This window comes from Hemibagrus wyckioides, linkage group LG10 (genome assembly GCF_019097595.1).
Source record: "Hemibagrus wyckioides isolate EC202008001 linkage group LG10, SWU_Hwy_1.0, whole genome shotgun sequence".
In the NCBI taxonomy this organism is placed as follows: Eukaryota; Metazoa; Chordata; class Actinopteri; order Siluriformes; family Bagridae; genus Hemibagrus; species Hemibagrus wyckioides.
This window is the reverse complement of record NC_080719.1, coordinates 22,046,340-22,189,857: the sequence shown is the minus strand read 5'-3', so window position 1 is coordinate 22,189,857 and position 143,518 is coordinate 22,046,340. Positions and strand designations below refer to the sequence as shown.

General features: G+C 39.8%; 9 protein-coding genes across 17 annotated transcripts in view; 3 read left to right on the top strand and 6 right to left on the bottom strand.

The window, feature by feature from the left end:
* ankrd24 (ankyrin repeat domain 24) overlaps positions 1-12,580 on the bottom strand; it is a 13,683-nt gene extending 1,103 nt beyond the window's left edge. Inside the window, exons 1-16 of the mRNA XM_058401247.1 lie at positions 12,538-12,580; positions 12,277-12,334; positions 9,055-9,086; positions 8,854-8,941; positions 8,662-8,775; positions 7,836-7,955; positions 6,774-6,906; positions 6,473-6,636; positions 4,886-5,022; positions 4,060-4,796; positions 3,643-3,965; positions 2,851-3,084; positions 2,460-2,636; positions 1,654-1,809; positions 449-514; positions 1-237 (exon numbers count right to left, since the gene is read on the bottom strand). The exon at positions 1-237 is cut by the window's left edge and continues 1,103 nt beyond it. Coding sequence (XP_058257230.1) covers positions 163-237; positions 449-514; positions 1,654-1,809; positions 2,460-2,636; positions 2,851-3,084; positions 3,643-3,965; positions 4,060-4,796; positions 4,886-5,022; positions 6,473-6,636; positions 6,774-6,906; positions 7,836-7,955; positions 8,662-8,775; positions 8,854-8,941; positions 9,055-9,086; positions 12,277-12,312 — 2,592 coding nt within the window. The 5' untranslated portion in view covers positions 12,313-12,334; positions 12,538-12,580 and the 3' untranslated portion in view covers positions 1-162. The remainder of the gene's footprint in view (positions 238-448; positions 515-1,653; positions 1,810-2,459; positions 2,637-2,850; positions 3,085-3,642; positions 3,966-4,059; positions 4,797-4,885; positions 5,023-6,472; positions 6,637-6,773; positions 6,907-7,835; positions 7,956-8,661; positions 8,776-8,853; positions 8,942-9,054; positions 9,087-12,276; positions 12,335-12,537) is intronic.
* Positions 12,581-15,629: 3,049 nt separating this feature from the next.
* Positions 15,630-27,267, bottom strand: tmem59l (transmembrane protein 59-like). The gene is made up of 8 exons (XM_058400148.1): positions 26,971-27,267; positions 21,914-22,019; positions 21,648-21,742; positions 21,395-21,547; positions 19,466-19,574; positions 19,159-19,273; positions 18,924-19,041; positions 15,630-17,892 (listed from the first exon to the last, which is right to left on the bottom strand). Exons 1-8 carry the CDS (start codon positions 27,124-27,126, stop codon positions 17,734-17,736), a joined length of 1,011 nt encoding a protein of 336 aa, XP_058256131.1. The 5' UTR covers positions 27,127-27,267; the 3' UTR covers positions 15,630-17,733.
* Positions 27,268-29,544: 2,277 nt separating this feature from the next.
* rrp36 (ribosomal RNA processing 36) lies at positions 29,545-36,377 on the bottom strand. 2 transcript variants are annotated; one of them, XM_058400993.1, is made up of 8 exons: positions 36,223-36,377; positions 35,273-35,661; positions 35,019-35,154; positions 34,871-34,937; positions 34,651-34,755; positions 34,490-34,564; positions 30,610-30,727; positions 29,545-29,797 (listed from the first exon to the last, which is right to left on the bottom strand). In XM_058400993.1, the coding sequence occupies exons 2-8, from the start codon at positions 35,655-35,657 to the stop codon at positions 29,673-29,675; spliced, it is 1,011 nt and encodes a 336-aa protein (XP_058256976.1). In that variant the 5' UTR covers positions 35,658-35,661; positions 36,223-36,377; the 3' UTR covers positions 29,545-29,672. The 2 variants fall into 2 exon arrangements, with proteins under 2 accessions (XP_058256976.1, XP_058256977.1); XM_058400994.1 differs by having other exon boundaries at positions 36,215-36,300.
* Positions 36,378-37,019: 642 nt separating this feature from the next.
* Positions 37,020-48,393, top strand: fkbp8 (FKBP prolyl isomerase 8). 3 transcript variants are annotated; one of them, XM_058400991.1, is made up of 10 exons: positions 37,025-37,176; positions 37,773-37,861; positions 39,547-39,790; positions 39,899-40,068; positions 40,202-40,290; positions 42,272-42,492; positions 43,241-43,413; positions 43,525-43,602; positions 44,840-44,977; positions 46,966-48,393. In XM_058400991.1, the coding sequence occupies exons 2-10, from the start codon at positions 37,838-37,840 to the stop codon at positions 47,050-47,052; spliced, it is 1,224 nt and encodes a 407-aa protein (XP_058256974.1). In that variant the 5' UTR covers positions 37,025-37,176; positions 37,773-37,837; the 3' UTR covers positions 47,053-48,393. The 3 variants fall into 3 exon arrangements, with proteins under 3 accessions (XP_058256975.1, XP_058256974.1, XP_058256973.1); XM_058400990.1 differs by having other exon boundaries at positions 37,026-37,176; positions 42,269-42,492; positions 46,966-48,392; XM_058400992.1 differs by lacking the exon at positions 37,773-37,861 and having other exon boundaries at positions 37,020-37,176; positions 42,269-42,492; positions 46,966-48,391.
* Positions 48,394-49,180: 787 nt separating this feature from the next.
* ell (elongation factor RNA polymerase II) lies at positions 49,181-81,785 on the top strand. Its single transcript, XM_058401020.1, has 12 exons — positions 49,181-49,365; positions 60,995-61,039; positions 68,099-68,220; positions 68,473-68,636; positions 69,309-69,556; positions 70,063-70,187; positions 71,176-71,275; positions 75,107-75,674; positions 76,682-76,748; positions 76,902-77,073; positions 78,119-78,163; positions 79,362-81,785. The coding sequence occupies exons 1-12, from the start codon at positions 49,231-49,233 to the stop codon at positions 79,476-79,478; spliced, it is 1,908 nt and encodes a 635-aa protein (XP_058257003.1). The 5' UTR covers positions 49,181-49,230; the 3' UTR covers positions 79,479-81,785.
* Positions 81,786-90,340: 8,555 nt separating this feature from the next.
* Positions 90,341-91,988, top strand: org (oogenesis-related gene). The gene is made up of 6 exons (XM_058400508.1): positions 90,341-90,397; positions 90,602-90,682; positions 90,816-91,044; positions 91,211-91,365; positions 91,599-91,709; positions 91,851-91,988. Exons 1-6 carry the CDS (start codon positions 90,341-90,343, stop codon positions 91,863-91,865), a joined length of 648 nt encoding a protein of 215 aa, XP_058256491.1. The 3' UTR covers positions 91,866-91,988.
* Positions 91,989-97,084: 5,096 nt separating this feature from the next.
* oaz1a (ornithine decarboxylase antizyme 1a) lies at positions 97,085-102,168 on the bottom strand. The gene is given in 6 exon segments (XM_058401327.1): positions 97,085-97,642; positions 97,729-97,814; positions 98,910-99,085; positions 99,354-99,440; positions 99,442-99,499; positions 101,958-102,168. Coding segments are annotated over 6 exon segments (657 nt in total). The 5' UTR covers positions 102,077-102,168; the 3' UTR covers positions 97,085-97,511.
* A 3,536-nt stretch (positions 102,169-105,704) lies between these two features.
* Positions 105,705-108,622, bottom strand: amh (anti-Mullerian hormone). Of its 2 annotated transcripts, none has more exons than XM_058401326.1 (7): positions 108,465-108,622; positions 107,951-108,226; positions 107,659-107,837; positions 107,429-107,534; positions 107,209-107,332; positions 106,709-107,094; positions 105,705-106,611 (listed from the first exon to the last, which is right to left on the bottom strand). In XM_058401326.1, the coding sequence occupies exons 1-7, from the start codon at positions 108,529-108,531 to the stop codon at positions 106,190-106,192; spliced, it is 1,560 nt and encodes a 519-aa protein (XP_058257309.1). In that variant the 5' UTR covers positions 108,532-108,622; the 3' UTR covers positions 105,705-106,189. The 2 variants fall into 2 exon arrangements, with proteins under 2 accessions (XP_058257309.1, XP_058257308.1); XM_058401325.1 differs by having other exon boundaries at positions 108,402-108,607.
* Positions 108,623-110,500: 1,878 nt separating this feature from the next.
* Positions 110,501-135,005, bottom strand: dot1l (DOT1-like histone H3K79 methyltransferase). Of its 5 annotated transcripts, XR_009205900.1 has the most exons (29): positions 134,711-135,005; positions 129,080-129,123; positions 128,926-129,000; positions 128,328-128,391; positions 127,517-127,745; positions 126,948-127,042; positions 126,309-126,371; positions 124,275-124,330; positions 124,067-124,146; positions 123,543-123,611; positions 123,353-123,459; positions 123,123-123,164; positions 122,907-122,999; positions 122,390-122,615; positions 122,172-122,285; positions 121,750-121,841; positions 121,544-121,645; positions 121,286-121,423; positions 121,006-121,131; positions 120,402-120,844; positions 120,224-120,326; positions 118,753-118,899; positions 117,767-117,851; positions 117,159-117,664; positions 116,778-116,983; positions 116,636-116,688; positions 115,830-116,402; positions 114,412-115,033; positions 110,503-114,288 (listed from the first exon to the last, which is right to left on the bottom strand). XR_009205900.1 is itself a non-coding variant. In XM_058401321.1 (28 exons), the coding sequence occupies exons 1-28, from the start codon at positions 134,789-134,791 to the stop codon at positions 114,522-114,524; spliced, it is 4,524 nt and encodes a 1,507-aa protein (XP_058257304.1). In that variant the 5' UTR covers positions 134,792-135,005; the 3' UTR covers positions 110,502-114,521. The 5 variants fall into 5 exon arrangements, 4 of the variants coding, with proteins under 4 accessions (XP_058257307.1, XP_058257304.1, XP_058257305.1 ...); XM_058401321.1 differs by having other exon boundaries at positions 110,502-115,033; XM_058401322.1 differs by lacking the exon at positions 134,711-135,005 and adding an exon at positions 128,560-128,686 and having other exon boundaries at positions 110,502-115,033.
* Between the last annotated feature and the right edge of the window lie 8,513 nt (positions 135,006-143,518).

Below are 143,518 nucleotides of genomic sequence, written 5' to 3'. Positions count from 1 at the left end.
TCTATATCATATACAAAAATCCTGCAACTCTTAGGTCACCATGGCATTGCAGAGTCCTGTAGAGTCAGTTCACTTCCTGTTTCACTTCCCAGACACAATTACTGAAAGTTAAAAAGAAATGTGTGTTGCTGTCAGTTTAAAAATCAGCAACTTGCACATATCTTAATGGCTTTGGTTATTTTGGGTCATTCTGAGGATTTGGTACAGAAGAGCCTGCACCTCTTCATCCATACGACCCTGTGAGCAATAAAACACAAACATACAATCTTTATTTAAAAAGCACAATGTGAACCTCAGTTATTGCATAATATATAGACAAATAAATCTACTTATGAATATGAATGGATTTACGGCATAAACTCAAAGTTTGTGTTGAAGAGATGACTCAAATTAGGTTAGACGTAAACCCAGCTTCTTAAACATCAGTATTACTTTGTGTATTACTCACCTGAACTGCAGCTAAGAGGTGAGAGCGATATGTAGCCACCACTGTCTTGTGCTTGTGTTCCCAGTCCTGATGAGAGAACAGCAGGAGATTATCTTGTAGTCCAGTTCATATACTTATACATTTAGTCTGTGATATGAACCTGAGCTTCGATTAAAAACCCTACACTGGACAATGGACATTGCCTCAAAGCAGCTTTACAGAAATATAAAAATTCAGAATGAAAATTACGAAGATTAAAATGAAATTTATATATCCCTAATGAGGGAGTCTGAGGTGACAGTGGTGAGGAAAAACTCCCTGAGATGATATGATGAAGAAACCTTGAGAGGAACCAGGCTTAGAAGGGAACCTTATCTTCATTTGGGTGATACTGGACAGTGGGATTATAAACTATTATGAACATCAGAGAGTGGGATTATAAACCATTATAAACACAGAGAGTGGGATTATAAACCATTATAAACACAGGAGAATGTGGGATTATAAATCATTATTAACCCCAGAGAGTGAGATTATAAATCATTATTAACCCCGGAGAGTGAGATTATAAATCATTATTAACCCCAGAGAGTGGGATTATAAATCATTATTAACCCCAGAGAGTGAGATTATAAATCATTATTAACCCCAGAGAGTGAGATTATAAATCATTATTAACCCCAGAGAGTGAGATTATAAATCATTATTAACCCCAGAGAGTGGGATTATAAATCATTATTAACCCCAGAGAGTGAGATTATAAATCATTATTAACACCGGAGAGTGAGATTATAAATCATTATTAACCCCAGAGAGTGGGATTATAAATCATTATTAACCCCAGAGAGTGAGATTATAAATCATTATTAACACCGGAGAGTGAGATTATAAATCATTATTAACCCCAGAGAGTGAGATTATAAATCATTATTAACCCCGGAGAGTGAGATTATAAATCATTATTAACACCGGAGAGTGAGATTATAAATCATTATTAACACCGGAGAGTGAGATTATAAATCATTATAAACACCGGAGAGTGGGATTATAAATAATTATAAACACCAGAGAGTGGGATTATAAATCATTATAAACACAGAATGGTGGAAAGCTTTTGCTTCTTAATACATGTGCTATAATTTTAGATTGTATTAGATGGGGAAGCCTTTCAATTTTAATGTATGCAACCCAGTTCAATTCATTTTAACTGGTGAGGTTTTCCCCACCTGGAGTTGCTGGGTCAGCGCAGATACTCTGTTCTGAAGTGCCAACTGCTGTCCTGGGATTCCAGAGGAAGCAGCACTGGCAGATAAACCCATTGGTGGAGTCAGAGCTCCTAGGGCCTCCTTCAAACGGAACACATCCTTAGACAACTCTGTGATCTACGAGGACAGATGGAAAGAAACTAAATTAGAGTTTCCTAAGCTCAAGGACACTGTGATTTTTTTTTGCTTTAACACATCTGATAAAGCTCCTGAAGGTCATAATACTTATGATGAAATCAGGATAACGTAAACTAGATTTAATACATCTGGTACTTCTGGAATTGACACGTATTACAGGATACCAGAGGATACCAAAATTCTTATTGGAGTAACGATACCATGAAAGTGATTGTTGAAAATAACTGATCCATATTCCTGATAAATAGAAATGGAATCATTCTCAGCATATATGATGTGTTCACAAATATACATAAACATGTTTTTTCCTATGATAAATGGTAGTGCGTGTGGATATATTGGCTGAGCGTCATTAGAATTTACGACCTCTGGAAGGAAAAGTGTGACTGTGCTTCCTGTGAATCATTTTATATGCACTCCCTTTCAACCCTTAACTTCACCCTTATATCAGTCTTTTCAGAGAGGAAAAATATGGCAGAGCTTTAGGAACATAGGCAGAACTGTAAATGTTAAACGCCTAGATCAGAACAATTTTGACAAGTCAAGTGAGTCAAGACATGGAGTGCCACCCTTAACAATAGCCACAAACCCTGTATGAAAAATAGCACAGCTTTACATAGCACACTCACTTTGTGGTCTTTTTCCTTGATAATCCCCTTTGAGTGCTGGATGTCTTGGTGCAGTTGATGGATGTGGCTGGACTGAGCCTGCAGGTCCGCTAGCTGCTGTTGGACTGCGAGCAGCTGTGCCTCGGCTGCCTGACGTTCACTCTTATTGAAGAGAGCCTCTCTCTGCACTTGAAACACCTGCAGTGGGGTAGAAAAGAGAGAGCTGGAAAGAGGAACAATGAGGGAGAACATTGTGAAGAGGGAAACACTAAAGGGTGAACTAACGGGCTGGTTATCTGGCCATGTAAATGTAAAGTTTCAGGGACTACGATGTTAGACGTTTCACACAGTAGACTACACACACTCTCACACATTTACACACACACAAAAAACAAACACATTAATGATGGACCTCAGTGCAGGTTTTCTCGTGCTTGCGTGTGAGGTCAGCCAGGCAGGCGGTCAGCGTATTGATCTCAGCCTGCAGTGATACCCTCTGGGCTTCGTGGTCCTCTTTAGATACCATATCCAGTTCTACAGCTTTCTGTGATTGTAGCTCCTTCAACTCCAGCTCTTTGACACTCAGAGCCTCATGGGCTGCTGCTACAGTGCTCTGGCTCTCCTCTAGGCTGTGCTGCAGCTCAGCCTGCAACAGAAAACCTACTCTAATATGGTGCCTCAACAAATCAGATGCATATATACATATCCATATCAATGGATATCATATCAATCCATATATCCGTATAAAGATGTATATAAAATCATCAGCTCTGGATTACAGCTTAATAAAAACAGACGTCTCCCCGCATTTGCCTCCTAGCAGTCTTGAGACAGAATAATTCCTAATCCCATCATAGGGTACAAAAGCCTTTTCCAAAATTATGAGATTTTCTTTAATACTTTTCTTTGTGTAAATGCTCCTAAAAAAGTTTTATGAATAAATCATATCCAAAACCAATAAATTAAGCCTATTAGGTAAGCCTGTCGAGGATAGAAAGCTGAGGTAGCTTAGGGTTTAAGGTGTTGGACTACCGACTAGAAGGTTGATATTTTGAATCTCAGGTCCACCAAGCTGCCCCTACTGGGCCCCTGAGCAAGGCCCTTAATCCTCAAAAAATTTACTCTGGATAAGGGCGTTTGTCAAATGCTGTAAATGTATGAAAGATTGTAAAGGCATTTTGACAGTGTAACCCTCCACTCTCACCTTGATCTTTTCATGTTCCTCCTTGCTGATCATGGCATGTTGTGCCTCCTGCAGGTCATGTTTCAACCTGGCCACTTCAGCATGGGCATGCTCACAAAGTGCCCTCTCAACCTGCAGTTTATGTTCTGTCTCAGCTAGTTGTTGCATTATTGCAGACAGTGCCTCCTGGTGTTTGGCTAGTGGCACTGCATCCTTCATCTGCAGGGCATCATCACCACCATCCCCTGTTCCTGCATGCAAGTCATCTAGTTCTTCCATGTCTGGCTGGCTAGCCTCCTCCAGCTCTTCTAAAACTGCAGTCAAAGTTCTTCCACCATGCAACTCTGATTAGAGAACAAAAAATATTTTTATAAGGTATATTTTTGATTCAGATGGACCAGTAAAACTGAGTCATGGAACAATGAATGTACTCATCACCCAAAGCACCGGATGACTCGTAGCTCTCAGACTGCTCTTCCTTGTTGTTATCTTCATCGCTGTCATCTTTGTCGGTGTGAGCTGGAGGGCAAAGTCTCTCCAGATCCAGCAGAGCTTGATTGAGTCTCAGGGCCATCTCAGAACGCTCTCGGGCCAGCTGATCCAGCTGGAGACTCAGGGTGACCTGCACCTCATCCAGCTGCTCACGAGGAACACTCTTACAGATTTCAGCTTCCAGCTCTGCCACACGTGCCTGTAACTTATTCAGTGAGTCTTCCTCGCCTTCTGACAAACACCTTGCCCCAGTGCCCTGCTCCAGGCCCACCTCTAGCTCCTGTATTCGTTTTTTTAATCTCTCCACTGACTCACTCATATCCTGTGCCTCTTTTTCCTTCACCTGTAGAGATTCCTCTAACTCTTCGACCTTTTGCTTCAACTGCTGTATTTTGTCACTCTCATTCAGCCCTTCCTTCCACAGCTCCTCTTTCTCTGCCAGCTCTGCCTCCAGTTCCTGCACCCGTGCTGTCAACCTCTGCATGTCTGAGCTCGGTTCCTTCTCTTCAGATCTGAATTGGCTAACAGCTAAACCTGCAGTTACAGAATCGATACCCAGCTTTATCTCTTTTCTCAGCTCCTCCAGCTCAGCATGGGCACAGGCGAGCTGTTGCTCTAGGCTTTTCTGTTTTTCCTCCTCCTTGGACTCCACCTCACTTACGTCTTCAGGATTGTCCTCAGACCTGACAATGTGAACCAAGCTGTTATTATAATTGTACACTAAAATAAATGCAATCCCTTTATTAAAATGTGGAAAGAACGCCAGCATTACCCAGGGTCCTCTGTAGTGTTTGAGTTTTTAGTAGCTTTGTTGCATTGCTGCTGCAGCTTTTCAAACTCTCTCTTTAAGGAGTCATAGAGTGTCAGGGGGACAAAGTCTGTGTCATCCTTTTCAAACATCTCCAGCATCTGTTGAGCAGACCACAAAGTGAAGGAAAACAGATAAGACAGAGGATGTATACAGATATATACTAGGAGTGTAACTGAAAATGATTATACCATTCAGAACAGATAACGGCATCTAAACTGACATAAACATTTTTTCTAAAATGCAGTCTATGATCACACAGGACACAACAAAAAGTTGCAGGCGCATGCAGTTTTTACTGAGACAAAGAAACAAAAACTGTACAGAGCTGCAAGATACGATTACAGCATTCATTCCTGTTTCGGTTTGCTGTGGTTTAACCATATTTTGGGGAAGAAAAACAACTAAACTCACTGAAAATATCTCAGAGTAAGCAGCTGAAATATGAAAAATTGTCAGAGCCAGAGACAGAAAGAAAGAAGAAAGGAAGCAGAGGAGGTATAAAGAGAGGGAGGAAAGGAAATAATGATGGACGGATGGGTGGACTTTTATAGATTGAGATATGTGTAGTACTAGACCATATGTGAAACCTACGGCTTGCTGCCTTCTTTCATTTGGCCTGTGCAAACATGCAAATTAACTAATATTTAACAGCCCCATAGTAATAAATCTCAACATTCTCACACCCCAAGCATGGTGCGGTAACGTCAGGCACCACTGTAGTGCACATGTTCTCACATCTCACAGTGCTTGATCTACTGTGCTTGATACATCTCAGACCTTTTAATAAAACATGATCCAGAAATAAATTTGGTCTTTAAGGTGGTTCAGTAACTGAACGGGATGACCTGTGAGAAAGTCTTAAGCATTGTACATTTCACTTCTCCAAACATTACTTTTCCAACCTAAATGAAATGTAACAGAAAATTACTGTATGTCAGTAAAGAACAAAAACATATTATGTAACAGGCCACTGTTACATAACATGTCACTCAAAAGTGAATGCTGATTGTCAGGGATTAGCTGCAAAAACAAAAGCAAGTGTGACAGGCAAAATCTCCAGAAGATCTGTCTCCAATTCTCCAAGATGCGCAGAAAAATCTACAAGCCAACAAGACTCCTGATGTAAAGTCTGATGTATAGACAAAGGCTTAGCACACCAAATATTGACTTTGTTTAGTTTAGTGCTGTAATGCTCTTTATCCAACATTTATTTTATGTAGAAAATGTTTACATTCATTATTTTTAAAGGCATTTTTACTGTACCACATTTCTTACCACATGCCAAAGTATTTTGCATAGTACTGTATGCAGAGATCTGCAGAAATGCAAAAAAAAAAGTGACAGGGTGTGAAGATGAAAGAGATGTAAGACAAAAGAATACAGTAAGACTAAAGACCAGTAAGCATTATTGCCCACAGTATACAGACAGGACATTATTGCATATATACAGATGTGATATACACAGATAGTAAAAGTGATATAGACAAAAAGAATAGGCTGAGTCTCAAAGCCTCTAGCAGCACAGCAGTGCCACATCTGAAACTACACCTGCACTTTGAGAACCAGTTCAGCATTCTGTGCAGTCAGCTCCTCCACCTGCCTGCACAGCTGCTCCACACTGTTCATTCGCTCCCAGGCTGAGTTCTCTGGTTGTGCAGGAGGCATCTCCACTTCTGTGCATTGTGACTGCTTGGACAGCAGCCGGTTTGCTCCTGCAGGCATACAGATAAAGAGAAAATGCAAGCATACCTCACAACTAGCTGTTGAAACTAATCAGGTTACAGCACAGAGCAGGTGAACATGTAGTGCCATATCTTTGGAACTGCTCGATTAGGAAAGCAGCACTCACCAGGGAAGTCCAGCATATCGTCCGTGCTGCAGGTTGTATTGCTGAGCCGAACACCTCCCAGCTCCTTCAGCACTTCTTCCAGACAATCACGCTCTGCCTCTGCCTGTCTCAAACACTCTCTTAGCGAGCTCAGCTGAGGCACAGAAGACACACCAGACACAGAAACAACTCAGAGACACACTTGCCACTACAAGCTTCCACAAATTCTCAAAAAAATTGAGTCTGCTGTGTTTTTTATTAGCAAACAGGTGAGAATGTCACAGCAATCCATAATACAAATACAAGAGCATCAACATCAGGTTCTCTTCAATTTGCAGCAGCAACAAGAAGACATAAACAAGAATGAGAAAGAGAACTTCTCCCCTGTCATTAAGCTCTCCCTTTCTCACCACAACAACACCTCCAGATAATACCTGGTGTACCTAGAAATGTCAGAGAGCCATGCCTCAGCCCGTAGTTGGCCAATGAGTGGATGAGGCCCTCCTGAGGTCTGAATAATGGTGCACTCACTTTATGTGCCTCCACTCTTTTCCCTGAGACCTAGTAAATCCTGAGAAGGTCAGTAAATGGAAAGCATCAGGGTTATTTGTCAGCCATTTTCCAACAGGTATACTGAAGTGGATTTAGTATCACCAACCAGACAACTGGTCTTGTCAACGTCACATGGCGATTAGCTGAAGTCACAATGAGGTTTTGGTGAATGGACTAGGGGAACACATGGCAGATATACCACCTCAAGCTCTTTAAAGAAAGAAAAGAGGTTGTCCATAGAGGTCTGCCTCTTGCCTGTGCGTATTGGTCAGGGACACTCCACTGCTTCAAACCCTTTTTTGTTATGTTCTGTCAGGGAAGTTCTTTTAAAAAGGAGTGACTAAGTTAACCTTATCAAGCTACGTAGAGTGTAAACTAAGATCATTAATAAACTGTTATGAACTGTTATGTTATGAACTGTTAAAGAACTGTTATGAAATTTAGATTGTGCTGGGTTCTTCTGTTGGTGCCATCATTCCCCATCACATGGAAACTCTTGTAATATTTGACCAATTTTATCCAGCATGTTACCTCCTCCAGTGCAGTGGTGGTGCTGTTCTGTTGCTGCTCCAGAGCCTTAATCTTCTGTAGTAGATGCCCTCTTTCTAGCCGTAGCCTGCGAATCTCCTCAAACACTTCCTCATCCTCTGCCTCACTCCGTAAACCCCAAGAACACAAGAGAAAAATAAACATGTACAATAGACTACATGATGTGTTTTCCGACAAAGCAATCCCAGAAATAGTTTAAATTCATAGTGATTTAAGAGACCTACAGATGATTAACAGAAAAAAAAACACTTTGCACTGGCAAAACCACCAAATGTTTCCCTGTGAGAAGACTGTGTGACTTTGTACTGATTGGATTGGAAGCTTTGGCACTGTGCACAGAGTTTAAGCTTGACATAGTTTAAGCTAAGCTTTTCAAGGCATAACCAATAAGTTATATGAGGCAGCAAAGTTACACAGACTATGTGTATTTTTGTGATTATTGTACTAATCATCTCTAGGGTGACATCAGACTTGTTTGTGTCCAACCTAAAAGAGTACTTGAACTGGTCAACTTGATTTGTTTGCATCAGATGAGATTGAAACTGACATTAAACATTAGAGTCTCTAATGCACCCATTTACTTGTCCTCCATGTTTTCTCTAATCTTCTCCAAACATTGAAATGCCAACCTTCTGTTGTTTGACATTTGGAGATATACTGGATCTGAAATCAGAATGTGAAAGCTCGTCTTGATGACATAGTGTAACAACACTATGTTAGTGAAAATGCTGATCATCTGTAGGTGCCTTTAAGGACTGAGCAGAACTGACTCAGTTAACATGTTACACCGTTAGCAGCGTCCACTCACAAGGTTGTCTGGAAAGGTGTGTTGATTCTTGGGGGCTGGAGAAGGAGAAGTAGAGTTGTCTGGCACTAAGCACTGCGTAGGGCCTTGATGCAGGTCTGGGGAACCTTGTGCACCCTGTTGCATTCCAAAGCATATACAATCAAGTACATTATATAATCTGCTGTATTTATTGGACTTAATTAATTGTGTTACCTGTCTGGGAGACTTTGGAGGAGGAGGTGCTTTTCTCTTGTGAGATGTGGTCCCTCCAGGCAGGGTTGGGGTTGTAGGGGGCAAAGGACTAGATAAAGCAGATTAAAATTGAAGCTTTCTAATTGACTTGTTGTTTAGTTGTAATATCAACATTGTATCAGAAGTCAGTTTGGTGTGTGATGTTGAGTGACAGTGAGATACCTCCTAGCTTGTTCCCTTTGCGCACTGTGAGTCTGTATATAAAGAGACAGACACAAATACACAAACCTAAAGAAAAAGTAAATAACACACAAAGACACACGTCTAACACTCCACAGAGATCCTCTTTAAAAATCCTGAAAATTAAATTAATTTAAATTTAAATAAAATACAGATTGGAAAAATAAGTCCAAATATTTAAAATAATTTTAATTTATTAAGTTATAATTTTCATTGTTTTTTCCTAGGAAATTAGTCCCCACAGCCTTGTCCTAGAGAGAAAGAGAGAGAGAGAGAGAGAGACAGAGAGAGACAACACTGCAACTCTTATACAAATGACATTAATTACACCACTGTCACAACACCCAAATAATATTTCTTAGGACTTGGGCACTGGCATTGGATTACTATATAAACGGGAAGGATATCTATTAGGAAAGGTTATGTTCAGTCAGGAAAATCTACCCATGTTCTCATGGACAGTGTGGGTGTTAATACAACACTGCGACACATTGTGTTGTGTACGGTTTGTTGCGTATATATTCACCTTCCCTGAACTTTTGTATATTACACATTACTACATTTTGCATTCTTACATCCTGGTAATAAAATAAACATGATTGAGATTTTATGTCCTTTATGCAAAACAGCCCATAATATTAAAGTGGGGATGAAACTCAATATAGCCTGCAAAATATTTAATATTAATATTAATTTAAAATAAATATTTATTATACTATAATTAGTTCACTAGAGTCAAACTGTGTGCAGTTATGTTGTACATGAAGTATTGGATGATCTTAATATCCTTTATATAAGATCTTATATAAAGAAAAGGGTAAAAAAAAGAAAAGAACAAAGTTTAAGAAGCTAGCAAATCAAGTCAAAAAATGTAAAAAAGACAAGGGGTGTGAAAATGTATGCAGTTCACTGTAGCTAATTAGCCATTAAACATGTTAGGATAATGTTTAGAGCAAGATCATTTTTAGAGCAAGTATCAATGTTAGAAAATAAAAATGAAAATGTCCACATTTCCATCTACTAAATAGCTACTTTGCTAGTTCTTAACTGTGCTCTCAATGCTGAATCTGCTTTCTCTAGTACAAAGGATCTTTTTCCATTCGGTTTGAAAGAGAAGTTCTCTCTGCCACTACACTCTAATGTCTGGTTACACATCCCTAATACTGAAATCTCTGTCAGAATGCTACTACATGCATTACACTGGCTTTGGATAGACTTATTTATAATAATATAGATACTAAACAGTTATTGTTACTCATCCAAGTGTGGAACTAGTTATTGTTAATGATATCTAGTTATTTCTGTCAATAGTTTAACACTCACATCTAGCTAATTGTTTATTGGATTGAGATATTAGCTCAATTTTCAGACCCGTTGTCTGTAAAATGACTTCAAAATGTAACATTAAACGTGAGATTTAAAAATTTAGGATTGTTTTTAATAACCAAACCCTGAAGACTGGACTTAGTCCTGAATAGTTTTGATAGCCTCTTAGACTTCATGATGTTTTTTGTTTTTATGGGGGTCTATATTGAGATCATCCAACGGCAACGTAACTGCCAACACCAAGAGAAATGTTCAAAGATTGTAAGTGTGAGGTGGGAAAGACACAGCAATGTCCGCTGCCACATAAAACGGACATTTCTATCGTAATTCCACTGAACCAGTCAGTTATCACACATGAGAAGAGATTCTGAGTTCATGTAAGTTTGCCATTTGCCATTTTTATACATGCCAAAGGAACACTACAAGGCAGAAGAAGAAATACAATGCAAAATATATGGAATTTATAAAAAAAAAAAAAAGGGTTGTGAAAAGGTTTGTGTTTGATGAAATGTCTATTTTTAATCCAGTAATAAAAGCAAAATGGAAGATTTCACACTCTGAAATCTCTCCAGATATTCTTGCATTGCTCCAAAAAACCCAACAAGTGATCCCACTGATTCACATGTACATTTAAAATGTATATTTTAACAATGTTTTGTTGTTAATAATTGTAGCTATTGTTCTCGAATCAAGTGAAATCATGTTTATGAATTATTTATTCGATTCATTTCAGAAATTTGAAGCTTGCATGAAGTTCATTAGCAACACAACTTGCCACACCCAGCGTGCCAGTGCTGAAGAACCCCTAAAGAACCGTGAAGAGCCAGTTGAGGATTTCCAGCAACTAATATCTCACATAAAAATACCATGATGCAGTGTTAGTACTGCTCCTGTGTTTTCGGTTCTTTCACTACAATGTTGCACAGTTTGTGTCTACAACAGCTCCAGAAAGTAAACATCAGTGACATTCAACAGGTGTAAGAATATGAGTAAAGCCCCTTCTAGAAACATGGAGAAAACTGTAAGCTTCATCATAAATACACAATTAAAAGTGTAAGAAAATACCTTCTTTATACAAAACTCATATAAATACCTTAGGATAGTAGTTAGAAAGTGCTGAAAGACAGGTCGCTGTCACACTTTACTGATGTATACAACGTGGCTGAATTTCAAAATGGAAATATGCCAATGCACTGAATGCAAGTAGACAACTTGTTTGATATAAACAAACACTGGATCTATAAATAAATAAACTTTTATGGATTGCCATAGTTACGTGAAATAATTCAGATTTTTTTAAAACTACAAAACACAGCTACTGTCTCATGAGCTGTTTGTACACGGTGCCTTTTACATAAACATAATTCACAACAATTCTTTGAAATACATGTATAATCACCTAACCAACCCTCCAACCCCCAGAGTGTAATTTGAACACTGGAGTTACACCAGTGCAACAAAATGCTAGTATGGAGTCAGTATCACGGTACAGTGTGTGCTGGAAATGGTCAAGCGAATTTGATCTGCTCAGTGGTGGACTTCCAGCAGACAAGGAGAAGGTTACAGTCAAACCTAAAGACGTGAGCTGCACTTATTTAGGCACACTATAGGAGCAGTGGTAGGTTTACCTAATAAAATGGCCATGTCAGTGTGAGTGAACGTGTGCATTTAAATAATTGATCACAGTTTGAGGTCTCGGGTTCCAGCTGAGGCCATCTGTAGGACAGGCTGTTCACACAACAGCACATGAAACTCCCATCATACAGAATGTTTCAGAAGAAAAGACATAAAATGAAGTATGGACTAGATTTACTGAGTAAGTCTATAAAAAGAATTAATTATTAGGAAAAGCTACATAATTAGTCTAGTCTCTCTTACCTCAGTCTTCCTAAACTTGGCTTTTAAAGTCTTCATTATTTGGTTGAGTGTGTATAATCTAAGCAAAACAATAACAAAAAAACAAGGTCATGTTACTAACTTTAGACACCAACTTTTCTTCACTGTTTTCATTTCGTTGACTTATAAAGAAGAAAATGAAAGGTACTGACGATCATATAGACATCTAAGACATTAAGTGAACTTTCTTTCGCGTCCAAAGCACATATAAGACAAATAAAGTAAAAGTGAGACAGGACTCACGTTAAACGCACCGAAGAAGAGATGCCCTGATGCCCTGATGGTCCTGAAGCTCGGCGGCACGTGAACACGAAACAACGTCAGCGCGCTCGTGGGTGCTGTTGCGCATGCGCTGTCTACAGAGCGACACTTCTCTGTACGAGCTGTTTTTACACATTCTTAGCAAACATGCCTTTATCTATGAAAAGCACGTTCAGTAATAATAATTAAAAGTCTTCATTACTCCCTTGATTATAAAACCAAATAAATAAAAAAAAAGCAGTAAAAAAATGGAACCAAACCTTCATTATATAGATTTATTGTACAACAAATTTTCTAAGGAAATTGGCTGGTGGGCAGAACCAGATTTTTTTGGATGAACTTTTTTTTTTGTAAAATCATGGCAGGTAAAACTTTAAAATAAAAATAGTCCATCATTCCATTTTCTGTACCACATAACCTACACAGGGTCACGGAACCCGAAGCCTTTTTTCCAGGGACTCAGGGCAGAGAACAGGGTGCAAACCCATCACAGGGCACACTACAGAGAATTTATAGATACTAACAGGCAGTAGGCATGACGTCAGCACAAATGAGTATGAAAACATCTATAGCCTATGGATATATGCATTTATGTGTGTGTTTGTGAATACACAGGCAGCTTCAGAAAATATCACACTTGTTTTTAAGTAATACGCCACACACTACCACATCTTTAAACATTTTTCCAAATAAAATACCCTTATGTTTTATTCCGCAAATAATGACACTACAAGGAACTAAACTCAAATCCAAAAATGGACACCATGGCCAAGACAATAACAGCTGGAGGTACAGTTTTTCCATTCTTCATAGATTTCTTTTATATTCCTTCTCCATCATGGTGAGTGTATCCATTTCATTCTCTGTTGAAGCATTAGGCTGTGACTTGCTTGCTTAGAGTGTCTCTAGTAACCAGTTCAGCATGTTAGACTAAAATAGCTAGTGCTGTTGCTGTTGTTCAGAGGTTCACTCCAGAACAGAGGATAGAATTCCTGTGTGTGCCTCTGTTTCCCTCACATTTGTCATACCTACTGGTACTACTGGGCCAAAGCATGTGCATGTTCATGTGCATGTTTCATTCCCAGTGAGCAACTCACTTACTGCCAGTTTTGCTCTTGTACCCAGGAAAGGGACATCGATACACCCCTCACATATACGTTCCCTCACATTCATCATCTCTAGAAGCTCTAACAGGAGTTGAGTATAAGTGCACCACCATTTCTTTTCTCTTACCCTGCACAAATCACTTGCTTGGCTTGAGCAGGTTATTCCAAATCCTCTAATGACTAGTAGGTCTGATTTAGTTGGTGCTGTTTATATTCACAGAGCTGTAATATGTGTGTCCCTCCATTCACTTTTGCCCTACCAAAACCTGTTTGTTTGCTGCCTTCGGCACGCAGGCCTGTGGCTAGCTGGAATCCTGCCGGCCAAATGTAGCCACATAAGCTTTACTGGAGCCTGCTCTACCACAGTGCTGTGGGCACTCAGAGAGCTGAAGTGTGTATTTCTCTCTATCTGCTGTCACCACTGCTTCACACACCACATACTTCAGCATAATGACTCATAAAGTGCTCCCATGCCACCCTAGCCTCACAGACCTGTGACTAATGAGACCATTAGGCACCATTCTGCCAGGGACTTGTCATGTGTAGTGAATACTCAAACATTCTGAAACCTCCGGATGGTCACTACCAACTGCAACGAAGGTATAAAACAGTATATGTAGTATAAAAACTAAAAAAAAAAGTCAACAAGTGTACTAGATCCCATACCTACCCAAACCGATATAACCAGAATCTATTAAAAAATAATTTATTCCTTTCTTAGCAATGGTTTATTAACTAAATTCTTTAAACTAGCAATGATCAAGCGCTTGATTAAAAAACCCACATTGATCCTTGTCATCTCTCTAGCTATCACTATCAAACCTCTCCTTTATATGCAAGATCATAAAAAAGATTGTAGCATAGCAGTTCGGCTCATACTTGATTTGCAATAACATTGATAAAATCTTTCAGTTTAGATTTCAGTCTAGGCCTCATCACAGTACAGAGACAGCACTGTTTAAAGTGATAAATGACCTGTTGGTTTCTGATCCTTGCTTGTGTTGCTTGGACTTCAGGCCTCAGACTCAGTCTCAATTTTTTTTACACAGGATGCCTTCATTCAGGTTTGTTGATGATGAAGTGGCTGGCTGCTTTATGTCCCGGGGTGCCATCATATCAGAGTCTTGCGCTGTCATAGCTAGTCTTGCCAGAGTCCTTGATTGCACTTTGTGAACAATGTACATACTTTTAAACCATTATAGGACAAGCGTATACATAATAATCTGTGTTCTCGCTCTCTCTCTCTCTCTCTCTCTCTCTCTCTCTCTCTCTCTCTCTCGCTCTCTCTGAGCTACACATTACTCAAGCTGCCCAATGAGATGTCATTGTTTCAGATTGTTTAAAGATGATGTACTGGTTTCTGTTCATTTTAATGGTAGGATGTTGTGTACTTGTCTGCTGATATGCCCTATCAAGGCCTAAACTAAACAATGCAATACATATATATTGTATATAGCTTGTGCATGAGGTCAAGCATTTTTCTTGCATTAATCTGTAGTAATTAGCTGCTTAATTCTGGTCAGGGATACAGATGCAGAAGATCTGGAGCCTATGCTGGGAATGCTGGCTGCTAGGTGGGAGACTTCACCCAGTCCTTTCCACACTCCTGAGGTAATTTAACATATCCACCTATTTGCATGTTTATGGACAGTCAGTGGAAACCAGAAATCCAGGAAGAAACTTAGGCAAACAGCAGGAAACTCATCACAGGCAGGAGCCCGAGCTCGGGATCGAACCAGAGAACAAAACAAACAATATATACAAAATATTTTAAAAGCTACAAACTCATTTTAACTCCTTACAATATGAAACCAAAGGAAAATTTAAAATTCAATCAATCAAGTAAAAACAAATTCAAAATCACGTAAAACAACGTCATCAAACAATGAGTCCAAACTGGCAATGCCTTAGGTAGCTATACAACAGTGAGGATTAACAGTCTGTAGGGAACACTGAAAAACGGCGTAATGGTTTTTTAAATCGTATTTAATATTTGTTTTTCACGATAAAAGTTTTTACATTGATCATTATTATTGATAATAAATGTATCGTTCTAAAACATGTCGATTAATGTCTCTGATAATATACTTCCATAATGACTGCAGACATTTAGAGGATATTTTAATGGGGAAGGGGAAGACATTCACACTGCACAGTTATGAGGGGATTAATGGGCCCAGAGTTAGGAGATCCTACATAACGTTTGCGTGTCTTGCAGGTGGTCAGCCGGCAGTCCAGCAAGGGTGAAGGGCCAGTACAATGCGTCCAACCATTTGCCTAAGAGTAAATTCCTTTTTCTCCACTAATGCTGAGTTAAACGCTTGCATGTATAGTCACAGATTATTGCCAAGTTGACAGTTTATTACATTTTTAAATAACATATCAAACATTTTACTTCTTCTTCTCAATGGATTTGCTAATAAGAAACTCCTTGCAGGCAAAACAAATCTTTGCGACAAAATACACCAGTGCATGTTGGTAGATGGAGTAACTCCATGCTATAGGCATAAATAAAACATTTCTGTACTGATAGTAAACAACAATCAGCATAAATGTTTGAGCCAAGTAATGTGTTTACAACTGGTATAAGATTCACACAAATGCATGCCTACAGACTGTACTTGCATGTATATAATGTGTTCATTAGGGGCAGGGTCACATTTAGCAAATCAAAATGTACCAGAAATTATACAGGAAATGATGTGATTTGAATCGTTTATATATAAATTGTGGCAATATTACCCTGAAATGCAGCACGCATTGCCTTATTTCCTTTAAATTGAAGACTTAATAAAAGCAGGCAGTAAGTAAAGATTGTGGGATAAAGAGAGAGATGGCAACTACATAGCTAATTAAAGACTGGCTAATTAGACATGCAAATTTTATTCAGTCTGGCGGCTGATTTAGCTGAGAAACCAGAAAAGAAAAGCAATGAGCCAAAAAATCATAAATGCAACTGATTATTCCATTAAGCTTGTATAATCTCTCTCTTTTCTTAGACTGTTCTTTGTTCTTTACTGCATGACATGCTGACAGAGAAAATCCATATTAATAATAAATGACTAATGAGTTCTGGAGCAAAAATCAAACCAAAAATGTAAACACCCAGTTAACCACTGTGTGGAAAAAATACATTGGTTATGTATTATAGATTGGTTCATGCATCAGTCTTGTAACTAAATAGCATTTGGAGATTTTCTTCTTAACTCATCTGTGCTGTATAACTGTATTTTCGCTCAACATGAAACTATAAACACAAATATTAAGAGCATATAATAGTCTATTGTCCATAAGTGGGTAGGCAGGTAATTGCTTAGTCTTAAAACCTACTAGCATGCACCGCGATCAGGACCACATGGGGTAAAAGAGCTTAGAAACACGATCAGCACTAGACGAGTCGTTGCGGCTGGTCAGCTCTACGGCTGCTAACACATGAGCTATTGGTCAAAACCTAGCACTAAAGCAGAAGTAAGAGAATCAACCATCCCACAATCTCAAGAATAAAAGAGAAATTTACATTCTTACTTCACCTAGGCATCACTCATAACCTTAACGCTTTCTGTAGATACTACTGAATCTTAGCTATTAGCCTCTAAATGAGAAATACAATAAGACCTTATACATAAGTGATATAGATTAGCGATTGTGATTAATATGTACACATGATTATGCTCCCATGATTCCACAGGTAGGGTCAGTTTCCAGTGTACAAACTGGAAAATCATCTATTCAGAGATGACGAATCAAATCGAAAACGTTGAGAACATCTGCGCTTGTCTTTTGCTCGCTGTAGTCAACATCTCAGCCGTGTTTTAAGATGTTCTCAAAGCTCAAAGAACACGCAAGCATCCCAAATCTTATGTGCTACAATTAAAGCTCAGTTAATCATGTCCGTAATGTTTTCGAAAGCAGCACTGTCTAGTGAATATGTCTAAATTAAATGTCACTGAGCGGTGTGTAATCTGTTCCTTATATACACCATGCACTTTTATTTAGAAAATTAAACATTATGATGTTTTTTCCTCTAACTGAGGGACAGAGATACTAACAGATGACACGCACTGAAATGATTTTAAAGCGAGGTTTTGTTCAGGTCAACTTTGACTGGCAGAGGCCCTGCCTCTTTTCCTTCATCGTGATGGCCGACTGCTACAGCGATCACTGAAGTCAGATGGTAGGGGTTGACTTTTGGCATGTAGTCCAGGAACTCCTTATCTCCATTGATGCTCAACTGCAAGAGATAAAATAAACCAATGAAAATAGAATGTGTAGTGAAATGCCAAGATCTCAGATACAGTACATGCCCTCCGGACTGGTAATATTCAGTTTGTGGCACCAGAATATCAGTTAAATGACCACCAACACCTTCTGTTACACGTTTACATGTTTATCTGAAAGGTGCATTCTGAATGCACAAAGAAATGAAACACATAAATTACAAAACACATGAATTGCAATTCAAAACATCATCATTTTCATATAATGGTTTCTCATATAAACAAAACAGCTTTCAGAAGTATTCACACTCATAAGATTATTAACCTATAATAGACATTTAAAGACATTTTGTACAGTTTTCACACTAAAAAATGATCATGTTCTGGTCTTTCTCACATCTCTGTGTCAGAGTAAACACTGCCTGAGTATCAGATTATTAAAATATCTATTTAAAAAAAGACTCTGAGAAATCAGAGTGCCAAAGAAATTCCAAAGTATTCATGTCACATAAAATCACACTATTAAAAAAGGTTTTTGAGGTTCTATATAGAACCCTGGGGTTCCGTACTTGACCTTTTCCCCAAAAAATGGTTCTAAATAGAACCCTTAAAGAACCATGAACCTTTTATATCAGAAAGATTCCATGATTCATTTAATGTGTAAGGTGAAGTGGGTGCCATTACTTTTGGAGTCTCTATGTAGATAAAAAATGTAGATGTTTTGAAATGTTTATGACAAATGACAAAGTTTAGAAAAGATCATATAGTTAATTAAAGTTGTGAAATAATTCAAAATGAAATGATGAAACACTTTAATAAAAAGGAGTTTTGCTCTAATCAACAATACAGACAAACAAAAAAACATCTAACATGAATTCAGAGAACCGTTTTCAATGGTTCAATAAAGAACCTTTTTGTGGGTTCCTATATGGAGCAAATGATGAAACCATTCCCAGGTTCTATATAAAAACCATACCTTCTAAAAGTGTACTGAATAAAATGTGTTCCAATCAGAATTAACAGGTTTGTGTATATGAACCGGTACCTGAGTCTTTACATGTTGCTCAGGTGCTGTTACCAGACTGGCGCAGCTCAGCCACAGCATCACCATGATGGACAACAAGAGACATGTAGCTAAGATCCACCGAGGTAGACCTGAACGCCTGCAAGACAGAAAATCACCACTGCCTTATCCAAAATAATTCAAATCTAAACAAAAACAAATTCAGATTATCCATCCTTCTGTTCATAACGTCTGACTGAAATGTGACCCGTCTAACCTTGACATGCAGCCCAGGAAGTCGTGCTCAGCGACTGTGTCCTCAACATGCTGGCTGCTGTGTTTGCCCTTACTCACAGCTTTAGGTGCGTTTTTCTCTCCATGCAGTCGTTCTCCTAGAAGGCAGGGTTAGGTTTAGGAGTTAGGAGTTACGTTTGGAGAATGTATATTTATTTTAAAGAAACAAAAGTATTCCTAGTCTCTTTTAAATTACAGTCAAGCCAGAAGACTCAGCTATGCGAATGTACCTGCATTGATCTTATATAGGAAAACACTGTTTCTCACTGTTTGAAGTTGCTCCAACTCACCAGTCTGTAGCCTCTGTGTCTGAGGATTTCCTTCAGGCCAAGGTTTGTTTGCAGCACTGGAGTGTGGGGCTTGGACCTCAGGTAAATAATACTCAATCTCTGGCTCGCTCTGTAAAATGTGCAAGTACAAAAATACAACAGATATAGAAGGTTTTTGTGACCCTCAAGCCTCAAATGAAGTGAAAATCAGAAGGAGACCTAAAAGTAGGTTTTATAATAACCCAGGTGCATAAGTATATACACCATTTTATAACAATCTCATGTTCAGAAGTAATTTCATAAACCGATTATCAGTTATATGCTTCTGAATATTATTAAAGGAGCTGCAGGAAGATCTGACACATACTGATTACTCTGCATGTGACGACAATATCTCATATCCTTCACATGTCTGGGCAATGGGGTAGGATGACTAGACGAAGCCCTTTCTTAAAACTCAATTAAATTACCCCAAACTACACTATATTGCCAAAAGTATTCGCTCACCTGCCTTGACTCGCACATGAACTTAAGTGACATCCCATTCCTAATCCATAGGGTTCAATATGATGTCGGTCCACCCTTTGCAGCTATAACAGCCTCAACTCTTCTGGGAAGGCTGTCCACAAGGTTTAGGAGTGTGTTTATGGGAATTTTTGACCATTCTTCCAAAAGCGCATTTGTGAGGTCACACACTGATGTTGGACGAGAAGGCCTGGCTCTCAGTCTCCGCTCTAATTCATCCCAAAGGTGTTCTATCGGGTTGAGGTCAGGACTCTGTGCAGGCCAGTCAAGTTCATCCACACCAGACTCTATCATCCATGTCTTTATGGACCTTGCTTTGTGCACTGGTGCACAGTCATGTTGGAAGAGGAAGGGGCCAGCTCCAAACTGTTCCCACAAAGTTGGGAGCATGGAATTGTCCAAAATGTCTTGGTATGCTGAAGCATTCAGAGTTCCTTTCACTGGAACTAAGGGGCCAAGCCCAGCTCCTGAAAAACAACCCCACACCATAATCCCCCCTCCACCAAACTTTACACTTGGCACAATGCAGTCAGACAAGTACCGTTCTCCTGGCAACCGCCAAACCCAGACTCGTCCATCAGATTGCCAGATGGAGAAGCGCGATTCGTCACTCCAGAGAACGCGTCTCCACTGCTCTAGAGTCCAGTGGCGGCGTGCTTTACACCACTGCATCCGACGCTTTGCATTGCACTTGGTGATGTATGGCTTGGATGCAGCTGCTCGGCCATGGAAACCCATTCCATGAAGCTCTCTGCGCTCTGTTCTTCAGCTAATCTGAAGGCCACATGAAGTTTGGAGGTCTGTAGCGATTGACTCTGCAGAAAGTTGGCGACCTCTTCGCACTATGCGCCTCAGCATCCGCTGACCCCGCTCCGTCAGTTTACGTGGCCTACCACTTCGTGGCTGAGTTGCTGTCGTTCCCAAACACTTCCACGTTCTTATAATACAGCTGACAGTTGACTGTGGAATATTTAGGAGCGAGGAAAATTCAAGACTGGATTTGTTGCACAGGTGGCGTCCTATCACAGTTCCACGCTGGAATTCACTGAGCTCCTGAGAGCGACCCATTCCTTCACAAATGTTTGTAAAAACAGTCTGCATGCCTAGGTGCTTGATTTTATATACCTGTGGCCATGGAAGTGATTGGAACACCTGATTCTGTTTATTTGGATGGGTGAGCGAATACTTTTGGCAATATAGTGTATATGGTGGTACAATGTGTGTCTGAATGTCTAGGCTGCTCCAGATTTTAAAATGCCAGAGGTACTGTGAGAAAACAAAAAGGACACAAGATCTATATAGAGCAGTAAGTGTCAAAATTTCAGCATGTGTAGAAGAATTCCCAGGACAAGACATATTTATAATCTACATCATCATGTGTCATCTGAAATAGTTTTTTTTTTTTTTTTCGGAAAAAGGACTCACCTGGAACACAACCACCTTGCCATCATCAGCCTGCAGGTAGAAAGTCCAGGTGGAGGACATGAAACTTTGAGCAGAGCTGACAATATCGTTACACCAACCAAATAAAGCATCCATTACTGAAACTGGTTTGGGGCGGTTGGTCAGGGCCTTGAGCTGCAGAGCGAGCAGGATGGATTGATTTGTAGGCTAAGAAAATTCAAATATCAAAAAATCTATTATTCCGAAGGTGCTTATTGTATTCTTAGAGTCTTACCTTCCTCCGTTGGATTTCAGGCTCAGCTGGCTGGCTGGTACAGCCTGTGCTACAAGCTTCCTGCTCCAGTAGCTTACTGTATGCTTCCTGGCATGCTGCATACACATAGACATACACTCAGAACATGCCAGATTGCTTCACCTCATTGTTCAACAGTACACAGAAATACTGTATACAAGCCATATCTGCCCCTCACAACAAAGCTTGGCAAGATAGTTGCAAAGTTGCAGTATATATCTATACCACATCGGTTCATCAGTTCTCACCTCCCTGGCATTCCTCCTTGCTGTTGTTGAATCCTGTGTTTCCATTCACAAACTGGCAGATTGAATAGAGCCGACAGCCACGGTAGCATGCATTCATTATGGAGTCCTGCAAGCACATGAACTTTGTAAGATCTAGGACCACCATCAACAACTACAAAAGTAAAGCAAGACTCAATTTCATTAAAGTATGTCTCATAATGTCTTGTAACAATTTTTTAAACTGAAAGATTTTTGTTAACAACTGATGAAGCAGCAATTTTACTATATTAAAAGAATTATTCTGTATCTTTGATATGTTTTTCATTTCATTTGGTCATACACACACATTTTCATCATGATTTAGTCCCTGTATTTTTATTGTTGCTAGAATGTATGTAGGAAATTGTCTATCACATCCTCAAAATTTTTTGTTTCTGATTTTTTAGTGCCCTGACATTAATTCTCCATTTTTAGATTGATATGATCATTTACCAATATGTACATCCATCCTATCTCCATAACCAATACATACTTTAAGTCTGCTCCTTGAAGTGCTCTTTCATCAGATTCATTGAGATTATATTCATTGACCTTGTTGGTAGCAGACCTGGTTTGAGTGTTCCGACCTCCAGGAATTTTCATGCACTACAGTCTGTAGGGCTTATACAGAATTATGCCAAGAGACAAATGTGAAAAGAAATGTGTTCTTGAAGTCAGAGGAGAATGGCCAAGAAGAAAGCTGTACTCAAATAATCAATCCACAGTGAGCAAAGTCTTTCATAATTTCAAAAAGTCTTTCATAATTCTCAATATTGAGGCACATGGGCTACAACAGCACTTTAGGGTTCCATTCCTATCAGCCAAGAACAGGAATCTGAGACTGCAATGGGCACAGGCTCAATGAAACTGGACAGATGTTTCTTTCCAACAATAGCAGAGGCTAAATAACACCCATCAAGGAATCTCAATGTAGTGCTCTATGAGTTCTGTGTGAGAGCGTAGATGTGAAAACAGGTAAAGGTTTTCGCATACCCAGTACTCTGTGGGATGGAAGGAGGTGTTCTCTACAGGGTACCAGGGTGAACTGGGCCATGCCTTTAGCCACAGGAACCCCCTACCTGCCATACTTTTCAGGATAGTGAAGTGATATTTTTTGATGTCCCTCATCTCTATGCATTCATCTGACCTGATAGTTAACTTCTCTGACTCCATACAGCTCAGTGAATACAGTGAATGACAAATATATATTATATATAAATATATATATATATATATATATATATATATATATATATATATATATATATATATATATATATATATATATATATATATCCAAAATAAGTTAAAAAAATTGCCTCAATCAATTACTATTACTTGGTCGAAGGCATGTCTCAGGGCATCACCTTCACCAATGGTGCATTTCTCAATCCCCCGCACTACATCGGGCTTTGGTGTGTGGTGGTCTGGTTTACATCCTGAGTCTAGCAAGGCCTGATGTGTATCCTCTTCATACTTATGTTCAGTAAGGTGTAATGGAAGGGTATCCTGTCTATGGAGTTCCACCCCCAGGATCCACAGTCCAGTCCAGAATATATGTCCAAGTCCACTTTTGAAATGTGTATTCTCAGCAACTCAGTACACTTTGTATATATAGCGTATTTATTTATATATACAGCCTAAGATCCCTCTATGTGCAATGCTAAGCATTAACTGGAATGGTGTAAAGCACACTGACTGTGAAGTCTGGAGCAATAACAGTATGTTCTCTGGAGTGATGAATCACGCTTTACTGTCTGGCAGTTTGATGGATGAATCTGGGTTTGGTGGATGCTGGGAGATTGCTACCTACTGGAATACCAACAGTAAAGTTCAGTGGAGGAGAGATATTGTTCTGGAGCTGTTTTTCAGGGTTTGGGCTTCTTCCAGCAATGGCATTGCTACAGCACACAAAGATATTTTAGACCACTATGTGGCCCTTTCCTGTTCCAGCATGATTTTACCCCTGTGCATGAACTCAGGACCATAAAGACACGATTTGATGAGGCTGATGTAGAGGAACTACAGTGGCCTGCACACAACTTGACCTCAAACCCTCAGAAAACCTTTTGGATGACCTTTGGGGGATGTCTTCAAGGGAGTGGCCCTTGTGTAAAAGGCTCTTTGGTTTTCACTAGCATGTTGAATGACAACCAGTGTGTCATCAACTACACCATAATCATCACATAGCACACTCTGTAGGAGTTTTGTATTCATGTCTGAAAGCACTGTGCTGAATTTTCTGTGCACTCACAGAGTGTACTAGGGAAGATGTCTGCATTAGCGACCAAATGATGTACTCTAGAGGATACACAATACCCACTCCACCCATTCCACATACACAGTAAGGGTTCCTGGAAACTTTAATAGATCTTCAAGGAAATATTTATTTAAATGTATATCACGAGCAGGTTGGTGGCACAGGGAGTTTCACTGTCACTTTACAGCTCCGAGTTTAGTAACTTCTCCCTGGGTTCACCAGAATGAAGTGGTTAGTTTCCCTAGTATGATTATAATTGTAATTAATACAATAAATATTTGTGACACTGGCTCTGAAGAGAATAACAGCATTGAGTCTCTTCCTGTTATGCCTAACAAGGAAGATCTAGAGATCTTCATTCATTCCTCCACACAGAACAGTTCAAGCTCATTTATACTGGCTTCAGTTCCAGAAACAGACGGTCCTTACAAACACTGAGTTTGTTCATTTAATCGTTTCTGTGCTGATCTGCTGATATGTTTGTCTCACCACTTTGTTGATAGCCAAGTTTAATCCTTTTGGATCAGGCACAATTCGTGATCAGTCATCACACTCTTCACAAGCGCTCCATCAGTGATCCACCAACTCAGTCTACAATGGGTTTTAGAAGCATTTTTTATGCATGGCATCCCCAAACATCCAGATGTTGGGCATGAGCAAAAATGTAATCTAACTACAACACAACTAACAACATCTGGTGAAGTTCCAGGCACTGCATTTTCTAAGATGCTCTCAGGAAGATCTTCCTTTTCACAATGCTTCCAAACAGCTTGTTGTTAAGAAACTGGAGTTTATTAGTTTATTTTGAAACTTGACAATATCAAGAACCAGCTAAACCATCTGTATGAAAGGTGAGATCATGGATCCAATTCCGAGTAATTTTTTAAGTGCTTAAAGTGCCCAGGAAAGGTCTTAACTGTGTTTAATGATTACACTTTAAATGCTTGTGTATTTTTATATCTATTTCATAATGTGCACTGGTTAACAACCGTGTTTTGAAAGTTTTTAGCTTTTCCCATTGTAATGGAAATTGAATTCCTGGAGCCAATAAAAAATTGTTTATGAAGAATAGATAGATATATTTTATAATTAGATAGATATACTTTATTGATCCCATGTGGGAAATTCTTGATGATTATGTTATGTTAGTGATTGTATGATGATTAAGACATTTGCATTTATTTAAATTAATAATAAGCATCAATATGAAATATAAGATATATAAGAGATCATTTGTTAGAACAAAAATAAACAGTAGCTGATTTTAGCTTATATCTATTTTATATAATTATCAAGCTGTTAAAACACTAGTTAAACCATAACCTGCTGGATTTTAGCAATCAGACCACCACCACACCATATTATAAGATTATGCTGGCATTTAGCAAATTATATTATTATAATCATATAACATTTAAGATGGAGGACACCTCTTTTATCGAGGCATCTTAGAACTAACTACAGAAGGAATAATACATATATGACATCTCATTTAATGAAAAATGGAAAAAAAATGACACACAATAAAAATGCAAGTTGATTTTAAACTTTAGGATGAAATCGAACAAAACACAACCTAGCTTTGATATACGCAACAAAGGCAAGATAATGTGGGGGTAGCAAAAGACAATAAAATTACAATCTCCTCAACTGCTAAAAGCATCTTAACAGCTTCTGCATGGTGGCAGGGTCACGGCCTTCACATGGCTTACATGGCCTTCCATCAGTAGGGGAATTAGTGAAAACTGACACTTCATTTCTTAATAGGCTTTTTTGTCATACCTTTCCAGAAAAAAAAAACAGACACTGTGGATATTACTGTGATTTTCAGCTGTCCACAAGCACCAGAATGCTCTGGATACAGGCCTGGCTCTCTTTTGTCTCTCTGGCCTAAATCACTTTCCAAGAACACAGGCAGCATATACTGCTTTATGATGTCAGCAGTGTAATACAGCAAACAGCGCCGCCTTACGGACGAAAGGAGAACAACAGGAGCATGACAATTATCTCAGCTTTACAATTTTACACAGCGTCGTCCCTTTCGGTCAGTATTGATCGATTATAGCAAATGAGCTGCATTGTGGTGCGAATTTGTGTAGCTGGTGGTATGAATAACATTCGCAGTCACATTTTTTCTCAACTATATACATATATATACATATATATACATATATATATATATATATATATATATATATATATATATGCGCATGTACGAGCCTCATCATGATGATGCCCCTTTTAGAAACGGATGATAAAAATGCGACATAGCACGTACCAACCAACCATCATTTAATCATTACTGAGTTATACTGTCTAGTATACAATATTATGCAAATCATCTTCGGCCGTTCATAAATTCACTGCCCCCAAACAAATGCCCCGGTGCGCTCGTGCGCTAAGGCCACCATTACAGCTCGTACGTAATTATAGCCACCCTGCACTAATGATGCTGGGTGCACAGGAGGGAAACGGAGAGGAAACACGCAAGAAGCCTTAGATTATACTGAATGCTGATTAACAATTAGCTCGAGAAAGGAGATTTTTGCGCAGTGTCGTCATTGACAATCCGGAGTTAAAAGTGCTGATTGCGGGAATGTGCTCCGGTCTCGTCGGCAGCCCGGTGAGGAGCCCGTTATTCCCACTGCACTGCAACATTTATTCAGGAAATAACTGCGACTGAGCAAAACAGCGGGCAAGATTCTAGCTCCTAAATCTTACTTATTACTATTAATTATTATGACGTGATCAGTTTATGCAGTATGTATAATTGACTTACTTTGGCAGCTTTTTTGTTTTTAATGGTGGTCTGACACTGGTTTTTGCAGTAGCTGATGTCTCCCAGTTGGTTGTCGAACAGATCAGATGCTGCCATCGCCACCACCACGAAGAGCAGAGGAAGCACGCCGCACACTGCGCTACCTACCCGTGCCATCTTATTGCCCTGTTCACTCGGAGTGCACTGGCCTCGTCCTGGATTCTCCACACGATCCGGATCAACTCCGCCCGAAATGCTTCGGGCACGCGCTATGGCGTGGCGTCACGCGCAGCATCATCACGCACGCGCCGCCGCGCCGAGCTTAGATTCAGGGGGTTTATAACCGCACAGCAAAGCACTTTCTACTGTAACCTGGAGGAAAAGAACTTACCATTTTCCCGGTGTTTGTTGATGAGTGTCAGACTTTAAGGAGTTAATAATGAAGGAAACGGGAAATAACACAACAATCAAAAAGCCCTGGCGTTTTGCATCCGTTTATAATTATACACGTTATGGTGCTTGGAAGCTGAATATGTATGGTGAATATAATTTTTTTTGCATTTAATTCTACAGTAGTGTAGCCAGAAATTAAATTCTAGGGAGAAATATACTACATAGGCTAGTATATTATTATTATTATTATTATTATTGACTCATATTTTGGATGGATGTCAGACTCCTAAGACACCAGTCATCCTGATTCCTTCTACTCTTTCAGCTTGGACTCTTCATCACTCACTGCTGCTGAGGATGACTATGGACAGCCTAAAGTTCACCATGTGGATGCAACCACACAGATACACTAAAGATGGCTGTGGATGTTCTTCCTTAAAAACAGCAAATGCTAAAGATGTCTCCATCATTGCACTGATATGATGCTCAAAGTCATTCCATTTCATTTAGTTTGGTATTGATTTATCTAATTTCACAGGATTCCACATGAATTCTATTAAAGTCATTTTAAAAACCATTGAGTACGAACCTAAATACTGCCTCTCCAGCCCTTTAAGCATGTTTTGAAAAACGTTTGCCAGTCAGTAAAATGCATCGCAAGACTAAAAGACTTGAAAACATACTATGTGCTCCATGGGCTGCTGCTTATACTGGTCTCCCTGAGTCACAAGGAGCTCAAAGCTTTTCAGATGCAAGTCACTGATCCAGCAGAAGGCTGTGGGTTGTGAAAAACGGAAGGTTGCTGTTACAAAAAATACTTCATACTGCTCAGGGAAGGGAGAGTTGGTAGCTACACAAGACTAACTAGCTATAGTTAGCTAACCTGACCTTGCTGAAATGCTGTATTATCTCTCTCTCTCTCTTTTTCCCCCCTCTTCAGCATCTCTGTTCCCACAATTCTACATCATTTACAAATTTGTCAGGCATCACACAAATAGATCTTCAGATACATGTGTACTTGGAGGAGGAAAAAAAACAAGGCTCTTGGATTTAGAGGTCCAGGAGCAACAGTCTGATCTCCCTACCTGCATGTTCTGACCATCTAGTTTACTGATCTGCAAACTGCTAAAACACTTGAATGTAAAATAGTTAGTGTTATTTGATATTATTTTACTCATTCATTATCGTAAAATTTGCCGATTTAAATACCGAACATGAGCAACGTCAATCTCAGTCATGTCTTGATTTGCTGACTTAAATTCTGACTGCTGAATAAGAGAGGAACAAACTTCCAAGACAAACTGGCCAATGGGAAATTTCCCCATTATACGGACAGGGACATTTTCCTTTAGTTCTTTTCTTTTGCATTTCCTTCTTTCCTGCAGGTCTGTCTGTCCCTCCACAAACAGTAGCAGGCCACACTTGGAAGCTAACACCAAGAGACCCTGGGAGACCTGTGACTGGTTGAAAAGTTGTTTCAATATAAATGTGAAGTCATAGTGAAAAACAAAAGCTTTGCGTCGTTTACAGGTGCTTTATCCTGGACAGGGTCAGTGAATCGGGAGATTATTCCTTGAATTCCAGACATGAGGCATTCACACACACCCTTGACTACAGGTAATTTAGTGTCACCAACCCAATCACTTGAATGCTCTTGGACAGCCAGATAAAACCAAGAAGACCCTGTAGAAAATAATAACCAATGAATGTAACCTGAGCTCAGGATCAAACCCAGGACCCTGGAGCTCTCTAACCCTCTGTGTGCTACAGGAATGACAAGATGGCTGCTGGTGACTGAGGTTCGGGTGAGCCTTGTGGAGAAGGCAGGTACTCAGTGTGAAGCATAGCTTGCTATATAAAGCGTAGGAACAAGATGTTCTTTTATGCTTTATGTTCACTGGATGGTGTTTAGAATAATGAATGAAAACTGTATTCATTTGATTTCTCAGAAAACTGAGAGGCAATCTCTAAACTAATTTCTACTAATTGATCATAATGTCTGGATCACAAAGTAAAATCAAGTGAAAATGAACAAACTTTAATAGTTGGTCAAAGTGAAAGCACACGGGCCATGGTTTAAAAAAAAAAAAATTCACAGAGGTCCAATAGCTCCATCTGTTGCTTGGAAAAAAGCACACACATTTTAGATGGCTCCAGTCTAACAAAATACACCATATTTTCTTTATTTTTCATAAGCAAAGAATGTATCTTAACGTTCAATTGTTCTGTACAGTAAAATCAACCAGAAACTGGAATACCATTATACAGTCCAGTCCCTAAACCTTCATTTGTTTCTGTTGGTGTGATCTGACTGATCCGCCTTCTGTAACTCAGGGCATCTTCCTGCGGTCCTTAACAGCATTTCGTTTCCGCTTCTTGCTTAAGAAGTTCTCTAGCTTCCCGCTCTTTTTCAGCTCGCTGTACTTCTCAGCCAACTGCAGTTTCTTCTTATCAGCTAAAGAAATGTAAAGTAGGCAAGAATTTAGATTAAGACACAAGAACTTGCCAGTATCAAAATAAAAAAAATCGGAAAAATCATGCTCCATATCTTTTTTTCAAGCCATCCTTCCATTAAAGCAAGTCTTTTTTCTGATGGTATCCAAACATTTAATGTGCTTAAAGAAGACTGCGAAGAAAAGAGGTCTGATGATGTATCTCAGAGTTTTCTTTATATTGTTAAGCATTAAATGATCTGAACCTTTGTAAACGTTTCTTCTCACTACAGAATGCTGAATTATTTAAAGAAAATCTCCCTTATATTAATAGCCTTATATCCCTTACCACATAGCTCAGCAGCAGTATCTCTGAGCTCATGGCTGATGTCCTTTCATTGGAACATAAACACATATTCGAATGCCATATAACACCAAAGTGCCAAACGTTCTGCTTCTATTGAGGTAACCATGCTTCTTGATTATGAACTAAATCTTGTGTGTCTCATTAGTGATTCCTAGCTGCTGATGGCAGGGGAGTCAGTACGCCATCCCTCCCACCCAGAGATCTTGCCACCTAGCCATGCAGGGCAAACTACAATAGGGCAAATCTTTTTCTTCTGCACTCCCTGGGAATTGATTTTTGGGCTTTTTTTTTCATGACTGCTGGTCTGTACACATAATACACACAACTCATAGAAACACTGAAATACATGCACCCCTGCAGAACAATGCAATTATTCAAGCAGTCACTCAGTGTATAAGCTTTGGTGAGAGCAACACAACTGTTGTTTTGTCCCTGAAAATAAAACCAGAATGATTTTACTGAACTCACATTTCTTGAGATAGAAAGGTCTGTGTCCATCTCCCACCAGCGCTCTCTGCTTCCTCTTATAGCTAAGCTCTTTCTCTCTCTGCTGCTCTCGTCTTTCAAGGTTACGCTTTTGGTTCTCCTGCAAACACACACCAAATGTTAAGTGACACAATGACACAGTGACACAGGAACACAATGACATGACACAGAGACTAACTGAATCAGTGACTCAGTGACTCAATGACTCAGTGACACAGGGAAACAATGTCCCAGTGACAACACAGGGACTCAGTGAATCACTGACTCAGTGACACAGTGGAACAATGACAGGTGACATGACACAGGGACTCAGTGAGAAGACATAGGTACACAGTGACACGGCACAGGGAATGACATGACAGTGACGACACAGGGACTCAGTAACAGTGAGATGAGACAGGGACTCAGTGACAACACAAGGAATAAGTGACACGACACAGTGACAAAACAGGGACTCGGTGACACGACACAGGGACTCGGTGACACGACACAGGGACTCGGTGACACGACACAGGGACTCGGTGACACGACACAGGGACTCGGTGACACGACACAGGGACTCGGTGACTGGACACAGGGACTCGGTGACTGGACACAGGGACTCGGTGACTGGACACAGGGACTCGGTGACTGGACACAGGGACTCGGTGACTGGACACAGGGACTCGGTGACTGGACACAGGGACTCGGTGACTGGACAGTGATGACAGGGACTCAGTGACAGGACACAGGGACTCAGTGACAGGACAGTGATGACAAGGACACTGTGACAACACAGGGACTCCGTAACGAGAGACAGGAATTCAGTGACGAGAGACAGGGATTCAGTGACACGACACAGGGACTGACACGACAGGGAATTAGTGACATGAAAGTGAGATGACAAAGACTCAGTGACATGACACAGGGACACAAAACAGGAATTCAGTAATGAGAGACAGAAATTCAGCGACACGACACGGTGACACGACACAGGGACTCAGTGATACAAAACAGGGAATCAGTGACGAGAGACGGACACAGAGACACGACAGTTATACAAAACGGAATCAGTGACGAGAGACAGGAATTCAGTGACGAGAGACAGGGACACGACACAGGGATTCAGTGACATGACAGTGACAAAACAGGGAATCAGCGACACGACACAGGGACTCAGTGACGAGAGACAGAAAATCAGTGACACGACACAGGGAATCAGTGACGAGAGACAGGAATTCAGTGACACGACACAGGAATTCAGTGGCACGACACAATGATACAAAACAGGGAATCAGTGACACGAGACAGGAATTCAGTGACACGACACAGGGAATCAGTGGCACGACACAGTGATACAAAACAGGGAATCAGTGACGAGAGACAGGAATTCAGTGGCGAGAGACAGGGACACAGTGACACGACACATACAAAACAGGGAATCGGTGACACGAGACAGGAATTCAGTGACGAGAGACAGAAATTCAGTGGCACGACACAGTGATACAAAACAGGGAATCAGTGACGAGAGACAGGAATTCAGTGACACGACACAGGGAATCAGTGACGAGAGACAGGAATTCAGTGGCACGACAGTGATACAAAACAGGGAATCAGTGACAACACGGAATCAGTGACGAGAGACAGGAATTCAGTGACACGACACAGGGACATGACAGGGAATCAGTGATGAGAGACAAGAATTCAGTGGCGAGAGACAGGAATTCAGTGACACGACACAGGGAATCAGTGGCACGACACAGTGATACAAAACAGGGAATCAGTGACGAGAGACAGGAATTCAGTGATGAGAGACAGGGACACGACACAGTGACAAAACAGGGAATCAGCGACACGACACAGGGACTCAGTGACTTGAAACAGTGATACAAAACAGGGAATCAGTGATAAGAGACAGGAATTCAGTGACATGAGACAGGGACACAGTGACACGACACAGGGAGAGTGATACAAAACAGGGAATCAGTGACAAGAGACAGGAATTCAGTGACACGACACAGGGAGAGTGATACAAAACAGGGAATCGGTGACAAGAGACAGGAACTCAGTGACGAGAGACAGACGTTCAGTGACACGACAGTGAGATGACAGGAAATCAGTGACGAGAGACAGAAATTCAGTGACACGACACAGTGATACAAAACGGAATCAGTGACACGACAGGGACACAGTGACAACACAGGGACTGAAACGACACAGGGACTTAGTGACATGACAGTGATACGACACAGGGAATCAGTGACAGGAGACAGGAATTCAGTTACACAACATAGGGACACAGTGACATGACACAGGGACAGTGATACAAAAGGGAATCAGTGACGACAGACAGGAATTCAGTGACGAGAGCCAGGAATTCAGTGACACGACACAGGGACACAAAACAGGGAATCAGTGACGAGAGACAGGAATTCAGTGACGAGAGACAGTGACCCGACACAGGGACTCAGTGACCCGACACAGGGACTCAGTGACCCGACACAGGGACTCAGTGACCCGACACAGGGACTCAGTGACCCGACACAGGGACTCAGTGACCCGACACAGGGACTCAGTGACCCGACACAGGGACTCAGTGACCCGACACAGGGACTCAGTGACCCGACACAGGGACTCAGTGACACGACACAGGGACTCAGTGACACGACACAGGGACTCAGTGACCCGACCGGGACAGGTCTTTCAGATCTGTGGTGTGGGAACATTTCGGATTTGTTGTGATGCCGATGAAACAAAAACTGTAAACAAAAAAAATGACTGTGTGCAAGCACTTTTACACACGAGTTAGCTACACACATGGAAATACTTCCAATATGACCGCACATCTGCAGCTCCATCACCCCACGATATCACTGTGTGGAAGCAGGATGGCAGAGCAGGTAACACAGGCATCCAAAAAGCAACAGTCCCTAGCTGATTCCTTCCAGCATTCAGACACAACTGGTTCCGAGAGACATTCGACACCTCATAAAAGTGCTCGACCCGTTACAAACTACCGCCACGTCCTTTTTTTTTTAAGGTAATTCCTGAGCTCTACGAAAAGACACGCAACAACATCTAAAACAAATTAGCTAAAGCAGAAAGCCTTGCTCTAACAACAGATAGTTGGAGCTCGCGGGTAACATCTCACAGTTACTGTTCAGTACATAGCGGATTGGGAAATAAAGAGCGCTGTACAACAAACCCGTCCCCTGTAGGAAAGTCATACAAGAGCTAATTTGGCAGAAGAGTTGATAAATGCAGTGAATACTGTGCAAGCAGTTCATGAAGCTGACGTGCCGTGAGCGGCCAGTGTTCAGTTTTTTATATCTCACCATTTTCAGTACACTATGAATGTGTACAAGCTGATTTTGCATTTAAGTAAAATAAGAGAATTGCACTAAAACCAACTAAACAAAAACCAGTTTTTTTCTTCTTAACATCTTACTGTTCCTATTACCTAAGCAATTTCGAAATTTTAATGAAAAAAAAACACTTTAATTTGCCAAGCCAACCGAACACCATGGTACGTATTGAACCATGGGTTAACTGTATTGTTGCATCCCTAGACACGACACAGGGATTCAGTGACAACACAAGGACTCTGAATCACTGACACACTGACCTAGTGGCACAGTGGAACAATGACTCAGTGGCACAACACATGGACACAAAACGGGGACTCAGGCCCTGTCATGTCACTGTGTTGTGTCACTGTGTCTTGTCACTGAAGTCCTGTCTCTTGTCACTGAGTGAATCAGTGACACGACATTGTGACTCAGCAATACAGCAGAGTATCACCTTTAAAGTCTGTATATAATATCATGAAGCAAACGAAACTCTTTAAATTTAACTTTCTCAAATGTATTAAGTGTTAACTTGCCATTCTCTTCAGGAAAGATTTCAATTCCTCTTTTTTTGCATTCGATTTGACTTTCTTCAGCTTTTTCTTCACCATCTGCAATATAAACAGTATAAAGAAACAGACAGAAAATAGACTAAATAATAAACAGTTCTGCAACACTCTTGTAATTCTAAGCAAACCTCTGCTTCTCGTTGTCTGAGGTCATTGATGAACCTGTATGTCTGGCTGAACACTTCTGGTTTAAATTCACCAGAAAGATCATCGAAACGAGGATCCCTCAAAATCTGGAAAGGTCCAAATCCGCAGAACGTACAATGAGCTGAGGCTTGTATTTAGTTATAAGATTCATACATGCAAACACATGCATGTGTACATGGTTAATTATGTTAGGTGACTTACGGGGCCCTTAGCGGATCCTACTTTTCTGAGGAAAGAAACCGGTTTCTTGGCTGAAATCTCTTGGGGTCTGTAGTACAAAAGAACTTTATAAGTATGTGGAGGAGAAATAATATTCTTAAACATGACATGACATTGATCAGTTCAGTACCTCTCCTTGTTCAATCGTTTTGCCGGTTCTGAATCCTGCTTTTTCTTTTTCGCCTCATGAATAAGCTTATTACATGCTTTAGTACCAATTTTGCTTTGTAACCTCATAATCTCTTCAAATGACATTGTTGACAAATCTGTTCAACAACACACAAAGAAGAGGTAACCGTAAAAATGTCAACCTGAATGAAAAATTGATTGTCTTCCAACTGCAGAGTTAAATCTTTTATTTGAATTAGTGTGAAATCTCCTCACCTGGTCTGAGCTCAGCCTTGATGGAGCTGGTGTCGTTTCGCTTACAGTCTCTTTGGTTATATGAATCCTCTGGTCCTGTCATGTCAGTTCTCTCTTTCACAAAATCCCCACTTTGATCATCATCTTCGTCTGTGTTTTCCTCATCCTCAACTGCTTCATCAGATTCCTCACCACTCGTTTCATCCTGAGTGATTTCTGATGTTTGCACTGAATCACGTTTACTGAACAAAGCAAAATTTTTTTCCATCTCTAAAGCATCCTCCTCCTCCTCCTCCTCATCTAATGATGCCGTTTCATGTGCTTTTTTGTTGTGCATTTTCATTTGAACATGACTTGCATCCTGAAGGTTTTGTTTAACAGACTTTTGTCTTTTCTTGGATGCCATCGTGCTGGTAATGGGCAAAAATTAACAGATTGACATTTAAGCAACAACTATACACATTGTAATGTGTGTTCAATACGTGATCACGTTTATAAGTGTTCCTGAATGACATCACCATAGTTGACGCGAGGAATATAATTTACTGGAGAAATAACATATTTACGGATGAAAACATTATACACGCACACACATGAAATCATATGAAAACATATTTACATATGAAAACACTACACACACAGCTAAATATATTGGGGAAATAATGTATTTACTAATGAAAACATTGCGCGGGTGAGTGTGTGTGTGTAATGTTTTCATTAGTAAATACATTATTTCCCCAATATATTTTGCTGTGTGTGTGTGTGTGTGTGTGTGTGTACTGTTTTTATTCGTAAATCGTGTCATTACTTAGCATACTAAGAACTAAGAACAAACATTTACAGGCAGGCCAATACAAATGACAGTGCCAAACTATACCGTTTGTTATCATAATGTTAACTCTTGAGTGAATAATGACTTCATTAGACATTACCAAAGCATTATTCAAATTTAGAATCATATACAAACTTACAAACTTCTGCTAGCAGTGAGCAACACAGAGCCATGCAGCCACGAGCCAGCAGCAAATACTTCCGGTTAGTGAGGCAGACGTAAGGAAGTGAATGGCGGAGGGAAGGCTTGGTGACCCCAAAATAAAAGAACTAGCGATTACACCCCTCAGTGGCCCAAAGAAAACATATGTAGAAGCAATTATTTTTATAGCATCATTAGTGTTCCAAATCGATTGTGAGTTTGTCCGGATAAATTAGATAAAACACTACAAGCCTCTCCCTTCCGTTAAACAAGTTGGTATCGCCCAAATAGTGCCTCGCGATAGCTTGATTACTGCAATGTGACTGGGAGAGCAGATCGTAGGCAGCATCAAGAAGAAAAGTAATGCTGATCAGCAGGAATGATACTGGTCAAAGAGGGACAGTAAAATAAATAAATAAATGAAATATGTGCTCAGAAGGAGGCAGAATAATATGGCTAACGACAGCCCACGTATACTTTAGCTAGAAAACTAATTCAATTCTAGTTTCACCTTTTACTTCTTTCTCAGGTGATGTGAAGCTTACGTCTAAGGCGTCCCAATCATATAAGGTATGATTGAGGGACTAGAACGAGAAGTGACATGTGACGGGGACATATAAACAGATCAACAATTACAGCGCTCCCCGTGCAGAAACGTGAAACGTCAGAGTCGCCCAATCAGATCGCTTACCTCATGAATATTAACGAGACTGAATGTGTTGGGGGAGTAAGAAGATGTGCGCATGCGCGGTGCAAATCTGCCAAGACTCGCGACATGCGTCTACCGCTCGCGCAAGCGCGGCATCACAGTGCAACACTGCGCATGCCCAGTATCGCGCCTGAGAGCGCGGCGTCTCTGAAGGCTGCAGTGATATATATATATCCTGCTTGTTTGTTTTGCCGTCAGTTACATTACGTTCTTTTTTTAGATTGAAGGGTGTGTTCAATTAAGGTAAGTTTTTGGGGTTTTTTTGTTTAAATTTATTTCCCGTGCATGTTGTCGAGAGAAATTCGGATGAGTAAAGTTCGCCCGTCACGAACGCCAACTAGCTCGTGCCTTTTAGCTAGCAGCAAAGTTTGCAGAAAGTTCTCGAAAGACTCCCCTCTATTTAACACAATGTCACTGACTGTAAGCTCTGTAACTCTGCTGCAACACGGACACGCATGGTTTACTGCACAGGACCTCCAGAATTCGTGCACAAAGCCTGATTATCCTGATGTTTTTGCTTGTCAGTGTGTAGCTAAGGCGGACAAAACACCGAGCTTTAAGCTTTAAAGAGACTGTGTGATGAGCTGATGAGCTAGATATTTGACAGCCACTTCATGTCCTTAAACCTGGTCTAAATACCGGGCAGTGGACAGCGTTTAATAAGTGGACAAATAACGTCAACGAAGACTGACAACCAAAAATCAGTTTTAATCATTTAGGCTTTTTATTAAACAGTTTCAATAACGTGTACTGCTTCTGTCTTTACATAACGCCACATTTTCCCTGCTGCGAAATGATCATCATCTAGTTAAGTTGCCTTTATTTGTCATTTATTACAGCACAGTGAGATTCTTTCTTCACATACCCCGTCCTTGGAGGTTGGGGTCAGAGCGTAGGGTCAACCATGATTCAGCGCCCCTGGAGCAGGGTGGGTTAGGGGCCTTGCTCAAGGACCCAACAGTGGCAGCTTGGTGGTGCTGGGGCTTAAACCCCAATCTTCCGATCAACAACCCAGAGCCTTAACCACTTGAGCTACCACCACCCCATAAAAATATTATTATTAATCTTCAGAACAGTACGAAGACAGAGAGTGATAAACACAAGCTGAGCTCTCTGTGACATTAACAAACAAACTTTGTTTCTGTGTAAACATAAAAAAATGTTTTTATCTGAATAAAATGAATTTCTTTCTAAAGCACAGCTCCATCAGTGCACGCACATCTGTTGTCCTCTGAGGGGCTTAAATCCATCCTTCTTACAAATGGATACAGATCCCATCACTTTTTGTACACCTTATTGTGCTACTTTGTGTATAAATTCATTAACATGACATCTTGCTCATTAGTCTACACACAGTAAACCAAGCAAAAGCTATTATTTATTCATGCAAATTGAAAAACCTAATTTGTTTTTTTCTTTCTAAATTCATATTTACTGTTCAGAGATTTGATTAAGCAGCTCTGGTTTGAGTTCAGGTACATCCTGTTGACTTTTGATTATTTTGAGTCCACCTGTGTAAGGTTTCAGCTGGTACACACCTGAGTATAAGAGTACAGTGTGTTTCAGGGCAACAACAAAGCCAAGAAGTCCAGTGATCTCCATGATCCAATTGTGCAGAGACAACTGAACAGAGAGAACTGCATGAGGATATAACCCTAATTTTAATGCTGTGAATGTTCCCAGGAGCACTTTGGGCTTAAATCAGTGTGAAATTGAGATGGGAGAACCTGCTGGAACTACAACCATCTCAGGAACGCTCCATCAATCAGGGCTTTACTTTAGAGCAGCTTGACTCAACGAATTCCTGAGGAAAAAGTATATGCAATCTCTTAAAGAACTCTGAGAGAACCATGAATGTTTCTGTGCTCTGATGAGACAAAAACCTGAAGTCTTTTGGGCTGAACTCCAAGCACTAGTTTTGGCAGAAAACTGATATTTCTCAGTAACTGTCTAATTCCATGACTGTGGTGGAGCATGGTGGTGGCCGTATCATGTTATAGTGGTGCTTCTCCGTAGCAGTGTTGGGGAGACCAGTCAGAATAAAGGGAAGGATGAATGCCATCAAATACAGAGAAATCTTTGTGAAAACGAGTGAACGCATCGTCAACCTGTGGCGAAGGTTCACCTTTCAGCACACCAGTGACCCAAAGCATACAACACAGAAAGTGCCTTTAAGATAAGTCTCTAAGTTCATTGAGAGACTCGGCCAAAGGCCAGACCTAAACTCTGAAGAACAACTGTGGCGACAGATGCCTAAAGTCATATATATATATATATATATGAAAGATTTATTTGGACAGTTATTGTTTTGTTTAGATTGAACAGGAGAAAAGTCAATTGAACTCCTTTAAATTAAATCTATAAAAACAGCATGTGAAGAACAGCCGTTTTAGTAATATATGAAACTTGCCACTGTTTTTCTGACTGAATGACTGATTTTATTGTGTTTATGCTTTTAGATCCTAAAAGCCTTGTGCAAAATAATGTTTTCTTACCTAGACTATGTCATAAAACCTCTCTGCCACCTACTCAACACCACCTTCCTAAACAAACACGCACACACAGAATAAATGTATTTCCTTATAGCCTGACTATTTCTCTTCCCTTTACCAGATGGAAAATGAAGATAGGACATTGGTGAAGAGCCAGGACTCGGAAGAGAAAAGTGTTGGCCGCACAACTCTGTTAGACAGTGGGGAAGATTTTGAGATGCTAGAAGAAGTTGACGATGGAGTGGATGATGATCTCCCCCCTTTAGATGATGTAGGTGGTGGAAAGAAAGAAAGCCATCAGGCTAGTAAAGAATGCACAGAGCCCGATCGGTCTCCACCCCAAGAGGAATGGCTGGATGTTTTAGGTATATGAGGTTATACTCGCATATAAAATAGGGGCTGTGTTCTCAGTGAACTTCTCTGTCTACAATAATAAAATACAATTATGTTCTGTGATGCTTGCTTGTGAACAGGAAATGAGCAGCTGAGAAAGAAAGTTTTAGAAGCTGGTTCTGGTCCTGACAGCAAACCTCGGAGGGGCCAAAATGTCACCATTATTCTCAAGACCACTCTGACTGACGGAACTACAGTAGAGGATGAGTGCAACATCTCTTTCACACTTGGCGATGGTGATGTCATTCAGGTATAATTTTTTGGAGTGGAGGAATTTTGGGTCTCAAGCTTGTTTGTGAGTCTCAAAGATATGCCTCATGCTTTGTTTACTACATCCATTTTATACATAGACACATTTTTTAATGTCATGTTGCATTTTTCAGGCTTTGGATCTCACTGTGCAGTTAATGGAGATGGGTGAAAAGGCTTTGATTGAAGCCGGGGCCAAATACGCATATGGTGCACTGGGGAGGTGAGATCTGCAGTCCAGTGATTACACAGACCTGCCAACCTTTACCACTTTTAATGTTAGACTATCATGTTTTGAGTTATTGCTCAAAAATATGCAAGTAGTCTCCTTGCCACAGTAAAAAAAATGGAAAAAAACGGGTAATTCAGTAGACTTTTAATGAAATGTGAAATATAAACACTTCACAAATAATAATACTGATAGTAATAATGTGAAATTTTAAACACTGAATTCTGTACTCAGGGATTTACAGTAACCCCCAGCAAAATGACAGATAGTCAAATTCCTTGTGGTTTCTATAAAAACGCAAAATATAAACATGCACTAAAGTTTATAACTTACGTGATTTGTGAAAGAATTATCAGAACTATGAAATTTTTACATCATGTTTTACATCTCTCTCTCCATGCTGGGACTACATATTTTGCTTTTTCAGTGTTGGCAGATCTGTGTATAAATAATCCTTTATTTTTTTTTCTGCACTCTTCAAATTATTGTCGGTATTCTGTTTCCTCGAGAGCATTTGTATGCATCAAAGTAACACAATATGAAAACCTGTAATGCTGTTCTGCTGTTGTCTTGCACACTATCACCATTGACACGGGAGGTTAAAAACAGGGTGTTCTTTAATAGAAAATATTTATTTTATATTCATAGTTTTGATGGATAGGTTATGAGCAATGATCCCACATTGGGCTACTTAAGACAGAATTTACAATCATTGAAGAGATCCAAGGGAAAAGGACTTTGCTTGTTTTGTTTTGTCTTCATCAATATGTGATGGGGAGTAAAAGACCCCAATAAGGCCAGGCAAGCTGAAATGTAGTATACCGACTCCCTCTGCTAATTTGTAAGTGGATTCTATTTAAGGTCCTAGTTATTTAAAAACATGGCTGCCATCAGCCACTCAGATTTCAGCAGTTTTTTCCCCCCCATGCTCTCTCAATGTCAACTCCCCCTATCTGTAGGCTTTTGCTTTTGCAACTGCTATTGCTGTAATTCCTCCTTTAAACCTTTCTGTAGAATGCGTAGAGCCTTCCATGTACGTTACTCTGAAAGCCCCTTCTTTGTAAATTACTCTGAAAGCCCCCTTCTTTAATTTCACAGCTTCCCTCCCCACTGGTGTTCATCAGCACATCCTAGACAGACCTTACCACCTAAACAGGCACAGACAGTCTTCTCGCTGCTGTCTTTTTGTCCACTAGACAGGCTAGACTGCCAGGCCATCAGGAATACATATGTATACCCAGGCCTGGCTCCAGGTGTAGTAGAGTACACTTCCTGTTGTTGTGATGGTCATTAGTATCTCTGCTTGTCTTATCTTTGCCCACTATCTGCTCACAAAGCATGGGCTGATGTTCACCAAAGTACATGAGCCCTGACTAGTTCTTGTTCCACAATGGCTTACCGTTTTAGCAAGCTTACTTGTGTTTTATTGAAGATGAAATGAATGAATATGTATTACATGATCAAGGACATATGGTGCTCCTTAGTGTAATGGAAAACACACTGTGGAAATTATACATTTATTAATGTAAGGTTCTTAGCTGTAGTGTTTCATTAGAAAATTTCCTTAATTAAAAATAAGACAATAATGTGGATTTGGGTAAACATCATTTAAAATTTTAGTGTTATTTGAGTGAATATAGTTGATTTTAATTATATATTGTTATACTGTTTGTAGTATTTTATCCATAGAAAAAATAGTTTAGGAACTGGAAACATAAAATGTAATAAATTCAATGAATAAAACCAAAAAATGTATTAGTTCATATTTAACATTTAACATGCTGTTATCTGTTAATCGTGTTATTCTTTCAATCCGTGCAGCCTACTAAATTTTATTATTTATCTCTTTTCCTCTTGTTTGGTGTTGTTTGAGATGATCATGTCTATGGTAAAGCATAATATGTGATTTGGCATTTAGTGGCTCATAAAAATTTCCAAAGTATGTGTCCCTTGTTTCTCTTTTGATCATTAGCAGTTCCACTCCTGTTGTGCCCCCTAATGCTGATTTGACTCTGGAGGTGCATCTCCTGTCTGCTGTTGATGCTCCTGACCTGGAACTTCTTCCTCCCTCTGAGAGGATCAGTCTGGCAAGTAAGAAACGAGAGCGGGGCAACTTTCACTACCAGCGTGGTGACTACGCTTTTGCTGTTAACTCCTATGGGATTGCCTTGCAGATAACAGAAGCAAGTTCGAAAGGTAAGAAGACAAAGGCGTTTACTGTTGGCAAGAAACTCATCTGCAGTTGTAGTTACAGTGTGCTGTGGGAAAGAGGAAGTGCTAGGTTTATTATGCCTTTTTTGTCAAAGACTATAAAACCTGTCAGGTTTGCAGCTTTGTGGAGCGTTTCTTCCATTACTAAATTTGTTTCGCTTAATACACTTTTTTAAATTTAGACATTTGACATGTGAAAAAGTTCAAATACAAGCAACTCAAGAATTATTGGTCACCAATATAGAAACACACAATTATACAAATTTTCAAACTGGAGAAACCCAAAACTTTTCCCCTGCATTGTTTTTATTTTGAACACACAGGATAAAATGACAAGTAAATATTATAAAGTAAATGCAAACAAACTGCTTATTTCAAATGAAGCTTTATGCAAAATGTAATAATACTTCTGTATTATTAGTCTGTTTTGAAATCCACAAGGAAATACAATTGTAATTATACTACTACAAAAGTCTTCTCTGTATGGTAAAAACAATAGAATTGGCCTTGCTGTTCTGATACGTTCAGACTGAATATGAAAACCTTCAACATTTCAGCATAATGTTGGCGCTGATTCTGAAACTCTGCCCCGGATTGGTACGTCCCACCAAAGTTACAATTTTTGAAGAACTTGAAAGCTCATGTAATGTCTGTAATGCTATGGGTTTACAATGGGTGTGCTCTCAGAAGTAAAATACCATATGGTCATGACCTGTTACAATTTTTGTTTCAGTGGACATCAGCCCTCAGGAGGAAGAAGAGCTACTGGATGTAAAGCTGAAATGCCTAAACAACATGGCTGCCTCTCAGCTCAAGCTGGAACACTATGAAGCTGCACTGCGCTCCTGTGTCTCTGTTTTAGCTTACCAGCCAGACAATATCAAAGCTTTGTTTCGTCAAGGCAAGGTACCCGACTCTCAGACACCTGTCCTTTCTCTTATTGTTACATGATCATACATGGCTATAGTTAAATGTTTTGAAAATGTTTACATTTGCTACCTTCATTTATGTCTCCAGGTTCTGGCACTACAAGGGGAATATGCTGATGCAATTAAAAGTTTAAAAAGAGCTTTAAAGTCTGATCCAAGTAACAAGGTAATGTTGAGATGTCACAAAATAAACTACAATAAAACAAGCAGATTTTGATGCACAGGGACTCCTCCACTGCCAACATGTCCAGTCCTTCTGGTTACTAATTCGTATGCCAAAAATATACTTTTGAAGAAAAGCTGCTTCAGAAATTTAACTTTGCCAAAATCTTATTATCGCTGTAACTAGCTGACGATTTGCTGTCATTATAAATCTTACAAAATCACTCGTTCAAATCCCAGACACCTATAATGACTCCAAAACGGTGTGGAGTTTTTTTTTACGAAGGTTTCTCTCAGTGAGAGCTTAAGCAATTAAATGTGAAGTATGGTTGCTAATTATTTAACAGAGAGGTTAATGTATTAACAAAGAATGACTTATTTATTTTAACCACCAGGAGGTAGTGCTGTAATCTTCCACACTGGCCCAGTGTTAGAGCAGAGAGCCACACTGTCATGTCACCTCCTACGATCTTATTTCTCTCTAAAAATAGCAGGATCCCTCGCCCTACTCTGCTTATACACAGGCAGAGAAAGAGATGTGCAGTGCGGTGCAACACGTGCTTGTGAATAGATTGACACCATTACCCTACCTACCTGTTCTATCCACCCATCTCATGTGTCTGACCCTTTTACAGCTTATTAACTCTGGCTATTACTAACATGTTGGATCACATTTTTGTACTCTCTGTTTTAATTGGTTTTAAGGGTTGTTGAATTTGTTCATTTTAACTGCTGGCCACTGAAAAGCTTATGCAAATAAGAGTATAAGGAACTAAGTCAGAATATTAATTTCACAGAATTATTTGAATAGCTGTGCAGGGTCCGGTAATTGCGACGTTAAAGTGGGAAAGGCCACGTAGCACCTTAGAAACCTTACACTAGACACACGGCTCATGTTAATGAATGTAGCAGCTGTAGAGGCGAGCCCGATGGAACATTCTCTACTTTTACACTTAGGAAATTCTGTTCATGAAAACACTTCGAGTCAGTGCTGTGTTTTATATGCAGGGAACATAGTGTCTAAGCAGCGCTTCCTGTGTGCTTATTGATCTTGCACGTTTATGGGGCTGTACTAGTTCTTTTAGGCAAAATAAATTTAAGGGCTGTCCAGCAGATTTACAGGCAAGTTAAGAGATGTTTTGAACAGCTGGTGTGTCAGAGTGAGAACAGATATATTAGCAGGCTTTTCACCACACACACACACGAGAAAAACACACACACTCTGACTCTATCCTGTACAGACTATCCACGCAGAGCTGTCCAAGCTGGTGAAGAAACACTCGGAACAGAAGGGTGCTGAGCAGGCTATGTACAAGAAGATGCTTGGAAACCCACCCGACATCAGCACTGTACAGAAGACCCAGGCCAAATCCTCATGGGTGTGTATGACATCACATAACTATATCAGCAGGGGTTAAATTGGGGTTTAGGAGCCAAGGAGGTCCATTTCCAGCAGTGCAGTTCCAGCGCCATGTAATCTGTTTTTGACATTCATTGATTTGAGTTGATCTTAAAACAGGTTATGTTTGTGTCAAGTAGTCACAGTTGTGTCAAGGAGACCAGTGGGTCAAACTGGGTGGCCAAATTTCCTGTTTTGCGGTAAAATAGTAAAATAAATAAATAAATTGTTGAAAAAAAGAGTGTTGAAAGTCAAAATAGAAACACAGCCTTAATGTGTGAATGTGTACTGAATGTATGCAAAAAATCTTTCTATAAGTTTCTTGACTAATAACAATGACAGAAACCTTTTTGGTGCCATATAGAAATATTTATAATGACACATTATTATTATTAACAATAATAAAAATAATAATCATAATAATAATAATAATAAAAAAATGATTTAGTATGGGTCCCTGGTTGTCTAGAGACCGGATCCTGGGCATGAACAGAATCACAGGGAACGAATCCAGCAACATAGGTTATCTCTCAGTGCCGGTCCCAAGCCGGGATACAATGGGAGGGTCGCATCAGGAAAGGGCATCCGGCATAAAACCTGTGCCAAAATTAAACATGCGGATCGGATGATCCATTGTGGCATCATATGATTTTGTATGCAATTGGAGTACTGGTAAATGTGGATCCAAAGTACAAACTGTCTTTTTGCTTCTGTAACTGTTGCCCTGAAATTTCTCCAGCGCTAGTAAAAAAACAGTAGGGTATATATCATAGGAAATGAGCTTGGGAATGCAACACACTAAGGAGTACTGTGTATGGCACACTGCAGCTTTAGACATACCAGATTGGTCACTTATTGGGCGTTAGGGACCTGGCGCTAACAAGATGTACAGTATTAAAATTAGATGCTTTGGCAAACAGACCAGACTTCCACACCTCCCGAGCCTGTTCTCCTTTTATATAGCGGTGGAATTTAATGGACTTTATAGATATATGTTGAATTGCTTTCGTTTTTCACACTGGATATTTCTTTAGTAAGTGCAATTAATAAAAAATAACTTTCTTAAATGTCTTATTAAAATTTTGTGTGACTGAAATACACAAGCTACAGTCCCCTTTGAACTGGAATGGCAAGTCCAATTGCTAAACACTGAAGAATTTTGTGTTTGAGATTAAAAGATGTTCCTGATATTTGCCTCTTGGTGTGTTAAGCTACATAGAGCATGGTACCTTTGGTGACAAATTTGTGTTCATTGTACAGATTAGTCTTAAAGTAAATAACTCTTAATATTTGTTTGCATATTTCTTGCATGCAATAACTGTATGCTGTTGGGTTGTAATGTACTCTGGTCTGCTGATGGACTTGTCCAGTCTAAAACCTTCCACTTTCCCCTTGATGAAGTCAGAGTGATTTGTATCATTGTCTGGCTTCCCCCAGATTAGACGGGATGTATTTCTCAGTAAATGTTCAGACAGAATATTTCTGTAGACTTCTGAATTCATTCAATGCTACCACCATGACCTCCATCAACAAAAAAGATCAGTAAGCCCAGGTATGCCCCCCCCTTGACAACTTGCTGCTATTAATGTTGGTTTATCCTTTTTAACAACAAATGCAGCTCATTGTTATTCGCTGTTTAAACAATCAACTTGTGAGGACATGTATGGGCCACAATAAACACCAGTCCATCATATTTCTTAATCAAATGAAATATGGATGGGTTCATACAAAAGGTGCCATGTTCTGTGTTCAACTCATCTAGGTCACAAAATATCACAAAAAGGATTCCAACATTTTTCTGAACTTTACAGGATCATGAATGCTAAATCCATTTCTATCCTTTTTTCTACACAGAAGTCATTATGAAGTGCATTAGCGTCAGGGGATAATGTTCTTTGGTTGGTCACGCTAGAACTGACTATCATTCTCAACCTAATCATTCTTTCCTTTTGTCTTTGTTCCCCACAGAGTATAAGCTGGAAGTGGTTGTTTGGTGCTACTGCAGTTGCTATTGGAGGTGTAGCCTTGTCAGTGGTCATCGCTGCTAGAAATTAAAGATTTCAGGATGCTAGCTTTAGCTTGATTTTAGCTACATGATTCTCCATTTATAGTGCTTTCTGTTTTCTGTCAGAGAATATAACTTATTAATGCTTTAACAAAGGTTCTTTAAATGCATGAAAGGTGATCTGAGAAAATGTGTGAAGTGATAAATTATTACATCTGTAAAATGAGTAAACTTGCCATTTTGTTGTGAAAATTAACTAGGTTATATAAAATCTTAGTAATGTTTAGAGCCTCCAGTGCAAAATGTTTTCTATATCTAATCACCTCCTTGGCCACTTATGTTATGTTATGTTTCTGAATCAGCAAGACTGTTTCTCGAGTAGCCAACATGTATGCTGCTAGCTTGTTTTCCTACATGGCGAAATTCGAAGCAATTGCATGGCCAAGGATAGAGAGCGATATTTGCTTGTTGCAGTTCTTTCTCCGGTGTTTAACAAACCTGTCCAGTGAAGACCCTTTTTTTTTTTTTTTTTTTTTTGGTCTCCATTGCATTCAGGAGGGTGTACCTCACCTTTTAATCTCTCTGACCAAACACTGTAAAGATTTTACAAAAAGACCAAATTAATTGAGTTTGATTTATTTTATTTCTAAATATGTAAATGGTATTTATTTTAAATATTCACTTAATATGTTTAATTTTCTGATGAATGATTGTGTAAATGGTTTGGTTACTCATTTGGTATTGAAAGTAACAACATTCCTGATATTTCTTTAATTTGTTGAAATACATTTTGCACACTCAGTTCACACACCTGTGGTATTCCATGAGACGAAGTGGCTAGTTAACGTTTAATTAAAACTCTTCCAATCACCTAAAGGTGTCTTGGTGAAATTCTGTAATAAAGTTTTCCATGACTTCACATTTGTCCCTGCCCTTCATTAACCTGAGGTATTGTAGTGTAACCCATGACTGTTTCCATTCCTTACACAGTTCCTCAAATGTTCTTATAAAGCTCTGAATAGTTCTCCTTTTGTCATCACTCGTGGGTAATGATCACATTTGTCTGTGACCTTTTCATGGAAATAAGCATGTAAAAAGCCAATCAAAATTGCATGGTTTAGAGCTGTGCTTTTCACAGTGAGGTCCAGGGGGATGTGATGTATATGCAGCAGGACCCTAAAGTTAAATGTTTTCATCCAAAGATCCCTGGAACTGTTAAGTTAATTCCATATGCCCAGACACTACAGATTTATTTCATGAGTGTGGACAGATGACTCCAAATTGGACTTTTCTGTGATCCCAAGCCTTGCTGTTTTTTGTTTTTCCTGATGATTTCATGTCACTACTGTAAATAAATATTCAATAAATGTTTTGCCATATTTCCGTGTTTGTTTTCTTGACTTCACTTTTATTTTATTTTTAACACGTAAAAAAAGGTGCAAATAATCTTAAATTAAACTAGAATGTTACTCATGTGCCTTGAATAAAATTTGAGGAAAGATTGAAATGGGTGGATCTGAGTGATTTATTTTTGCTCATTGTACCCGCCCCCATTCGCACCCATGCAGACAAAGCTCCGCCCCTAAAACCTACAGCGGTTCAGCTAGAGTTGGTATGAGCAGGACTGTCCTGACGTCACTTTCACGCACTAGCAGACCTTTAACTGCTTGAAAGCCGAGTAATGACTATAAAAATGCACCTTCTCATAGTGATTGACGAGGACGTGTCTATAAATGACAATCCAAATCCAGACAAACTTTCCATATATATATTTATTTATATTTATATATATATATTTATATATATTTATATATATATATATTTATATATATATATATTTATATATATATATATATATATATATATATATATATATATATATATATATATATATAAGAAATGGAAAAATATTGACTTTGGCACCTTTAACAAAAAAATGTACATTGTTATAGAATAAAAGAGAAAAAAAGGCTAAGTTTTGCTATTACTGCAAATCTGTGCTCTAATCATAAGGGAAATTCTCGGACTGCGGACCGGGTCCCTGGGTGCATGAAGTTTGATCCAGAGCTGATGATGTCTTGCCAGGAATTTCCCATCATCCTGAATGGGGGAGCCTCCGATCGAAGCCACGCCCAGCGCGTAACGGCAGCGTTATGAATATTCATCGGAAACGCACGAGAGGTCTGTCGCGTTTCCGAGAAGTGCGTGAGCGTGGAAATGGTAGCAAGATGGCGGCGTTGAAGGAGGAGCAGTGTTACGGACTGTCTTGTGGAAGAGTGAGCAATGGCAGCAATATCTCAGTCTTTCACGTTAAACTTACTGACAGTGCTTTGAGAGCGCTGGAAGACTATCAGAGCAGTAAGGTAACGGCTTCCCTTCTGTTTCTGACCATCATCCTCTGCCTGCTTTTTTTTGTTAGCTGAGTAAATATTGTTTCCTGCTGCAGTACCTTATGCTGGCTCCCAGCTTTTTATTAGGGGCTAAACGTTAGCCTAGCTACATAGGGGAGCTATGATTATCCGTCAGCCAGCTCCAGGCTCTTAGCAAGCGACAGGTATCTGCTGACAGAAGACTAATTAACAATAACAACTCGATAGCTAACCAGCTTTACTCGTAGTAGGAAGATGTTGTTGGGTGTTTAAGCGACCACTGAAGTTATTTCCAAGAATATAAACATGAGGAAATAGCAGAAAAGACAAGAGTCTCACAATCAACACAAGCCAAACTGTATATGCTAAACATGTAAGCTAGTTTGTTAGTTAGCAAGCTAACATATCTGGAAAGCGAGGAGCAGCTCTGAAGTTTCTAAATGGACATCAGTCGTTATCTTCTGTCTAAAACAAACCTAACCTAACACAAAAAAAACACAAAAAAACGTCACCAACAACTGTTTACCTAAGCTCAAGAAACTTCCTTTGATGGATGGATTATTTTATGGCTTGGCCTGCTCTTCTGTGAAAGTGTTTTTAAATCCTTGTTTCTTTTAGTTTCATCTTTATTACATGACACGTAAAAGTCCTTATAACATTTTAACACAAACGATTGCCTTTATTGAATAATTTGTCTGATTTAAAATGGTTCAAATGTCTTCATTTTAAAAAAAGAAATGCAATAAGAATCAAGCTCTAGCAAACCATGTATCTAGTCATTTAGTAGTTGTTGTTTCTGTTCTAATGAACAGTGTTTTCTCTGATAAAGAGGAGAATTTGTGAGCTGTTGTTTGTATGGAGTTTTGTACAAATCTGGCTTTTCAAAGCTTCCTGATGATCCGTAGGCTTATGCCGTCCGTGGCTTTGGTTGATCAGGTCAGGATGATGGATAATGTCACGTTCAGGGAACTGTTCATGTGAAGCATAGATTAAGCACCTGACATCATGAGATGGTGACGTGAACGTGTATGGGAACGTATTTTTAGTCCAGCAGAGGAGTGCATGGAAATGTTTACCTCCAGGTTTACAGAAAGCCCCGTGTTAGCAGTACAGTGTGGTAAAAACTGTCACGCCACTCAGTAATTACTTCCCTGCATTAACAACAAGCATTATTATCCGGATTACTCTGTTTACTGTTCAAGATTGTTCATCTGATATATTAACAAAACAGGTTTAATCTTGTAAACAGTTGGTTTTTTTTGGTCTTTCTGTATGTTATAATCCATTGAAATGTATAAAGTCTTTGGATCTGAACAAGGTTCTGTTTGCTGTGGTCCAGATTGGCTGGACAGTTGGATCTATTGTGTTTGAACAGTGACACAATTTTTTGCGATGTTGCCTCTGTATAGCACCACCCAATGGATGTGAAATGGAGCAAATGAAATCAAGTGTAGACTTTCAGCTTTCATTCAAGAGCTTTAACAAAAATAGTCCATTAACTGAAATTACAGCCACTTATTACATACTTCCTCCAGTGTCGCAGGCTCAAAAGTAAACGGACGCTTGACTGGTGAGCATTTGTGTGGCCTGGTGTCCTCATTATTTCATGACACTTTTTAAGTGGATAGGTCTGGAGTTAATTCAGTTCAGTCCTTAATTTGTATTTGGTATCTGTTCATGGGAGTCCAAAAGAGGTGCCGATGAAAATGAAGGAGGACCATCATTATGCTGAAAAAAGAAAACGGACATACCAGAGAGATTGAGCAGAAACTTTTCAAGTGGCCAAATCAACAATCTGGTAAAGAAGAAATGCAGTGGCTACAGATACTGCAACACCAAAAGCCCCGGAAAACCACAGAGGACAAACTAATGTGGATGATCGAAGAATACTTTTCTTGGTGAAGCAAAATCCTTTGACAACATATAGCCAAGTCGAGAATGCTCAGGAGGATATCATTGTCAGAGTCATCAAAGAAATCATGGCTTCATGAATCAAAGGGTTTACCTCAAGATATATACCACTAGTAACACTCAAGAACAGAAAGGCCAGATTAACAAAATGATGGGAGGAGAGGGATATGGAGAATGACAGGAAGTGCTCATGATCCACATCATCTGTCCACCATGATGGGAGTTGTGTTTTGGCATGGGTGAGTATGGCTGCAGCTTGAGAACCGGGTCACTGATGTTTATTGATGATGTGATCACTGATAGAAGTAGCAGGATGTGTAGAGCTATATTTTCTGCCCAGATTCTGTCAAATGCTCCAAGACTGATAGGATGGTGCTTCACAGTACAGATGGATAATGACCCAAAACACACTGCCAAAGCACCCCAAGAGCTTCTAAAGGCAGTGGTCTTAAATGCTTGAATCAGTCACCTGACCTCGACTGAGCTCACTTTTCACCCAGGACAGAACTGAAGGTGGATGGAGTAATGGCCTGGCAAAGCGTCTCAAAGGAGGAAACTCTGCATTTTGTGTTCATGAGTTCCAGACTTCAGGAAGTCTTTGATTCCAAAGGATTTACACCTAAGTATTAAAAATCTTTCTTCATGTTAGTCCAACTATTTTTGAGTCTGTGAAAATGGAGCGACTGTATAATTAAAGTCCTAAACGGTTAATGCAGTATTTTTGTTAAAGACTTTTGAATTATAGCTGAAAGTCTACACTTCAAACTCACCTTGACTGCTTCAATCTAAACCTGTTGTGGTTATGTAAAGAGGCAACTGTTCAAACACTTATGAATCCAACTCTGTGCTTCAGCATAACACTTGTACCAAAAGTAGTACATCGGTATAAAGGCTTAAAGCATTGGTATAACCAAGAAAATCATCTGTGGTGTTTTGCTTTATTTCATACTCTAGAATTCAAAATGCTCTCTGTTTACCCTGACAAAAAAGCAAGGGCACCTTCATGAGTTCAGGTCAAGAGTGTGTGAGATGGGGGAAGTGGGTGGAACTTTCAGGTACGTCCAGGTTTTAAACACCTGTACGATCGTTCCAGGTTAACATAATAATAATAATAATAATAATAATAATAATAATAATAATAATAATAATAATAATAATAATAATAATAATAATAAATAAGTAATAATTTGCTCGTCTTTTAGTTTTTTTTTTTAATTTTTTTTAACAAAAACAGACTTGATGCTAACAACTTGCAGCTACAACTAATTTGTATTGAGTTTCTGCAATATTTTTTACTGTAAATATGTAGCATGTACATGATGCATGTGTCTGTCCACGCCCCTTTGAAGTGTCTTGACGTGACAGTAGCATAGTCTCACATCACTTCTTTTCCTTAGGGTTCTTCAACATTGCATTACCTTCCACAGTGTCTGTGGTTGCTCATTTTTGTTGCTGTCTCAGTTCGCTGGCTTGCTCTGGGTCATAGAATAAGAGCATGTGTCCTTCCATTCGCCACTCATTCTCTGGATCGAGTGACGTTGACAGAGCCAGAGCATGTCTCTGTTTCACCTGTGTGCTTCTGACCACATACCCTTCAAACTCCTTCACTTTGGATCATGTGATAGGTTCATGCTACTCCTTTATTCTTCTCACATCCGCCACAAGGCTTGGAGAGTGTGTGTCCATGCCATTGTCCATACGCCATAGACTGCATCCTCACAGAGCCTTTAGGACCTCACAGTGTGAGCTTGCATATCTCTCTGTTTACCTCATACCCGCTGGAGCAAACGGTGCTTCTAGTGCCAGTGGGCTGTCGGCTTCACCACCAAATGTTCCACAGATTTGCTCTGGTTCATGTCCTTTACTCTTCTCCCAGAGTAAACTTGCATCCTGTTTTTTTAGTATTTGTCCTTTATGTCGTCTTATGTACTCATTTGTGCTGCACCATGATCCTTCAGAAATTAGTTTGTTCCAATGTACACAAGCTGGACAGAGAAATGACCAATAAAATTTCACTGAACTGGTCTTACTCTGTGCAGTTAATCAGAGTCTCGTCTGGGCTGCCATGCCTATGTCCTGGTCCATGTTCTGTCCATGCTAGCTCGGTGCAGTTGCAGTAGCCATGCTAGCCTACTTGTTGCAACTTGGAGTTGTGGACTCTCTCAGAACAGGGGCTCCAGTTCCCTCTGTCCCCTCCAAATCACCTGGAGCTCAAGGGCTGCCACCATGTCCCTGCTGCCTCAGTATCAACCTAAAGACCAGCATTTAATCCAAGAAATGTTTTTATGCTCTCTTGGAGCATATGGATTGCAGTTAAAATGTCTCATTTTAAGGCTACACAGTGTGGTTCATGATTGTTCTGGGTTTAAGCCCCACCTTTGGCACTTGACAAAAGAGTACAAGGTCAGTGTGTTTGGCTGCATTTGGGTGACTCTTCTATACAGAACAAAAACCAACATTATGGCTCAGGTCCAGACTCGATAGAGTTCAGGGAAGACATCAGACCCCTGTGGTGACCAGCCTTAAAATAGTGGTGACCTGAATTCAGTTACCTCTAACACCATACATGCTTTTCGGCTCATAGACACGGATGAATTTGATGCACCCGTGTAGAAGGATTACTGCAGTATCCATGTAGCAGGTCTTGGTGGCCATCAGCTGAGTCCAGTGCTTGGGTAGGACAACTTCAGGTTTGACCTGATCCACATTTCAGGAAGCTTCCTCAGACAAAGCATTACACTATGAGGTTTACTGCCCCAGTGCCAAGTGTAGACACACTAAGAACTTGCTAGCTGAAACTTGTGGTTTTTTTGTGCATCTGACATGCATTAATAATTCTTCAGTCACCTTACAGTTAATGATGAAGTGGCTGGCTCCCTGTTATTGTGCTTTAGAAAATTAAATGATGAATTCATGTCATCAAATCTCCTAAAGCTGTCTGACCTTAAATGATCTTAAATATATGAGCATGTCGCATGTCGCACTTGCCAATTTAATTGATGTCATCCATCTGAAATTTATTTCCACTGCCAGCACAACACGACATGCTTGAGACCTTTCAGATTTTTTCGAGTGCGGCACACTGGCATTGATTTTAGCCCGTGTTTCAGACTGAAGTCGAGCAAGCCGCAGTATAAACCGGAGCGCTCTGATGACTAGGCATCAGATCTGGATCGTCAGTCAGGATTATTTTTTCCAGGTTCTCTCTATCCAAGAACCTGGAAAAAAAAAGATGGCAGGTCTTGTTTGACATGATGCTTCCTTTTAATTAGTTTAACGTTTTACTCTCTCAGACCTTGTGCTCTGTATTGGTACGTCCTCTGGTGCTGCTGCCCATATGTGTAAGAAGAGGTAGAACCCTGTTTTCCTTCCTTAACTGCCCGGAACCATAGCCCTCTTTTCCTTTCTTATGAGGGTCACTAGAACCCTTCTGATTCTGCAGCATTTTAGAAAACCATGCTGTTAAAAATCACTGCTCTGTTTTTGCAACCAGGAGATGCAGCTGACTTCAGAGACGCGTGTCTCATTTGGGGAGGGACTGTAGTAAAATTCCCCAATAATGCAGTGGGATTTCAGGAAAGGTAGACAGTGCTAGACTGGTAGCTGAAAACAGCTTTTAGTTTTTTGCTGTGTGTGTGTTAAAATGTGAATAAAATGCCATTGTCCTATCGTGCCCCCTGACTGTGTCAGATTGACAATAGTACCATCTGTGACTTTAAACGGGGTGTGGCCAGAAGTACAACGTGTCCTATACATGTTTTATCATTACAGCGTGAAAAATAACGGAAGTTGTTTTCAAGTCAGCTGTATCTGCAGTCATTAGCATTAGAGGGGGTGTAAATAAATGAAGTGACTTATTAGCTGTAACTAAGCATATTATTAAATAGGTAAAAAAGGAAACGTGCGTCAGGAGATCTTGAAGCTATAGACGTCATGTTTTTTGACACAGTTATCACTTTTGGTTAGACCCATGGCCAAGTCATGTCTCTAATGCCCAGGTGTTGGTTCTGAGAACTGGCTTTTTGACTGATGGCATTGTTCACATACTGGCTTGCGTAACTTGTGTATATCTGGAGGATTAAAGGGAACATCTACTAGCTGGAATTTCAGAGCTGCAACATCCTTGTTTTTCTGGATTCCAAGTTGAACTGTGAAATGTTTCTTAACAGGAACACAGTAATATTTCACACACACGCACATGCACAATTTCACTTCAAAACTTTTTGCTGTTGTTGTGACTGCTGTCATGAACTGTCTAAACTGAAAACACTCACCTGACATTTAAAAGTTTATTAGTCTAGGAGCTCCTGAAGTCTGTTATAGATGAAGATAATTTGTTGACTTAAACTGCACTTGTATTGTGTCTGAAACTTGTTAATGAGCGAGTTGCTTCTTACTGCCTTGGGAAATACTTTACTAAGTGGATGATGTAATTATAAATATGAATAAAATATAGATTTCAAATGAAACTATGCAATGTGTCAGCCCTAGGATTTATTTAGGGCTAATAGAAGTTTAATATCCCCTTCCTCTGTCGTATTGGATTTGTTGCTGAGGCATTTCATCTGCTCTGTAGTAAACTTAAAAAGCAGTTTAACCCTATAAATTGGTCGTTGATCGTTTTGTGCTGTGTTCGGCTTAAAGACGAGGTGCGACCTGTAACCTCACTCTGACTCAATTTATTGCAGTGTTTGTCTCTGCAGCCAACAGTGAGCAGTGCTCAGAAGCCACCCTCTGTCCCAAGGTTAGCGCTCTGCCAGTGTGGTGTGGAACGTTCTGGGCTCCAGGCCCAGATAATAGTGACATGTCAGCAGCCCATTTAGATGACTAGGCGGAGTATTGCATGGTGTCTAGGGTGAGAGAAGCCTAGGTGGGCCCTAATTTTTGACAGTGCTGCAGATCTATGAAGTTCCCAGTTTATAGTAAAATTCTTGGTACATGAATGTGACTTTTTTTTTTTTTTTGCTCGTAAGACAAGAAGCACTAGTTACATACAGTATGTAGATGTTCTAACACCTAGACATGTCAGAATCATGTGTTGATGTCTTTTACTGTAACAGCTGTATGTCCCTGAAATCTTCTCATCAGCATTAATACAGAGTGATGAGGATACAGAGTGAGATCCAGGGTTTATAGAAACACAGTTCCACTATTTGGCTGAAAGTATGGACACCTGACATCACACACACATGTGCTTATTGAATCATCCTGTTCCAGATTTATTCCCCTTTCCTGTTATAATCAGCTCCACTCTTCTCTCCTGGAAGGCCTTCCACTAGGTGTTGGATTGGGGCTGTGGAGACTTGTGTTCATTCAGCTGCAAGAGCATTAGTGAGATCAGGCACTGATGCTGGGATGTTGAGGAGACTCTGAGGCTCTGTGCAGCACACTAGAGTTCTTTCAATCCAACCTTCACTTTGTGCAAAGGGACATTGTCCTGCTGGAACAGGGCTTGGGCCTCTTAGTTCCACTGAAGTGAAATCATAAAGCTACAGCTTAGAAACATATTCTGTATAACTGTGTGCTTTCTTTGTGGAAACGTTTTTGTAAGAACTACATGTCAGGTGTCCACAAACCTTTGGGCATGTAGCTTGTGTATATAAGCAAGTAGTGCAATTATTTTTCTGTTAATTCCATTTTACAGAGCGTAAACTTTATAATTGCTTTATAATAAAAATCGTTATCACTGTTAACATTTATTAGTAAAGTGTTAATTTTGACACTGTAGGCTTATTTATTGTTTTTGGATTAAAAAAGAACTCTTGGTCAGTTAGAGTCATATTTCAGCCAATATATTTTGGTGCCATCTCTAATAAATCTACTCAAGTGATGTTGAACCTATATATATTTATTTAATGTTTGTTGAACTGAACATAGAGTGATGGATAGATAGTGAAGGAAGAGACTGGGAATTGAAATGAAGTGTGGCTTTCAGGAATTGTCCTTTAGTGTCCAGAATGGTTGGCTCACCTCTTTTTATTAGAGAGAGAGAAACAGACTGCTCTTTTGGTGTGCTTTTTTTTTTTTTTTTTTTTTTTAAGTTATAACTTGTTAGAGTTTCCTGTTATACCCAGGTGAGCCTCCTTTGTGGTGCAACTCCAGTGACAGATCTGTCAAGTTTCTGCCCCTCTTGAGGTAATTTCCGTATTTTTTTAAGGGTCTTTTCCCTTCACGGTGCTGAGCCAGACGAGGTTGCTTCTGAATGAGTATCGGTTATTCCAGTTGGTTCTACTTTAACTACAGACTGCCCCCATTATTACCCAAGTACGTGTTGTCGAGGTACTACTTCATATAAATATTATCACACAAGCCTAGCAACTAGCATTGACATCACCAGGATAGACAAGTACATGCCACTGTCCACATGGTTGCTTGCAAGGTTCTAGATTGTGCCAACCACACCTACCATCATCTGTAAACCAAATGATGGAGAACCTGCATGCTGCCTTAGGTGGTTTCCGTCATTTCATACTTGCAGATTGGAGTGATCGTTCCAAAGTGAGCATCAAATTTACTTTTAGCTTGCCTATGCATGCCATGAGCAAGGCAAAGAGTGAGCTGTACTTATAAACAGAAACATTTCATCCGATGAAGCCACCAGAGATGTGATGTGAATATCAGCAGCAGGTATGCAGCCTGGGCCAACCTGCCCCCATCTTGAATAACGCCTGTTTGGAGCCTGCCCATGGTGCATGAAAAATGAGAGTCTAAATCCGTTTCAGCAACAGATGCTGCAGAACACTGACGTTGTGATTGTGGTTCACCTGTCAGTTCACCTGGCTGCTAGAAAAGGGATATAGCTACAGTTACCACGTGCTCACAGAGTCTGATCATTCGGCTAGCTAGAGCACCTTGTGTTTGTTTCTTTATATTTTTATATATATATATATATATATATATATGTATGTCAGAGGATGTCTGAAAGAAAAAGAGATTGTCAGTGCTGAGGTGACTGGTGTTTGTCTTTGACGTCCAGAGAGCTTAGACAATGGCTGCATGAGATCTTGCTGTATGACTCACCAGGTTTTCCTGAACTAAAATGTTTCCCTTTTGCAAAACTGCACCAAAAGAGCAGTACCCAAGAGGTTTTGCCACAGTGTCACAGTAGATGAACAATACTTTGAAGTCATTAATGTGAAATAGATCTATTTAATGTATGTGTGATTTAGCTAATATATAAAGTATATGTTCTTATAACTGTTTATTAGGGATTCTACCAAAAATGGTCAAAGCCGCTTTTTCGGACTTTATCTGAAAGAGGGGGAAAAAAGGATCTGAAAAGTTAAATGTCTCAAACAAACATCAGCATCTCCTGGGTTTCCCAGACTGCCACACAGTTATTGTTTGCCATGTGTCCTTGTTGCATCCCTGCTGAGACTGGGCTGTGGCCTGTAGGGAGAGAACAAGCTTAGTAACAAGCTGGATGTCTGTGTAAAAAAAGCTGCAGAGGTGGAGCTAGACGAGACGAAATAATACAGCTATTATAGCTATAAACAGTAGTGTTTATTATTCACCACATTATCGATTGTGTGATTTATATAAACTTACATGGAGGGTACCTCTTGTATCTTGATTGTAAGGCTAAAAGACAAACACCATGTTGACTGTCTCTCTAAACATTCTGGAAGACTTCAGCAATTTATTTAATAGAGTTTTGTAGTCTTCTGAATGGTCTTCTGAACAGGGTCTAACATTAGACATTAGATTACACAGGTGGAAGAATGAACTTCCCTTGGTGTCCAAACAGCTGAGTCACAGGCAGATATGTGAAGACCTGACTCTTCCTGAAATACTTAAACTAGCACTTGTTTTATTTTGTTTTATTTTTATTTTGTTTTATTTTGTGCTATTCTTGCTGCTCTTCTCCTAACAAAGTTTTGGTATTCTTAGTCTGCGACCTAGTGAACCAGTATCGATGTATTCATTGATTGCTCTTCTGTAAGTTGCTCTGGATAAGGGCATCTGCCAAAGGCCATAAATGTAGACACCATGATACTTTAGGAAAATCCAAGCAACTCAGACAAGACCTCAGAAACAAAACTGTGGATGTTCTCAAGCCTGGTTCCAAGAGCATCTGTAAAAATGATGTAAATTGATGCAAATATTAAGCTTTTGGGATCAAATGGACATGTATAAAATCCCAGGGATGAACATGAGAAAGGTTCAACTCAACCCTGAGACAATAACAAAGGAACTGGTGAAGGAGATGGAGATAAAGATGACATTGACATGACCTGAAAGGCTTTCACACAATAAAAGAAACTCTTTCTTTAAGGCTGGTGTAAAATCTTGTGATGGAGGAAGACTAGAAATACTGAAATAAAACCCTTAACAGCTAACTACACTCAACCAGGGTGGGAAGGAAAATGGCACCTAAGAAAAGAATATCAACCTGTAACTTCACAATTCACTACAGTGTATCACTCAGTGTGTTCAATTTCATGAGGTGTAATAAGGTTAATCAAACTCTCACTCCGTCCTCCATGCCAAAGCTGGAAGATTCTCTCAAATCTTAGATTACCACAAAGTTCTGAGGTCTGGAGGCACTGCACTGCACAAGCCCAACACATATGTTTGCAGTATTGACACCAGCATATTTTACTTAAAAGCTCCAGCTTCAGTCTAATCCCTCGTGAACGCTTAGCCACGCTCATTTGGTTCCATTTAAGAGTCTGAATGGATGGTGCACACACTGTAATTAATTAGCTTTGGTTATTGTTTGTTTTGGAAACAAAATGGAAACATAAGACATTCTGTACATAAGTTGTATTTTACTGCAGTCAAACAGATTGCTTCTGTGCCTCTGATCTGTGGGTTTACTCATTGTCTTGCTTAGTTTGTCTAGACAGAGATGGCAAAACCTAGGAGAGAAGTCTAGCTGCATAGATTTTAGAAAGCAGAAGTATCAGTTATCGAAGTAGCTAACCTGAGCACAATAACATGAGAGAGAAAATCAAAAATAAACCGCTACCATCCCGCCTTTAAAGTTGGGAATCGTTCGATCCTGAAAGCATCTCTGTGTTTGATTGGACTAAACTGATGGGTTATGAATATTTGTTTTTATTTTGCTTTGCTTTCTGTTATCACTTTTCCTGGAGTTCAGACATGTGTCTGACATCTTGCTCTGCTAGTTCAGATTTGGATCAGTTTCACATGCCAAAGACGTAAACTCCCCCACAGACATCGTGTCCTTTGCCCGTCGTAACGCTAGGGTTTAATATGGAGTTTTCACTGCGCTGTGCTCTCGGGTAATCACTGATTTCACCTGAGCCTTCAGCTTATCCACATGAGTGAACCAGAAGAACTGTTGCATCCTGAAATAGTGTAACATGAAGTACAAAGGTGTTATTTTACACATTTAGTCCACTGATTTATTTATGTTTGTTGTTAACCATGCAGCCAGATGTCACTTGCAGTCTGTGTGTGGTTTGATGCAATCTCTTCTGTGCAAATAAAACAATCTAAAAATAGCAACATCTTCCTTTTACCATGGAAAACATGACTACATTTTTTGAATTTCTGATGAACTTGCTGCAAACCTTACTTGACTCTCAGTTCTGAATTTAACTACTATTTAACACTTGTCAGAATAGCAAGAGTTTCAATACTGGTTGTGTTTCCTCTGCTTTTCCTCGACAGTTTCCTACCTTCTCACTGTCCAGAGCCTTTTTCATGCTGCTGATGTATGTATAATCTGTCTTGTCTTCCACAGGGTCTCTCTGCTCAACCACTAATACGATTCACTGGAAATCAAGGGGTAAGTGTTTACTGCTTCTCTTTAATCATTATTTACATTAGAAATGTTCTATTTTAGAAATGTGCTAAAGCCTGAAACCATATTTTGCCTCAGAAGTCATCGGCCCTGACAGAATCTCCGCCCCACTTTCATTATCAGGAATTTCCCTCGTAGAAAAGGTTCATCAGAGGTGAAAGTAGTTGACAGATTTGCAAAGGGCTGCAGTGCAGTGTAAAGACCTGTCTGTAATGTACTCTGTGGCCCTGGACGAAGGAATAAACATCAAATCTAATTAATTCCTTCTGTTTTTGCATCGTCTGGTCCACATCCAGGTGTAATTTACATTACATGATCATTGTGACGATGAAGAAAGTGTGTTCATTTATCTAAACACTTACCTGAGGGCTGTCAGAGTAAACTCTTAAACACAGTATTTATTAAAAGTGCTGTGCAGAGACACCAGTTATGAAGCAGGGAGCTCTGTCAGTTAGGATTAGAGTTAGAGATATCTGCAGCTCAGCTGAAACATGCTGATGACACTGTACAGGAAATGTTAGTGTGGTGGGTTTTTTTTTTTTTTTTTTTTTTGGGTTTTTTAAAGAACATAACCACTTGTTAAAAACATCTCCACTTCTTCCTCTCCACATGTCAGTAATCGTGAAGCCCCCGGTTCATGTTTCATCACTGCGTGTTTGCCCTGACTCATCTACTGTGTGATTAGTTTGCCACGTACTCGACCTGTTCCTGTAGCTCGTTTGTATCTTTGAAAATCAATCAGAAGTGCTTTGGTTAATCCATAATGTAAATACATTAGACAACTCTTACTCTTGGACTCCACATATATGTGGATGTTTTTAAAACTCTGGGGTTTTTAGAGCGGTGTAGGGTGCGAATAGAAGGAGGCGTGTCCAGACTTGTGTAAAATGCATTGTTGCTTCATTACAGTGGAAACAAATACCAGAAGTTGACTGTAGCTGCTAGCATTATGATTTAGTTACTTGTGTGTTATAAGATAAGTCCATTTTAGATGGTTAAAACCAACAAGGTATTCAAATCGTCCAAGACGATGTGAACGCCAGAATCTGTCCGTAAACACTGATGCTATCGCCAGTCGCTATCCAATCACACTTAGTTCTTAGCTTTTCCTGTTATTACACTTTAACACAGTTTATGAATTACTGACTCTCATTAACTGGCTGGTGAGTGTTTTCACCAAACCATGTCCATGTTTTAGATTGAACAAAGAGATCTTCAGGATGCATGGGAATCTACAACAGGCTTCCGTGTATGTTAATGACTTGCATTATTTTGTGCTGTAGATTTTTCTCAGTAAACATTTCTGTAAACAATGCCACTATCTCTGACCAGAAACCCAAGAGAGCACAATTCTCCTTGGTGTTATTTATCCAAATTTATCCAAAAATGGGACTGGTAGGTAAAAACGGAAGTTGTTTATTTCCAGATGTTGATTATTACATAATAATTGACTTTAGTGCTGGATGATTTTCATGGTTAACTCATAATTAACGTTAATATTTTAACTCTGTAATGTTAATGTTGTAAGCTCCATGTGCAACAAGAGCAGAGGCGTTTATGTTGAAGAGCGCTGAGAGCTTTCACTGTGTACAGTGTTGTAATCACAGGTCACCTTCTTGGCCTTTTGGGTGGATAATTAACCCAACCTGTTGTTAACCTCCACAGTAACAAGTGAACTGAACGTCATGTTTGCTCTGAGGTGCATGTTAAACTCTAGCGGATCTGCCGACTCCTACAGTTTACTTAGGAGCACTGTTTATTAACACAGGAGTTCGCTTGACAAGCTGCCTGAGGAACGATGTCTTTTTCTTCCCAAATAAAATAAAGGCAGACTGACTGACGCGTGCATCTGGAATTGATTGACAGCTGTGTAGGTGTTTAAAACTGTCCAGTATTTATAACATCTTGGAAACTCCACCCCCTTTCTCCTCATCTCTCATCAGTACTATTTTCCCCACTCCAAAGTTCTCTCAGCTCTCGCTTTACACTGATGTTCATCAATGCCACATGAAAATGATATTGAATTTTGATTATATAAAACCTATAACTTTGTATTAAATATATAACATACTAAAGCTGTGTCCCAAATAATGTTCTGCACACTGCTTGTTTATTTACGCTAACGTCCAGTGTATGAATGTTAGAAGGGTCCTATCGTCTCAACTATAATGGCGTTTTTACTAAGCAGAAGCTGTTTCACAGTCAATGGCGAATGAAATCAAAAACACGCTAGCTGTAGCACAATAAAGTGCATTTTTAAAATGTTGAAAAATAAGTAAGCTAAGCTAACTTAAGACATTTGTAAGAAGTCTTGTCAACCGGAGTGTCGCCGGCCATCTTGAAAATGTTTTCTCCTTGAGCACCCTCTAGCCCCTCTTCCAGTACCTAAAGCAAAGCTGTGAGTGTTGAGTGCATGAAGTGTCTAATACTCTCATTATTTTTTGGTTGAATAAGCGAATCATCTGGGTACATGAAGTGCACTTCTTTCATTGTGAACACACGACTCGCACTATTTATACTACACAATAGTGCACAAGTATGTGATTTTGGATGCATTTATTAGGGTTTGTAAAAATATTTGAAAATGACAAGAAGGAGGAAACAAACTTAAAAAAAAAAAAAAGGTTGAATACAGTGAAGAGGCATGAAAGCAGTATGTCCTCCTGCACCACTGGGCAGCACAGACACACTCGCACAAAGTGGTCATGCTAGAAACAGTGTGTGTGTGTACAGGGCTTTACAGTAAGCACCAAGCAAGAGGCAGCCTTCCCCCAACCGGTAACTGCCAAACCCCGTATTTACACTCGCTACGGTTTCTGCTCATGAGGAAACCCAACTCGAGAAACCACAGAAAACTGAAGGACTCCAAATGGAATTAAATGAAAAACACAGTGCTTTTGTGACGAGGTGAAAAGAGGAAAAAAGTCATATGAAGTGACCTTGACTTTCTCTTCTGAGTTACAGCCCTCCACGTCACTTTCGTCTGCATTTTCACTAATGCTACATTTGAGCCTACGGTCTGCAGAATTTTAGTAGAGGCACACGATAAACGATGGAAAAGTTCGGCTTTTGGAGGACTCCGTGTGTTGTTCAGCGCCAGACAGAAAAGGGTTTCAGATAGAATAGTGTTTGTGGAGAGAATTTGACGAGTGTGAGGAGCGGTGAGGCTGCTGGCGTGGAGCATGAAGCTGAAACATGTTATTTATAGTCGTCCACCTGCAGGCCACATGTGAAAGGAGAGTGATCTGAGAACACATCAGCACTGTGTATTGTGTAACTCTGTGGGTGGGGGTGGAGCGGGCAGTTAATCCATGCTCCCTTTACCACACATGACTTGGACCGAGGGGGTGGGGGTGGAGGGGGTCAGTAATAATGCACCAAATGCAAAACTCTTCAGATACCGAGAGCATGTGTTTTTCTAAAACATGAACACAAGGTTTAAATCCAACAAGGAATCAGATGCCACCTGTACACACACACACACATACACACTGAATGCCGCTCACCTGCTGTGGTGTTTTGATGTTGTCAGACTTCTTCCCCGTGAGCCCAAAGTGTCTGAGAAACTATTAAAAAAACTTGTGAATTTATTGTTTCTTATTAAATGGAAAATAAAATAAAACACAGTTTTAAGTTACAGCAGAAAGGGGGGTGAGTATCATGAAATTCGTCATCTTTTTATAAAGCGCATTACTGTCTAACGTTCCTGGTGGAGACCAGTGCAGAAAGTGCGGTCCAGTTCTAATGTTTCAACAAGGCACAAGGTTGTAATTGATGGACAGTGTGATGTTGCTTTTATACAATAGTTCAGTTAGCAAGAAATTAATATTGAGTGAAATTTTAGACACACTTTGACCAAAAGTTGTGTTTTGTTTTGTTTTTTGCTCTGCTAGCAGATGAAGCCTTACACTTACACTGATTCCCATATATTCCCATCAGTGGTGTGGTCACTAAAGTATGCATCCCTTCTTTCTTTTCATCTTCATTTTGTATTTTAAGTCGGAAGTTATATTCCTGAAGAGTATAATTTTGTCATGATGTCACTAACTAGGAAGTGGAATTTTTTTCATGGTGAATATGAAGTGATTATAATGTACACACACACAATGAAGTGTAAAGCATGTGGTTAAAGGAAATATAAGCACTCATGGAACGCCGCTTGACCAATCGGAATAGTGCACCGGAAATAACTGGTGTATAAACTTCAGTTGAAATGATTCGAGACTTTCTAAGTAGATTAAATCGTTAGTCTTTCAATATGGAGCTCAAACAGCGGGTCTGAAACGGTCATTTAAAATTGTGGGGGTGTTTTGGTTTTTTCCATGTGCTTACACATGCAGCTCCTTTGTGTTTAAATTCCTTTGCCCTAAAATAAAGATGTCAGGAAGAACCAGGCAGGAGTTTTTACAGTGGTGCCAATAGAACATCCATTTTGGTTACCTTTCAGTAAATAGATTAAAAGAACCCCTTTCTTTTCTTAGTGCCGTAAACATTTTTGTAGTCTAAATAACGTTTTATGCAATGGCAAAGTTCCGTAGCTGTTCATAGAACTTTATAGAACCATACAACGTGACCAAGAACCATTAAAGAACCTTTATTTTTTTAAGAGCGTGGCAGCAGGAGTAATGAGAATAATCTACGTTTTCAATTTGATATCATATGATTTTGTCTTATGTGCAGAAGAATTGATATTTGACCATACACACACACACACACACACGCACCCCTGCTCAGTTACTGTTAGTGATACTGAGTTGCGGGACACTGCAGAGGAGAAAAAAATTTCTTCGTGTTGAAAGAAGTTACACAGAAAGAAGAAACAAATGACTGACAATTTCGAAAGCAACACAAAGCAAGTCTCTGATGTCTTTGATCTTGATAAGAGAGAAAGCCCGTACATGTCTGCTGATTATAGGAGGCTTCCATCTGCAGCTGTAAAAGTGACTAAAGCTAAATTTCTCTGCTGTAAAGACCGTGGCAGTGTGTTGTAGAAGTCATTTAGGAAGAAAAGCTTAGGAGTCCTTGTTTGATCTGCCTCGAGGAAGCTGGGAGCAGAAGGGAAGAGTGCAGGGCATTCCCAGAAATACTGTCAGTGTGTGCCAAGAGCTCTTAGCAGACATGGATTACAGTTTGGAGATGGTTATAGGGGGTCAGGGGAATTCTAATGAAAACACTCCAGTGGATCAGCTGATGGTTTGGGGTTTTTGAAGATAATGCAAGTAGGCTTGATCAGAGAAGAGACCTTGTTTATTGCCATTAATGTCCCTTCTTCCATACAGTTACTATAGAGAGCAGATTGTACAGGTTTTGGAGCAGAAACGAGTGAATAAGTGTGGGGGGGGACCCGGATAACAAGCCAGTTGAATTATTTACACAAAAATAAGATGTTATTTTATACTCTGGTGTAACACCCAGACCTCACCAGCACAGACATTAGCCAGCAAAAATATTGTTCTTCTAGCAGACTCCGGGGTATAATAAAGAGTCCCAAAACGCCCCACACACACTGGCTATTTATAGTTCATGCAGTTTGTGGCTCCCGGAGCTGCAGCCGTTCTGCTCACATGGCTCCATTCTGCATGAAGACAAATATTAATTCACTCGCCCACATGCAAATGTTTGTGTTGCTTTCAGAGTTTTCCGGAAGCTTTTACTCCATGTCTGAGTAAAATGATCGCATGTTCTTACATTGTGAACTTTTGCCCATGTTTTACCCCTGCGTATGTTCAGCATCCTTGCTGATTATCAGCCACATCAAAGGTTCAGACATCATTCTGACTCAGATCCTGTTCCTCCTCTGCCTCACCAAGCTCACCTCACAATTATTATAAATACTCAAATCTATAACCTGAACTGCTTCCTTTTCCCGTCTAGAGCACACCGTGACTCAATAATAATCTGGCATGAGCTGATACTGATAATGGAAGTAATCACACAGGATTTCCTTTTTACTTATTACTGCTGTTGTATTTAATAGCGTATTAAACTGACGTTACTCCGCCTTGTTTGGCCCGTGTGCTTCTGCTCCTGACGTGTTCGGATTATTAACATATTATCATCATTGGGCTTGACAGCATGACAGAACGTGAGATTGTGTATGTGGGTTTTCTTTCAGTATCTTTGAGTTGAATATTTTCTGAATTCTTACGTGTGTGTGTGTGTGTGTTTTGTGTGTGTGTGTGTGTGAACAGAAATGGTGTGTACAGCCCTGGTTTAATATACAAGTCTGAAATGACTAACACATGGATCAATGCACACGCTCCTTGTCTCTCGCACCTCAGACGGTCCGCAGATGTCTCAGGATAATTTGGACTGATTTTCTGACTCCACATGTCACTCATGTGCCCGAAAGGCCACACTGTGTTCTTCCTGACATGTACACGGGGTCTCGCACCATCACACGTTTACTTTTCCATCCTCACAGCATTGTATAGCAGTAGAGGAGCTTGTAGGTGATGGACTCAAAGCTCCTCTTCCCTCCCAACACCAGTGTAACCCACACCAGCATTTTGCGCTACAATTCTATTGATGCATCATCTTCACTTTTCTTCTGAAGGATTGGTTAAAAGTTTTACATGGTTATGTTCAAGTTTGCTTTATTTCCAGTGGATTGTATGTACATGAGAAACAACTACAAGACCATAGAGAGACAGCAGGGTGAGATTTCACATGGCTGGGAGAAAAGGTGCTGAACAAGGGATGAATAGTGGTTAATGAGTTAATAGTGCAAATTGACTTTTTAAATAATAAAAAAAAAAGTGAAAGGTTTAATATAGTGTCATAAAAGTGTGAACAACAATGAACTGCAAAAAAATAGTTGCATAAGTTATTTTAAAAAGAAGTCAGTAAATCTGATTTGACCAGTGTGACGCTTCAGAAGAGACTAAAGGTCCCTTATTCTTTCACTTTTCAGCAGTTTTATTTGACTACACAGAGGGAATTAACCTTGTAAATTAACCTGGCAGTTGAAACCAGCTATACTCACTTGTCCACTGGAGGTTTGTTAGTGTATTGTCTTGTTAACAATGTTTTGTTTCCCAACAGAAAATCTCAATACCCCAGTCCACGAGTCCCAATGATCTGCGAACATTTACGTTCTATCTGTCTAATGTGGGGAGGGATAATCCCCAGGGCAGCTTTGACTGCATCCAGCAGTACATTACAAGGTAGGCCAGTTTTCTCTCTCTGAATATCTACATATATTAATCTGTGACTTTCTGCAGCTTTATTGAATCAGATGTGTAAAAGTTGCTCATTTCACTGAACATTTGTGTTCAACTTGCTGTAGCTCTCAAGTGTATTGTGCTCTGGGTTTATACATATGAGGTTTGTCAAACTGAAGGAACTAGATTCATACAGTTAGTTTCAATTTAGTTTCAGTGGTTAGTAACTTCATGCTGCACCTCTGGTCTCCTCAGTGAAGGGAACATACAGCTGGACTGCCTGGGAGGCATCCAGGATAAAATTACGGTGTGTGCCACAGACGACTCGTACCAGAAGGCCAGGCAAAGCATGGCCCAGGCCGAGGAGGAGACGCGCAGCCGCGCTGCCATAGTCATCAAACCCGGGGGGAGATACGTGGGTAAGACAGTAAAATCCCCAACAGTTACGTTTCTTGGTTTCTGTGGTTGTCTGAGAAAACCCTCTGTATCTGAAAACAACAGGATTTCCTGAATTTTCTTTCTCTTTTATGTATTTAAAGATTTAATTTCAGTTCCACTTTTTCCACACACTTACACCTACATTTATAACCCAGTAAGCAATATTGCTGAGAACAGTAAATGAGTTTGATTATCAGCATCATCCACAGTTTGTCACCCGAGGTAAAAACCACTTGCAGCATTCATCATCTCCATGCCACTCTTCACCTGGTGGGGAAATAACTGATGATTTAAGTCTGTTCGTTAATGGAAATCTTTTCACCATCATGATTTATACAGGCAGAAAACAAAACGATGTTTGAAAGTAGATTTAAATTGAAAGTGTGTTTGTGTGTATATGTATCTACACCGATCAACCATAACATTATGACCACTGAGAGGTGCCGTGAATCAGACTGATGATCTCCTCATCATGGCACCTGTTAGTGGGTGGGATATATTAGGCAGCAAGTGAACATTTTGTCCTCAAACACACAAGATTAGGCAGGTGGTCATAATGTTATGCCTGATCTGTGTGTGTGTGTAATATGTATGTGCATGTGTGTTTATATGTAAATGTGCTTGACTAATCTTTTATACTGTTCCTCATTTAGGTAAAAGGGTCCAAATCCGGAAACCGGCGATGGCGCACTCAGATGTGGCCCCACTGCGACGTTTCTCTCGTCCTGTGCTCATCTCCAGCAGCATGAAGAAGAGTACGGCACAGCCACGGCCACTCAGGGAGCGTCTGGTCCACTTACTCGCTCTCAAACCCTACCGCAAGCCTGAGTTGTTGGTGCGTCTCACAAAAGATGGCCTCTCGCCCCAGGATAAGGACACTTTGGACAGCCTCCTGCAACAGGTTCATGTCACTGCAAACACAGTTTTTGTTTGTTTGTTTGTTTGTTTGTTTGTTTTTTTTGCAGGGAAAAAAAAAATATATTTCGTTATTTGAACAGAAGGTACATGTTTGTTCACACAGGCTTCTTGGGAAGCTCAGATGTAAAAAAGGGAAAAACAGGTGCTGGTACCTGCTTACTGATCTTATTGTGTTGCTAATCTGCTGTGCTGTTATGCTTTTGCTGAACACACTCCACTTCAGCTAATTTACCATGTCAAGAAAAGCCTAGCACGTGCTTTAGCTTACTTCTTCATGTATTTGTACGTCAGAGAAGGATTTTTGTTCTAAGCTGATAGATTTTTGTTATGGTTTAATAATAATTTGTTTTGGGGCTTATATTAGTAAATGGGAAGTGTGTGCATTGGGTAGCAGTGTTATCAAACAACACTTTACTAATATGTTTTGGTGCATGTTAGTGTCAATTTTGTGAAGGTGTAGATTTGTTCCCTGTTTTTTTTTTCCTGTAGGTGGCTAATCTGAATAGCAAGGACAACACCTTCACATTGAAGGACTGTTTGTTTAAGGAAGTTCAGAAGGATTGGCCTGGCTACACTGAGGTAGACCAGCAGATTCTGAAGAGGATCCTTGTCCGGTAAGCTGAGCATTGAACCAGAGCCTGATGCAGACTTGTGACTTTTTTCTTTAGAGATTACAGTTTGAACCTTGTGATCTATTGTTCTGCTGGCCTTTAATTATTAATTACAGTCCTGTGTTTCTGTGACTGATTTGTTGGTCCATATTCCTTCAGTTCTGATACCTTGGGAAATAGATATATTTTACTTTATGTTCTCAGGCTGAATTGTGCTGTCTTCTGCCTGTACTTTAGCTATCTAGCTGTACTTTAAAACATGAATCATGAAGGAATCATAAATGGTGTCCTGCATGTGGATTATCAGTGTCGGAAATATCAGCCCAACCATTTAGGCTTGGGATAACGTTTATCAGCCGTCACATCCGCTGCCCACCCAGTCGGACACTTGGTACTGAATTAATGACTGTTGTGCAAGAACCCTGCAGCCAAACAGTTCAAAGGTCTCATGGCACAGCATACGTGATCCAAATGGTGTGTGTGCCTGGCAGAGGTCCAACATCTGCTTATGGCCAGATGCCACGTATTTAAACAAACAGTCACGACGGCTCTTGCTAACGTACCCTTCTTCTGTCTTGTTTTTTACTCTCATAATCAAGCCTGTTTTTTCACCTAGAGGCCCCCGTGTCCCAATGCCCTCTGCTATGGACCTACTCATGTTGTTATGCCTTATGTCAGGCTCACTTGCCTAGTCTGGCATAAAATTGGGACAAGTCTAATAATGATACAGTTTTACTGGTATGTAAAAGGTATTGGCATAAACGACGAACTGCTTTGTACCGAGATAACAACTATACAAGACCTATACAAGAAAATAATCAAATCTCTATGATGCATGTGATTGTAAACATCAGCTTCCCCCCCACCATCATTTGCCCCATGTCTGCATTCAAGTGAAAGGATAATTGCATTGATATGTGTAGCATCATTGCCGCATCTATCTGTCTGATTATTCTGATTTCTTCTTTTGGTGTGTTTTGTTTGTCCACAGGAAACTTAGTGCTCAGTGCAAGGGTCAGAGTAGTGGTCTTGTGCTTGGGGAGAATCCAGTCAGCCCACACAAAGAACAGGCCAGTAGCTCTCCATCTCAGGTTTGTCTACTCTGTATATTCTACTATGCTAGAATTCAGTGTAAACCATTCTGTTATTTGTTTGATTTTTCCACCCACATATTTCCTCCCCAATTTGGTCATTTCCCTGGACACATGACTGCTGCCAGCCAGGGAGAGTGAAGGCTTTTCTGATCCTGCTGTGTCACACACTGAGAAAAGAGCTATCTGCCCTTTTCCTAGAGCTGGGCGATATGTCCTATAAACTGAATATCCGAATTTTTTTTAAACAATATTCGATTTTTGATTTTAAAACAATTTTTCTTTTTTAAAAAAAGAATGAAACACTAGAGAATATAGGATAGATTTTTTTTAATTTGAGCAAAAACAATATAACCACACATGAACTGCTTATTTGGACTAAAAGAGCAAAGTGCAAACTTTCTTGTTATTTTAGAAAAACAATAATCAATACAACAACATAAAAACCTTTTTTTAGGATTAGTAAAGTGCAAACTTTCACCAGTCTTTACAAGTTCTGGTTATTCTTGCAAAATAAAGAAATATAACAAAATATGAGAGATTTGTAAAGTGCAAACTGCAGGCTTAACTTCACTTTTCACCATTAACAATCACTTTTTATAAAATAAATAGCTGTCACCTAAAAAAAAAATCTCTGAAGAAAGACAGTTTTGTAAACAGTTCAACATGCAGCTTACATGCTCAATAAAATCAGCAGAACTACAGAAGCTCGCTTTGCCAAACCAAAGTGAAATGGTAAAATCGATTTTTGTTTTTCAACATCGATATAAACCATAAATTTGAATTAATCACGCAGCTCTACCTTTTCCACATACATGAGCTCACAGGCACCCACCATTCTGGACCCTACATAGCTACTTTTAGGCAGATCTCGGCTATTATATAACAGTTTAATTGCTGGTACACAATATTACATTGATACGATTTTGTATTCGTTGATACGAATAAGTGGAACACCATCCAGAAGAGAAGAGTGGAGCTGATTATAACTATAAAAGAGAAAAGAGGGACATTCTCTGGAATGGGATGTTCATTAATCAAATATTTGTGTAATGGTCAGGTGTCTGCATACTTTTGGTCATATGGTTTATGGGTGTCATAGTTTGCGCAGGTCTTTATCAGTGTAAATGTGTTTTGCGTTCATCAATATGAAATACAGTTTATCAGTGGTGTTTCATTTGGCTAATGTTTATTTTAAATCTGCCTGTTTTCAGCCCATATGTTTAGTGCTTCTTTAATAAATATAAAAATATGGCGCTTGCAGTTTTAATCCAAAGGATTACAATAGAGAGATTAACATACAATAGAGAGATTAACATACATTAGACGTACTTAATGTTAATGGTGATTATTTTCGAAAGCATGAATTCCATCTCCCCTGAATCTGTCTCCTCTTGTTAGCAGCAGGCTACGATGTGGTACACATGCACATCACTTCTCAACAGAAACAAGAAATCCTGAATAAATATTCTGCATTTTACTTTGTAACAGAAATGCATGAGGAGAGGAGTTTGAACCTGTGGGCCTACAGAACCTCAAATGGTGGTTGCCTTTAGCCTGTTGGTTCTGGACAATGAAATCATTTATCTCAATTTTTACAAATGATTTATTTAAAAAGCTGGAAAAAATCACTCTCAGTATGAAGCCTAATAAAAACAGATTGTATTGTCAACTAAACCCCAGTGTGTGTGTGTGTGTGTGTGTGTGTGTGTGTGTGTGTGTGTGTGGTGGTGGGAGGTGGGGGGGGGGGGTGCTGCATCGTCTGAGGCCCTCTAGTGGCTGGCTGCAGTACAATTTTTAACACCTCCTGTTCCTCTGTATGTGGCTGGAACAAGCCAAACGTGCATTTTAAGTTGCATCCCCACAAATATGTTCAGTGTCATTTTTCACCTTGATATCTCCTCCAACAATCAGATTTCAGTGTGTGTTAAGATTGGGCTTTATGGCTATAGCTTACACTCGAAGTAGCTTGTTTTAGTCACTCCTTCAAAAAACGAGCTCCACTGTGAGGCGCAGTTCTCCAGGTACCAGATTCAGATGAAAATCAGAGACAGCAGTGTTTTTTTTTTTCCTGTGTAAAACAAGTATGAGTGAAAATTATGACTGCGGTCTACCCGTATATTTTCACTCTTGGTACATTAGCTACTTATACTTGAATTATTTTGATTAAAGTAATGGATTAGCCAGTGCCTGACTGACTTGGCTACCATTTACTTGAAAACAGACACGTTCATCCCAAGCTGTACTTCAGGAAATCTCCTCAGTGTGTACGCTGCCAGCTTGAAGCAGGGATGTGTCCACGAGGGTGGGGGTGGACACAGTGTTCGAACAGCCATATCCAACGTTGGCTTTCTAATCTGCAAAGGGAGTAAACAGCACCATGTCTACTCGTCTTCAGTCTATAAGTATTTCAACAGCAATGGTGGCCTGTTTTACTTCCAGCGCCTCTTCGGACCACATGATGACTCTTCATGATGCCACCTGCAATTTCAACACTTGGAATTAACTCCAGACCTTTTTATCTGTGTTTAATGTGAAACAGGCCACACCTGACCATGAAACTGCTCATCACTCCATAGTGGTCTCATTATTTTTGAGTGTGTAAAACCTGAACAGTTAATACACTCGTAGTTTACACCCTGCTTCAAATGAAATCCATTGTGGTGTTGTACATCACAAAAACGATCACTGTTCAAATACTGGACCTGATGGATATTTACATTATTATTCATATTATATTAATTCTCAATCCATTAATTATTATGCAATTGACCAAAACTTTTAACCTGAATTTTGAGTGGGAGAAAATAAAAAGCCTCATGTGTGGCCAGGGTGAATTTTGCTTCTCTTCACTGTTCTTTTTTCTGTACTTTTGTGCTGAACAACAGTGAAGAGATTTGAGGCTAGAGTGTTTTGGTTCTGCTTTTCCAGTGTTAACATAGTCATCTCTGAGAAATAACCTAATTTTAATAACTTTATTGCAGTTTCTATTTACTGCTCCGCTGAAATAGGGGCGATTTGAGGGAGTATTGTCTTTGTCTTATTGCTTGTATCAGCAGTCAGTAATCAGTCACAGCTATGCAGCTCTTAACCGGACTTTGAACTCTTATGCCTAGGTCTCTGAAGTCATCCTGCCCTCAGTGCAATCCTAGGCTCTTTTCTAAAACCTGCGTGTTTATTTGTTTGATTTATTGTTTGTTTATTATTGTTACATTATACTGTATACAATTTACTGAAATCATTTCAATTGTTATTTAAGCCACAGCTAAATAACCCTGTGTTTTCTGACCCATGACTGAGTCTTTTGATAAAATTTTTTTTGCCCAGTTGTTTTCGCACAAACCCAAGTAAATCTTTCCTTCGTGTGTGTGTGTGTGTGTGTGTGTGTGTGTATATTTATATATATATATATATAAATATATATATATATATATATATATATATATATATATATATATATATATATATATATATATATATATATATATATATATATATATATATATATATATATAAGTGTGTGTGGAGCAAAACCGACTTGGACCAAATCAGAAGCAAAAGTGTAATTTTTCTCTCTGGGACTAGGCGATCAGAAAGTGCTGAAAGTACTAAATGAATTACTTTTGTGCAGCTTAAACTTTTGCACAATTTGAGGATAATGGAAGCTATTTTTCTGTTTTGAAATCAACATAAGTGTTTCCCCAAGAGCTCCCGCTTATACATAGCATACATTTAACAAATAGAGAAGTTTTGTGAAAAAAGGTTTTACATTGTTTTATTAAGCTCTTTTGTTGCTGCCTTTTGTATAATTCCCATGATTCTGTTTTACAGAAAAGGACTACTGAAGACTTTATCGATCCCCTGGCAAGCAAGAAGCCCAGGATATCGCATCTGATCAGCAAGGGATCAGCACCCGTCAACGGAAAGTTGATTAACTCTTCAAACGGGAAGGACTCATGCGGCTTATCCAGTGCCCCGCTTCCGATACTGGAACTATCTCAGCATCTTGAGCCGCTGTCGGACGTCAGCAACGACTCGAGCCACAATGGCCGGGACTGTGAAGGCCAGGAGGCAGCAGTGGCTGAGAGGCTTAGCCAAACCCCAGCCTTCACAGGGAGCTCGCTGCAGACGCGGACAGAGGCGGTGTTGGGCTCCACAGCTGTACCGCCCTGTAGTCTGGAAGGATCGAAGGAGCGCAGCAGCTCACCCTCGCTGCACAGCAAGTCCAAGAAGTCCAAAAAGCACAAAGATAAAGACAAGTCCAGAAAAAGAGATCCAGAGAAGGAGAAGCGGGACAGGAAAGGAGCGGTGGATGGTGATGGATTGCACCTGAAGAAACTGTACAATGTTAACACGAGTCCAGACCTGAGCATGACGAGTATTCCACATAAAAGCACAGGTACAGACAGTGTTGAGTATATAAGGATTTGGAAAATTACACGTTTTAGACTTGTATATCATTATATATTCATGTGTATTTATACCACAGAGCAGTTGAATTCTGATTGGTCAATTTTTACATATTAGATTTTATATAATAGTCTGACATGTTATTACTTTTGTATTTGCTATTTTATCTAGGCAACTAAAATAGTTTAGCTTTTACTAAATAGTGCATATCATATAACATCACAGTGGGGGAGAAAATATGATCGTGGCTTTGACCTCAGTATGGATGTTGGATATGTATGAATGTGACTGATCTCCTCTATATTCGGTATACTGTTGGAGTGCTTGTGTTGTAGCGGTGTCGGAGGCTGTCAGAAAATGTTATTCACTAGTTTGAGAATATTTTTGAAAATTATATATGTTCAAAAGTTTGTGTTTACCTGGTCATCACACCCATATGTTATTTTAAACATCCCATTACCATTTAATTCCACTTACCTCGTACAATCAGCTCCACTCTTCTGGAAGGTTTTCCACTTGATGTTGGATTGTGGCTGTGGGATTTCTGATCATTCAGCTACAAGAGAATTAGTGAGATTAGACACTGATGTTGGAATATGTGGTGTTCAGTGGGGTTGAGTCAGAGTACGGTCACTATGCAGGACACTCGAATTCTTCCACCTTCTCCAACCTTCACCTCCACACCATGTCTTCATGGAGCTGCTTTGTGCACAGGGACATTGTCATGCTGGAACAGTTTAACAAGATGTTTGTGTCTATCATATATTCATTTTTTATATCTGCTGTTTATTTTTATTTTTGGCCTTTAAAGCCTCTAGATTTATATTTTTGACCACTTGAATGATCCAAACATCAGTCTGAAAAGTTTTAACACTTTAAAACTTTAAACATCTTGTCATCACTATTTCTATTTCATCCAATTCATGTCTTTGAATGTACCTTGAGCTGCATGAATCCTTGTACTTGCATTCACCACTTATGTTTGTTTCCTCATAGATCGGAACGGAATGTGCAACAGCTCCAGTATTCCTGCATCTTCATCTGTGATGGCAGACTATTTACTGTAAGTACTCTGTCTCTCTGCATTTCATTTTAAACGAATACTCCATGCATCATTTGGCATTGGGTTCATGCATTTTAAAGCAGCATATGTTATGTTTGGTTTCTCTGGTCTGTGCTAATGTAAAATGTATTTTTATTTTGTATGTCTGTGCAGAAAATACACTGAGATTAGCTCCCAGGAGCAGCGTCAGAGCTATAAGAATGACTTTAATGCCGAGTATAGTGAGTACCGGGGACTCCACGCACGAATAGAGGGCATCACCCGGCAATTCACTGTGCTGGACGCTGAGCTTAAACAGCTGCAACAAGGCACAGATCAGTATAAGGTAACCACTACACACAATACACACTAATTAGTCTGTTAATTCCTGGGGTCAAGCACTGCTTGTGAATGGAGCAAGAGTCTTAGAAAAGGAGTGTCTTCACCTGTGTCAGATTTTGTTCCAAATTTGGATTTTGTTGCAAATTTTGTTAATTGTACATGACCTGGTCAGTCAGAATCTCTTTTGGGATCTTGGTGTGTTAGAGCTCCAAGGTTCTACGTGATTGTTGCACGGTCTACTAGAACTAACACAAAGCTCCGTTCTAATGCCCTGAATAGGTCCATAGCAATTCTTTTGAAAGATATCAATAGAAGTGGGCACAATGGCACTTTTGAGTTGGCTGTCAGGTTCATCAGCAGACATTTGCGGCATGCCGCACACCACCATCGTACAGTTCCAATTCCAGGCCGATAGAAACAGGCCATATGATGGTTTTATGTCTGTGTTCTTAGTTTGAGTGTCTTGCATCACTCGATATAATCTTTAATTTTTAAAAAGAAAAATCTGTTTAAGATAGTGCAGTGTTTGCTGGACTTGAAGACCATCAGCTACTTTCAACCCCATCTAAGAACCGCTTGAAATTTCTGGTCACTTCATTTCCACCATAAGCAAGCTGGTTGAGGGGTAGACTGACCTCTGCCACCAGGGCTTGAAGCTCTAGACTCACTTCATACACAGGTTGAGGATGGCCTGCAGATGGACCTGGTATAAACTATTTAGGAACTCCAATGCTTTAGGTTAAGCAAAAGTTCTCCTCATCATAAAGTACCCCGGGTTTCTGCACCACTATGCCACCCTCACAACCTCAGCAGGACAGGAAAGTTTCACCGCTCTGCCCCGTCAGCTGTCTCGGCTCGACATAAAGAGAGTTATGGTTTTTCACACACAGGTGTGGACTCTTTTGTGAGATTAATCACTCCTCCTCCAGGACTCCACCTCTGCTCACAGATGCCAGATTTTGTGTAGATTCAGTCCATTTCAGTTCAAGGTTGTAACTTTACAAAATGTATTAATGTTCTAGTACTGATATTAATTTGTATTTTTGCAGACAATCCACAATCAAATACTTCAAGAGTATCGCAAAATAAAAAAGGTAAGTTTATATCGAGCTTTGTCTTTTACAATGGGAAAATATAAGGCACTCAGGGAAAACATAAACCTGCTCAGGAGAGCTCTCACTTGTGTTTCTGGTGAATGTTTGACAAATATCAGCTATTAACGATCATCAGAGTGTAATTTAGTCACAGTAGTAACACCTTTCTGAATGTGGGAAAGTGGCAAATGTGAACAGACTCAGTTTCATGGGGTGTGTTTAAAGTAGAGAAAACTTGTAGGGCAGTGGATCCTCAGGACTAAAGTCCACTGTATTAAAATCTTCACAGTAGGTGAAAATTAGCGATGTGAACTAAATCAACCTTACTTCTGAAACCTGTAAAAAAAAAAAAAAAAAAATGTGAGCATTGGTATTTCAGCGGTTGTATGTAAAAGAATTTCACTTCAAAAAGAGGCATGTAACTAGTTAATGGTATCTTTTTGGGAGGTAACGATACACAAAACTTAAATTCGATACATCTTAGTTTATTATGAGTCTTCATAAAATAATCATGCACAGTTTCAAAGATGGGGGTGGGGGGAGCTTTGCACTTTATGGCAATGGTTTCTGAATAAAACATTTATCATTTATAAAAGTACAAAAAGTGAAACTTAATAATGACACAGTGTCTGTGTTTATTCTTAGCAGCATATAAAAACCCAAAACAAAACATGTCTATTTTTGCGTGTGTTGGGGTTGGCGGGTCTCAGCACTTCTCAGCACTCACCTTCCCAAATATTTCTCATTAACTTCATAAAATGATTAGACCAAGTAGTCAGGATGAGTGAAAACTAGCCACATTTGGCATATAAAATCCTGGCAGCCCTGCTGGTGTCACTCTCAAGCGGTATGTCTGTAGCACAGGCCACTTTTTATTTCACATTGTGCTGTGAAAGCCAGGCAGCTCTCTTTATAGCCCTGACATGTTACAGTGATCTCTAACCCAGATCGAATCAGCTGGGAAATGCCTTTTTAAAGCATTCATGCATGATTGTCTGTTATTAGTGCCACGGGTATTATGAGCCGGCTCGTAAGTGTTTTGGGAGTAGTCTGACGATATTGATGGAATGCTAACATTAACAGTAACATTTCTACCATTTCATTTTAACAAAGATACATCCCACAAACTTATGAATATGTTACAGGTGCTGTTTGTACTGAATACTCATAACTCGTCTCCCGCTGTTTCTCTTCACAGACTCATCCCAACTACAGCCAAGAGAGGAACCGCTGTGAATATCTCCACAACAAGCTGGCACATATAAAGAAACTTATAGCAGAATATGATCAGCAGCAACTTCAACAATGGCACTAATCATGTTGTGTTATTTTTCCCTTTTACTTTCTGGAAACAAGACAGTGAGAGAGAAACTCTGGATTCTGGGGAGTTTTCTTTATTTCTGTTTTCTGGCTTGCTCTAAAACAGCAATTGCTCTAAGAAAAAATGCCATGAAGAGCATTCCTGCCCCCATACCCCTCCTACAGAGGGCCTACAGCTCTAGTGAGGGCACTACATGCAGTTATCAGTTTTCTTTTACTGGGTTTTTTCCCCCCATTTTTGCAGGGGGTTGAGTGGGAGGTGTTTTACACTGCATATGAAAAAGTCTTCTGGGCTTCGGTTCGCTCTCTAATAGCACATAGGTCTCCCACAGAGCAGAAGACCATGGATTTTTTCCTCCCTTGCTTTACAAACTGGGGCAGGCAACACTGAAACCCATTTCTCAACATTTCTTACATTGTTTATTAAAAAAAAGATTCAGAGAATATCATGTTTCCCTATATATTGAATGGAAGGTACTCATATTATTTATTCTTTCGTCTTCCTGGGGGTTTATACCAGATCTGTTGTACACTCCTCAGTATGAGCTTTCTTTTTCCAAGCTTAAAAAAAAAAAAAAAAAAAAAAATCAGTATTTTATGCAAATGCTGCCTTTGGTTCCAGGTAGTCCATAGTTTGCAGTTCATTCATTCATTAAGTTTATTCTCTGGCTTATGCAGGGACTCTGATGAATATCTCAAGCCAAGCCAGTTCAGCCTGTTTTACACTGTGTGTGATATTGTACCGGTCTCTTCCATGCATTGGATGTTGATGATCTGCCTACAGGTGCGACAGTGGTGTCTATATGTGTAAAGGCTTTTGACTGTATGCTCTTGATTTTCATTTCTGGCTTGGTTGAACCTGCTACACCAAAGCTGGTCATTTTCCTTATTGAATTAAGAGCCTGGGCGTGTCTCAGAGCGATAGCCGGGTGCCTTGATCGCAGCCGTCTTGCGTTTGTGACCGCCCTTCTGTTATGAAGTTACCTATTACTATTAAACATGTGCAAAAGCATTACACCAGCCTTGATGGACTTGGATTTCAAGTCATGTTTATCAGGTAAATGTTATATAAGATCCCTCAAATATGGCTGTATCCCTTTAAAGTATCAAGATTGCGCACACATGATGAGATCCAGAGTGTAAGTGGGAGTATGAGCTGGACATGTGATGTACTGTATTTTTCTTTGGTAATGTAGAACTCTAGACCATCTTGCAGTTTGGAGAAATATGTACCAAGACCCCCACCACCACCACCATAATTCATACCCTGCAGTTATATTACTGAGACGACGGCTAACCTGTGACGCACGATCAGTCTCTGAGTATTTGTCATCAAGTATTCACCTTTCAGTTGCATCGAAACGGAGACCAGAGTCAGAACTCCTATCATGTCTGTAAAGATGTCTGAAGAATTATTTTAAAATTTGACAGCTGTCTAGAAAGAGTTCTTCACCTGTTCAACCTTATCAGACGATCTTTTCTGATACTGAGCTTTTTATGTTTAAATATTAAAATTCTGCACTTTGCACAGCCTCTTGCTGTTACTCTTACCTGGGTTTTGTTGCGAGAAGACGTTTGTCTCGTCCATCTTAGTGCATGCTTTTGTGAATGTGTTCAGGAAAGAAGACCAGAACATGTACCATAGATTTATTACTACTGTAGAAGGGTATCTCTAATAAAACCTCATGAGATGCATCTCTGGAAACATTTTAGACTGGAGAACAGAACATACCCGTGAATTGTTTCCCCGTCAGTGTGAGGAGCAGCTGATCGTTTTGTATTAGATATTAGACAGTATTGATTTGGCGTTTATTTGATTCTATTTGTTTTGATGAGCCAGTTAGATGAAGAGATATATATTAGTGGAACTTATTTTAGTGAAATCGAAGCCCCTTTCTAAATGAAACTACATTCTAATACAACCTTGTCTCTACAAACTGCCAGGATTTTTTTTTTCTCTCCTGGACATAGTTTTAATTGGTGCTAAAGCTAATTGGTGCAATCAATAACACTGTTACAACCTTATTATGTGTTATTTTAGGACTCACCTCAATTTTTAATTGGTCTTAATTTCAATATTTATTTTTGCTTCAGTTATGCTGTCAACAAAATTAGCTTCGAATATGCCAAATGACGTGTTGTGTAGGGTAGTGGAAGGTGACACATGCTGCTGTTTTAACAAAACAAAAAGGGGGTGGGGCTTTTGAAATCAATTTTTAATGTTAATGCTGAAACCCAAAGCGTGCTTTTTTTTTTTTTTTTTTTTAATGTTCAGGACTGGGACTGAAATTTGTCTTAGAATTTCAATAAAATTCTCAAACCTTTTACATTTTGGGGTCATTTTAATGTTCCTGATCCTGATGATGTACCGCTGCTGTTTTTTCCTCTCTAAAACAATTACTAGTTCACAAAGTGGAAGCGAAATTTAAGAAATTAGGTTCTTCGTGTAGACTCATTAGATGCCATGAATTAACCCAGCTAAAGGTTTTCCCTCAGTTAAAAATATTTGCAAGTGCAGCACTTTTCTGCTCCGAGGCAGTCATGGAAAATAAAAAAAGAGCACCAAGGAAGAAGGGATACCACTCTTCTTGGGGACCCTGATGCAGTAACATGGTTTCAGCACACAGTGGTTACACACTCACACACACACACATCAATGCTATGTGTGAAAATGTTTGCTTCCATGGAGCTGAATGTTTTTGACCTTGTGTATTGGCATCAGTTTCAGAAGAATGCTAGTGTCAAAGAGTTCACCATGGCAGTGTGCCACCTCCCATTGTGAGTCCAGTAACACACACACCGATGCCTCAAATCCCAGCTGACCTCTACAAAGATGAGACAAACCGAATAAACTCTCTGCATAGACCGAAGAATTTCCCCCAGAGATCTGCCAGACTCTGGCCCTCAGACACTTCCACTTTGACCTTTAGCCAGTGCTGATCTCAGAAAGCATCTGGTGACTGGTTTACTGTAGAATTCCACTATTCATCTGACAAGGTTAATATAATAGTTTCCTTATGGAGTCTCAGTTGAGAGACTTCCAGTTGAAATTTTCCACAGTTTATTGTTCCTGACTGTTCCAGGTATGCCTCAGTCATCAGTCCTTCTCTGAAACAGGTTCAGCTCAGGAACGTATCCCAGGCGGTCAGACAAACAAACTGTTGGGCCTCTAGTCCAGTTCAACAAATGATTTTAGAATCTATTCCAAATTAAAATTGTCTTGGGGACTGTAATTGAGCTGAAAGTTGTTTTTTTGTTTTTTTCAAAAATGAATGGTCTGATGATGGTCCACTAGGGTGCAAAATAGAGCAATTAACTTGTATTACTCAATTAACTCATATTACTGACAAAATGTGCTGACAATGTATGGATTCTGTAGTAGCAAGTTAAAACTATGACACTAATCCTGAACCATCCTTGGTTACATCTGTTCTAAGTACTCCTTTATAAAATAAAATAAAATAAAATAAAATAGAATAGAATCTTAAGGCCATTTCATTAGCAGGTTCTAACATGACAAAATGAGGAAACGTTCAAGGAGGTGAATATGCTACAACTTTCATTTAATGTTTTTTTTCCCCCAAATGCTAAAAAGTGAGCATATTTAAGAGAAGCTGTAATAACCAAGTTAATAATGTGGCTCATTAACTAACACGAGCTCTGCGTTACCCCCAGTGCTTGGATCTGCTGTCAGGTAAAGTGGGTTTAAAAAATAGGTATTTCCATGCCCACCCAGGGTGGTTTATTAGGCAGAATAATGCTTTTTTTTTTTTTTTGCCTGATACAGGATACTAACCTGGGAAACAGTTTAACCATTTCTTGAAAATCTATGGATTTTGTGCATATATTAAGAAAGGATCTCTGAAGTCTTATGAAGTTCCTTTGTTATTTATTTTTTTTATATTATAGATTCCTAGAATTTCTGCAGAGAAGATATTGTATTTTATTGTATTATTGCCACCTTTTAAAGCATATCACAATCATCCTCTATCTGAAGTGTTGTTTATATGGTATTCAGTTACATTTATTCAGTTTATTCCCAAGACTCATCAGTGTTACATCTGTGGATAACTTTACCTAGGTATTGAGAATTTAATGGTTAAATGCTGTAAGTCAGAGATGGCAGAGCGGTACAGCAGATAGCTTTGTTGCCTCACGCTACATGTTTATTGTCTAGGAGTTTCTCTACTTGTTCTCTTCATGTATTGGTGGGTTTTCCAGGATAAATTGTCCCAACAGGTCAGTGAGTGTGTGAATAGTGCCTTGTGATGGACTGGCATTGCATCCAGGGTGTGTTCCCACGATAGGCTTAGATTCACTGTGACCCTGACCAGGATAAAGTTCTCACTGAAAGATTGAGTGAGAGTGACATCTGCTGATCATTAAAGACTGTGAGGGTCATACTGCACATCCTTTCAACACACTCAGAACTGTTTTAACTTAATGCGCTGATATTCTTCCACAAAACGATTGGATGTCATGCAGAAAAGGAGTCAGGTTTCTCTGACGGTTCCTTCTCCTTGTACCATTTCCTGGAGGTTTTCCTGAGACAAAGAGTAATAATCAGCAATGATGATTCACATTCCAGATACCTATCCTGAGAGTACTAGATATTATTACCACATTGGACACCACTGATCTGTGTGCAACGTAGGGTTTAACAGGAGTGAACATTAATCAAGTGTCTGCAAGTTTTATGCTTCAGTTTAACCAACCTTTTTACCTTCATGAGGGTGACACCCTGCCCTCACTACCCACCAAACTGGCGGAGAAACTGGTGGAACTTGTAAAACTAAATTTGTTATAATTTCTCTAACATTATTTCCCCATTCTTTGTAACCCAAATAAAGAGAAAAACCCCATCTTAGCCATGAAAGTTTGGGTTCGTTTTGGGCAGGTTTTTTTTAGTAAAATGGGCTAATTTTGAGGTTTTCGTTCTCTTAAAAGCCCAAACCCAAACTTCAAGGGGCTTAATGGCTATTTTTTTTATAATTTTCCATCAAGAGTAAGAGTTTTCTTTTTTATTCATTACTGTTTTCCTCATTCTCAGATGGTTTATGAGGCTGTAGAAAATTGTAGCCAATCCACCCGCCTGTTTAATTTCTGTAAATTGAGCTCAGATTAAGGAGCTCCACCCATCAAAATCCCGTTTCTGTTCGGACTGTCTCCTACATTTAAAGCACTTATTGTTAATAAAATTATTAGAGATCAGGAGTTTAATGTATTGTGTTTAACAGAAGTGTGGATGAAACTAAATGAGTGTAAAAGCAAGTTAGTCCTACTGGATACAGTTACATACATCAGCCTCATCTCACTGGAAGAGGACTCTATAATAGGAATAAATAGAGAAAATATAGTCGCATTTCTACAGACTGAAGCCTCCTCAGATCATTAACTCATTTCATTTAAATGTTAACATAAGACATGTGATGTTACCTCATGATGCAGTTTGAGGTGAATGATTCTGTAAGTGATATGATCATGTGATCATGTTTTTCCATCAGTAGATGTGGTTATAAGTGTAGAAGTAGCTGATGTGTCTTTTGGTCGAAGTGGAATGAAATGTGATTTTTTTTTTTTTTGGTATAAAAGTTGCAGCTTAACTTCTGGATGATGTGTGAAATAAAATGGGAAAATTGTAGGTTTCAGAGAAGGAAAATGTCCAAATTTGACCATGTGACCAGGCTGGCACACAAATATGTACTGTAATCTAGTCACTCCTAACCCCAGAGTAAACTCCTTTTAAACCACAGTCAGTGTTCCCTAAAAGGTTTTGTCTTCCTTAATATGGTAGCATTTCCTGGCCAGCTGAACAAATGCACTAAAATTGGCTGTCAGAACGTCACCATGTTCTCAAGAAGATAAACATGCGAGGTGCTTCAGTTGTGATGTAACCAGAAAATGAGTAATCATCTCTGCCATTGGGTTAAGAGGCGCAGCAGACGTGTGCAGTGTGGGTGGAGGATCATTAAGTACAAATGCTTTTGACCACCATTTATATTCTGCTCAACTACTGATTCACAGCCTTACCCTTAATGGTAGAGGAGGGGAGAATATGGAGGAGCTGTCTTTGTATCTGACTGAATAAACCAAGCATAGTAAGTAAGGCATCTGAGCATGTGTCCATACTGCGTATATGAAAAATAGAAACATTTTCTGACTCTTTGCAGTTTTGAGATTTGATGTTTGGTCTCACGATGAATAAATGTTTATCGTTTTCCCCACAGTATACTGAATATTCTGAACATATTTGGTAAACCAGTCAGACTGTAACAAACAATTAATGATCCATGTCTGATTACTGGTCAGCATTAGAAAATGCAGATTTATTCAGGATATGCCTGTGTTTTAGTGAATGTTTAAGAAATTTCTTCATCCTTATTTATTTATGAATTCAGTTCAATTTTATTTATAGAACACAATGGAAATTGACAAAGCAGCTGATCAGTAATTCAGAATTCATAAATTTCAAGCCAGAGGTGTTAATGTGGCAAGGGAAAACCCCTTGAGAAAACCAGGTACTTAAAGTGTAATATTTTGTACTTTTGGAACTATTAAAGAAACAAGAGGGAAAGCTATTCTCAATTGCATACAAACTGAACAGCTTTAGAAAACAACAAGATATCCATAAGCCTCAGTTCTGTTCTCAGAAAGAATTTCCCACAAATAAAGTGTTTTCATGTCACTGATCCGTTACACACCGATCCCATACCTAACACACAGGTTGTGCTCAATATATTTAACTAAAAACATCACAAGCTGAACTTAACTAACACAAGTCTCCAGGTCCAAACACTAAACCGGAAGGAAGGCCAGAGAGAGAAAATGTGACAGAATCAAACCCAGGACCCTGGAGCAGAGACACAGCACCGCTACCCACTGCAGCACCTTCACTACTGTTTCACATTGTCTCTAATTTTACTTTTTTCTGTACCAAACACTAACTAATTGCAGCTATAAACTAATGTGGTGAAAAAAATGAAGGGATGATTTGAACCAATCATTTGGTCTTTGAATCAAGTTGAGAAAATCTCATCTTAAATATCACTTCTTGTTCTTACTCTGCCATCAGAGAAATCATGGCTCCATGTCACATACACATGTCTACACATGTCTCATTGACTAGGGTAGGTCAAACCCTACAACGCATAGTATTTAAATCATGAAGACTCCAACTATCTATATGTTTAATCTGTGTGCTTTATTCCTGTAGTGCTGTATGTCCTTAATAAATCCTTAAGTTAAGTTTTTAAGTTGTCTTAATTTGTCACATACACAGTGAAACTCTTTTTTTGCATATCCCATCCTTGGAGGTTGGGGTCAGAGTGCAGGGTCAGCCATGATACACCTCTGGAGCAGGGGGAGGTTGGGGGCCTTGCTCAAGGGCCCAACAGTGGCAGCTTGGCAGTGCTGGGGCTTAACCCCGATCTACTGGTCAACAACCCTGAGCCTTAACCACTTGAGCTACCTGCCTACTAGTACACTATCCCAAATGGTTCTGAAGTAATGCATTATTTACATATATAATTATTTCTATATATTTTTTACTTGCAGTCAAACCCTACTGAGTTTTAAAGAGGTTACACTTCACTCCAGCATTTCAGTGATACAGAAACAGAAAATCTGAATATGTTCCTGACCTTTAGTGTGTTCAAGCATGTGATATTACATGAAATCAGAATGAGGATTTATTAACAAAGTTCAACATGGACTGTAAACATTATACATTAGAGTTCAATAACAAGGGACATATGTAACCCTGGTTATATGATACATGTTTGCTAGGAACAGGAATGGATAATGTACACAATTATTTTTAGTGAAGAATACTGTAAAGAGGAACATTTTGCACAGGAACAGTGTGTCTTGAACACAAAGCACAATAGGGTAAAGATAAAGAAGTTTTAAGGGTGTATAATATGTGTGTAAACATTTCTGTACAACCATGTAATCCCTGACATGCCTCTGCAACCAAGAAAATGAATGAAGCAGTTTAATGTCTATTAAACTCAAAAGAACTGACCTTTCATGCTCACATTTTCTTTATAATGACATCAGACAAATACAGTGCAGTTCCAAGACACAGACACAGAGCCAGATTACAAGACTGAATAGTGACTTTACAGGGAACAAGGCACAAAAATACGCTTATCATAAACAGGAAAAAGAACAAATACTAATCTCTTCATACATTTATTAGCCTTTTTTATTCTTGCCCCACGAAAATATGATGAAGTCGTTATTAGAATTCCTTTTTCTTCATCATTACTGTGATTGTTAATCCTTGTCAAAATATAGAATTAAATAATTTTATATTTAATTTTTGATGGAGTAAAATATTTGGACAACACAAGAACTTAATGTTTATAAGTGTAATGTATGTATCTCTGTAGACTGTGCTGTAAACATGGTACACACAACATTAGAACTCAAACAAGTTCCAGAAATATCAGATAACAAAATTTAAAAATACTTTGTGTTGTGTCCGGTGTTCAGATGGACTTGGTTAACATTTGATTGGAGAGGTATTTGCGCAGACCTCCCCAGAAGCTCTGTTTTGGTCTGCTAGCATCGGCTGGAGAAGGAAAGGAACCTGAACACATGCTGGACTCAGAACTGCTGATTGCTCTGGAGACTTGATGACTGTCTGCATGTGGATGGCTTTGCACAGGAAGTGCTCTGCCTGATAAACTGCTCTCAGTCTCCACTCTTAGATTTCTGATGGTCATGTTTTTGTTACCCCTGGCCCAGAAGTGAGGGCCTGCCTGCAGGAAGAGCTCCTCCTCGTTGGCCATTTGTGGGCTTTGGCTCAAGGTTACGAAGCCGTAGGGAGTGATGATTTTGGCCAGGTGAGGCAGGGACAGGGCTCCTCTGGTGGTGGGGTCAGAGCACTGATCACTTTCCATGAAGGTACAAGGGCTGCATCTCGCAGATATCCGCCTGTGGTGATCGGGATCTGAAATGCTTCTTCTGGCTTTTCTCCCAACTGCTGGTGATGAGCTGAAAAGTGAGGATGAGTATGATGAAGATGAAGACACAAAAGAAGATGAAGAAGATAAATAGAGAGGGCCGGTCAGGTCACCCGGGGTTTTCCAGGCTGTGTCTTCTCCTAGCCGTGTCTCCCTGTCTTGCGTGTATCGTTCTTCCACCTCTAGTTTGGGAATGGTAAATTGCGGGATGCGGTCTGGCGTGACCACGATGCTGCGCAAACTGTCCCAGCTCGCGCAGCTGTCGGATCCGGTGGTGCACGTGAACGCGCGCAAACCTGCAGAAATATTATGTCGCAAATCCGATAATTCATAGTCGTTATCGACCGAAGTGCTGAACATACCGGCCGTGATGAAGCCAGAGCTCATTCTGCGCGTCACCGTCTTACTCATCGCAGCTTTAATCAACGACAAACAAAATGTGTTAAAGATCAGATGAGTGAACAGAAAGAGCTCGTGCAGTAAAGACCAGCTTATCTATCACCCCTCCGTGTTTATTTTGAAGCAGATGTGACGAGGCGGAAGCTGTGACCAGGTTCGGCTCTGTCCAGTGACGCCTGAGCTTCTGTTTACAGAAATGATCTTCTTCTTCTTCTTCTTCTTCTTCTTCTTCTTGCTGTTGTTGCAAAGGTTTTAGCGTATTTAAATGTTTAGCTAATGGAAACTATCGATAAACCTTTTTTCGCTTAGCGCATTCTATGTTAGTAGTTTAAATGTTGCGAAAAATAATTTTCCAAACAGTTTTTGTTGAGAAAAAATGTCATAAAAAATCATCAATCAATCGATCAATTAACTAATTTATTATTATTATTATTATTATTATTATTATTATTGTTGTTGTTGTTGTTGTTGTTGTTTTTATTAATAATAATAATAATAATAATAATAATAAAATGTCCCGTGACATAATTTCTCGTATCATATACTGTACCCGTCATCGACAAGTGTCTGGAGAACAACAGATGGCTTTGTGATTAATAATCGCGGTATTGATCCGGGAAGAATAGGGAATAGTGCGCGTGCCATCCGGTGCACCGAAAACCTGTGGCACAAAATGCGCCATGGAATAGGACATTACAAACGAAAACACTTAACATGGCTTGATGTATTGAAACAGTGATATTAAAAGAGCAATTTTACTACAAATCTAATTAATAAAGGCACACAGATTAGACCATATTGTGAATGCAGGACAGACAGCCGGAGGTGAAGTTAGTGTGGTTGGATATTGGTCAGATATCCAGCGGAGTGTCACTTAGGGACCGTCAATAAATTACCGATTAAATGATACAAAACTCGACATGGGCCTAATCTGAGCTCGAGACAGGGGTTGTCAATGAACCTTTTAGCCTGTATATATATATATATATATATATATATATATATATATATATATATATATATATATATATAATGTATATATTTTGCTTCATCAATACGGTGTATAGTGAACTTGGTCTTTTAATATCACTGTCTTAAGCATTAAGTCACTTCAGCATTTTCTTCCCAACCGGTTTCTGATAAAAATAAATAAATAAATAAAAGTAAATCTCTTGTTTAAGATTTTCTAGATTGACGTCATCACGCACACCGTGAATGGGATGGAAACAGGCGAGAGACAGCAAACGTCACAAAATATTAATTTTTTCATTTCGCCATGGTCTGTAACACAACAGCGCAAAATGTGAACGGAAACCTGGTTAGTGCCAATGCGCTTGAGCTGAAAGAAAAGGATTTGATTGGCCTTGGTCACGTGATTAATTAACAACGTGCGTTTGCTTGACTGTGATTGGCTAGGCGCGAGCAGCTCGAGACTACATGTGAGGCACTAAACGTGTGCGTGTAGAAAGCTAGCTTATCTATGTGCATTATGACTTCTTCTCAGTGCAGCTACGCCGTTGAACCCGGGAGCAGTGAGGGCCAAAAGGCAAGTGGGTTTGTTTTCAGGAGTAGCAGGTTGTCCTCAATCTGATTTATCAACTTCTCTTATTATCTAGTTTGTAAAGTCTGTCAGTTTGCACACATCTGTTTATTTTTTTTGGCTTGGAGTTATTGTTTCAGGATGTTGCTTGATGGCTAGCTAAGACACTGGATGTATTGATGAAACACATTGATTGAATTCTTCTGACAGTGTAAAGCTGTGGTGAAGAGAGATGGTGTGCTTGCATCAGTCTTCTGTCGAATTTCACAGTTTTGGCCAGTCCGTCTTGTGGTAATTTGCTACCAAATATATTTTAATTATCAGCACAACTTGTAATAACTTTTATTGCTTGGCTGCTGGCTTAGTTTTTCATAACTAGCCTTTTCACTCTGAGCTATGATGTTTCTGCTGTAACTTTTTTCAGGTGAATGGGGTTCGGACTTTATGGTGGTTTTTTGGCTTTTCCTCTCCTGGAAAGGCCGCTTCCCCTTCATCTGAAGAAGACAAAAGTTCTCCCAGTGCACGCCAGTGGCGATTAGGTCGAAAGCGTCTAGGAAGAACCACACGTTTGCTGCTTGCTATCCTGCCTCGGCCGCTCCAGAGGGTTCTCGGCTATCCGGTGTGCACCAGCATCGGCTGCTCCGTGTCTCCAGGTGTGCCGTCATGCTGGTTACAGAACCAACTCTGTTGGCTACCAGCAATGACTACAATTTTATGATAAACTGGTAGCTTGATCTGGCACTTGGTTCATCCTTTGTGTTTATTTTGCTGCTTTAACAATTCTCACTTACATTTTTTTTTCTTTTGCATGCCTTTAAGAGGTGCGCTGTTCTCCCACCAAGCCCTGTGGGAAAGGAAGTAAAAGGAAGCAGGATGATATGGATGAGGATGAGGAGCTGGAGCAGCAGTCTTGGGTGGAGGCACTCAACCAGGAGCTGACTGATGAGGACCAGTCTGTTGACCCTGACTATGAAGTATGTATACATTAGCCTTAAGTGGAATCTGAAGTCTGAAGGTATCTTGCAAATTAGCAGAACTTGAATGTGAAGGATGTATTAAAACCATGCTATACAGCAGCATGTACAGTTACTCCACAGGCTGTGCAAGAGTTTAGGGTAAAGTAGAGGGTCTGCATTGAAAGTACTGAATTATGTATTTCATTAAAAAATATTATATGTATTTTTACTGGTTTTGTTTGCTCCTTCAGCCCAGTGCAATTGAGACAGATAGTGAGGAGTACCGGTCCCACAACGATACAGAGAGTGACATTGAGGTGGAGAAAGGTGTTGTTGTGATCCAGGATCTGGAAACCATACAGGTTCACCTCTACCTCATTTTCAGATTGCTTTTTAGTTTTTAAACCCAAATTATGTTCACAAGGCCATGTAATTGATTGTAATGATGGTGCAATAGTCTGAGTGAATCTAATCCATTTTTTTTTTTTTTTTTTTTTTTTTAGGAAACTCCGCACTGAGGTGTTGTGATGGCCGTGTGGAATGTGTTGCATGTATTTATAAAAGTGTTGACCTGTTCAGGTGAAAGGCCTCCTAGCTTGATGGTCTTTTTTTTTTTTTTTTTTCCTCTCTCTCTGTGTGTGCTGTCATTTTTCTGAAATAAATGCTTTTGTTTACTCTTTCACCAGTAGCTGTGGATGTTTCAGTGCAGTCGCACACACTGACTCTTTACTTGAGCAGGAGCTGGTCATGATCTGCATGAACTGTGGGTTTAGAGTTTCAGAACTGAGTAGTTGGAAATGTTGATTCTACAGAACATGACTCCTCACTGAATGCTATTTAATACAATTTGTATTATGCTTTTAACAATAGACATTGTCTCAAAGCAGCTTTACAGAAACATGTTATGTTACTATTTATCCTTAACATTTATCCCTATTTGAATTAACTTTTAGACAGCATGTTGTAGAATCCATCAAGGGGACAAACCCAGGCATGGACCAGTTAAAAAAGCTGGATCTCTCTAGGCTCGGTGTGTTCCGTGTGTAAAATTCAGATGCTAAAATTTCTTTAAGGCTTAGGCGTGTAAAGTCATTAACACTGATTCTATTAAATGCTCCAATCCGCTTGCTGTGCTCAGAAGAGGGTGCCAGCAGAGGGTGAGCTCCGCTGAGTATTACCTGCCACTTCCTGTTTGGATACCACTGGTTGTAAAAAGATGATTGGGTTCAGTTGCCTTGATCTTGCTCTTTCATTTTTGTGTGTTAAGTTTACCAGAAGTCAGAAGTGAAGTCCTTTTTGATGTGTTCATGCTATGATGGGTTGTTGGGGGTCCATGAAATGATCTGTTCATCTTTTGTTAGCAAAAATCAATCTAATACTAACCACTTCAAACTTTTTTTTTTTTTTTAAAAAGTTTCCTGACTGATGCCAATTTTATTTAGATTTCTCTCTGGATTTTTCCTGATCTCGATTGTTTTGTGGATATTTAATGTTTCTTTTGAGGTCGGTCTAGTTTTATTAAAACACTTCTCCAGAGTCTCTATTGGGGAACTGGAACAGCATAGCAATTTGTAGAATCTCCTGAACACGTTCCATTCCTCAGTTAAATGAACATGTCTTGTCTCAAACCATGAGGAAATTTCTGCAAAGTTTTGTATGATGAACAGTTTCAGAACAAGATCTTTCCCGAATCAAGGAATTATTCACTTCTGTTGAATATTAGCAGTCTAATATTTTACTTGTGTTCAAGAAAGATTGAAATGTCATCTTGTTGTGCAGAAAGATATTAAATGATCTACAACAAACAGAAACTGAGGCAAACCTTGGCATATATCGTGGTGTTTCGTGAATATTTACACCCTGTAATGGGCAGATGAGGTGCTATAGACTACTCACAAAAAGTTAAGGATATTCGGTTTTCTGGGGGAAGTTTCAGGATGCACCTAAAATGCACTATAACCTTTACAGGTGAACCTAATTTGACCTTCTCTACCCTTTTGAATGCACATGTCCAACTGTTCAGTGTTTCAGTACTTTTTGCATAACTTGCTGTTCTCTAACAAGGTGCTTAATGGCAAAATTCACAACTGGAGTTTGATCCATGAATCGACCAATAAATTTTCTGGTTCAATTAGAATTGGTATTTAAACAGTCCTCTTCATCATGCTGTTCACATTTTGACATCATGAGACCAAGACCACACATAACAATTGATCAACAGTACCTCACCATTGTGAGGCTTCAAACAGGATGTTCTCAGAGGGAAGTGGCCACTGAGCATATAGTGTCATAGAGTGTCATCAGCAGGTTGCGACAGAGATACAGAGAGACTGGAAGAGTCACAGAAAGGCATAGAAATGGACGTCCTTTGGCCACATCCCACATTGATGACCGATTCATTGTGAACAGTGCCCTGTAGAACCGGATGATGAATGCCACTCAACTCCAGGCACATTTAAGGGAGGTGAGAGGCACCCAAGTGTCACATCAGACCATTCGAAACCGTTTACATCAGTGTGGTCTGCGTGCTAGACGACTTGCAAGGGTACCTGATCACACCACCAGGCCAGGGAGCATTTAAGTCAAAAATAAGTCATTATTAGTACAGAAATTTATCATATTTATGCATTTCAAATAAATCTGAGGTGATAGTATGATGAGGCAAGGTTTTATAAGGTTTTATATACACTACTCACAAAAAGGTAAGGATATTTGGCTTTCGGGTGAACTTTCAGGATGTGTTTCAGTACTTTTTGTGTAACTTGCTGTTCTCTAACAAGGTGCTTAACGGCAAAATTCACAACTGGTGTTTGATCCATGAATCGACCAATACATTTACTGGTTCAATTAGAATTGGTATTTAAACAGTCCTCTTCATCATGCTGTTCACATTTTGACATGAGACCAAGACCACACATAACAATTGATCAACAGTACCTCACCATTGCGAGGCTTCAAACAGGAAGGCCACTTCCAGAGGGAAGTGGCCACGGAGCTTAGTGTCACAGTGTGTCATCAGCAGGTTGCGACAGAAAAGTGAACTGTGCTGGACACAGACACACTCACACACAACTGAGAACTGCTCTCAACAGAGAACTATACTGTGCTGGACACAGACACACACACACACAACTGAGAACTGCTCTCAACAGAGAACTATACTGTGCTGGACACAGACACACACACACACAACTGAGAACTGCTCTCAACAGAGAACTATACTGTGCTGGACACAGACACACACAACTGAGAACTGCTCTCAACAGAGAACTATACTGTGCTGGACACAGACACACACACACAACTGAGAACTGCTCTCAACAGAGAACTATACTGTGCTGGACACAGACACACACACACAACTGAGAACTGCTCTCAACAGAGAACTATACTGTGCTGGACACAGACACACACACACAACTGAGAACTGCTCTCAACAGAGAACTATACTGTGCTGGACACAGACACACACACAACTGAGAACTGCTCTCAACAGAGAACTATACTGTGCTGGACACAGACACACACACACAACTGAGAACTGCTCTCAACAGAGAACTATACTGTGCTGGACACAGACACACACACAACTGAGAACTGCTCTCAACAGAGAACTATACTGTGCTGGACACAGACACACACACACAACTGAGAACTGCTCTCAACAGAGAACTATACTGTGCTGGACACAGACACACACACACAACTGAGAACTGCTCTCAACAGAGAACTATACTGTGCTGGACACAGACACACACACACAACTGAGAACTGCTCTCAACAGAGAACTATACTGTGCTGGACACAGACACACACACACAACTGAGAACTGCTCTCAACAGAGAACTATACTGTGCTGGACACAGACACACACACACAACTGAGAACTGCTCTCAACAGAGAACTATACTGTGCTGGACACAGACACACACACACAACTGAGAACTGCTCTCAACAGAGAACTATACTGTGCTGGACACAGACACACACACAACTGAGAACTGCTCTCAACAGAGAACTATACTGTGCTGGACACAGACACACACACACAACTGAGAACTGCTCTCAACAGAGAACTATACTGTGCTGGACACAGACACACACACAACTGAGAACTGCTCTCAACAGAGAACTATACTGTGCTGGACACAGACACACACACACAACTGAGAACTGCTCTCAACAGAGAACTATACTGTGCTGGACACAGACACACACACACAACTGAGAACTGCTCTCAACAGAGAACTATACTGTGCTGGACACAGACACACACACACAACTGAGAACTGCTCTCAACAGAGAACTATACTGTGCTGGACACAGACACACACAACTGAGAACTGCTCTCAACAGAGAACTATACTGTGCTGGACACAGACACACACACACAACTGAGAACTGCTCTCAACAGAGAACTATACTGTGCTGGACACAGACACACACACACACACACAAATTGTCCTGTTTGCACACGTCACTTTGCATTATACTTTACACTTTATATTGATCTTGTTATATGTTAACTTTAATATTTGCACTCATTGTCAACACTATTCTTTTGCACAGAGTCGGTCTATATGTTGTTTGTCTGCACTGCACTTGTCATCCTGTGCATTTCTGTGGGCCTCAGTGCTGTTCTCTGATGAAAGTTGATTCACGTTGCGCAGAAATGATGGCTGCCAACAATGTTGGAGACGTCAAGGAGAGCGCTATGCATGTTGTGGTGGTGTTACAGTCTGGGCAGGTGTGTCTTCTCAATACAGAACTGCCCTACATCTTGTGAATGGTACAGTGACAAGCTGATCACTTCTTTCCGGACCTGCCTGATACACCCAGATGCTCTACTCCTATTTGCCATTTTTGCATTGGTGGTGGTGCTGTGGATAGATCTGCGTGGACAGCCTGTAACCCAGGGGACTGCTGTGGATAGAACCACATGGAGATGATCACACTGTCTCTCAAATGCTGTTGCATCAGTCAGCTTTCAGCAGGAAGGAATTAGTGCTATAATGAACTCAGAAACTACACTGACCTATTATTTCCTCAAAAGATCTTGGTTGCTGTTGTAGAAAGAACATTATTTACAGTTACATTATTTAGTGTCCAGTGTCACCCAAATGAGGATGAGGTTCCCTTCTGAGCCTGGTTCCTCTCCACGTTTCTTCCTCATATCATCTCAGGGAGTTTTTCCTCACCACCGTCACCTCAGGCTTCTCATTAGTTGTAAATGTTAGAGATAAACAGTAACTTAACTTTAAACATTATAATTTTTATGATGTTTTTATACTTCTGTAGAGCTGCTTTGAGACAATGTCCATTGTTAAAAGTGCTATATAAATAAATTGAATTGAGTAATTATTTAATGGGACTGAAAATGCTGTTAGATTTGACTGGTGGGATCCTCTGAGCTCCTGCACCCCAGGCCCAAACATTTTGCTAAATTCTTCAGTTCTTGCCCGCATACAGGCGAAGCCTTTTTTTTCTTTCTTTTTCTTTTTTTACAGAGGATAGAGTGCTCTCTTGATTAAATGTAAATGTTTATTACATATCAGTGGTATTTTATGCTGATTAGCCAACTTTATTACGCAGCCTGCTGAATATATTGTACAAGAGCCTCCTGATTACTCTGTGGGTAAGATTATACTTAAAAACATTTATTTATTTAGGAACTGGTATCAGAAGAAGAAAAACAACTTATTCCAGCAATGATCAAGAAGTAAAATTAAACCAGGGCAACAGGGTGAGCAAATTTATTCTGCACTCTCTTGCAGCATGCAGATTAGTTTAACCGAACTGAACAAATAATAAAAAAAAACAAAACTTTCGGCGTCATGCACACATTAAGAGGAGAAAAACAATACAAGTGTAAAAATCAGGAAGGAAACAAATTTACTTACAAACATTTTGTTTCACGGGAATCAAACATAGCCATAAATATTGGGCACTAAACAGCAGTGTGTGGGAATGTGATCGCCTAATGAATTAGTAGGAAGTGGAAAGGTCACTAACGCGGACTGTCTTACAGCACCACTTTCATAAAAACTACTGAAGAATTCACAGAAAAACATCAAAGCATGGTGCAGGAAAAGGTTTAGGATTCTTTTACTGGTGAGAAATTGCGTGAATGAGCACAAAGCACTGAAGTGATAGTTTATTGAGTATTATTCATCATTGTCCAATTCTCTTTCGATGCTGTAAGCCATGAAGAACGCATCGGGGCGGGATGGGACAAGAGAATGACCGGGTCTCACAATCTCAAAGCCCAGGAAACTGAACGTCCGCAGCAGCGATGCTGGAAAAGACATGAACACAGTTTTATAAACACTGAGTTTACTGATGAATAAAAAACCTCACAGACACAGCTGAGAGAAGACGTACCTCTGTCATCACGATTTTTCTGGAAGCAAATGAAAACGTAATTAACCTGAAGCTTCTCCTCTGCAAACTCCAGCAAGAGTGCAAAGCTGCAGGACCACAAGAGTAACACAGTTACGCATTAAAATCCAAATATGTTTTAGAGCATCATATAAAGATTACTAAACCTGCGAGTTCATGATTGATCTCTGCTGGTAATCCAGTTTGAAGGTATCCTTAAATTTCCTGTGTTATGGTCACTTGACTAAATACATAACATAGTGTTTGAGTTAATTTGTAAGCATTGTAGTTAACTGAAAGCGTTAGATATCTACAGATCCGCTGGTGGAATATAAGCTGGTGTGCACTTGTATATCAGGGTTTTCTCCACAGGCTCAAGCTGCAGCTCTTCTGTTTTAGTTCAGTTTTATCATTTACAGTCGCTGAATAAAACAGATGATGTATTAATGCTCTCTGCTATCCTATCTGAAACCTGTTCTGAAAAGTAAGTAAGGAAAAATAGGCTGATAAGAAGCCAGGTTTCTGTAAGATTTCAATGACTTCATAATTCAAAAACTTGGCATTCTTAACCTTATTACATCTATTTTATCAAGTTATTATAAATAAAAGAAGTGTGATATTTGTGTGATGTTCATTGGTTTGTATTAATAATAGACGTTAACCCTGTAGAGTCTGTGTGTTAACTCCACAGAGCTGCAGCTTTTCTCCAAGTGTGTAGTGGTTTCTGTAAAGGCCCTTCATAAGCACAGAACGATGCACATCAACACTGCTGAATTTTATATTATTATATAATTAACACCAAATGTCCTTCCAGAACATTACATTTTAGAGGCAAGAAAACTGACTTGCTGACTGGGCTGCTCGCTTATTAATGATATTACCATGGCAACCAGTAGTAGGATACGAACGCCTACTGACGACTTCATACACTACAGCGACAGGAGACTTGCAGAGATAATATCTACAGATACGTTTTACACATACTGTGTTTTTATGTGGTAGCACTTAATGATCTAGTTCCCACGCATTATTACATAAAAGCAGAGAAGAAACCAGCAGAGTGCCGTAGACTTTCCTATCAAAAGATCAATCTAGTGCATCCCTTCTCTCTCTCTCTCTCTTGCTCAAAAAAAAGAAAAGAAAAAAGAAACGTGTGTGTAAGGAGCAGCGTGTGTCTTTCTCACCTGTCCTTGCTTCCTTCAGGAAGAGCTCCTGGGGGGATCTCGATGTAAAGCCTAACCCCGACCAGCGACCCCCTCCACACTACAGGCTTGAGCTCAGAACTGCGCTGCTCAAAGAGCAAAAATCGCACACGGCTGTTCACAGGTGGAGGCTCCTCAAGGACCAGCAACTGAGTGTCCTATAGAAAAAAAACACAAAAAAACAAACAAAAAAAAAGAAACATCTTTTAAATCACCAGGTTCATAACAACCTGAAGGAGCCTAAATCTGAGCACTTTCCATTCTTTAAACACTGAACAGGTTTTCCATGCACATCAAAGTCATTAGATAATAATTAATTAATGCTGGAACATGCTCTGGACACAAGCTGAGTCTAAATCCAGTTTTACGATCCATATCATGATCAGTTATGTATTGATCGGAATGTTTTGATGTCCAGATACTTACAGAATAGAATAACTTAGCAGTAAGATTGTGATCCCTCTGATCGTTCCCTCGCCCACCTGGGATCTTTAGGGGTGGGAGAGGGGCATCAGGAACACCACCGAGGCCCTGGACACGGGTTACTGCAACACCGAGGGCACCTGCTGGGACTGCACAGGGACAGGACACACTGTTTTATACAACACTCCACACAGCACTTTTTGTATTCATTTCTATTCGTTTGCATTCATTCCTTTCTTTTGCATAACTTAAAAACAAGAACAAAGTACAACAGTGAATATGCAAACATCAAGCTGTCCTTGGAAACCTTTTCTTCTGGTTCCTTTAAAAAAAAAAAAAAGTGCCTCAATGATCTGCAGTTCTGGAAAATCTGAGTAACTTTTAACCCAATAGGGTTATTAACTTTTAACCCAATAGAGGTATTGTTCATTGCTGAATGCAGAGATAAGAGTGACAGTTACACTGCTGCTGACACATCGGTATGAAGCAACAGCTGCACAACTGCGTGTAGATGAACCTGACCACATGTTCAGGGCAGGTTATTATTATTACTGTAGAAAGAAGGAGAAGTCAGGAGAGGACATATCACATTGCATCATTCTGAGCGTTTGTGAGCATGAATTCTTTGTTTCCAAATGGTGTGGATTCATACAATTCTACCTCCTCATATCTGGTGTTCGTCTTAAGCACATATTCTTCGGAGTAAAAGAGTTACAGTTTACAAATGAATGAGTGTTCATGGACATGCAGCTGTACAATAAGCTGTTCAGAACATTGTAAGCAGCTAACAGACAATGAGGTACAGATTATATTCACATCCTACAGCAGATTTTTTTTTTTTGGCAGTGGACAGGTTGATTAGAGTATTTCACAAACCCCTCTGTAAATTCTCACACAAAGTCTCCAGAGTTTACACAGAAAGGTGTGAAAAAACAAAACAAAACAAAAGTCCTGTAAGCAGCAGTTCTCCAGGCGAACACGCTCTGTCGAGGCGAGAGAGCTCAGAAGATTATATCCAGACTGGTCTGAGCTGACAGGAAGTCGACTGTAAGTCTAATAACTATGTGAAATTTACAATCGTGGTGAGCAGAAAAGCAGCTCAGGACAGAATGTTGAACAGCACAAGACCACATAAGATCCTCCTCCTGTCAGCGTAGAACAAGAATCTGAAGATATAGTGGACACAGACTCACAAACTGGACAGATTAAGACTGGAAAACATCGGCTGGTATTTTAATAATCTTTAACTGTTGGTAATGCAGCCTCAGGTCCCTGGTCTTCTGTAAACTCTACAGACTATTATATGGGTAAAAAATCAGAGATCACTCGACCCACCTCCACATGCTGATGCTTGATGTAAAGATTAACTGAAGCTTTTCACCTTTATCTGTGCTGTGGGATGTTACGCGTCGCTCTGAAGCTCATGATCGGCTGATTGAACACATTCATGAATCAGTAGACGCATGGGTGTTCCCAAATGGCCAAAATGTCCAGTGAGTGTACAAATATACCCATATGTTTCATTTCCTACTTTCACCACCATACAGAAAATCAATAAATTACCACGAACTCAGGTAATTTTATTTTGGTAAATACTTAATCAAACAATACCAGAAAATATCCAAAAGTGTACTGTGACATCATCATATTGATATTATATCATTTGTGTGTGTCCATTATAAATCATTTCTTTACAGTTTATTTGTCTTTGCATTTATAATGAGGCAAAATGATGATTAAACCCTGAAACTGTGGTCAAGCTCTGTACCTAAAGCTGATATCTAGTATTATAACACTTTATATTTCGTCATAAATGAAACGAAGCATTGCCTCATTACCAGGAAATCGTTCGTATATCAAGTTTGGTAACAAGTCAGTGTATCGTGATTCATCCTGTACCGCAGAAACGTCTCTGAGAATCGTGATGTGATTTTTATTGGTCACATCGTCCAGCTCTAGTACAGTGCGGAACAAACTGGTGACGGCTGGCTAGAGGTTCAGACTGTTCACTACGAAAGCTTTATAACAGTAAACGCCTTGAGTCTGAGATATTAAACCTGATGAACACATGCTAATCCGCTCATCATAAAACGGCGTTATGTCCGATAATACAGCATTTATACAGCGACAAAACAGTGTCCAAGTCGTTACGTTACGTAACAACGTAATGTCCTAATTTACCTACACATATCCTTACCAACTAAAATCACAACACATCCTACTACTGTGATATGTTTATATCTAAAATATTCTCTGTATTGGAAAGCTGTTGATGTACAGAGGCTAGATCTGTTCGCTTGTTAGCTAACAGATACAGCTCTGTTAGCTCGAGCGGCCATGACCTAGCTAACGCTAGCTACAGCGCTAGTCAGCTTTAACCACAAAGACAGCATCTGAGGAGGAGAAAACCCACACTTTACATCACTTTAAAATAAATTCGCTCAATTATACATCATTTGATTCGTTTTCTAAATAGGAATGGTCAAGTGTGTCTGCTTTCTTGTTGACCAAAGTCCGTGAAGGCTTCACCGTCCACCAGGCCGCGAAGCTAGCGCATGTTAGCTTAGCATTAAGCTAAATTAAGAAGATAAATGACGGGACACATACCTTTTGATCTCAGGTTTATTGTGAGTTACTTCGACTACTGGCATCTTGGATATATTTCTCTCCTTTTCTCTGGCAAAACAATGGCTATTCAGGATCGTCTGGAGGTTGGATTTAACCATCCGGACAGCGTCGGAAGCACGGCGCTTGTTTATTTCGCGACTTGGTGTGTTGTGAAGAGGCAGTGAGAGCAGCAGTGTTTATTCCGCCAGAGGCGTGTCTCTAATACACTCTACTGGAGGATTATACACTCCATACACACCTACACACACTCACACTAATGACACAGGTGTAAATAAGCTCGAATAAAACACTAACTTGTTAAAAACAAAAACACTCACAAACATGACCACAGGTTTACTTTATTTTACACCATATGGTACATTTACTACACAACAACAACAACAATCCCACACACAATAAGAAATATCCTATACATACAAGATAATATGAGATATAGCATTCAGCTATAAAATCATGCAGCTTCACTTGACATGAGACTTGAATCCACCGCGACATTTTACTACTTTCAACTTTATTTTTTTTTTTTTTATAGACATTACGCAATTGTGACGCAATTATCAAAATCTTACATTTGCTAGATATCATTATACTTTTTTTGCCTTGGAGTTGCGGGATATAACATCGTTTAGAATTGTTTCTTGCAGTTGCACAGCATTATCACTTTATTGCGACATTTTGCTTAGTGGTTGCGAGATAATATTACACAAATTGCGACTTTTGTTTTGCAGTTTTCGTTGAGATCACGCCCGTTGTGACGTCACAGTTTTAATCGACTGTCTTTGTGAGAGATCACGCGATCACACATTGCCAGATATCATCTCATGCAACCACAACTTATTTGTCTCGCATTTGTAAAATAAAAAAAATGCAATCATGCGTTAGAGAATTGTGTCCATCGTGCAACGGCTTGTAAATATTCCACAATTTGCAATTTCTAGCTTACAATTGCCTTTAGTCTTCCTGCAATTGTGACGTCCAAAAATCAAACCACAACAGCACAAGCACATGCACCACAGGGGAACTCTAAGTGGAATATAAACCACTTGGATATCAAGTGGAAGAAGAATGTTTCAACAGAATGTTGCAAGCCTCCATAAATATGAAACACTACAGAAATGATATTTAGTTGCATAAAGATTTTATATAATGCACATGCAATAGAATTAATAGCAGAACAATATTAAACATGAAATTCTAGTGTAAACCTAGGGTGTTTTTATGGGGGGGGGGGTTATGTTGGAGTCACATTTTTCATATTTACATGAAAAATTATAGCATTATGTATGATCTGCCTTGATGTGCACAGCGGCTCCTTCTCTACTCAAACACCTGATTATGTCAACACCTAACAAGACAGGAGACAGGACAGAGGTTTATTCAGGGAGGATATTAATTGCTGAGTTTTTATTTTACAGAAAATATGATGAATATTAATATTGATGAGGCAAACAACAACAGAGTAATGAATAAATATGAACTTATCCATATGTATTACATAGGTCTAGTCAAACTGTGGAAATATTTAAAGTGGAAAGTCCTGATAACTGGGTTTAAAGATTTTATTTATTAGAAAACAAATAGAGGGTCATACTGTATGTCATTTCAATGTGAGAAGATTTTAGAATGACTACATTATGTACATTTATGAAGATGGTTTATTCATAAAAAACAAAAAACAAAAACACACACAGGACGAATCTAAATCTCAATAGAAACCATTTTTGTCGAGCTGTGCTTCACTGTGACCTGCTTTATTTATAATCTACTTTCAGCTGTTCCTGTCAATCAAGAACCCATATGTGAGGCAGAACCCAAGCTCCTGACAGTCTGAGTTGGAAGTATTCACCCCTTCCATGATCATGCCAGGTACGTAACCAAATCATTCCTGTATGGTAGTGATAATTACATCAGAATGGTTTATACACATGCATATTTCTTTTTGTTTGTATTTGGTGGTGTCATTTTTAGCTCTCTGCAGTTCAACCTAAGTCTGTTTTAAGCCATGTTGAAAGCACTATGGCTGTCATACAGCCTGCTGTGATGCACTGCTGAAAAATTATGGCACCCAGGCGTATAAAACAACTTGTTCTAAATCAGCAGAGCTGAAGAGTTTTCACTCTTCTGAAACAGACCAGTTAGCCTCAGTCATTAGCCGATGAGCTTAAACATGGTGGTTATGTTAATCTCTGAGCTCCAGGACCAGCTTCTGTTAGCACTGAAATGATTTAAACATTTCTTCTTCTGATGGTAGTTTTGCTTTAAAGTCATTGATGTTACTGTATTGAACATAAAATTAAATATTAGTAGAAGAAAAAATTGTAACATTACAAACAGCTCCATGGGATTTGTCCTGCAGCTCAAATAAACAGTGTAATGAATCAAATCCTAACAAAACAGTGATTTTAAGATAAGGATTAGATCATTCTTTAGGAACACAACCATTTTGTTTGTTCATGCAGTTAGTCAATCAGCCAATCATGCGGCAGCAGCACAGTGTATGATATGATATACAGTTACAAGAGACTTTGTTCACATCAAACATCACGATAAGGAAAGGTGTGATCTCTGTGACTTGTGGTGAGGTTATTGGTGCCACACAGGTTGGTTTAAATATTTCAGAAACTGCTGATTTCCTGGGAAGGGAAAACTAAAAAATAACTTAAAAAAAAAAGAGTTCGATAGGAGTAGATAAATGTTGAGCTGAAAAAACAACAACTATAAACAACCATGATGAGCAGAACAGTCATCTAACACAACACACCAAACCATGAGGTTTCAACTTGTCCAACAGCAGAAGACCACATCGGGTTTCTCTCCTTTCAGCTGAGAACACAAGCCTGAGGCTACATGTTTACACTGAAACTGGACAGCTAGAGATTGGATAAACATTGGATAAACAGAGCTTGTGCCCTGGATTGACTGATATGTGATATGTAAATCCAGATGATCAGCAGTTTATGATATCCTTCAAATTTACCATCATCACATTTTCCCTCTGAAATTTAATGTCAACTAATAAATGAAAAAGGCCATGAAGATGCAGCAGTACAGACGTGTCTAATAAAACAGACAGTGAGGGAATAGAATATAAAGTTTTTTCATCTCATAGAGAAATACAGACGGATTCTACCTGTGAAGTCTTTGAGTGAGGTGGAAAACCCATGGAAAGGAATCAGCCTGAACCGCTGCATATTAGTGGCACTGGTCATCGTGGTGCTCTGCTCTGGGGTTGAAATGGTCCAAGGTGAGTGATGTATGCTGGAAGACCTGGAGATGATCTTGAACTACAAGATTTCATGACTTTTTTTATTTTTTTTAAATGAATTGTGTGTGGTTTTTTAGAGAAAATTGAGCCTATTTTTGAAGTGGTAGGAGACACGGATGAGGTATTATAAAACTCTTATAAATAAAACATTAAAAGTAGCCGATTTTAAATCCAGAGGCTCAGTAATAAATCCTCTCTATTTTATTTTTTTCAGTTTGAAAAAGGTTGGTGGGACAATCTAGCATTATGGAAGTGGGGAGAAGAAGAAGAAATGGACCAGTTTAGCAAAAATCGAGCAGCTATGCAACCTGGAGAAAAGCCCAGGAAGAGAGAAATGCCTGGAAAACTCCTAAAAGGAAGGAATTAAATGTGGTCATAATGAGGGAAAAAAATGAAGGGAATCGGAGCTTAATGAACCAGGAAATATGACAACAGTAATCTTCACACCGTGAAGGACAACGTGTGGTGATATATTTGTTTATTGCTGATCTCTTGAAATATACACAACCTATAAATACATAACAAACAAGGCATGTCGAAAAGTTGTTGCTATCTATAAGATATATTTTACTCAAAAATTGCATGCACAAGCTCTAATGATGTGAATACATTTGAACATTTATGAGAGGAAAAACCTGACATTTTTTATAATTGGATAGTTAATGCATTGCGTTATTTTGGTTTGTTGACTTTCATATGATCATTGTTCACCTAAGAAAGCAAAAAACTTTGTCGTGTGCCAGAAACAAATCTGTACATGAGGTTCTGAGCACTTTAGTGGTAGACACTTTCTCCTGAAGAACAGAAATGTTTGTCAATATAACAGGATCTTACAATTCTGCTCTTTGTGAAAAATGTGTGAAAAATAAATGAAATGGAAGATAACGTGTGAGAATGCTTTATCATCTCTAATGTGACCTACGTGCATGTGTGTGTGCTGATATTATCAGCGACATCCACACTCCTTGGCTACCATGTCGGTCTTGTAAGAAATGGTGGTGGAGTCGCTGTTGAGCTCAATCACACACATGTCGTCATACGCTATGGGCACGCAGCAGAGCCCGCGGTTCAGAGGCTGTCCACTCTGGAGGTGGCTGTTCAGCAGGATGGCATGGTTGTTGCCATTGCTCAGAGGGAAGCCGCACGCTCCTTCGCAGTTGTTAATGTTGGCTGTTGAAGGTTCCAGCAGGTATTTCTCCAGAGACACGGTGAAACTCTCAAGGTGACACTGGGTGACCCTTGTTGGTCTGTCTTGGTCGTCTCGTGCCGCCCTCTGCGTTCTTTCCACTGCCCAAGCACCCAGCACAGCCTGTAAAGCTTTCAGCAGTAAGAGCGCTCTGTACTGGACCTCATGTTGGTCCTCCAAACCTGTGTAGATAAGATAAAGTCATGTCTTAATGACTGTCCACAAAAGTTTTTAAAATGGACATCAACTTACACACTGCAGTAAGAGGAAGCTGATCACCTGTTTCCAGATCTTCTCCATCATTAGGAAGCGCGCTGAGAACACTGAGAACCTGCAGTGTGTCCATTGCACCACGCCCGAATTCCTCCATCCGAACCTGGGCTAAAGCCTCGTCGAGTTTTAACTTTAGCACCAAGAGCAATGAGGGCTTCAGGGCCAGCTCCACTCGGTGGGTCCTCAGTCTCACGCTTTGGGGGAAGAAGAACACGGTCGGTCCTGAAGAATTGACCAGCTCATGAAGAAGGGACTCGCTTGAAGACACTCCAAGAGTTAAAGGAGGCAGAGAGTGAAGAACATTGGGGCTGACCTCGTCCTGCAGTAGAGGATTTCCTTGAGGTGAGACTTCATTTAAGAACTTCTGTAGCTCACACAAGAAGAGAAATGTTCTGGAAAAGGTCAGAGGTCAACATCAGGGTCTGTTGATGGAAATGCCTGAATGAAAATGCAAAATATCTACTTCCCAGCTGTGACATGTGAAGAGGGATTGCATATAAACATACCCGTTTGACTGAGGTACATTTTCACTGACAGATTTCTTGGGAAACAGAAGAATTGCTGGACTCTTGGAGGTGCTCTTCCTCCAGGATGTGATGGCCTGAAATTCAGACAAACCTAATTTCTTCCCTAAAAACAAACAATTACACACATTGATCATCGTGAATAGAGCTAGTCACAATAATTATGCACAGAAAATATAGAAATATCACATCGCTACACTACCGCCCTGCTGAACGTCCATCCTCAGTTTTATTTCCTCATGACTGATGCTGTCACTCTGAACTCCTGTAAGGACCAGGAACTGTGTTGTCTGAGAGACACATGCTGTCTGCCACGAAACGGAAAAAAGAGATGTACCTTACAACATGAAACATCACAACCACATTGTTACAATCAGTAAAAAGTACAGAACTAATGAGTTCACATTAAGGCATGAAGATGCTGATGATTACCTGGTTGTTAGGCTGAAGGATGTGACTGCTGAATTTGATCTTCAACTCGTCTGTGTTGCGGAAATCAATGAAAAACAGGAGCATGATGGGAGCCGTTGTGTTTTGTTCAGGACATGTCCCAGGCTTTGTGAAGTGTAGGGTCATCGTGAAAGTCCCGTCTTCTTCAACATCTAAATGTTCTATAAAAAAAAAAAATAAAAATAAAAAATAAATAGAGAGAGAGAGAGAGAGACAGAGACAGCATCCTGTATTTCTGTCTTTAACCTGATATGTGCATTCACTGAGTTAGTACCTTTCTTGCTATGCACATATCTGTGCATCATCTGTGATGAAAACTGGGAATATCGCACGACATCGTCATGCGAGCAAAATCCAAACCGGTTTAATTCCCTCTTCATCAGCTCAGCGTCTTTACTCCAGATGTTTTGCAAAGCAAGGAGGATCTCGTGTAGTGTATCAGGATGGACACTTTCCTCGACACATGGCATGTCCTCCAAAAGACACTGCAATGGAGAAGCAGCTGGTCCTCCAGAGTGTACGCGATTTTCCCTTTCACTGCTGTTTAGTCCTGTAAACATGTGCATGGAAGGTTAGTGAGATACTGTTAGTTAGACTGCTAGAGATACTGCACAATAAATCTCCAATCAGAAGTCAGAATATTAGCCATGGTTTTGTTTTTGCTACATGTTTGATTGTATCTTCAGTAATTTAAAGAAAACATGAAGATTTTGGAGGTGGCTGACCTGACTGTGACTGGACTCTGGTGAAGTCCTGTGAATTATGTTCCGTCTCTATCTGCGTCTTACCCAGTGGTCCTGTGACGGCTGATAGTGGCAGAAGCAGCAACAACCAAAAGCACATCTTCGCACCCATTTCCTCTCAGTCACGAGCGTGTAAAATCCTCGTTTGGGAGAGGTTCACCAATGGAAACCCGCTTTATACACAACTTCTGCATTCCTGAAGGAAACAGGCTGCCAAAATAGCTTCACAGTACCATGTCCTTGAATGGAGGGATTTTAATGTGTGCCTTTTGTTTTATTAAGGGGGTCGAAGCAGACGGTGGTGAATGAGGAGATAAAATAAAGCTATGAAAGCTATAAAAGCTCACCACAGAGAGATCAGACAGACAATGGATTACTGTGCTGACCCCGGGGGGCATTAAATCAAACACTGATTAGGGCATTCCAAAAAAAATAGGAATAAACAGAGATCTTTTTATTCATGCATTACATCCATATTTTCATCTCTTCAGCTCTTCGTGTTATTTCCCACACAATCCAACTGCATGAAACTTACAAAACATTGCACAGAGATGAACCTGAACAAAATGCACCGCTGTTCCTGAAAGTCAGGTCGATGCTCAGATTTTCACTTCCTCACTTCTTGCCAAGAAATTCAAAGCTTATTAACATCAAGTCGAGGGGCTAAACAGATAAAAGTTAGTTAGTCTGAAAGAATTCCTGTTCAGTGACATTGCATTCAAAATCAAAAAGAAAGAAAATAAATCCTGGTTAAAACCCCAAATCATTGACATCTGAGAAATTACATTATTATTATTTGTTCACATTCAAATTACTTTCCAGGGAATCGAGAGAAAGAAGAATCATGATCTGATGTTGGGAGGCTTCAGGGTTATGCATCAACAATCATTCATTAGTAAATCAGAGCGCTCCCTAGAGGCGGAGTTTAACATTTCTTGAATTCTAAAGCGCCACATGTCAAGTTAAGTCTAAAATGATTTCTGATGCGTCTTATCACCGGTTTGTTACCTATTCAGTCGTCTGCATGTTATTGATTAACTGCAGCATTTCTGGAAAAAAAGAGCTTTGTATCACAATAATAACTGTGACTCAAAACGATCTGACAAAATGGTGGAAGAGCCAATATGACATACATTGACCTTGTCCTGACCCAAAGAATCCGAGTGGAATCACATTTCTATATTGTTTTGCCGACATGCATCTAACTTTGTCTTGTCGGTGGCTTGAGTCGAGTTGTGACTTTAACCAAGATGCAAATTGTTGCAAATTTCAGTATGCGTGTATGAAGCGTTCTTCACTTCAATTACATAAGGTGGCTTATAGATATTCAGTGTTCGGGCCCCTAATAATAATAATAATAATAATGATTTTACATGCGTTACAACATACTCAAAACTTCTGACAAGTGAATCCAGTAAGCTATTTCTGTTAAAAAAAAAAATTGCCCCAGATTTCAGCAAGAGGACTCAGACACTGAGATATGCTTCAGGATGTCTGGACTGCAGAACACACACAGACACACACACACACAGCTGCAAGTGTTTTGACGCTTTTCAAGGTCTTTGTTCTGGCAGGCCAACAGGATGAGACCAAGACGCTAGCACCACCTCCAAAAACAAATAAACAAACAAAAACACTCAAGGTGTTCAAAACGACCCATTATTTATAAAAAGTGGATTAAAGAGCTTAACAGACATATACAGTATGCAGAACAGTGAATTGTGCTAGTCCTTTATAACTGATGCCATTTTAGTTTTTATTCCCTCCACAAATATTTCAGAGAAAAGAGGTGAGGGGCGATTTCCCAGCACACCAGGCCCATTTTTGGCCAAGGCTGTGATAAGATATGAACAGTATGTACTGCAGCCCCGTGCATCCTCTCCATCAACATTCACACACTGACATTATTTTCTACGAGCACAATTTCAGCTGGAAAACACAGAGTGAATACCGATAATGAAACAAGACTCACGTAAGAACGTCGTTCACTTCAACCTGAAAAGGTGGACAATAAATATGAGACACAAACAAATCAAGGCTGTTTTTTTTAATATATATATTTTATTAGAAACACTTCATGAAGCAATAGAACCAGCACCAACAACAGCAATTAGAACATTGGTGAAGACTTATTGCACCATCATCCTATCCTGCTCTATGTGGAGAGTGGAAGTTTGGTCATTCCATATGACAGTAATGCAATAAAGTTACTTTTTTTTTTTTTTTTTTTTTTTTTACATAGAACTACGTTCATCTTTATAACTTAGCGTGAAGAGAAAATACAGGTAACAGAGTGCAGACGAGCGTGGCTGGAGAAAGCTGGCCGGACGTTAGAAAAAGGGTAAGACAACCTTATGATCTAGAAAGAACGCAAGGGGGGAAAAAAAAAAGAAAGAAAGAAAGAAAAAAAAAAAAGAAAACTCGCTGAGAAGATGGGTTCAGGTTTATTTGAATCTTTTCCCTTTCCATTTGAGACAAACCAGTAAGGCATCTTCCTGAGACTACACATTTTTACAGCTTAAACCCAAATTACAAAGTGAAGTTGCCTTGAAATGTACAAATTCTTATCTAATCTTGCATGTACCTGAGTAAATATATATGTATTTACACACACACTACCCTCTACTCTACTGTTGTGTTAATAAGAATTACACAAGTTACTTCCACACATGAGGCTTTAGAGCAGTTTCACCCTCGAAGCTGAAACAATGAAGATCACAGAAAGCACAAAGAGCAAACCTTGTGTGTTATTTGTCTTGTCTGTATTTAAAAACGTATAGCTGCACTTTCCTTGTTTAAAAAAAGTGAAGGAGAGCACCATTATTCACTGGTCTAAATTCTATTCAGCTTAATTCTTAACAAAAAGCACAAGCAATAAAACACAAACTGGTACACAGCTAACTTTAACAGCGACTACATCGTATATCGACAGTGCTGGTTACGTCCTACTGGATTCTCTGGCTGATGTACGCGATGTCCTCACTTCACAGAGAACATAAGCATGGTGATGCACTTCTAGTTTACACACACAGTCGCCGTGACGATAACGACTGGACGAGAACTGACCCCGGCGCTCTTAAACACGGCGGCTTCTCCAGCACCTTTTTTTTTTTTTTTTAAATAATAAAAAAATGCTTACAACTTAAATGTCTGAATTCTTTCTCACACCAGACAACAGGCTCACACCCTGGAATGTTGAGAGAGCTGCTAATGCGTCGTGGGATGTGATACTCATATCTTTACTAATTGACTTAAGCAGAAACAGGTTCAAACACACACACAAAAAAGAATTTAAGCAATCCCACAACACCAGTAACAGTCTCCACACACTTCAAGTAGGGCTAGGCGATGAGATCTAATATCAAGATCATGATAAAATGTGACATACACTCACTGGCCACTTTATTAGGAATACATGTACATTCATGCAGTGTAATCAGCCCATTGTGTGGCAGCAGCACAACAAGGAAAGAAAAAAAATCCTACAGCTCAGGAGCTTCAGTTAATGATCACATTCAACATCAGAACAGAGAAAAAGTCTGATCTGTGACTTTAACTGTCTGGTTTAAGTATCTCAGATGGTTGATTCCTGGGAGCAGAAGAAAATGAGTGGCATAAGCTGACAGGAAGTCTATAATAAATAACACAATCACTCTTTACAAACCTTGAGCAGAAGACTACATCAGGTTCCTGTCAGCCAAGAACAGGAATCTGAGTCTATCATGGGCACAGACCCACTTGATTACTCTTTTTCCAGGCTGTCTGGTTTGGGCGAGTTTATATGCCCATGATAGACTGCCTCAGATCTTTTGTTCAGGAGAGACACACATTTGTCTCTCACTCAGTGTTTTTTGCACCATTCTGAGCAAACAATAGACTGTTTTGTGTGAAAATCCCAGATGTTTGGAAAAAAAAAAAAAAAAACTCAAACCAGCCCATCTGTACCATGGTTAAAGTCACAGAGATTAGAGCTTTTCTCTGTTCTGAGGCAATGTGAAGGTTATTTAAAGCTGAGTAACACTGTGAGTGAACACACTGTGCTGCTGCTGAGGATATACAAGCTACTGATTAGAGAAGTGTACGTACATGTATGCGTACAGGTGTTCCTATTAAAGGGTCAGTGAGGGAATATGCACCGGAAGTTGTGTGTATATATATATATTTTTTGTTTTTTTGTTGTTGTATCGTCTATTCCGACTGTATGGATGTCAAAGATTTTCACCCTGTGGAAAACTCTAAGCACTCGAAGAACGGTGGACAGAAGGCTTTGGCCGTGAGAGGGCCAAACGCCAGCACCAGGGGAGATAGGTCCCCACTTTAAAAGTCTAGAAAACGATCAAGTAAGAATCGAGTTTAGAAACGCCTTGGATCATTGCAGCGTCTGATTGCTTTCCACTTGGTGCTACATAATGCGAGGTCCCTGTCAACAGAAGCACCCAGAATCTGTATGTTATTTGATGTTCTTAATATAAATAGGCACAGTCCAGAGTTAGATTGTAGCACCATGTTTTTTTTCTTTTTAAGTCATGTACACAGTTGCACTAATTACTCAGTACGTTAACACAAAGTCAACAAAAACAATCACAACAAAAAATGATAAATATTTCAAAATTATATACAATTACACATTGAGAGTTACTTTCATTCACAGTACAAAAACCTCAAAAAAAAAGAAAAAAAAAAAAATGCGGCAGTTGCACAGTAGATTATTTTTGCCATGATACCAGTGTTTGAAGATTTTTTTTTTCCTCTTTCAATCGTCTGTGTATGTGTGTGGTTTTCCTACTTGCAGAGAGCACCACAATATCAATGGTGTGCATGATTCAAAAGCAGATAACTAGCACCTTTCCGAACAAAAGTGTTTTCAGCACCATGGATCTTTATTTGTCTCCGGAAACAAGGAGAAAAAAAAAAAATCACCTGAATCGATTATTTCACGTCGAACGCCGAGCTCCGACCTTTACACGTAGGCATCGTTTAGAAAAATCTAAATTATATTTAAAAAGGAGACATAGTATATATATTGTACATTATGTTTCTCTTTAAAAGATTTGATGTTTTCACACACAGGAACTTGGTAAATACGTTTAATCATTTGTGCTTCAGTCCCTGTGTGTGTTAACGAGTCGAGAATTTCCAGATTAAAAAAAAAACAAGGAAAGATCAAATGTAATCCAAAACAACAAAGTAATTGAGCTGACTCAATTATCGGGCCGGTTGGCTGTAGTGAATAGGCTTTTATCCAGTGTAAATGTAAAGGAATATGTGTGTGGTATGTACTCAACGCTGCCGTTTAAAATCATTTAAATCAGAACATTTCACGACGCCATTACAGAGCTGTAAATTTTTTTTTTTTGTAATCATGTTCATGTTCAAGTCTATATTCCCACATTTACCTCTAAAGAAGATTCCATAGTATTCCAGAAAATGTAAAAGGCTAACACAGTGCTGGGCTTCAGCATGGAGCAAATGTTCAGTAATTTAGTTTTATCGCTCAAGCTGATGCCTTGTTTTTTATTGGACTTAATTTTTTTTTTTACAAATCCCAAACTTTGCACAAAAAAACATCCACTAAGGCATTGTTTAAATACACAATTAATAATTGATGACATATTTACTTTTGTCGGTGCCTCCTTTTTTTTTTTTACAACTTTAACCAGACAAGAGCACAAGGTTATGAGTGGTCCTGACCTGTTTGTTTGTGTGTGTACACACATGTGTTTCTGCATGTGTATTCAGATGCACTGGTGTCAAGCTCTGACACCGGGTGGCTTTAGCTAATGTTGGAGCACCAGTGAGGAAGAGCCTGTTGGTCTACACCTGTCCATTGCATAGGTTGCATTGGGTTGAGGTAGATTGCTTCAGTTACCTGCAATAATAAAGGGTACATGAGAAGCTAGACAATAAATTACCATGCCATTACACACATGCATACACAGGAGCATGCAAATATCTGATGAGCAGCTTGAACACACAAAAGCAAAGCACATACCTTGTTCAGACTGAGGCACAAGCTTGACAGGTACCATACAGCAGCTCCTAATTATAAATTACCCCCCAAGTTCTGAGCTCCCACCCACCCCGTTTCTGCTCATGGCACTGCTATCTGGGCCGAGCAGTGTAGGGCACCTGCATACCCAGAGTCCTCCAGGAGCTCACCAACCCACCGCTGCTGCCTCCACCACTTCCGCCGCCGCCGCCGCCGCTGCTGCTTGCAGAAGGCTGGTACTGCAGTGTAAAGGGCCGCGACAAAGAGGAGGCAGCAGGAGTGGTCGTGATACAAGTGACAGGAGCAGAAGAGGGGGATGAAGAGGAGACGGGGAGCACATGTAGCGTTTGGAGGGAAACAGATTGCTTCCTCTCCGAGCGTGGCGGGGAAGGCTGGAGAGGAGTAGAGGAGGAGGAAGTGTTGAGAAGGGGAGGAGGGGGAGGTAGGGAAAGCACAGGAGGGGAGGGAGCGTGCAGGACAGTCTGCGTGCGGCCATATTGGGCCAGGAACAAGGCCCCGGCTTTGGTATCCAGATTCCTCTGCTGCGAGGAAGAGTGGCTGTGCTGGGAACTGGGGGGCGCAGACTGTTGAGAGGACACTGAAGGCGTCATGTGGTGAAAAATCCCTGTGGCAAAGTGTCAAGAGAGATAGAGGGAGAGAATGATGGAAGCAGAGGATGATGTAGAGGGGCAAGGAGAGGGTGAGTGTGTGTGTGAGAGAGAGAGAGAGAGAGAGAGAGAGAGAGAGAGAGAGAGAGATTGGGTGGACAAAAAGATGGGATGGGGGAGTGGGTTGGGGTCAGAGACAGGTAATCAGCCCGGTTGTGCATAAGCAGCAAGCAAGTTAAAACACGCTCAAAGCAATGAGGCATAACACTGCTGACCCAACTCTGACACGAACATGAATGGAGCATCTGTCATCAATGTTTCCAAACCTGGCCTAATGGGCCTGGTTTCAAATACAGAATTACTTCAAATACAACAAGTTAAAGAGCTGGGCTGCCAGAGGAATGTCTCAAACCAAAAAACAAGCCATGCAGACATGACAAACACCCAAAGAAAAATTAATGTCACTCAAAAGTCCAGAACTCACAAAAAGGAGAATTACCAAAATATTTCAACCAATCTTTCAAGACACTGAACAGCTTTCAATTATTCTGTCACTTTATGGGGAAATTTAGCCTTAGATTTAAGGCTATTATATTCAACACATCTACTGTGTTTAGTTCTGGTTTTCTGAGGGTGTGTCACTTTATAAACAATGAGCTAATGGTTCAACGGCACAGAAAGCAAGAGGCGAGAAGGCAGAAAAGGCAGTGCTGCTTGGTCTTTCACTTACCTCACAGCCTTCACAGGCCTGCAAACTAACAAGAGATATAAAACTCCCAGGGGGGAAAAAAATATTCACAAAGAACAGCTCACCTCCCGCAGCGCCCCCTGCCAGTCCAGCACTAGAAAAGCTGCCCAGCACAGAGTGACCGTTAACCAATCGTGGAGGTCCGCTGGTGGCCGGGTTAGGAGTCTGCGCTCCAAATAAAGACTGTAAGACAGAGGTTCCGCCCAGAGGGAAATACTGTCCCACAGAGGAGGCAGAAGAAACTGCCGTGGCTCTACCCGCTTTTCCACACAGGAGGCCTCCACCAGCTGCAGCAGAGATGAAGAGGTTCTGGCTGGTCAGACTACTGACAGCCTTGAGCTCCCACTCGCGTCCCTTTTGCTTAGGAAAGGATTCCCGTGCTTTGTCCAGACCTAGAAAGGGTTTAGGGTTGCCATAATGCTCACTGCGCTCTCGATCTGCTCGCTTCTGCTGTTTCTGCTCAGAGTCAGAGTCTGGGCCACAAGACATCCCCCCACAGAAAGGGGAGCCGCTCTGGCGCAGGTCTGGAGGAGTAGGCTTGGGGTCAGAGATGGGTGAGAAGGTGGACTTCCACTTGCTGGAAGAAGAGGAGACATCGCTGCTGACACTACTGGCCCCCGATTTACGGCCCTGTGAACCTGAAAAAAGAGAGATGGAGAAACATTTTCAGAAACATGAAAGAAATCCAAATGCATTTTATTCTATAATTATGAAACCGAGCACTGTTACTACAATTTAAGTATTTAAGCATTTTATTTTTGACAAAATAAGCATAAACAGAATGCTGCTTGATAATAATAATAATAATAATAATAATAATAATAATAATAATAATAAGTTAATTGGAAGGAAATCAGAGGTATAATCTTACCCCTCTCACCATCTCTGCTCTCCAGAGAAATTGTTGCAATTTTCCTTTCAATTCTAAAAAGGAAAAATAATGTTTTGAACAAATTTAAGGGCTCACTTGCTCTCTTTTTTAAAGCATTATTCTGTATATTGGTTGATCTCACCGTAAGGAGCTACTGTCTGCTGGGTATCCAGTTTCCTCATCCTCTGAGCTAGGGGCGGATAAGTCACGGTTGGAGCCGTTAATCTCCAGCGGGCGTTCTCGCTTAAGTACTGGTGGCTGGTCCAGGTCCGTCTCACAAGGGCTGCCACCTGTGTGCTCTGGAGAGGATATGGCTGAGATCTCCAGAGGCTGATTAATGTTGTTCACCTAGAGGTCAGTGTAAATGAGTCAAAGTAAGGTGAATGAATAAAAAAAAATACATAATTGTGAAGTAATTCATATTCACACAGTGTACACTGTGTGAATATGAAGGGTTTGGATAGAAGAATCAAATTACGATGATGACATGCTATGTTCTCTGTCTAGCCTCCCATCTACTCACCATGGTGTTTATGTTAAGTGGGGAACCCGAGGAGTAGTTAATCCCAGGGAATGATCGTTTTTTAGGGGAACCACTTGCTGGAACAAGGCTAGAGGAGCTGCGTTTCCGGCGACCTCTCTTGCGTCCCTCCGACCCGTGAGAGCCTGGAGAATGATGGTGGTGATGGTGGCGGTGACTGCTGTGGTGTTTTCCCTGCTTGGCTGATCCATGATGCTGGCGCGAGCCTCCGGCAGAGGAGGAGGATGAAGACGAAGAGGAGGAGGAAGAGAAGAACATGTGACGGCGAGCCTCACTGTCTAGAGTTTCGGGATCAGATTCAAGGCTATGGTGCTGGTGGCCCTCATCAGGAAGACGAGGGGGTCTGTCTGCGTATTGCAGCACTCCGCCAGTGCTCAGCAGAGGGCTGGAGCCAGACCCACGTGACTGAAGACCCAGCATGTGGGGTGGAGGAGACATTGAATTGCAGTCTTGATCACATATAGCAGAGTGGGAGCCATTCACCAACCCTGAAACACAGAGGAGCCCAAAAAACTTGAACATACACACACCTGTCTGGACTTCATTACTGAAATTGTGCCAAGACATGCAGTAGGAATAAGACTGCATACCTGAGTTAGGTGTCAGAGGTTGCTTGCTGTTGCTGCTTGGCCCTGCTGACTGCTCCCTACTAGACATAGGACTGGGAGTATTCCTCTGCAACAATATATTGTGGACACATTAAAGTGTGTTTTCCTATATACACACCTGCGCCAATCATGTGGCAGCAGAGCAATGCAAAAAAAATTATGCTCAAATCAAACATCAGAACAAGGAAAAATAATGTTCTCCCTCTTGAACTGTGGCATGTTTTTGATACTGTTTGTGCTGGTTTGAGTATTTCAGAAACAGCTGATTTAGGACTTAGACACAACAGTCTCTAGAGGTGACGAAGAATGGTGCGAAAAACAAAAAACACTGAGTGAGTGAAAGTTCTGTAGATGGAGACACCTTGATGATGAGAGGTCAGAGGAAAACAGCCAGATTGCTTCAAACTGCTAAGAAGGATGTAGTAACTCTACAGTACTCTTTAATAAAGCATCTGAGAATGTGCATCAAACCTTTATGTGGATGAGCCACAACAGCAGAAGACTACATCAGGCCATTATTGGCACAGACTCAACTGTCCAGTTTCAGTGAGTATGTGCCATATGTATACTTCACCCCTTTTCCAATTTTATACTCTCAGTAGATTAATGTAGAAAAAAAAATTATATTTAACATCAGTTAAATAGTGAAAGTGCTCACCCACATCAACCACTTTTTTCGGTTTTGGAAAATTAAATACAGACTATATCATATTAGCTATGTAAAGCAGCACACAGATGCTCATAATTGACTTGTGTTGCTGTGACTGACGGGGAAAAAGAGAATCCCATCCTGTCAGCATGGCCAATTTTTGCGTTCTAGACTCATTATCTTCTAATCTTGGTGCATATACTTTTCTGTTGTGTTAGTTGGGACCCAATTGTATGGCAGAAATTTGTTGTGCTTATTACTGATAGCACACACATATATACACACACACAAAAAAACAAACAAAAAAAAAAACACACACCAGTCTCTCGGCACGACTGGGCAGCACCACGCTGGCCAGAGGGATGCTGACAGGAAGTTTGCTGGGGTGTACAGTACTGAGAGGGATGCTGATTGGGAGACTGGTTATACTGTCACCTGGTCCAGCGGGGCTCTTTTCCTTATTCACCTGAAAAATGAGTAACAGCATTTTAATATTCATTTTTGACCGTTATATACATACACACCCATATCCACACACACAGACTTGCCAACTCCAATTTAAAAAGCCCATTACATTGGGAGTCCTTTCACCACTCTTTTGAACAAGGTACCATGGAACATTTTAGTCATTTTCGAATAATCAACCTATTAAAACCTATAATTAAAATGTTAGATTTTAAAATTGGAAGGCTATATTTTCTGTCAAGATTTTCAGCTTGACTTCTTAAAATACACAGATAACTGATGCCAACTATATTGGTTTAATTTTGCATCTGACAGAAAACACTGATTTTATTTGACAATAACATCATTAAAACATTCTATACAATATTATAGAATGTAAACGCAGCAGATCAGTGCATCTTTCAAGACACATGAGGAGATCAGGATACTAAAGGGAGATACTGGGAAAGGGGATGGAGCATTATGAATGTGTCTCCAGCAACTTCTGATCGGATTTCACACATTATCACTGCTGGAAAAAAGCAGTCGTGAGCATCCATTTGGTCTTCTACTGCATTAATTTTCAGGCAGAATGTCCCACAAAACCTCTTAACCACATTTAGGGACTGTTTCGAACACTTTAAATGCTAATAAAACCCATAAACAAATCTATAAAAGTCTATGCGGTCATCTTTATCCATAAGCCTAGCTGCAGAGAAACCTACGGGTTAGAGTGACAGTCTTGCAATGATATTCTCTGGCTGGCTGCTGATGTACTGAGATTCACATTCACAGTACAAATGGGACATGGGTACAGGTGACTCAGACCACCTATGAATGCGAATGAGGCGATTAGCTTACAAAGCATCTCTTATGCACCTTTGACCTTGTTCACACCTGCATTTCGTGCTATTGCTGTGATCCGATTACCCAGATGTGCAAGGGGATTGCAGAATCTCTTGCCATCAACGGAATTATAGCACAATGAGCAGCCTGGCTTTAATGGAGGATGTGAGAATCTGGGAGGTTATAACGTCATGTTTAGCTCAGGCCTCAGTAATATCCAAAAAAAACTGTAAACTAACAGAGTGGGATTGTGATGTACAATCTGCAAAGAGTTCACAGACCTGGCAACGAGGGAAATCTCACACGGTGCAAAAAAAAAAAAAGTAGAAAAAAAAGTCCCTTTTCCCATTGATGTAAGTGTAGAATTGTCTTCGTCCAGTCTCATATTTTCAGAGCAAAAAAGTACATTTAACCTGCTTTCTTTTTATCCACAAAGCAGTAACTAGTGAATGTATTACTTAATGAGCCTAAGCAATACCTACACACAAACACACACTTACCCTCTCCACACTCTTGAGTGCATTTGGTTGCTGATTTTCAGCTGCGCTTGGTGAGGAGCAGCCCTGTTTCAAGGTTGGAGATGACACAACACCAACATCACCCCTAAAAATGAAGAACAGGACATTAAACATGACCATTAAATCATAATTCCTATAGTTCTAACAAAACGGATCTGACCTGTGGATAGTGCTGAGCGCCCTGGCCTGGCCTATAGCGGAGTCCTGGTTGAGGTGCCTGCGCAGAGCAATCTTAGCTGGAGAAAAGCGTGTGTAGTCGGGCAGGGGCTGTCCTAGAGGCCTGCTCCGAGGCTCTGGAGTGGGTGGCACAATCTCATGTTCGGGGGAGATTGGAAGGTAGTGGGAGAGCAGCTCATTCTTGCCATTGAAGCAGTTGATGCCGCCTCCACGCTCATAGCTAGGAGATGCCGTGCCATTGATGGACAACTCGGGGCTAAGGCCATTCAGTTCAGCTAGTTTGGGGGTGTTAGTGTCTGTAGGGGGGCGGGGCTCTAGGCTAGGGATGCTCTTGCGGTATGGAGAGTCTTTGCATGGGCTGTAGGAGGACTTGAGCTGTAGTAGCTCCTGCTGTCTTTGGCTTTTCTCCAACTCCACAATACTAATCTGTCAAGGAAAAAGTTATGCAATGAAGGAAAAAGGTACAGAAAAAAGATTACTTCCAAATAAATAGGGGGGAAAAACACTTTCGACATTGTGAATTCTTTTTTTTTTTATCTGTCCTATTAGAGCATGCACTGAACATGCATTTTAAAAGTCTGAAGTACCTGAAGTTCTAGGCAGTGGCGCTGTTTCTCAGAGATCTGTCTACGCAGAGCAGCCTTTTCCTTTAATAGTGTCTCGAGACACAAAGACCCCCAGTCCAGTTTCAGCTCCTCACAGCGAGCCTTTAGCTGCATGAATAAGACAGTTTTGGCTCATAAACTGCACCGAAAAACAACAAGTTGGCAGAGCAGAAGAACAGAAAAGTACTTATATAGCTAACGTTTTCACTATCCAAAGATGATGGAATACAGATTGCTTCTGTTAAACATCACTGGGGCTCACCAGTAGCAGGCTCTGGTCTTTAAGCTCAGCCATGTCTCTCTCCAGCTGCTTGGTCTGCTCTTTCAGCTGCATATTATGAGCCATGATCTCTTTCTGAGCCTGCATCAGGTCCTCTACAGTCACTGCCTTTACTCCCAGCTGCAGGAATATTAAAAGATCAACACTGAAATTACAGCCTACAGACAAACAGGCTCTCTGCTGCAAGTTTGTTTTAAGTGTTCATTTAGCACTTATCTTTTGTGTTTCACCTATTCTTACCTCCTCTAGTTTGGCCTGGAAAAGATCCCTGATCCTCTCCTTGTGAGCATGACAGGCATTCATCAGACGCTGGGCTTGACCTGATAATTCAGTGTGTCTGAGCTATGAGAAACACACAGTAAAAAAAAGTAACATGTTAATTCTAAATTATTATGAAAGTGAGTGTGCAGAAAAATAATCTACAAAATAAAAGTGAATAACTGTACCCTCTCTTTCTCCAAAGCTTGCTGCAGGTTCGTGTGGTACTGTGGTGTCTTCATATAGGTCAAGAACTGCATGTACTGGACTTTGAAATTATCTGTAACAGGAAAGACGAACAGGAAAGTGAATAACTGTACCCTCTCTTTCTCCAAAGTTTGCTGCAGGTTTGTGTGCTTAAACAAGAAAAACAACACATGGCCACTTTATTAGGTATACCTTAATTATACAAACATCACTTGAATGTTTACCCTAGGCATGTGCATGGTGACCGTTATGTTACCAAGTTAACAGCCAGAATTTTTACCGTTGCTTTTTCTGTTTCAGAGTATCTCCAAAACTGCAGCTCTGATAGATAGATAGACAGATAGATAGACAGATAGATAGATATGTGTGTGCAGAAAAATCATAAAAGGAAAGGTTTGTTTACCCAGTAAAGTTTGCAGGCCCGCAGGCATGGAGCCGAGCAGCAGCTGGCCAGCTGTGTAATGTTGAACTTTAGGAGGTAGCTGGTAATAGGGGCTTTGAGGCGATTTGTATGCATCTGTTTGAAAACATTAGCAAAAATAACAAGATCAAATTAGCTTAAAAGCAACAATGTGGTGTTTACAGATAAAGGTGAAGGTGATGCAGTCGGTGCAAACGTACCCTGAGGAGGCGCTGCTGAGACAGTCTTGGCATGAAGCAGTTCTAGGGCACTCTGACTCTTCTTGGTCTTGCGTTCATTGGCTGCTGCCATGATGGACTTCTTGGGCCGCCCGCGTTTCCTGTTGCCCAGCTTGCGGCCCTTGGCAAGTAGCTTGGCACGACGTGGTTTAGGTGACGACTTCACTGGTACCAGTGCCCCCAAGGTCTCCTCCTCACCACCTGACTCCTGTAAGGAGACAAGGAGAAAAAAAAAAATATGTAAAGTGTGCAAAGAAGAATGTAGTGACACCTGACTTCAAAACTAGCAGCCCATCATTTGGACAGGAACAATGCTGTGTCCCCCTATCAATGGGTGGTGATGGTGGTGGGGGTATACAGATGCTGAAGTCTTAATAAGAATTAACAATATATATATTATTGTAAAAAATAATTGGTGAAAAACTCTGGTTCTTTAAAAAAAAAAAAAAAAAGAAAAAAAGTCAGTCTCATTTACTACACCAGTGATATGGAGGCCCACCTTGTGCTCCTTTGGCTTGGTTGGGGTGGTGCTGCTGCTTTTACTGTCCTTGGTCTCCTTCTGTTGACGCCGTTTCACTGCTTCCTGCTCCTCCTAGTGTCACAATGGGGAAAAAACAACATCTCATGTTTAAGTGAAAATACCAACCAAAAGGCTGGTATAGCTTTGTACTTTATTCTATTGGAGGGAACAGATTTAAAACAGATGCTCACTTACCCTGAGTTTAGGATTTTTAAGACTAGAAAAATAGTTTTCAAGCTGTGAACAGAGGAAGAAAAAAATGCTTAGAAAAAAAAACAGCAGGAAAAGCCCCACATGCCTATAGTAGTAATATTCTTAAATTTTTTTTTAGTTTTACCTGAAAGTTAGACTAATCAACACTAGTTGAGTTTTAACTGCAGAACGTTAAAGAGTGTTGTGAAAAGGGTGGTAATAACAGCACTCACTATGGTACGGTCTATTGTATGCAGATAGTAGGAAACTGGCTTCCCTGTCCAAGACACTGAGCCTCTCAGTGGAGAAAGTTCAACAACACGCATTATTGTGCCAATATCTGTAGAGAAGAACAGCATACAATATTAAAGGTGAAGTGAAGTGATCGCAAATGAACTGACCATGTCAAAGTGCAACACATACCACTCAAGTTTCGACTGTTGATTCTAAAATTGAGAGGTGCAAAAGGTTTTGAAGATACAATTTTTCCACCTGAGAAAGCAGAAAGATAAACACTGTTTAAAACTGAAATATACTGTTTATTACATTATACTGAATGATCTCTTACTGCACACATTTTATAGACATAAAAATCATATATTTATTAGTTAGCTGATATGGCAGCTCACTAGGATAAAATGTGGTTGCAATTATAATGCAATACCATACAGCAAACTAAGTAGGTAAATGTGTTAATAAAGGGCCAAAATTCCTGTAGACAATTGAGCTATCCTCTTCTCACACAGTTTCCGAAAGATGTTTGCTACCTCGGCATGCTGGCCAATAGTCTGGCTTGCATCTTCTACTGACATGTTTAACCACAAGGTGACTGATCTGTGCGATTTATTTTGAAGTGTATTCAACAAATCATTGTGTTCTCATTGTGAAAAGATGCGGTCACCCATGCAAGTCAAATACGTGTAACAAAAACCATCAGGAGTACAAACCTTCCTTCATGTTGGCAAAACGTTCCTTCAGCTGGTGATCCACCTCTGGACCAAATGCAAAGTTATTTACAAAAATAACACTGCAAGAGAACAAATACAATCAGTGCTTTGAACACTTTACTATAATTAATTTCATCCAGAAATGGCAACCAAATGCAAATGAGCATTAGTGACATTGATATAATTGACCACGACCAAGATGCAATACCTTGTGTTTGCTATCCTTTCCCTCCAGTCTTCTGATAGAAAATCGCCTCTCTCCAGCTACAGAAAAGGAGAAAGAAAATTCCCAGTGAACACTGGTTCCCGTAAAATGCCACAGACTATTTTTATGCAAGATCAATTCGATGGATAAGAAGCAATTTTATTAGATATGACCTGTGTGTTATACTGTGGATATGCCTGTGAAATGCTTGTGATTTCATTACAATACAGTGCTCATAAAGAAACTTTTTTTGGTGTGTCCTGAAAAAAACTGAAGGATTCTAAAAAGAACTAAAAGATTAAATTGCATGTAAGGAAATACCATTCACTAACTTCATCCATCAAATATCAATAAAAATGGACTGGATCTGTCAGATATGCCAAACGATAATGACAGCATATGCCAAGCTCATAGGAGACACAGCAGATGAAGTCAAATGATGCACAATGGAAGAAAACCTATATAAGCCTTATATCTCTAATTTCCATGAAACACAAAGTCGGTAGAAAGCAGACAACACAGAGACACCCGAAGTCTGGCACTTAAAAAAAAAACCTGGTGATTGGTGCCTAGTGTTTTTAATTGCGGAGCTTTAAATATATGATGCCATCTAATGCCATAGTTAATGACACATTAAACACAGAATAGTTATTTATTTCACATTAATAAACTCAAAGCATTCTCCATTTATCAAGATAGCAGGCGAGTCTTAGCACATCAGTGCAGCTTTGAAGTAGGAGCAAGACGAGAGCATCAGCCAAAACTTTAGGCAAATAACGTGAGATGAGAGGAAAGGGGCAGGGCTTCACAGTGAGGTCAATTAATATGGCAAAGTTCAAAAGACCTGCACAAATCTTTCCATGTCCGCATGTCCACTGGCACACTTTAGTGAGAACACAGCCATATATCAGTGTATAAACAGCCTCCAACACAAGTGCAACAACTAACTAGAAACATTCAAGACTTGCCTGTAGGAGCAATAAAAAACATCAACATTTAAATTAGGGCTGTGTTGTTTAGTAGTAGGTTGTTCTCCATGAGCCGGAACTAACTTACTTTCAGAAATTAAAGTGTACAGATTTCAAAAAAAAAATCAATGTCTAGCTCTGATTTTGGCTCAATCTAAAACAAATTGGCATTATATGTGTATATTGGCATTAGCAAGTATAAATGTTTATCTAAAGGCAGTAACACCCTGTAGGAGGAACTGAATTTTGTGTACCATTTTGTTTATTCGTGACCAGATGCCTGAAGTATTTGATGTGTGAGATGGACCATTTAAACCCTCTCACACTGCAATGGATCACAGCAACATGGCAACAAACTTCAACTAACCTTCAGAGATATTTCGGAATATATATTTATCTTTGCAAAAGGTAATAATGGCACATAATTATTTTACTAGCATACAAGTAGTAGTGTCATTTATTATTTGCACAGATATACAGACTGACCAGCCATGCAAGTGTAATGTCCACTAAGAACCTCACCAGTCACCTTAGCCAAGAACCATGCAGAGTAAGTTTTTGACACTAGGTTTTTGACTTGCTCAGACTTCAGCACAGACAAGACAAATGTGGTCCACACTGTACAAGCAGACGCTCCTCACCTTTCTGCTTAGAAAACAGAAATAAGCCTCTGGACTCAGATGAGCTTCTACAGGTTCTCCCTTATACACACTTAGTTTCAACCAGATAATGATACACATCTGGATACATTACCTGAGGTTTTGACTGCAAAGTTGTTGCATTAAATCTTATTTACAAGATAAGGTAATTTCAGCCGATCGATTATTTTGTAATTTTGCAAATACTGTAAAAGTTTGAGACAGACTGAAAAAGTATGTGCTTGTCATTTTGTTTTGAAAGATCTGTGATTTAAAATAGCGCCACCAGAAACGCTTCAGGACCAGACACGCACAATATTGTGCATGTTTTCCTTTACGTTCTTGAAATGGTCTATATCTCTGGTTTGGTTAATGCGCAAAAATACATAGTCATGGGAGTATAAATCGTTTCCTGTTTGACACCAACTTACTGTATACTCCCCATGCTTTTTCCCATACCACTTCATCCACCGCTTGAATTCCCTGTCCATTGCCTGCAATCCAAGAAATGAGAAATAAAAGCATTAAAAAGGTAATTCCATTTGTAATAGCCCACTATACACTCTCCAGTCACTTTATTAGGAACACATTAGTACTGGATCCCACTTTAGTTCTCAGAACAGCCCAAAGATTTTGGGAACACCCCTTTACATTCATGCTGTGATTCCCTTGCTCGATCACATCATCACAAGGTCGACTGATTTCAGGACTCTGATATTAATAAAAGTAGTTTGACTTGTTTGAGACATGGCACATTTTAATGCTTTAAGTAAATATGCTGGATGAGGGTCAGGTAAAATACTCAGATTGTCCATGGCATTTAAACAGTGATTGACCGGATGTAAGGGGGCCAATGTGTACTAATTATGTGTACCAGTACACCCACCAGTCTGAACAAACTTTAACACAAGGTCCATTTATGCTGACGATGATTGGGCTGATTGGATAACTGCATGAATGAGCAGGTGTTTCTAATAAAGTGGCTGCTGAGTGTTTACTCGATACATTTCCTTTTGCCTGCATTGCGTTTCATACCACCAGATGATTCTGTACAAAAAGTTTTGTAATACCTCTGCGTACGTGGCTGGAATCTCTGCCTTCTCTACACCATAGTAGTGCTTACAGTTGGTGGCAGCAGCAACCTGCAGAACCACCTGACCCACACCTGTAATTCAGGCAAAGAAAAAGTCAAAGTCATGCAAAGTCATTTCAGTCTGTGATTTCAGAAAAAACGTCAGTACACTGCAAACAATACCTCATGACACAACATACTATAAATCAGAGCTGTTTGGGACTTTGGCTCACTAACTAGGATAGACTACACCTATCTCCTGTCATCAGTGCAACTTGTTAATGTTGGGTAATTACACAACAAAAGGGTCAGTAGAAAAACACTAGATAGTGTCACTCTGCTTGAAAGAGGGGGGGGGGGGGAGAGCATGCCATCTGTTTAATATATATAATTTTGTTCTTTTGGCTCTTGGCCACAGATAGCTGTGGAATTATCAGGATTCAGACTCAATCACACAACCACTGGGAGAACACATCCTAGTGTTTTACAGTGTTCAGTACACCGAAAAATGCTCATATTCAGTGTAGCTTCGAGTTAATGGAAAAGCTTTAGGGTGCAGGCCCTCACCGCTGCCCAGGTCCACAAAAGTGTCCTCTTCCATCATCTCAATCTCGTCAATGATCTGAGCCACCAGGTCGAAAGAAGTCTCTCCGTACACCTCAGGGGAGAAAGGCTCATAGTTGTTCAGCTTCTCTGGATCAGTTACAGAGTGATTGTAGACCTGCTGCAGGATGTGTCGAAGCAAGCCGTTTGAAGGCCGTTTATTCAGTTTCATCGGCTGAGTTGTACCTTTCCACTGAAACACAGAAAACACAGATAATTAAGGTTACCACCACTGCGCTTTTTGCCATCATTCCGACACCCTATAGTTCTGTAGGGAAGAGAAGAGAGGGATCTTCTTGGTTAGTAGAGGAGTGTAGGTTCACCCAAATGAGGATGGGTTCCCTTCTGAGCCTGGTTCCCCTCAAGGTTTCTTCCTCATATCACCACAGAGGTTTTCCTCGCCACTGTCAGCACAGGCTTGCTCATTAGGGTTAAAATAAAATAGTTTAATAATTTATTCTTATTTCTAGTTATTTAGTTATATATTTTTCCCCCTCCGCTTTCTCCGTTTCTCTTCTAATGTAAAGCTGCTTTGAGACAATGTTCATTGTAAAAGGTGCTATACAAAATAAATTGAATTGATCTGTAAAGTTTGTAGAAATGGAGAGAATTAGATCATCTTTGTGACAGGGTTAGCACAGTTCACTCCCTAATGCAGCTAGGGCTGGGATACCCAATAATGTTATATCAATATCATGATAAATTATGTCAGAATACATACTGCCATGGCAGAAAACATCGTATTTATCAGCCATGTGTACACGAGTCAACTTACCAGCTGGTGAATGCTGTCAATAGCTCTGTTGTACTTGTCACATAGTCTCTGCATACTCTCAAAACTAGACAAAAACAAATTCATTTCATGACCCACTGATACACCCAAACAGACAGAAAAAAGAAGTTAATTTTAAACTGAAACTTCTGACTATTAGTAAATTACAACTTCAGATTAAGCCAAAAGCAAAAATAGCACAATTTTAAAGTATAGTGTCTTTGTTTTGTGTTACTTTGTGACACCGTTGATTAGTGACACTTCCACTTCCTACTCGTGTGAAGTTATTCTTCCTCTCGGGAACAACCGAGCCATGCCACTGTATCCAAACTGGTGATATGAGCTGGTCACTTGCTCTGCACCTCAAGTTAAACAAGCAGCACCACCACACACCTTAACTGACTGAGTGTCCTAGCTTTTCATATTTCTATCAGACTGACATTGATGATACAAAACAATTAATAAAATGAACATTGTGAACTCACAACAGCTCACCGGAATCTTTCACTCTTTCACAACACCGTTTAATCAGACATCCTACAGCGTATGCCCAGCTTTACAGAATCATTCGTATAGACCTCTTCCTTGGATAAAGTGATACCTTTTTGTGTCGTAGTCAATGAGCACATAGTTCTCCATCGCCAGTTTAAGGTCCGGGATCTCCTCACACACCCACCTAGACAAAGACACAAACTTGAGTTACAGATGTCATCAACCTGTTGAAGGTCGTGAACAGGATGTTGAGCTGTACGTACCGTATGGTCTCAATAATCTCATGTGCAGCATCATGATGTTTATCCTGCAGAGAAAGAGAGAAATACAGAACAGACTGAAAACTTGCACAGTTCAGTAAAAAGACGATTTACTCCGTATTCTTAATACAAGAGCAAAATTGCAACTTAGTGAAATTAACTGCATCTGTTTACATATTATATATCAGTATATCTGTAACTGGATTTAAAATGTATATCTTCTGCTTTGGGTATGGTCTAAAGCAAAAGGCTTTTTGTTACATCTAGAAATGTTTGTGGATGTTTTATAAAGCTTGCTTATGCAGTTTTCAATTCAATTTATTCGTATAGCACTTTTAACAATGGTTACATTCATCAAGTTACATTCATCACTAATGAGAAGCTGCCTCAGGCGTGATGACGGTGGTGAGGAAAAACTTTCTGAGATGATCTAAGGAAGAAAGCTTGAGAGGAACCAGGCTCAGAAGGGAACCTCATCCTCATTTGGGTGACACTGGACACTAAATAATGTAAATGTTAATAACGTCCTTTCTACAACAGCAACCACGTTTTCACCTTTTCTTGATGTTCTGTGATTTGACGTTCTGCGATTTCCCAAAAATATAAACCGCAGTAAATCATATGATAATAAGGGTTGTCTTTCTTTGAAATGGGGGAGGAAGAAGAAAAAAAATATTTTCAGTTCTGTTTATAGGACATTATATATTTTCATAATCGGTTACATGCCTATAATACAAGTTTCCCCCCATATTTATTCAGCCTTATTATTCTAAAACACAGTCGACATCCGCAGCCCTTTTGAGTAAAAGCAAAATGCTTATTAAACTGAGCAGTTTTTAAATTACAGCAAATACACTATCAGATTCTGTAGATATTTTCACTCCACAATTCTCTAAACTAAGTAAAACTAGTATCTCTATTAGCGACCACAGAACCTTCACACAGGAGAGCACTAATAAATCTGTCTAATCTACATGGCAGTGAAAGTTGCACAGCATGACCCAGTGACCCAGTTTCTGCGAGTGACAGCCCTAAGAATACACAGGTCTGTCTGAGTGTGCCGCTGCGAGACCCCACTTCCTCCCCATACTCCACATCCTGTAAGGGAACAATCTGTTTAAAGTCGGCAAAAAGCTCTGGTTAATCTCCTCATTGTTCTCTGTATTTAGCTTGCTCTCTAAGCTCTGGCCAGATTTTTTTCTACATCGAGTAAATAAGTCGAGTGGCTCAGCGTACTTAAAAATCCTTGACTTCCTGGTTCGGAAAGAAATACGAGATACGGAATCAAACTGCGGCACAGACTCTGAAGCCGTGTGAACAGTGCAGTGGGGGGGAACTCAAAAGCAACTTCTTTAAAAATAAATGCTTCCGATATTCTGTTGTGAAAACTGTTTAATTAAAAGCTATTTGTACTAGATATTTGTATTCGAGTATGCCACCCCTCCCTATGACGATGCCCCACATGAAGGTCAGATGGGATGAAGTGGGCAGGGCTTCCACATGTACTCGGTTTAAAAACTGACTACTGACAAATTCCAAGGCTCAGCTGTAATATTTTCTCACATATAATCTTGTGTCATTTTACACCAATTGTGATTTTACTGTAAATTCTATAAATGACAAACACACACTTCATATTTATAAGTAATGCTAGACGACAATATATATATTGCTAGCTATTTTTTAAATGTTTCAGTGGGGTAGTATTTTGTGTTTTGGTTGCTTTTACCAGATTTGGCAACCCTGCTGCTAAGAAAATGAGCCATTCGAGACAGAAAAATAACCGGGTGTGAACAGATATCCATCTCAGCTGTCCGTTTGTGATCGATTAGCCGAGACGGATGTTAATACCAAATCTGGACAAGAGCTGTGCGTAGGAGGAGTATGTGCGTGTATGTACAGAGAGGGGGCAGTGTTCCTGTTGGTTCCCCACACAGCAACGCCTGCGCAGCAGCTAAAAATAACACCAGCCAGGGCACGCAAGGAGAGCTCACACACGTTCACGTAAAGGAGAGTGAGAGAGAGAGAGAGAGAGAGAGAGAGAGAGAAAGAGAGAGAGAGTAGGACGAGTGTCCTACGCGCTCTCTCTCTCACACACACACACGAGTGTGGCACAGCCCTCAGTCGTGAATGGTAGCGTAAACACGTGACTCATTCACACACACATGCCGCATCTCTCACTTCCACAGCACTGCTCTCAGTGACTCACGTTTATGACACAGAGAAGAAGATAATTTTCCTGCTATAATGATGAATAATCTTGACCTCTGTCACCTTTACGGCAGCTTCTGTGCTTCATTGGGGGTCAAAGCTGTTTTGTCAGACGGAAACCACACACAGATCAGCACTTCTTACTCTGTCAAGATATGATCCTGATAAACAGGGTAAATTCTTATAAATGTCATGGTGAAGCATCATAACCTTCATGGGAGGAACCGAGTCATCTTGAAAGAAACATTTTAGTCAACATTTGTGCCTTAGATCAAACACTAAGATATTCGATTCGGTCTAAAATTCTCTGAAATGTGCGAAAGGGACTGAGCCAGAGATGAGAGCATTATGAACTCCCCGACCTTCCCTCCCAGTTCTCTTGGAACACATGGAAGAAAAGGGGGAAACAGTACGAGGAGGACTGGTCACTAGGGTCTTTGAGGAAAAATGCGTGTTCATTTTTTAGCCTTGATCTGATTGATCCTTCTTGAATTCTGACAGAACAGACACCAAAACAGAGGAACACAGCAACTTCATGCTTTTAGATACAAACAAAAAGTAAGGATTCAAAAACATATATAAAGAGAAGTTTAAAAACTAAATAAATAAATGGATGGATGGGGGAGAATTATTCAGACACTAAAATAAAAGCAGATGATTTAAAAAAGTTTATACACTCCTGTTAAAACAGCAGGTGATTTTGATATTTAAAAAAATGTAATAAAGATAAATGATGATTTCCATCCTGAATTAGAAATTAGATAAATTAAGTAAACAAAATAATCAGAAATATTTTATAAAGTTTGGATATGATTTATATTGGTTTACATTTTTTACACCATGAAAACCAGCCACTTTATTGGATGGGATGTAAACTTTTTATTTCCACTGTAATACTGTAAAGGATAAATAAATCATGTCAGATATCAAAACTGAACCTGGTTTTTATTACAAAACACAGTGCCATGGTTTGGAAAGGTTAATGGTGAAGGAGCTTCCTTGAAGTTCTCAGGGACAATGTTATTACACAGCACTTGACCAGAAAAGCTACAGATCCATAGTAAAGATCTTAAACTTCCCTGGTGCAATAATGCACAGCTTTTTTCTCTCAGAATGATGATGGAAGGTAAGAGAAAAACTGGCCCTCACATGGAAAAAAAAAAAAAAAGTTGCAGGACAAACTGAATACAGCAGGAACAACTTTTACCTTCGGAATAATTAAGAATGAACCACACTGCAGTTAGTGTTGTGCCTATGCCTCATACTGACTTTACACTCAGAAAAGTCTATGGTTTTCTCCACATTCCATAGCTTGAACATTCAGCAGCCAAAAATGACATAATTCCAAATTTGTAGAGGCGTTAGAGATTCCTGTTGGTGTCAGATAGGCCGTTATCAGAACCTTACACTCAGACTAACAAGAACGCTCAAGTCGACTGGCCGCGCTCACTGTGTGCGAGGGATTTCATACTCTGTCTCTCCTAACCATTGACCCACCAACCAATCACACGCTTCACATCTACAGTGATCCCATCACCACTGGACAGCCAAGACGCACATATCTGTTCACACCTGGTAGTGACCACTTCTGATCAGATTTCAGACATGTTACTTCAGTCTTCCACTGCATTTATTTTCAGACCGAAACAAACAAATTTTACCCTCCCTGAAAAGAATGGAACTATGAAAACAATTCCTTTTGTTTCTGCTAAACACTGAGGATATCTGGGCTTGAACTCGAAAGATAAATGTGAGACAATAGATTAAAATCTGAGAGCTTTCATCTCCTGATATTTACATCCAGATGTGTTAAACAGCTCAGAACGTGGCAGCTTTGACAGCAAACTACCCAAGCAAAAGTACTGGAACAGGTGATCTGTAAATAACATGTTCTGTTAATACGTGCTATCCCATTGAAAATGGGTGTGTTTCAAACTAGTCAAGTGTTTAACATGTCTAGGTGTAAATCTTATTATGAAAAGCAGCTTCTTTCTTCTCTCCTGTAAGAGCAGTGTCTATATCTATAGGACTAAATTCAGCTCTACCACGCAGTGCGATTCAGGTAGCGGTAACGAAGGAACTGATCAGTCGGCCCCTCATCGCTGGGATGCATCGGGCTGCTTGTGTTCACACTACGAATGTTGATGTGCTCATATAGTGCCTGAGGGTTTGAGTGAGTGGATCAAAACCTGTCCCAGACATGGATTAAACCTTGTTCACACCTGTGCTGGCCACTTATAATCCAATCACACAAGATGCAGGATAATGTCAGGTGTGAACAGAAGAAGAATAAGCAGTGGCTCCATAGCAAAATAAAAAAGTTTGAGAACTTGCTCCAAAAGATGAGCTATTATCATTGTAAAGAACAACAAAGCAGCATCGCAGAACTAACCGACCGGTTATGATGGCTGTATGACACAAACCTGGTCTAACACTAAACAAAAACGACCTTAAACAACCCTAAACAACAACAACAGTCCCATTGTTGGTCATGGGAGCAGTATGAATCTCTTTTGTCCTATCCCACTGCACTTGCTGTCAGCATTGTTTGTTTGTTTATTTATTTATTTCCAAATACAATTTACTCTGAACATTTCAACCATGGACTTGCATCAGATAAACCTTCCCACTCCACTTCTCTCCACCCGCCCGCTACTACAGACAAAACACGACAATCAGCTAACGTTAGCACAGCTGCTAGCGCTGCTAACCAGCCAGTTTGTACTGAAGGAGTTACCTGCTAGCTAGGTTAGCTGGTAATAAATGTTAACCAGCACCGAATTTCAAACCAGTCGGAAATCCGTGGACCGACAAGAGCTCGTTCAAACGCGGGGAAATCTATCATTATTATGTTAAAAAAAACCAAACAAAAAAAACCACAAACAACTGGCACAAATGCTGCCATTCAACCTTTACACTTCATGTAGTCTTTGCTAGCTAGTTAGCTTTACCCCCCACAATCGTGACTGTCAACTACGCGTAGACTTCCATTAAATAATAAAATAAATGTAATAAAAAAATATCCGGAGCTCGTTGACAAGAAAGCTATTTATACAGCTCGTGCCATTTTTTTAAACATAAAACCCGCGAACTGTTAACCGCTGCCATGTCCAAAAGTATCTTCCGCTAAGAACTTTGTCCTGATCACGGTTTAGTAGTGACATTAAAGATTTTCGACAGCCATTCCAAAGAAATCAGAGTCAGTATTTAAACAATAAATAAACAAATAAACCACGAGCTTGCTTGTTAATCGAGGCACAACAGCTGAGCGACATGACCACGCTAGAGCTCGCTGCTAGCAAGCTAATAATACCCTTTGGTTCTCAGGCTATTCATCAGCTAAATGACGGTCTGTCTCTCTAACTGGACGCTAAATTCGGATTAAATTTTAACGACGACGTTAAAAAAAAAGACGATACTCACATATACTGGTAATGGCCACGGATATCCCGCAGCTTCGGCTCCGACCGGCGACTTGAGCTTCAGCTCTAGCTTCTCTCCCATTATACTTTCTGCCTTGTTTGCTTGCTGGACCAGAGTAAAAGACAACTAGAATTTGAACATTCTGAGAGAAAATATTAAAAACTTAGCGAAAGTTGAAAAGTCCAAACAAATACTGTGCTATTTTCAGATTTAAGTTAGATATTTATGCTATTTTGTCTAAAAACTGCTCAGGCTGAGCGGCTACTCCATCTCGGCGCTACCGCCGCCATCTTGCCCGGCGTAGAAAGCAAAAAAAAAAAAAAAAACCTGCTGGTCTGGATCTGAATCAGCAGGAGATACAAAACCGAAAGGGAGAGTCTGAGTCACTAAACACATAAATAAATAAAAAATAAATAAACAAAAACATAAATAAGTGTTTTTTAAACCAAGCATTAGTAACATAGCGTAACATCAGGCTTCCTTACCAGCACCTTATTACAATTATTATTATTATTATTATTATTATTATTATTATTATTATTATTACAGTGAGGGGACACACACACAAACACCAGTAAAAGAAACTCTAATGCATAAGTGTGTTCTGATTATTTTATTAATACAAGTTGTATTTTACCTCCTCAAACCACCAGGGGTTGTGCGCATGCGCACCCATGCCGAGAACAGACTGTACATTCACATCCTCCTGGGAAGTTCATACTTCATCATTGGGAAGTCAGGTGCGTTCAAGTCACTCAGTCCAAATTATGATGGACGTGTAAGCTACACAACTTCATTTGATCCCTTTTCTCCTTCCTTCTCTCCAGGATCAAAGAATGAGACCCACACTGGTACAGGAGGCCCTCAAGCCGATTGATCCCCCTCTGTTTTTCCTGCATCTGTTCATTGTGGGCCCACAAGCACTGCATAAAATCTGTTGCTTTCACATTATCTGTGAAGTTTTCGGTCAGGAAATTATACAGACAGTGGATGTGGGTGATGAAGAGGTCTAAAAGGAACAGACAAACACAAAAATAACAACACATGTAGATCAAGAACAAGGCTGTGGCCCACACCAGAACATCAACAGAAACTTGACAATAAGACGGTGAAACACAGGAACTTAAAAATGGTTGTTGATTAATGGAAATGCAGAATGTGCATGAGTGCTCAGTGAGAAGGTGACATGGAGGGTTTTATAGTCCTATGCTGATTTTGTGTATCCATGACACTAATGTATTCAACAGTGACCAATTTAGTGGCACTAAATTCTGGCAGTGTCAGAAAAGTTTGATTAAAATATCAGTGTAGATTGTGAATGCTTACCGAAAAGCCACCAACAGGAAGATGATGTGGGATTCCAAAAAATATTTGATTTAAAAGAAGAGCAGATTATTGAACGCTTTAGACTCATGCTTCTGCTCCTGTTGCTGCTGAGAACAATTCTCTTGATCTGAGTTATGAGCCATTAGTAATACTGGGTGTTGTTTCTTTCATAGGTGAAGAAAAGTCCTCAGTTCCCAGAATATTTTTTCCAGAGGAAGCAATTACTGTGTATTCGATTAAGTCCCTCCTAACCATGTGTCCTTGTTCTCAAGTCACTCTTTACTGTGGAAGGCTGGATTTAACAGTTTTGCAGAGTCCTTACTGTTCCTTATCAGATGACCTGTCACGCCATCACCCCACACTTTTCATCATGACACGTGTTCCCAGTGGACACCAAGGTTTGTGCATAATAAGCTCGGTGAAGCTCAGAAAGCAGACTACAGAAATGTTTTCATCTGTTGGTGTTCCTGAAGTTCTTTTTAAACCCCAGGATTCTTATGTGCAAATGGAGCCCTTCCAGTGATGTAGAGGTAGACTGGGGCTTTCTGATTGTTAGATTTTCTGTTTGTGAATATATGCTGGATGTTGGGGGATCAATTCCTGCCTCCACCATGTTTGTGTGTGTGCACGTGGAGTTTTCATGTTCTCCCTGTGCCTTAGAGGTTTCCTCCAGGTTCTCAGATTTCCTCTCCCCGTCCACAGACATGCATTGTAGCTGATTGACATCTGTAAATTGTCTGTAATGTGTTAGTGTGTGTGATTGTGCCCTGCGATAGACTGGCATCCTGTCCAGTATGTACCCCTGCCTCCTGGGATAAACTGCATGTTTCCCAAGACCCAGCAGGATAAGCGATGTAGAGGGTGGATGAAATATACAGAGGCCTAACTGCATGTGTCAAACCTACAGATTTATGACAGGAAAGCACTTCCCAGTTTTACGTCTGGTGATCATGTAATGGGTTTCCTGATTTGACCTTACATGGCTGTGACACTGTACTCCTGTAAACTCATGCATCGACATGCTGAAACATGAATGCTTTCAAGGATAAAGCCTTAATTCTTCTTGTTTCTTCTGTTGGTTTTGTAGCTGTGCCAGAAGGACATTGCTCAGGATTTCCAGGGGTGATTACTACAAAATGTACCACAGTCTTTTTGCAAAATTTCGAATTCAGTAATTTCAGTAGTTTAATCTGTCCTCAGTCTCAGACCATTAGAAAATTGCCATGTAATCATGAATTCTGGCGTTTTTGGTGTTTATACCCACACCCTGTAGCTAATCAGCTAATTAGAAATACAGTAGGCTGGAGTTAACATCAGATGTTTTTAATGTATGTCTTAAATTTTATTAGAATTTTTAGTATTTTTCATTCTCCAAACATTTCCTCTAGCAAGATGCTCAGCTTGCTTTATGGCCAAAATTAGGTCACTGCTTGTGGCATACAACTTTTTTCTTATTTTATTTTCTTATACTTCTTTTTTCTTTCCTATTAAATTAAAGCTAGTACACTGGTTATAATGTGTTATTAGATGCATAATTAATAAACAGACGATAAACAGTTACTTTTCCATTGAAATTGTATGAAATCTAAACACAATATTTAAACATTAACTGAAATGGCAGGAAAACATTAAAATGCTTAGAATCTGTTCCAAATAAAATTGTAATAAATAACTGTATGTATGTAACTCATGAATTGAGTATTAAAGCACAGAAAGATCCAGTGGAAGACATCATCTGTCATCTCAATCACAGACAGCTGTTTGCACAACATGACGTTTTCGAATTCAGTCAAATTTAACAAGTACAGAATAGACAGCAGAAGCAAAACAAGACTTAATCTCACCAAAATAATTCATTAATACAGTTGCTCTAAAAATATAGATTTATGGATTAATCATAAATAGTAATCATCATAGTTTTCAGACTACAGACTAGTTCTCAGATTTGCAGTGATGGTTGTACTGGCAGTAATGGTTGCACATGATTTTTTTACTTGAAAGTGGGGACACAATGTATGTGAGAGTTATTACATATGTATTATATCTTATTATGCATTAAAAAATGTAAAAAAAAAAAGTCACCTGTGCTGTGATAAAAAAATGTTTTATCTTAAAACTTACAAAAGCTGAAATAGACATTACTCAATAGACGCAACATGTGTCTAAGAAAAAAAAACTGACAATTCGTGTTAGATTAAATCTGTGGTCAGAATTTGATGAAGTATTTGCATAAATTTACCTAGTGAAATAGAACAGCACATAAAAACATCCTTTTTTCAGTGAGTTTGACAAGCTTTCTCCTGAGAGGTGATGTCGGGTCTGACTGAAGTTATGAAGAATTTTTAGCAACTCAAACTCCTTCCTTCATGAAATCCTCATATAGATTATTTTAAAATATTGTAGATATTCTTGCCTAATTGCTGACTGAAGTTCATACAAAGAGACTGAAGCTCCTTTATATTATGTTTTTTATGTTTCAGATTTTTGAATCACATCTGATGTTTGTGGATTTTGTTGTTCTAGAGAAATTTCCAGGAAATCAGAATAAAGTATCTAAATAGTGAAGAATCTTCATGTTATGTGGATGCCGGAATCAGTTTCTAATTACACTTCCCAGAATACAGTTTGGCCACTGAGGACTTCAATGGCCAGACTCTCACGTTGACACTCACCAGGATACTGATCACACACCTGGACTCAGTCACCTTTACAGCAACACTCGCAGTTTTAAAGGACTCTAAGTTTACACCTACATTGTAAAGTATACAGTGATCTCCCTCTCTCTCTCTCTCTCTCTCTCTCTAAATCTTGTTCTGGTTTTCTTATTTGCCCTTGCATGACACTACCTCTGCCATACTTGGCCAATGAACTCATATTCTTACATTGAATCCTTTCTTTCTCCATAATTTTGTAGAGGTTTGTCTTAGTTTCAGACATTTTGTGGCTAATCTCTGCATTTTATTTTTCAAATTCTAATCTGGTCTTCTGATTCTTACTGCTTGTGGAATGATCTCTATATTTCTGTCTTCTTCAAACGGTGGAACCTTCATCCCTCATCTGTGGAGGTTGTTGGTGATGTCAGTGACTCTTGTTTTTGGGTTTTTCTTCACAGCTTCTCAATGTGTCTGTCATCATATGCTGTTTTTACCTTTTTTCTTTGGCTGATCTGTTCCATGTCTGGTCTTTTCTTTTTCAGGCTATGCTCAGTGCTGCAAAGGCTCTGTTGCAATGGCAGTGATTGATTTTCCCATGTTTCTCAGCTTAAAAAAGTCTTGCTTTGATCCCAAAGTTTCTGGTTTCTGACCTTGTCTGGTCTTCATGTTGGTTTATCCTTTTCAACAACAAAGGCAGTCTTCACAGTTATAACCCAGGGCTCAAAACAAGAGCAGACATTTAGTTATTCATTGAACAATCAGTCTAACAGGGCACACCTGGACAATAAGAAACATCTGTCAGTCACATTTTCCCAGTTTGTTAATCACTTGAAAAATGGATGTGTTCAAACAAACGGTGACGTGTTTTAAGTTGTAAAACTAAAACATCTAGTTGTAAGTATCATGAAATGAAATCTGAAATTCTGATCTATTGTCTCAGATGCATCATCTACTGATCTCAAACCCAAATGCCTTTTTAGCAAAAAATACTTTTGCAGAGGGCTGGCTATATTGTTTTAAGTTTTTTTTTTTAAATCAGCGTCACCGCCACAGACTCCAATTTCCAGCACCCACCCGCATGTCCACGCTCTCTATCCCCTGACTATTAATTACTCACACCTGGGACTCACTCATCTATGCTTCATGCTATTAGGTATCAATGTTACGAAGCCTTTGTATTGTTTCCTGATTTCCTGGTTTTTTTTTTTTTTTACTCACCTTGGATTACCCTGTTTGCCCTTATTTTACCCTGGACTGCTTTGACCTCGCCATTTTGGGACTTTTCACGTTTGTCCTTTCCTTTTGTTGTTTTGTTTTCCTATACTTTTCCATGTTCACTGTTAATTTTGCTACTTTCTTTGTTCGGTTTATCACACTTGCTGTTTGCCTTGTGTGTGATTATATTCTCCCTGCATTTGAATTTGACCTCTTCCAGTGTGTTTAGTGACAGGTACAGATCAGGCAAAAGTGAAAAATGCATCACAGATATGTGGCTGCTCAACAATGTTGCATGCACATGGTGCAAATTCTAGGTACTAATAAAAAGGGATGATCAAATGCTGTTGTTCTGGAACATCTGGTACTAGTCCTTTGGTTTATTCCTACACAAAAATCATTTTTCAAGCCATAACATTAAAATCACTGACAGGTGACAAGTAAACATTGATTATATTGTTCCAGTGGCACCTGTCAAAAGCAAGCAAAAGCACCTGTCAAAACAGCAAGTGAACAGTCAGGTCTTGAAGTTGTGTTAGAAGAAAGAAAAAAGGGCAAGTTTCACTTAGTATGATAAATGCCTAATTGCAATGTCAAGTCAACGACTGGGTCGGAACATCTCAAAAACATCGAGTCTTGTGGAGTGTTCCCAGAAGGTTAGAGGCAGAGGTTAGAGGACCACCAGCATTGTGGATGACCCCTAACCCTAACCCTCGTATAGATCTGTATCTGTGCCACCACCACCAGACCACAGTTTCTTCCTTGAGGCAGTCAGAGTTCTCAACACACTGCTGCCTCCCAGCATTCACCTGGACTAATTCAAACCACCCAGCAGCTTCTACTGCACATCTATTCAATTCAATTCAATTTATTTGTATAGTGCCTTTTACATTAGACATTGTCTCAAAGCAGTTTTACAGAAGTAGAGAAACAGCGTAGGAAAAAAAAATCTATATAAAGTTTAAATAAAAGTTACTATTTTATCCCTAATGAGCAAGCCTGTGTCGATGGTGGTGAGGAAAAACTCCCTGTGACGATATGAGGATCCAGGTTCAGAAGGGAACCCCATCCTCATTTGGGTGACACTGGACAGTAAATAATGTAAATTTACCTAAATAATGTCCTTTCTGCAACAGCAACCAAGGGCCCATGAGGAACTATTAGGTCAGGTGTAGTTTCTGAGTTCATTATAGACACTAATTCCTTGCTTTCACAGTTGTGTTGTCCAAGTTGACACATACTGTCCTGTGTATTTATTGTATTCTCTGCACTCACAGTCCTGCATGCTCTGCACTGCACCACTGTATTGTTATGTGATTCACTACGGTCCGGGGGAAATTACATTTTGCTCCAATGTATACGAGCTATACTGGGCAATGACAGATACATGACCTGACCCGACTTGACTTGTCGGTTAATTTACATTTAGTACATTTCCTTGTGACATCAGGTTAAGGGCAGTGGTTGTGCTATGTAGCTGTTCAGTGGATATTCCCACCCACAGCAGATTCTTATATAAGAACAACTTCTTTGGCTACAGGCTATCTGAAGTACAGTGGGAGTTCACAGACTGCTGTTTTCCGCTGCAAAACCACACTGATGAAATATTATATTTATTTATAATAAATCAAAATTATTTGTATGTCACACTTCTGCATATGAAAGCAAATGAGCCTCATGCAATACGTGTTACAAACTGTAAGATTAGTTGCATTAAAGACACTTCTTTTATCTGTTCCAGACACTGCTGTCTGCTTCCTTTAGTGATTTTCCAAGCTGCACAGTATGCCGTAGGCTAAATATGGAAACGCTTCACTACTGCTCCATTATGATCATTTGAGTTCCGCTTGGTACATCTGTCATTTCTCCTGTAGGATCTAAACAATCATAGGCGTCCTAATACGCTCATGAATTTCAGGAGATGTTAAGAAGATTCACAGATGTTACTCAGCCACCCACATAAGCCTCTTCTCTCTCTGAATTTGAATAGTGAGTGGGTGGTTATTGTGTGATATTATGGCATTAGATTCACAGCTTTCCTCTTCACATGCACACACACACACACACACACACAGCAATTTAATCCATAAAGATTCTTTTTTGCATTGCATGAAACTGGACATGTGCACAGTGCACACACCTTTTCTTACGTTAGGACTTCTCTTGAATTTTCTGCTGAATGATGATGCATTCACCTTCTCTTCAGAGGTGAAAAGCCTGAACCCATAACAGCTCAGCATATTCCAGCTACAGTGTCAGTAAAAAACATGGATGCCTCCATGGAAGCGTGTATTTTGTTCATAGTGGCCATTAGTTTTTGCACTGATTAACTGACTTTGTGGTGCATGACTGATCATACACTGTAGCCAGCATAATAGATAACTGTATAATTGTATAACTGCCATTACTATTCAGAAATAGCTCCCTTTGGATCACATTGTGTGTAAAGCAATTGCTACAAATCTTTGTGGTTTAGAATGCCAGTTATTTTTTCAGGGTCTACTACAAATGCACTGCTGCTGTTTTATTATAATCCATGGATGATTTACTAGGAAGTTTACTTTTTAATAATGATAGAAAATGTAAATGAATAGTTTGTATTTGTTTATAGATGTAAAGATTCTGTGAAGCATAAAAGTGAAAAAAAAAAGGTTGGTATGGCATCCACTGTAATTCGTTTCTAATCTATAATAATCACCAAACTCTGTTGTGTCTACCTTTAATGTTCACCAGTACATCTGAGATCCTTTATGTATAATCACTGCCACTACTAACTCCTCAAACTGCTCAGCTGTACTATTCTCAGGTCTTAATTAGAGAAATGCATTGATACAGACACCGGTATTGGTTATCGGTCTGATGCCACGCTCATTTTCTTGTAACTGATGCCTTGATACCAGCATCTAGCAATTATGTTCTGTAACATAAGGCTAGTGCTATTGCACTATAATGACGTGAAAGCAGGGCTGATGAAACCTGGGTAAATCTAGACCTGACTAGTTAATGCAGTGAAGATATTGTGATGAGTCAAGACTGCATGTTCCATGGTTGGTTCCACTAAATGGTCTTCCTATAGCCTGCAGCTAATCTGTCTCATAACCCTTCTGATAACGGATTGAAGATCAGTTCAGTAGGACTGGGAGTGAGCTACTGCTCTTTCTCCTGCTGGCAGCTCAGATGGAAAAACACCTGAATATCTCCTGTAGCACTGAGGACCAAAACTACTCTTGGCCAGGCTGAAAAATTGTAGTGATGCAATCCCATGTCATTTTTGTTAAAAAGATCTGTTGAAATCATATCTGAAATCTTCATGTACTGTGCATGTCCTCATGTTTCTCACATTTTATTCATTAGCATTTTAGCTGTCTTTTTTAACAGTATTATTCATAAGAAATGCCACAATGTCACAATGAAGCATGGCACGGTATATATGCACGGTCAGTGTGCAGTTAGCTTGTGCGAAGGCTGTGCACCAGTGTGTCTCTGCATGCTACACTTACCCTTAATCCCCCTGCCTGCATTGTGATTAGTGATGTGTGGCGTTTATGAACGGTTCGTTCATTTTGAACGAATCATTAATATGACTCAGGAACAACGAGTCGTCTCAGAGAGA

Bases quoted from the DNA above. Each gene is read 5' to 3' on its own strand.
- dot1l (XM_058401321.1), bottom strand. From the start codon at position 134,791: ATGGGAGAGAAGCTAGAGCTGAAGCTCAAGTCGCCGGTCGGAGCCGAA. The intron at 124,331-126,308 runs GTAAGTTGGTGT...CCTTTTCTGTAG, and splicing joins AAAAGCATGGGGAGTATACA to CTGGAGAGAGGCGATTTTCT. The intron at 116,984-117,158 runs GTGAGTAGATGG...ACTGACCTCTAG, and splicing joins CACTTAACATAAACACCATG to GTGAACAACATTAATCAGCC.
- tmem59l (XM_058400148.1), bottom strand. From the start codon at position 27,126: ATGGCACGGGTAGGTAGCGCAGTGTGCGGCGTGCTTCCTCTGCTCTTC. The intron at 21,743-21,913 runs GTGAGAACTGAT...ATGTGTATGCAG, and splicing joins CAAGGAGGAATGCCAGGGAG to CATGCCAGGAAGCATACAGT. The intron at 21,548-21,647 runs GTAAGACTCTAA...CTCGCTCTGCAG, and splicing joins CTGAAATCCAACGGAGGAAG to CTCAAGGCCCTGACCAACCG.
- amh (XM_058401325.1), bottom strand. From the start codon at position 108,531: ATGGGTGCGAAGATGTGCTTTTGGTTGTTGCTGCTTCTGCCACTATCA. The intron at 108,227-108,401 runs GTCAGCCACCTC...ACATGTTTACAG, and splicing joins CAGAGTCCAGTCACAGTCAG to GACTAAACAGCAGTGAAAGG. The intron at 107,838-107,950 runs GTACTAACTCAG...TTTTTTTTATAG, and splicing joins ATATGTGCATAGCAAGAAAG to AACATTTAGATGTTGAAGAA.
- rrp36 (XM_058400993.1), bottom strand. From the start codon at position 35,657: ATGGCATCCAAGAAAAGACAAAAGTCTGTTAAACAAAACCTTCAGGAT. The intron at 35,155-35,272 runs GTGAGGAGATTT...GTTGTTGAACAG, and splicing joins CAAGGCTGAGCTCAGACCAG to ATTTGTCAACAATGTCATTT. The intron at 30,728-34,489 runs GCAAGTTAACAC...GTGTGTTTGCAG, and splicing joins AATCTTTCCTGAAGAGAATG to GAGAACCAAAAGCGTAACCT.
- ell (XM_058401020.1), top strand. From the start codon at position 49,231: ATGGCGGCGTTGAAGGAGGAGCAGTGTTACGGACTGTCTTGTGGAAGA. The intron at 49,366-60,994 runs GTAACGGCTTCC...TGTCTTCCACAG, and splicing joins AAGACTATCAGAGCAGTAAG to GGTCTCTCTGCTCAACCACT. The intron at 77,074-78,118 runs GTAACCACTACA...GTATTTTTGCAG, and splicing joins AAGGCACAGATCAGTATAAG to ACAATCCACAATCAAATACT.
- fkbp8 (XM_058400990.1), top strand. From the start codon at position 37,838: ATGATTCAGCGCCCCTGGAGCAGG. The intron at 39,791-39,898 runs GTATATGAGGTT...GCTTGTGAACAG, and splicing joins GGAATGGCTGGATGTTTTAG to GAAATGAGCAGCTGAGAAAG. The intron at 43,603-44,839 runs GTAATGTTGAGA...TATCCTGTACAG, and splicing joins AGTCTGATCCAAGTAACAAG to ACTATCCACGCAGAGCTGTC.
- org (XM_058400508.1), top strand. From the start codon at position 90,341: ATGACTTCTTCTCAGTGCAGCTACGCCGTTGAACCCGGGAGCAGTGAG. The intron at 90,683-90,815 runs GTAATTTGCTAC...AACTTTTTTCAG, and splicing joins TTTGGCCAGTCCGTCTTGTG to GTGAATGGGGTTCGGACTTT. The intron at 91,366-91,598 runs GTATGTATACAT...TTGCTCCTTCAG, and splicing joins CTGTTGACCCTGACTATGAA to CCCAGTGCAATTGAGACAGA.